Source organism: Rhinoderma darwinii, chromosome 11 (genome assembly GCF_050947455.1).
Source record: "Rhinoderma darwinii isolate aRhiDar2 chromosome 11, aRhiDar2.hap1, whole genome shotgun sequence".
Lineage (NCBI taxonomy): Eukaryota > Metazoa > Chordata > Amphibia > Anura > Rhinodermatidae > Rhinoderma > Rhinoderma darwinii.
In genome coordinates this window covers 76,474,129-76,613,974 of record NC_134697.1, presented here as the reverse complement: position 1 = coordinate 76,613,974, position 139,846 = coordinate 76,474,129, and the positions used below count along the sequence as shown (strand labels likewise).

General features: G+C 42.9%; 1 protein-coding gene across 1 annotated transcript; it reads left to right on the top strand.

Moving 5' to 3' along the window:
- The first annotated feature begins 23,206 nt into the window (after nt 1-23,206).
- On the top strand, nt 23,207-117,860 carry LOC142663961 (L-threonine ammonia-lyase-like). The gene is made up of 13 exons (XM_075842814.1): nt 23,207-23,325; nt 27,303-27,318; nt 34,921-34,928; nt 44,416-44,761; nt 50,459-50,575; nt 53,774-54,015; nt 55,576-55,741; nt 71,933-72,029; nt 76,344-76,419; nt 81,359-81,484; nt 81,576-81,743; nt 84,013-84,070; nt 117,762-117,860. Exons 1-13 carry the CDS (start codon nt 23,207-23,209, stop codon nt 117,858-117,860), a joined length of 1,638 nt encoding a protein of 545 aa, XP_075698929.1.
- The last annotated feature ends 21,986 nt before the right edge of the window (nt 117,861-139,846 follow it).

The following is a 139,846-nucleotide window of genomic DNA, read 5'->3' as shown; positions in this document are numbered from 1 at the left end:
TTCACAGGAATTAAAGCAAAGTAGAGGTGAAATTTACAAATTTCATATTTTTCTGCAGAAATACATTTTTAATACAATTTTTTTTATAACACAGAAGGTTTTACCAGAGAAATGCAACTCAATATTTGTTGCCCAGTTTCTGCAGTTTTAGGAAATATCCCACATGTGGCCGTAGCGTGCTACTGGACTGAAGCACCGGCCTCAGAAGCAAAGGAGCACCTAGTGGAGTTTGGGGCCTTATTTTTGTTAGAATATATTTTAGGCACCATGTCAGGTTTGAAGGGCTCTTGCGGTGCCAAAACAGTCAAAATCCCCCAAAAGTGACCCCATCTGGGAAACTAGACACCTCAAGGAAATTATCTAGTGGTGTAGTGAGCATTTTGACCGCACAGGTTTTTTACAGAAATTATTGGAAGTAGGCCGTGAAAATTAAAATCAACATTTCTTCAAAGAAAATGTAGGTTTAGCGATTTTTTTTCTCATTTCCACAAGGACTAAAGGAGAAAAAGCACCGCAAAATTTGTAAAGCAATTTCTCCCGAGTAAAACAATACCTCACATGTGGTAATAAACGGTTGTTTGGAGACACGGCAGGGCTGAGAAGGGAAAGAGCGCTATTTGGCTTTTGGAGTTCACATTTAGCAGGAATGGTTTGCGGAGGCCGTGTCACATTTACAAAGCCCCTGAGGTGACAAAACAGTGGAAACCCCAAACAAGTGACCCCATTTTGGAAACTATACCCCTTGAGGAAATTATCTAGGGGTATAGTGAGCATTTTGACCCCACAGGTTTTTTGCAGAAATTTTTGCAAGTAGGCTGTGAAAATGAAAATCTACATTTTTTCAAATAAAATGTAGGTTTAGCTAATTTTTTTTCATTTCCACATGGACTAAAGGAGAAAAAGCACCATAAAATTTGTAAAGAAATTTCTCCCGAGTAAAACAATACCCCACATGTGGTAATAAACGGTTGTTTGGAGACACGGCGTGGCTGAGAAGGAAAAGAGCGCCATTTGGCTTTTGGAACTCAAATTTAGCAGGAATGGTTTGCGGAGGCCATGTCACATTTACAAAGCCCCTGAGGTGACAAAACAGTGGAAACCCCAAACAAGTGACCCCATTTTGGAAACTATACCCCTTGAGGAAATTATCTAGGGGTATAGTGAGCATTTTGACCCCACAGGTTTTTTGCAGAAATTTTTGCAAGTAGGCTGTGAAAATGAAAATCTACATTTTTTCAAATAAAATGTAGGTTTAGCTAATTTTTTTTCATTTCCACATGGACTAAAGGAGAAAAAGCACCATAAAATTTGTAAAGAAATTTCTCCCGAGTAAAACAATACCCCACATGTGGTAATAAACGGTTGTTTGGAGACACGGCGTGGCTGAGAAGGAAAAGAGCGCCATTTGGCTTTTGGAACTCAAATTTAGCAGGAATGGTTTGCGGAGGCCATGTCACATTTACAAAGCCCCTGAGGTGACAAAACAGTGGAAACCCCAAACAAGTGACCCCATTTTGGAAACTATACCCCTTGAGGAAATTATCTAGGGGTATAGTGAGCATTTTGACCCCACAGGTTTTTTGCAGAAATTTTTGCAAGTAGGCTGTGAAAATGAAAATCTACATTTTTTCAAATAAAATGTAGGTTTAGCACCACAAAATTTGTAAAGCAATTTCTCCCGAGTAAAACAATACCCCACATGTGGTAATAAACGGCTGTTTGGACACACGGCAGGGCTTAGAAGGGAAAGAGCGCTATTTGGCTTTTTGAGATCACATTAAGCAGGAATGATTTGCGGAGGCCAGGTCACATTTGCAAAGCCCCTGAGGGGACAAAACAATGAAAACGCCCAAAAAGGGACTCCATTTAGGAAACTACACCTCTTGAGGAGTTCATCTAGGGGTGTAGTGAGCATTTTGACCCCACAGATGTTTCATAGAATTTATTAGAATTAGGCAGTGAAAATAAAAACATTCCTTTTTCTTCAATAAGACGTAGCTTTAGCGCAAATTTTTTTCATTTTCTCAACAAATAAAGGAAAAAAAGAACCCAACATTTGTAAAGCTATTTCTCCCAAGTACAGCAATACCCCATATGTGGTCATAAACTGCTGTTTGGGCAAACCGCAGGGCTCAGATGGGAAGGACCGCCATTTGGAGTGCAGATGTTGCTGGATTGGTTCCTGGGCACCTGTGGGCCCAAAACAGTGGAAACCCCCCAGAAGTGACCCCATTTTGGAAACTACACTCCTCAATGCATTTACCAAGGGGTGTAGTAAGCATTTTAACCCTGCAGGTGTTTTGTAGAAATTAGTGTGCGCTCAATGTTGCAGAGTGAAAATGGGATTTTTTTCCATAGATATGCCAATATGTGGTGCCCGGCTTGTGCCACCATAACAAGACAGCTCTCTAATTATTATGCGGTGTTTCCCGGTTTTAGAAACACCCTACATGTGGCCCTAATCTTTTGTCTGGACATATGACAGGGCTCAGAAGTGAAGAGTACCATGCGGAGTGGAGGCCTAATTTGGCGATTTACAAAGTATTGGTTCACAACTGCAGAGGCTCAGATGTGAAATAATAAAAAGAAACCCCTGATAAGTGACCCCACTATGGAACTGCACCCCTCAAGGCATTTATTAAGGGGTGTAGTGAGAATTTTCACCCCACAGGTCTTTTCCATAAATGAATGCGCTGCGGATGGTGCAAATTAAAAATTTATATTTTTCCCTAGATATGCCGTTCAGTGGCAAATATGTCATGCCCAGCTTATGACGCTGGAGACACACACCCCAAAAATTGTTAAAAGGGTTCTCCCGGGTATGACGATGCCATATATGTTGAAGGAAACTGCTGTTTGGGGACGCTGTAGGGTTCAGGGCCGAGGGAGCACCATTTGGCTTTTGGAGAGCGGATTTTGCTTGGTACTATATTTGTTTGAGTATTGCTGGTGTTTTATAATGTGGGGGTACATGTAAGCGGGGCGGAGTATATAAGGGGCATAGTCAGGTGGTATAAAAAAATAAAAATAATCCATAGATGTGTGTTACGCTGTGAAGCAATCCTTTCTGCACAGGCCGGTGTCGCACTGATAAATGGTGTCATTTCTTATCCCCCTTTTGGTCCACACTCCGCGCCTTTGTAGTTTGGGGAATTTTGCTGGGAAGTGTTGTCCTGGTATAATACGGGCACCGTCGCTTCCAGCGGATATGTTTGGGCCCTCCCTTTCCTGGTTCCCTAATTTTAGGTCCTTGATAAATCGCCTCTTGAAACAGAAGAAATGTTCCCCTCGGGCACAACTGCATATTTTTTTATTTCCTGACTTATTGGAGCCATAACTAATTTTATTTTTCATAGACGTAGCGGTATGAGGGCTGGTTTGTTGCGGGACGAGCTGTAGTTATTATTGGTACCATTTTGGGGTACATGCAACTTTTTGATCACCTTTTATCCTATTTTTTGGGATGCCAGGTAAACAAAAAAACGCAATTCTGCCACAGCTTTTTTTGTTTTTTTTATACAGCGTTCACCACGCATTATAAACTACATGTTAACTTTATTCTGCGGGTCAGTACGATTCCGGCGATACCTAATTTATAGCACTTTTTTATGTTTTACAACTTTTTGCACAATAAAATTACTTTTGTAAACAGAATGTATTTTTTCTGTCGCCAAGTTGTGAGAACCATAACGTTTTAATTTTTTTGTCGACGGAGTTGTATGAGGGCTTGTTTTTTGCGGGACGAGCTATAGTTTTTATAGGTACTATTTTTGGATACGTGCGACTTTTTGATCACTTTTTATTGTAATATTTGTAGGGCAAAGTGACCAAAAAACAGAAACTCTGGTAAAGTTTTTTACGGGTTTTTTTTACGCTGTTCACCGCGTGCAATAAATAATATAATATTTTGATACCTCCGGTCGTTACGGTCGTGGCGATACCAAATACATATGGTTTATTATTATTTTTCAATAATAAAGGACTTGATAAGAGTAAAAGGGGGATTGTGTGTTATTTGATTACTTGAAACTTTTATTGTTTTCAAACTTTTATTTTTTGCACTTTTTTTTACACTTTTTTATACTTTTTTTACACTTTTTCTCAAGTCCCACTAGGGGACTTGAAGGTCCAACGGTCAGATTTTTTTTTTTCTAATACATTGCACTACCTATGTAGTGCAATGTATTAGATCTGTCAGTCATTCACTGACAGCAAGCCGTTTAGGCTTCGCCTCCCGGCGGGGCCTAAATCGGCTTCCGTAATGGCAGAGCAGGAGACCATTGTGTCTCCTGTTGCCATAACAGCAGTCGCCAGTCCCGATTGCCTATCAGGGCTGGCGATCTGCTAGTAACCGCTACGATGCAGAAATCGCTTTCGATTGCTGCATCGAAGGGGTTAATGGCAGGGATCGGAGCTAGCTACAGTACAGCTGACATCCACCGCTGATGACGCCGGATCAGCTCCTGACCCGGCGCCATCTTGCCGGCAGCTACGGAAGCCGATCAGGCTCCGCCGCCGGGCGGATCTTGACCGGCTTCGGTGCTAGGCAGACCGGGAGGCCAGTATTAGGCCTCCGGTTGCCATTGCAGCCACCGGAACCCCGGCAATTTCATTGCTGGGGCTCCGATGAGCTGCAAACACCTTAAGTGCAGCGATCGCGTTTGAGCGCTGCACTTAAGGGGTTAATGGCGGGGATCGAAGCTAATTTCGGTCCCCGCCGTTACAGTCGGATGTCAGCTGTAAGATACAGCTGAGATCCGACGATGATGGCACCGACTCAGCTTCTGAGCCGGTGCCAAACGTTTGACGTACATGTACGGCATTTTGCGGGAAGTCAATGCTTTCCATGACGTACATGTACGTCAAATGTCGGGAAGGGGTTAATGAGGAAATAAACACAAATTCCATATAAACAGACGCCTTTGGAAATTCCTGTGCTTGAGACCTGGCATGAACAGGATATTTGTGCAGTTTATAAGGGAATGAACACATATTCCATAGAAACAGATGCCTAGTAATTTTCCTGTGCTTGATAGACCTGGAATGAACAGGATATATATAGTTACATAGTTACCGTACATAGTTTGTACAGTTGAAAAAAGACACATGTCCATCAAGTTCAACCAAGGGATGGGAAAAGGGAAGTAAAAAATTTCTAGACATTAGGCCTAATTCAGACGAGCGTGTTCGGTCCGTGATATACCGTCCGTGTGTCGGCCGCATTTCCCGGACCGAACACTCTGCAGGGAGCCGGGCTCCTCGCATCATAGTTCTCTATGACGCTAGGTGTCACTGCCTCGCTGCGGGACAACTGTCCCGTACTGTAATCATGTTTTCAGTATGGGACAGTAGTTCCACGGAGAGGCAGGGTCTCCTAGCATCGTACATAACTATGATGCCAGGAGCCCGGCTCCCTGCAGTGTGTTCGGTCCTGGAAATGCGGCCGACACGCGGACCGAACACGCTCGTGTGAATTCGGCCTAAGAGCTTATAGTTTTTTGTTCTAGGAAATTATCTAAGCCTTTTTTAAAGCCATCTCCTGTTCCTGCTGTGACGGCTCCTGCGGTGACTATTCCATAGATTCACAGTTCTCACAGTAAAGGAGACTTGTCATATCTGCAGGTTGAACCTTTTTTTTCCCAGACGGAGGGAGTGCCCCCTTGTGTTTTGAGAGGGTTTTACATTGAACACAATTTCACCATATTTTTTGTATGTGCCATTAATATATTTATATAAGTTAATCATGTCCCCCCTTAGTCGTCTCTTTTCAAGGCTAAATAGGTTTAGTTCTTTTAATATTTCCTCATAATTTATATTCTTCATGCCCCTTATTAGCTTCGTTGCTCCTCTTTGTATTTTTTCTAACTCTGGGGCATCCTTTCTATGAACTGGAGCCCAGAACTGAACTGCATATTCTAGATGAGGCCTCACTAATGCTTTGTAAAGTGGAAATATTACATGCCTGTACCACGAGTCCATGCCTCTTTTAATACATGACAATATCTTGCTGGCCTTTGAAGCAGCTGATTGACATTGCATGCTGTTATTTAGTTTATGATTTACAAGTACACCCAGATCCTTCTCAACAAGTGACTCCCCCAGTTTAGCTCCTCCTAAGACATATGATGTATGCAGGTTCATAACTTTACATTTATCTACATTAAACCTCATTTGCCAAGTGGACGCCCAAACACTCAGTTTGTTTAAATCCACTTGCAATTCACGAACCTCTTTCATAGACTGAACATTACTGCATAGCTTGGTGTCATCTGCAAAAATAGAAATAGTGCTATTAATCCCATCCTCTATATCATTAATAAATAAGTTGAATAATAGTGGTCCCAGCACTGAACCCTGTGGTACACCACTTATAACCGGGGCCCATTCAGAGTAGGAATCATTGACCACAACTCTCTGGATACGGTCCTTGAGCCAATTCTCAATCCAATTACAAACGATACTTTCTAAACCTATAGTCCTTATTTACCCATTAGACGTCTATGAGGGACAGTGTCAAATGTCTTTGCAAAGTCCAAAAACACTATATCCACAGCGGCCTCTCTGTCTAGGCTTCTGCTCACCTCTTCATAAAAACAAATCAGGTTGGTTTGACAACTTCTGTCCTTAGTAAAACCGTGCTGGCTGTCACTTATAATACTATTTTTTGTCACATAATCCTGTATATAATCCCTCAATAGCCCCTCAAACATTTTCCCCACAATGAATGTTAAACTTACTGGTCTATAATTACCCGGGGAAGACCTAGAGCCCTTTTTGAAAATAGGCACCACATTTGCCCTGCGCCAGTCCCTTGGCACTATACCAGTCACTAGAGAATCTCTAAATATTATGAAGAGGGGGACAGAAATAACTGAACTAAGCACCTTAAGAACTCTAGGGTGTAACCCATCTGGTCCCGGGGCCTTGTTTACATTTACTTTGTTTAATTTAGCTTGGACCATATCTACATTCATCCAATTCAGTATATCAACTGATAGATTAACAGCACTGGCAACATCAGCTGCTCTTTCTTCTGTTGTATATACAGAGCTGAATAACCCATTTAGTAACTCTGCCTTCTCTTGATCCCCTGTGACCAAGCCCCCATTACCACTATCTAGGGGTCCTACATGTTCAGACCTTGACTTTTTTTTGCATTAACATACTTGATGAAGTTTTGGGGATTTGTTTTGCTATCCTTGGCCACCTGCCTTTCATTTTGTATTTTTGCTGATTTTATTTTATTTTTTTACAGATTTTATTAAGCTCTTTGTAATTTACAAAGGCTACAGCTGTACCCTCAGATTTGTATTTTTCAAATTCCTTTTTTTGTCATATGTTGCCCTTTTTACATAAGTTGTAATCCATGTGGGTTTTTATTTTAGTACTTTATACTTGATACCAATAGGAATAAATTTTTTACTATATTTATACAAAGTAGATTTTAAGATTTGCCATTTATTATTTGTACCATTATTTGAAACTAGTTGTTCACAGTTTATATCCTGAAGTGCAGCCCTCATCCTGGGGAAATTGGTCTTCTTGAAATTTTCTAAGAATTTTTTGGGATTTGTTTGACTATCCTTGGCCACTTGCCTTTCATTATGTATTTTTGCTGATTTTATTATCTTTTTACAAATTTTATTAAGCTCTTTGTAATTTACAAAGGTTACAGCTGTACCCTCAGATTTGTATTTTTCAAATGCCCTTTTTTTGTCATGTATTGCCCATTTTACAGAAGGTGTAAGTCATGTGGGGTTTAATTTTAGTCATTTATACTTGTTACCTATAGGAATAAATTTTGCACTATAATTACCCAAAGTAGATTTGAAAATCTCCCATTTATCATTTGTACCATTATTTGACATTAGTTCTTCCCAGTCTTTATCCTGAATTGCAGCCCTCATCCTGGGGAAATTGGCTTTCTTAAAATTAAATGTTTTTACCGTCCCAGCCTGTGTTTGTTTTTTTCAGTATAGGTAAAATGTAACTATATTGTGATCACTGTTACCAAGGTTTTCACGAACATTGACGTTCCCAACAAGCTCTGCATTATTAGAAATGACCAGATCCAACAGAGCTTCACCTCTAGTCGGGTCTTTCACAAACTGGCCCATAAAATTTTCCTGCAACAGGTTGAGGAAATAACTCACCTTTGCAGTTGAAGCGGAACCCTGACACCAATTAATATCCCGGTAATTAAATCTCCAATTATCACTACTGTACCCGCATGTGCAGCCCACTCCATCTGTTTAAATCCATCTCCTCAGTTATATTGGGGGGTCTATAGATTACACGGAAAGTAATTTTATTTCAGTATTTACCTCCATTTGTAATTCCAACCACAAGGTTTCAACCTCCTCACAATCTTCACCCACTATTGTCTCTTTCACACTCGCCTTCATATCACTTCTCACATACAGACATACACCACCGCCTTTCCTATTTGTCCTGTCTTTCCGAAACAGTGTAAATCCCTGTAGATTTACAGCCCAGTCATGTGAAGAGTTTTGCCATGCTTCAGCAACACCTACTATATCTATATTTTCTTCCAGTACCAAGGCCTCCAGCTCCCCCATTTTGCTTGCTAGACTTCTGCCATTTGTGAACATACACTTTAACTTGCCTTTACATTTTTCACTTTCAGTATCAGAAATGTGATTATTTGACATTATTTGGGCATTTTTATTTTCATTACTGTTTTGTAACGAAAGGATCTCCTTATCCAGTTGTCTAGTCCTCTCCCCACAGTCTCTTTCTCCCCCCACCAATATAGTCTGACCCCTTTCTAACCTAACTACCCCTTTATTTTCTACATTGGCCTCACTCCTCAGCCCTAGTTTAAATACTCCGCCACCCCAGCTAGAATTCTCTCCCCTAGCACAGTGGACCCCCTTCCATATAGGTGTAAATCATCTGCAGAATATAGTTTGTACCCCAATGATAAGTAAAGCCCAGTGCTCTAGGAACCCAAAGCCTTCTCCTCTACACCAAGACTTAAGCCATGCATTTAACTCCCTGAGCTCCCGCTGTCTTTCCTGTGATGCGCATGGCACAGGCAGTATTCCTGAGAATACTACTTTGGAGGTCCTTCCCTTCAGCTTGTAGCCTAGTTCTTTAAAATTATTCTTAAGGCTCCTCCACCTACCATTTATTCTGTCATTGGTACACACATGGATCACGACAGCTGGATCATCACCAGCCCCTCCCAGCAATTTGTCCACCCATTCCACCACATGCCGAACCCTGGCACCAGGAAGACAGCAAACCATTCGATTGGCCATAAATTATTCTATCCGTCTTCCTGTACATAGAATCCCCTACAACTATCAATTGTCTTGTTATCAATTGTCCACTAGCTAGGATGTTCTCCGGGCTGTTAGGGAGATCAGTATCCACTAGGGCTGCCATTTCTGAGACCGACACCCTTGCATCCTCACCCAACTTGGCAATTTTGCTTGGAATATCAGAAACAGGATTGGCCTTCCTTTTCTTGGACCCCTTTCTACTGCCCCTAACTACATTAACCCAGCTACTTGCCTGATCCTGCTGACCCATGTCTTCACCCTCCAATTCTACACCACTAACTGCTTGTTCCCGCAGCAGCATTCTCCATTCAAGATTGTCTATCGCCCTCAGTGTTGCATTCTGCTCCTCCAGATCTCTAATGCGAGCTTCCAGGTGAGCAACATGCTCACATCTGCCACGGAGGTATTCACATACATGTGACAAACTGTGCACTGAAGAAAACCTAGTTTCTATTTGCAAGCAGTCAATTAAGTTATCTTATATATGTGTAGTTTTCTAGTGGAATGAACACACATTCTATAGAAATAAATGCCTATTTATTTCCCTGTGCTTGATAGACCTGGAATGAAGAGGATATATGTGTAGTTTATAGTGGAACGAACACATATTCCATAGAAACAGATGCCTAATAAATTTCCTGTGCTTGATAGACCTGGAATGAACAGGATATATGTGTAGTTTTTAGTAGAATGAACACATATTCCATAGAAATAGATGCCTATTTATTTTCCTGTGCTTGATAGACCTGGAATGAACAGGATATATGTGTAATTTATAAGGGAATGACAACATATTTCATAGAAACAGAAATAATTTTCCTGTGTTTGATATTTCCTGTTCATTGCAGGTCTATGTGTAGTTTATAGTGGAATATATTCCATAGAAATAGATGCCTATTTATTTTCCTGTGCTTGATAGACCTGGAATGAACATCTATTTCTATGGTGGGGGTCATCATTCCTGTATATAACCCCCATCATCCCTGTGTATAACCCCCATCATCCCTGTGTATAACCCCTATCATCCTTGTATATTAGCCCCATCATCCCTGTATATAACCCCTATCATCCCTGTATATAATCTCCATCATCCGTGTATATAACCCCCATCATCCCAGTGTGATTATTATGGGGTGTGTGACAGTGCAGGGAGCTGGGTGACTCTAATTAGAACAGGGAATGATCCTGTGAACATAGACCGGCGTGGCAGTATGCAAATAGCTGAGATGCTGTGAAGGAAGAGGGGGGAATGTACGCTGTCTCCTCAGATGCAGCAAAGGATCATGGGTATGGTGGGTTACAAGACAGGAAACAGACAGGAACAGAAGCAAGGGATGTAAACAAACAGAAAGAGAAGCAGTGACGATCGAGATGAAACAGAAACTGGTTAGTGTCACGGAGGATGTGTGGACCCACTGGACGGGCAATAATGGAGCTCAAACTGGAACCTGGTAAAGAACAGTGACCACCTGGCCTGACGAGTGTTCAGCCGTTGGGCCGTCTGGAGGTAGGTCAGATTCTTGTGGTCTGTAAAAATTAGGAACGGATGAGATGCGCCCTCTAGTAGATGTCTCCACTCTTCCAGAGCTAATTTGATGGCCAGTAACTCCCGATCCCAAATCGAGTAGTTGCATTCTGCGGAAGAGAAGAGCTTAGAAAAATATCCACATACTCTTGACTTGCCCTTGGAACCTCTCTGGAACGACACAGAGAATGCGTCCACCTCCAACGAAAACTGCAGAGAGGCATCCGGATGATGGAGGATAGGGGCTGACGTGAAGGCACTCTTCAGGCTAATGAATGTGGACTCTGCCTCGGGAGTCCACACCTTGGCATTCATACCCTTCTTAGTGAGGTTAGAGATGGGAGAAGTCAGTGGGGAGAAGTTTGTAATAAATTGCCTGTAAAAAAAATGGCGAATCCCAAAAAGCGCTGTATGGACCTCAAGACTTAAGGGCTTGGCCATTCCAGGACTGGCTTTACCTTCTCAGCATCCATCTTGAGACCTCGATTTGAGACAATGTAGCCCGGGAAGGGTAGAGCATCTCTGTCAAACACGCACTTCTCCAACTTGGCGTACAGACGATTCTCCCTTAACCATAGCAGAACTTGACGGACATGTCTCTGATGCGTCATAGGATCTGGCGTCATAGGATCTGGAGAAAAAATCAAGATGTCATCAAGGTAGACTACTACACAAACATAGAGGAGGTCACAGAAAATGTCATTAACAAACTCCTTGAAGACCGCGGGAGCATTACACAGGCCGAAGGGCATTACTAGATACTCATAGTGACCATCACGGGTGTTAAATTCAGTCTTCCATTCATCACCATGGCGAATCCGGACTAGGTTGTAAGCCCCACGCAGGTCTAGTTTAGAATTTTTTTTGGCTCCACGTATACGATCAAACAGTTCAGAGATTAGTGGCAACGGGTATTTATTCTTCACCGTGATCTGGTTGAGACCTCGGTAGTCGATGCAAGGACGAATAGAGACATCTTTCTTTTTGACAAAGAAGAAACCGGCTCCTGCCAGGGAGGAAGACTTTAGTATGAAGCCCCTCTCCAAGTTCTTTTTCACGTAGGCGGACATGGACAGAGTCTCTGGCAAGGAGAGAGGATATACCCTACCACGGGGAAGGGATGCACCAGGAATCAGTTCGATAGGTCAGTCATACGCCTGATGTGGAGCCAATGTCTCTGCCTCCCTCCTGCTGAAAACGTCCGAAAATGCAGCATAATGACTCGGCAATCCTGCCAATGACCGAGGCAGTGAAGGCTGAACTGAACAAATTTGCACCAGGCAACGGCTTTGACACTCCAGAATTCCAGTCCAGGACTGGGGCATGCAGTCGGAGCCAAGGAAGTCCCAGCAACACAGGGTTAACGACTTTGGGTAGGACATAGAATGACAGAAGTTCGGAGTGAAGGGCCCCTACTTGGAGCCTCAGCGGCTTGGTTACAGCTATAACTGGGTCTGGCAGAGGTAGTCCATTTACTGAGGCAACTGTCAACGGGCTCTCCAGAGGGGTGGTGGGTAATTGCAGAAGGTCCACCAGGCCTCTACGAATGAAATTAGCAGCGGATCCAGAGTCCAGATATGCAGAGACCTGATGCGTTCTCTCGCTGGACACTATTGTCACAGGTATGGACAATTTAGACGGAAGTCCATTCTTACCCAAGGCAGAGGCGTAGCTAGGTTCTCCTGCACCCGGGGCAAAGATTCAGTTTGGCGCCCCCCCCCAACTTATTTCCCGACATCTCCTTCCCCCTCGCCATGTTTTCTTTCCCTACCAATCAATGAGGTGTAATTTTTTTTCACAATTTTTTTAATGTAACGCGAGTATAAAAGCATTTCTACATTTTACAAGCGATATAGTTCTATAATGTAATTAACATAAAAATAAATTAAAGAGGCCACACACAGCCCCCCTTGTATTTAGTGCCACACACAGCCCGCTCCCCCCCTAGTAGATAGCGCCACACTGTGAACAGACCGGTGAGCGGTAGCCTACCGCTACCACTCTCCGCTCTGCCTGGTGTGACTTACCGGAGGAGCCGAGGAGGTCATTTGGTGCAGGCAGCGGCAGAGTTTCTTCTGACGAGGGTTGGTGACAGCCAGGGCCGGCCTTAGGTTGGATGGCGCCCTGTGTGGGACTCTCTATTGCCGCCCCCTACACAAACCAAAAATTAACCACATATATGGACACGCTGGAACATATATACTGTACATACATAAAGACAGATATTTAGACATACAGGCAAATATACATACACACATCAGGAATATATACAAACAGGTAAATATATAGACGTACAAACACATATATACACACACACACACAGATAAATACACAGACAGGTGCATATACAAATACATAAAAGGCACAAATATACAAGCACAAAGACACATTCACAAACAGACCCATATATACGCACACAGGCACATATGTACACAGCACAGATAATGTAGTAGATGTTACCTGCAGTCCTATGTAACACCACAGATAACACAGTGATAACTCTCTGAGTACTGATAATGTAGTTGTGTCCCCTGCAGTCCTATGTAACACTACAGATAACACATTGTGCTAAATTACAATATCAGCTCTGCTACACAGTACAGATAATGTAGTAGATGTTACCTGCGGTCCTATGTAACACTACAGATAGCACCAGGGGCGTAACTAGGAAAGACTGGGCCCCATAGCAAACTTCTGACTGGGGCCCCCCCTCCCCTGGGTGTCACACAACCCCCCCTTGTAGATAGTGCCTTTTTTACAGCCCCCCTGTAGATATCTACAGAGGGGGCTGTATGGCGTTATCTACAGGGGGGGCTGTATGGCGTTATCTACAGGGGGGACTGTATGGCGTTATCTACAGGGGGGACTGTATGGCGTTATCTACAGGGGGGACTGTATGGCGTTATCTACAGGGGGGCTGTATGGCGTTATCTACAGGGGGGACTGTATGGCGTTATCTACAGGGGGGGCTGTATGGCGTTCCCTACAGGGGGGGGGCTGTATGGCGTTCCCTGCAGGGGGAGGCTGTATGGCGTTCTCTACAGGGGGGCTGTATGGCGTTCTCTACAGGGGGGGGCAGTATGGCGTTCCCTGCAGGGGGGCTGTATGGCGTTCCCTACAGGGGGGGCTGTATGGCGTTCTCTACAGGGGGGCTGTATGGCGTTCTCTACAGGGGGGTCTGTATGGCGTTCTCTACAGGGGGGTCTGTATGGCGTTCTCTACAGGGGGGCTGTATGGCGTTCTCTACAGTGGGGGCTGTATGGCGTTCTCTACAGGGGGGCTGTATGGCGTTCTCTACAGGGGGGGCTGTATGGTGTTATCTACAGGGGGGCTGTATGGCGTTATCTACAGAGGCGTTATCTACCCCCTTGTAGAGAACGCCATACAGCCCCCCCCCCCTGTAGGGAACGCCATACAGCGTCCCCCCTCCCCAAAAAATCCGACCTACAGTGTGTCCTACAAAAGACATGTATCCCCTCTCCACAGGATAGGGGATACATGTGTGATCGCTGGCATTGATAGGGAGAACGGGGGACTGAAAGTCCCCTGAAGTTCTCCATGACTAACCTCTGACTTCTGGGGTCTGCGCAGCTCAATAAAAATGAAAGGAGCGCTGGTCACGCATGCGCACAAGCGCGACCGGCGCTCCATTCATTTCTACGGAGCTGCCGACACAGACCCCGGAAGTCCGATGTTTCTCATGGAGAACTTCAGGGGACTTTCAGTCCCCCGTTCTCCCTATCAATGCCAGCGATCACACATGTATCCCCTATCCTGTGGATAGGGGATACATGTCTTTTGTTTAATGGCAGAGTGGGGAGATACCTCCCTGCTCTGCCGTAGTGTTCAGTGGCGTCGCGCTGTAGCAGCCATAGCGGCTACTAGCGGAGCCTCCGGCCATGGTGGGGGTCCGTGCCAGCGGGCGACACGGGCCCCCTCATGCCGCGGGCACCGTAGCAGCCGCCTCGGCTGCTACGGCGGTAGTTACGCCACTGGATAGCACACTGATAACTCTCTGAGTACTGATATTGTAGTTGTGTCCCCTGCAGTCCTATGTAAAACCACAGATAACACATTGTGCTAAATTACAATCTCAGCTCTGCTACACAGTACAGATAATGTAGTAGATATAAGAGACAAACACACACACGCGCACACACACACACACAGACAGAGACACAGACAGACAGACACACACAGACACTCACCATGTCTCCTTGCTGACAGGTGAGGACGGGCTGTGGGCGGAGCTTCCTCTCTGATTCTCGGCAGAGCACGGAGCACAGAGTAGAGGCAGATGCAGGGAGGCTGCAGCACGGGAGTGGACCTGTCCCCTGACCTGAGTTCATCTGACCTCATGTCACTAACGTGAGGTCAGGTGACAGGTCAGGTGACTGGACTGGTCCACTCCATGGCTGTCACAGACCCCAGTCAGAACGCCCTATATTTCCTGGCTCTTCCTAAGCTGCTGCAGGTGTCCGACATAGGGGCGCCTGTCAGCAGCGATCAGCTGCTCTTTGGCGCCCCCCCTTCCCTTGCGCCCGGGGCACATGCCCCGCCTGCCCCCCCTAGCTACGCCCCTGCCCAAGGTTGTCACTCTTAACAACCCTAGGCCTTGGGATCTTTGGGGACACAGGCGCACAAGATGGCCACCGAGGCCGCAATAAAGACAGAGTCCAGAAGTGCTTTTGCGTTGTCTCTCCTGGGTGGGTAACTTAAACTGGTCTATTATCACAGACTCCTTAGGAGGATCGACATCTGAGGACTGCAGGGGTTGCTGCAAAGTAGGAGCCAGACTGGGAAGGACTCCATCCTGGCGAACCCCTCGGAGGCGTTCTCAGATCCGTATATCAATCCGGGCGAACAGAAGGATGAGGTCATCCAGGGTAGACGGCAGATCCCGAGCGTCAAGTTCGTTCTTAATTTTAGGAGCCAGTTCATGTCAGAATGCAGCCACCAGGGCCTCGTTGTTCCATAACAGCTCTCCTGCCAGGGTGCGGAAGTGGATGGCGTACTCACTCACGGAGGTGACTCCTTGGAGTAGGTTAATCAAAGAAGCCGCTGCAGAAGAGACCCGACCAGGCTCGTCAAACACCATACGAAAAGTCCGGAGGAAGGCTTGGAAGGCACGGGTCTCTTTTCCTTATCTCTCCCAGATAGGGTTCGCCCATGCAAGAGCCTTGCAAGTAAGAAGAGCGATGATGAAAGTGACCCTTGCGCCATCAGACGAAAATGCCCTTGAATATAGGCTGAAGTGGATCTGGCACTGGTTCAGAAATCCACGACAGGTACTTGCTTCTCCAACATAGCGGTCAGGAAGTGGCAAAGAAACACGTGGCTCAACACTGCCGAGTGGTGTAGTCTGAGGATCAATACTGCCAGGATGTGTAGTAGTAGGAAGGAGGAGTTGGTCCTGTCGAGACCGGAGGTCTAGCATATCCGCTCGCATCTCTTGAGACGTCGTCATGGTCTTGAATCGACCAGCGGGGTCCATGGCCTGAGCGTACTGTCACAAAGGGTCTGTGGACCCACTGGGCCGTACTGCCTTGGCGGTGTGGCAGCTGGCCAACAGGGCGCAGGACAATGTCTATAGTTCATATAGGTACCTGTGGCAGCTCGGACAGCAGTAAGGCAAGCTTGGCTGGGACTAGGCAGCAGGTAGACGTCAGGCGAGGTTTAGCAGGTCAGACGTGGAATACAGCACGACACGACTTTGGCACAGCACAGTGCTCGATCAGGCTGGTATGGAAAGCAAGGAACAGGAAACAGGAACACACTAGGAGGCCATCACATAGACAAACTTAGGAAATATCAACAACGCTCAGGCATAGAAGCAGGGGGCTGGACCCCTCATATAGTCCAGGGTACTCACGGGTTCAAAGTTCATCAAAGGTCCGGTGCGTGCGCTGCCCCTTTAAGAGCGGGCACGAGCGTGCGTGTGCACCCTACGGGATCCAGCTGAAGTGAGTGGATGCGAACGCTGGCGTCTCCTGAGGAGTAGGCTGGGGCCAGCGCTTGCCGACTCGTGGCTGCGGCTGTCAGGAGGAGGTTGGAGCTGACGGCCCGCAGCCACGGACATTACAGCGGGTACCCATAAGACCAAATCCCTTATTGCCTGTCATTTCTGGTGGCTAACGCTGCCCAAAGACATCATGGACTTTTTTTCATCCTGCTTGGTGTGTGCAGCTAACAAGGTTGCTCACTTTAAAACTGCTGGCCTGCTCCAGCCACTGCCTGTGCCCGATGCTCCCTGGCATCATATAGCACTGGACTTTGTTACGGACGTGCCTTCCTCTGCGGGATGCAGTACAGTCTGGGTGCTGGTGATTTTCGAAGATGGCTCACTTCGCTCCGCTGACTGGTCTTCTTTCTGATTCTCGACTTGCCGACCTCTTCATCCAACACATCTTCCGCCTACATGTCTTGCCTCGGCATATCGTGTCTGATTGGGGGTTTCAGTTCACCTCAAGGTTCTGGAGAGCCCTCTGTAAACTCCTCAATGTAAAGTTGGAATTTTTCTCAGCCTACCATCCTCAGTCCAATGATCAAGTCGAGAGGATCAATCAAATTATGAAGAACTACCTACGACATTTCATCTCCAAGCAGCATGATGACTGGGTGCAGCTTCTTCCTTGGGCCGAGTTCTCGTACAATAATCATACAAGTGAGTCCACAAGAAATACACCGTTCTTCAACGTCTATGGCCAACACCCACGAATTCTTCTCCCGGTGACCGTTATGTCTGAAGTGCCCGCAGCTGATTCTGCTTTTAGGGACTTACAGATCTGGCAGCAGACCCGATCCTCCATTCTGCTGGCGCTGGACCACATGTATTGTAAGGCAGACACAAGGAGAAGAGAACCTCCCCAGTTTTCCCCAGGTAGCAAGGTCTGGCTGTCCCTTCGAGATCTTGCAGCAGATCAACCCTGTATCCTACAAGCTTCTGCTGCCACCTACCCTCAAGATCCCCAACTCCTTTCATGTTTCCCTTCTGAAGCCTGTCGCCCTGAACAGCTACTCCAAGAGTCCTAGTCCTGCAGTTGCTCCCCGCAGTTCTTCGGATACATTTGAGGTTAAGGAGATCTTGGACACCAAGAGAGTAGGAGGAAGAACTTTTTATTTGGTGGATTGGAGGGGCTTTGGTCCTGAAAAGAGATCCTGGGAGCCAGAGGAGAACCTCAATGCCCCTACTCTCCTGAAGAAGTTTCTCTTTCGCTCTGGTCCCAAGAGGAGGGGGCATAAGAGGGGGGATACTGTAACACCCATGGCCGCGGGCCATCAGGTTTAATCACCTCCTGATGGCTGCAGCCATGGATCAGTGAGCGCTGGCCCACATCTCCTCCTCAGGAGACGCCTGCGCTCACTTCCGCTTTACTCTGCTGTGTCCCGAAGGACACTTTCGCTCTTAAAGGGCCAAAGCGCGCACCTGAATCAGATACCCAAATTAGCCCATGAGCACCCAGGACTATAAAAAGGGCACTGCCCCTTCCTGCATTGCCTGAGCGTTGTTGTCGTTTACCTATGTTCGTCTCTGCAAATGGTCCCTTTAGTGTCTCCCAGTTCCCAGTGTTCCCATTCCTGCTACCTGTACCCTGTGTCCCGTGCTATCCTTGATCAATTGTCGTTTACAGTTGGAGTCGTGTCGTACTGTGTGCTACGACTTCCTTGTTACACCACGCCTGGTGTCCGCCTGCTGCCAAGGTCCCATCCGAGCCAGTCTTCGCTACTGTCAGAGGTTACCACAGGTACACCTATCCGAACTATTGACTTTGACTTGTACCCTGTTGGCCAGCTGCTATAACGTCAAGGCGGTACGGCCCAGTGGGTCCACTCACCCAACGTGACAAAAACACTTAATAGAAAATAATTTGTTTTTGCATCATTGTGTTCAAAGAGCCATAACTTTTTCTGTCGATGTAACCGTATGCAGTCTTGATATTTGCGAGGTTGGGATGTAGTTTTGAGTGGTATCATTTTGGGGTACATGGGACTTATTAATTAACTTTTTTCACATTTTTTGGGGAAGGGGGATAGAAAAAAAAAAGGAATTTAGCCTTTTTTTTTTGCATCTTTTTCTCATGCATTTCACCATGTGGTTTAAATAACGTGTTAACTTTATTGTTTGGGTCATTAGAATTAGAGTGATACTATATATGTGTATTTTTTTTTAACTCCTTGACAAAATAAAACCATTTTTTTTTTTTAAATGTTTTTTTTTATTGTGCAGTTTTATTTAATAAATATTTGACATTAAAGTTTTTTTTTTCACAAAACACATGTGACTAGGGGATACGTGTGTGATCACTGGGGGTCCAACCACTGGGACACCCAGCAAAGAGGAGAACGGGGACCAAAATTCCCCTGAAGTGCTCGATGAGAAAGGAGCACTGGTGCGCATGAAAGACCAGTACTCCATTCATTTCTATAGAGCTGCCGGAGACTGTGGTCTCAGAAGTCCTATAGAAATTAATGGAGTGCTGGTCGTTCGTGTGCACCAGTGCTCTATTCTCATCGACCACTTCAGGGGAATTTTTGTCCCCGTGCTCCTCTTTTCTGGGTGTCCCAATGGTCAGACCCCCAGTGATCACACATGTATGGGATACTGGGCTGACATGATCTCTGTACTAGTGGCTGATATTTAGCCCCTAGGCTCCATAAGTTATATCAGTTCCATGTCAGCCCATACAGAAGTAATCAGTCTCTAGTCTAGGGGCTGATTACTTCTGTGTGAGCGGATTTGATTCCTGTACTAGGGAGACTTGTCACTTATGTTGTCTTGGGGGCAGGGCTGATTATCAGCCCCTAGTACAGAGATCATGTCAGCCTATAAGTCATAGTGGAAATATATAACCCCAGCACACACAGAGGTACGCAAAAGATCCAGATGCAAACAAATTTACGTTTTATTGCAACAAAAGATGGTAAAGTTGAGGTGGAAAGCGACTTGGTAAAGACGTTTCGACCGAACCTCGGCCTTTGTCACGGTCGCTGTAAGACGATATCACTGGTATGGGATGTCCGCCGGTCCACAGGGAATATCCGGCTGACATCCCATACCAGTGATATCGTCTTACAGCGACCGTGACAAAGGCCGATGTTCGGCCGAAACGTCTTTACCAAGTCGCTTTCCACCTCAACTTCACCATCTTTTGTTGCAATAAAACGTAAATTTGTTTGCATCTGGATCTTTTGCGTACCTCTGTGTGTGCTGGTGTTATATATTTCCAATATTGTGGGATTCTCGTCCCTACCTTACTAGCACCACGCCAATAGATTAAGGAGTGCATCCAAATATCTATTTTTGAGCCTATAAGTCATAGATATCAGACTGGAAAAAAAAAAAATGCATATGGCTACTAGACTGCACACAAATTGAACTCACATTTCAAACTCCACTCAGCTCAGAGAAATAAATGTGAGCACAGAAGATATGGTCGGGCCAGGAAGCCCATTATGTCTCATAAACGAGCGGCCCACCAGGAATCTTCTTGGGAGTTACAATGGCCAATCCGCCCCTGTAAATAGTGCCTTACATACAGCCCCTTCCTTCTGAGAAAAGACTTAAGTATATAAGAAGCGAGTCCTGCGTCACATTGGTAGTTCAATGTCCACAATGATTCATGTATTATATAGTTACTCAGACCACATGCACATAATAAATTCAGAATTCCTTTATGGATGTAAAGAATTTGTAGAATTTATTCAAAGCAATATCTTGCACAAATGTTGTGGATCTAACAGAAAAGCTGAGTCCCCCACATACTACACCTAGGACATGCAATATTTCAGAGGCCCCACATCCCATTCTCACTCCTAATACAGGGGACATCCATATTTAGTTTCTAAATATATTATGTGTCATGTCTGGGGGTTCCTTGAATGGGTGACAGGGCCACATTGATGATAGTATGTCAAAGACAGATTTCCTTAGGTTCAGAACTGTTTTTAACACCTGCAGATGTTCACTAAGAAGACTTATCAGTTGTGACCAGCTTCCGTATTCACTAAATTTATATTCATTTCAGAGGTGTCTTACAAATGTTGATGAGGTTTAGACTGTCCTTCATCTTTCTTTACTAAGTTGTCTAAAAATAAATTGCTATAAAGATCTCTATAAGTTAACATACTCTCTTCCATCAGACATCTCAGTGACCTTTTACCTTTGTGGAAGAATCCATTCCCAGCTTAGATTAGGCAGACATTTCAGGTCTCCGGATGAGATAATATGGAATTTCTAAGCCTCATAAGCACTCTCGCTACAGCACAGCAACGGTTTGAAGACAGAAATCACTGCAATGGTTGAAGTCCTCTGACCAGCAGTGCAGTGTATCACACTGTACAATGTTCTGGGTTTGCAATTATCTTTCTGTTTTAGGGAATTCGGATTATAAATTCCATTTGTTTAGGGAGTGATGGCCTCTTCACTACTTGTATTTGTCGTCAGTACTTCACCTTAAATATTATTTTCCTTTATTGATGTTGTAATAAAAAGTTCTGCAGCACTGCACAGAGAAGAACCATTTGAAACAACCATAAAAAGCCATTGCATGAATGAATGAATGAATAAATAAATGATGGTAATGCCTCTTTCCTAGCAAACTCATTCTACATTAACATAATTTGCAAGGCTAAACAAGTCCATGCAGCTCAGGCTATTATCGTACAATGTGGATCCAGAGGAAGGCAGAAGCCATCCTATGAACGAAAAGCTAATTTTCCGCACCTTAGGAAAAAAAATACTCCCCCAAATCTCAGAACACATCCCTGGATTTACTCCCCATTTCCAGTGATCTAGTAATCATAACCCTATTATTACATTCAAAGACATCCATGCCCGTTTTAAACTCTTTCAGTGAATTCACCATAACTGCCTCCAACAGAGAGATCCGAATTCTAATAAATTCAGCAAAAACCTGTGGGGTGAAAATGCTCACTACACCCCTAGATTAATTCCCAAAGATGGGTGTAGTTTACCAGATAGTCACCTTTCAGGGTTTTTTACTGTACTGGTAACTCAGGGGCTCTATAAATGCAACATGGTGCCCAGGAATCAATCCAGCAAAATCTGCGCTCCAAATGCCAAACGGTGCTCCTTCCTTTCTGAGCCCTGACATGTATCCAAACAGCAGTTTATGACAACATATTGGGTATTTCCCTTCTCTGAAAAAGTTGCTTTACACATGTTGTGGTGCTTTTTCTCCTTTATTTGTTGTGAAAATGAAACATTTTGAACTACAGCTACGTCTATTGGAAAAAAAAATATTTTTAATTTTCACTGCTCATTTCTAATAAAATCTACAAGAAACCTGTCGGTAAAAATGCTCACTACACCCCTAGATTAATTCCTCAATGGGTGTAGTTTTCCAAATGGACTAAATTTTGAGGAAATTCCACTGTACTTGTACCTTAGGGGCTTTGCAAAAGCGACATGGTGCTAAGAAACCAATCCAGCAAAATCTGCGCTCCAAAAGCCAAATGGCACGCCTTCCCTTCTGAACCCTGTCGTGTGCCCAAACAGCAGTTTATGACCACATATGGGGTATTTCCCTACTCTGGTGAAGTTGCTTTACAAATTTAGGGGTGCTTTTTCTCCTTTATTTGATGAGAAAATTAGACATTTTGAGCTAAAGTTACGTCTTAGTGGAAATTTTTCTTTGATTTTCACTTCCAAATTCTAATAATATCTATGGAACACTTGTGAGGTCAAAATGCACACTACACTCTTTCCCCAATGACGATTAAGAAGAGGCGCACCTTCAAACCTCTTCGGGACATTCTGAAGGAACAAAACTCTATCGACGGCTTCATCCATTTGGTCTCCTGATCCATTTCCCGGGGAGACAGTTATAGGCATTGGAATAACTATGTTTAGAGATCTTTTCGCCTTTGTCTTTCCATCCAGTAAAAGGATTAAGCCCAGCAATATAACGAACTGGGGCAGTGATGTAGCAAATAGTCGTTAAGCCTCTAAGGGACTTAGCCAATTCTCCATCTTCAAAGTACAGTATAATCCGAAGTGTGAGGAAAATTGGCAGGGACAGGTTGGCATGTGTAGTAAGCTCTATAAATAGCAGGAGCAAACACTTGGCCACAGTCTGTGTTTGCCAGTGTCCTCTGATCCAAACTTAAAAGAGAGAAAAGACAGACGAGTCAAGAAAAAAGCCCCACAGGAGGTGGGTAACACTACTACTTGGTGTAGCACCTGGAGAAAGAGGAAAACAAGAAAGAAGATTATGAATTTTGCTGCACAGTTCATTTACTCCAAGATTTTGCGCAGCAGAGATCTGAACCTGCACTCTGAGCGAGAGGAAGATTCTGATCCTTTCTGGAACAGGTTGGGAAATCTGTAGTCCGCTGTTTACCCTTAGGAGACATGGGCAATGATCGAGCCCTGAGCACCCCTCTATATCCAGACCCTCTCCTTCCTCCCTTGGGGGCAGTAGTGGCGTGCTTGCTTCACATCGCTGTGTTTGTCATAGCTGTGCTATATAGGTAAATCCCTCAATGCTGCCTATAATACAACGTGCTTGTTAATAGCCATACTTGTCTGCAACGATTCTGACCAGTATTACGGTTATTTCAGTGTGTAGACTAGAAACTAAGTTTGAGAGAACCTGCAGCAATTTCAGATGTTGACACAGGTCCAATGTAGATAATACAGTTGGGTCATTATTATCTGATTCAGCTTAAACATATCAAAGCTCTAATGAATGGAATATAACATTTAATAATTTGGATGTAGTAGACTACGCTATTGCTTCCGGCAAAACGACGGGTCCGGTGCACAACAGAGACAAACAGAAACCATGGGTGATGGAAACGGGTGATGGAAACGGAAACCTCTAGTTTCCGTCGGTGTCAGTTTGTGTCTGCTCATGGTCCCGTTCTGACGGAACGGGACTCCAACGCAGATGGGAACAGAGCCTAAGGTGTTCTCCTGTCTCTGAATGAGTCGAAGGCCAGAATCACACACACCGTTTTGATGCAGTTTTTGTCTCAATTTTTGAGCCAAACTCAGAAGTAGACACAAAAATATGCATCAGTCTTTTCTTTATACCTTCCCTTCCTTTTGGGACCACTTCTGGGTTTGGCTCAAGAAACAGAAGTGAATGTGAAGTCACATAAGTCAATGAGCTGGCAGAATGTAGAGGAGGCTGCTAGAGTGGTTATTTTAAAATGGAGAAACCTCAAATGAACATTTGCAAGAAGCCATTTGATCAAATTACACAGATGAAATTCAGGGGCATTACAGTATGTTACAATAACCTTCTCAAAACATAGAATAGGAGAATTTTAGAGATTCTGTTTACATGACAACTTCATTGGCATGTCTGAACTTCACAAGAGCCTTGAGCTATGTCTTGGCTTGTTCATGCGTATTGAGCTTTATTATAACTCAGGCACCATAAGAGGTGTAACTTAAAGCTCCTGGGCCCTAATGCAAAATTTATCAGAGGAGTCTTTGGTCACCCTTTCAACACCAGGGTCCCGATGTGACTGTTACCTTTGCACCCCCAATAGCTAGGCACTATTAAGTTTGTCACTTGAGTGGCACTTCGGGCACATTTAGACTGTCCGATAATCGCTATAATTCTCTCATATCTGAGTGATGGTAACAATAATTGGCTAGTGTAAGTGCACGAAAAGATCAATTAAAAAATGATTGTTTATATTTTATCTTGATTGATTGTGCCACCATAAAAGATATCATCTTTGCTGCACAACTGGTAAATGCCGTTTTTCTTGTGAGAGCCCTCATTTGGCATCGATGACACTCCTTGTCTGGAAATCCTTGATCATACCGGTTTTATGTATCTTTAGCATGGTGGAAATAAGGATGTTGTATAGATTTAATCACATTTGAATTTGGCTTTTCTCATAAACCGTTATTTACTAGTACATGCAAAAGGAAGAACAGTAATAAGGGACAAATGTTTGGATGACAGCTGAAGGGAGAAAGATGAACTCACCGAGCCAGAAGCCCGCCTTCCAAAGGCTTTTTAATTATGGAGCAATAGCATGACTGGCTGTGCTAAAATTCCACAGTAAAGAACATTACATAGCGGTACATTGGATCAGGGTTTTATCATACTGCCAGGTCATATATTTAGAAAGAGACATGGATGACAGTGGTAGGGGGAATGAAGCGTTGTGTACACTGTGTACTGGTGCAGCCTATTTATGAGAATCATTTGCGCGCTATCTTGTTTGTTCACATTACATTATAAACTGACATTTTTATTTCTGTTATACGTTTTGGCAACGTTCATTCTCGTCTTACATAGATTACAATTCACAGTCAGGGAGGCTTTGAACTATTTCACTTTTTCTGGGCCAATCTTCAACTCAAGTAATAATAATGTTCTTCTTGTTTGCTCTGAATATTTCCTCTCTTTTTCCATAACATGAGTTAGAGATACATGCCCACTTTTTTTGCAAAAATTCAGAGCAGGACAACAATAGGATTATTATTGGACATGCTGGTAATGGTATTGGCAGCCACTTGTGGGCTATGAGGTCACAGAACCTCAAAATAGTTGAGCCTCCAAACCTAGTCCAGTGGGCTGATTGGTTTAATATAATTTATATATATATATATATATATATATATATATATATATATATATGTATATATATGTATATATACATATATGTGTGTGTGTGTACGGGGTCAGATGGGAGCCTTGGGCCCACCAGAAAAAATGGTTCTGAGGAGTAGAGCATGTGCAGTGGTAGTGATCCGTTCAAAAGTCAGATTTAGATGGGGATGTCTAATGCTGAAACGCATAAGCCCAATTATGAAGAGGATCCCCTAGTGCGCCAATTCAACCCTGTGTGTGTGTGTATATACGTTGATATGTATATATGTCAGTGAATATACTTATTATGTTACATGGTCCTCAGATTGATTAACAGCATTTCAGCACAAATGACCAGCAATACTTTTTGGAGTTATATTTCATGTAAATCATGTATATTTAAGGGGTTGTTTGGGATTAGAAAAAAAAGGCTCCCCATTGAAGTCAATAAGGCAAAACTACAATACCAGACACAGCCCATGGACAAGTGTGGAGCTGTTTCTGGAAAAAAAGCAGACATTTTTTTCTAATCTCAGACAATCCCTGTAACTACAGTTTTCGGCTCTGCCACAGTATTAGTGTAAGCTAAACATGGCCAAATATATTTTCATTTGTATCGCCTTATAATAGACCCACACATTTTGAACAGTTTCTCAACCACAATGTTATACCAAAGCTACACAAAGACCAAGGCATTAGTAAGACGCTTAAATAAATTCTTGCTTGCTTAATCCCTAGAAAGTTATTTTTATTCCTTTTTCTATGGAAAACACAAACCAAGGGCCACTTAAGGCCCTTTTACACAGGCCAATTATCGTGTAAATGCTCGTCGTTCGTGTGTAAGCAGGGCAGCGATCAGCAGACGAACACTCGTTCATCTGCTGGTCGTATAATTTTAAAAATTAAAACTATTATCGTTGTGCTGCCGACATGATAGAAATGTATGGGGATGACTGATCGGAGTAATGACCACTCGTCCCCACACTAGCCCCTTGTGAAAGGAGCAAACGAGCGCCGATCAATGAGCTGTCTCGTTGATCAGCGCTCGTTTACACAGCCCAGGACGGACCGTGTAAGAGAACCTTTAGTCTTTAACTCAAAGGTTTCTGTTAGGCTATGGACCACGGACATGTGTGCTTTGCTATTACAAGCATCACGTCCCACTTTACAGTATAGTAAAAACAGGAGTAAGAGTTCTGTTTTTACTTTTTATGCTGCTGCAGTGTCGGGTTCTGCATAGAAGATGAAGTTCTGAGTTAAAAATATGAAACAGCAAAAAAAGTCTATGAAATAAAACCCAAAAAAATAATAGAGTTATGTTTAAAATAGTGTTTTAGTACTTGTGTATGTTCACACGGGTTGGATACGCTGCGGATGGCTACACTGTGTCCAGACGGCCTCCTGGGATGACGTTTTCTCCCATCTGACCGTTGCAGCCTGTGATTGGCTATAGCGGTCACATGAGATTAAACGTCATACCAGGAGGCTGGAGGCACTGAGACCAGACTGGAGAGGAATGAGGCATTGCTACAGGAATGCCAGGAGCGGTGAGTATGAACTTTTTTTATTCTAAAATTTAACATCTTAATTGCGATCTTTACTGCAAATTCGCATCTTTTCCATAGCAAAAATGTAAAAACTTGCCGCGGAAAATTTGTTGCGGAATTTCATTTCCCCATTGAACTAAATGGAGAAAGTCCACTACAAATATGCAACCATTCTCCAGTATAACTTGACATGCTGCAAATTGAAAAATCTGGACTGTAGGTCAAGTTTTAAGTAAGAATTTATGTTCAGGGCTGCATTTTTGTCCTCTGAGTCACTGTATTATCAGTTCTGCCTCATTGTGTGACATGCTTTCTTTTCTCTTTTCCTTTTTTCCTACTCCAGCTGTGTCCAGAGGTTGGTCCTTAGCAGCCTGATTGGTCTTAACTTCTGCCTGATTGTTGTTTTTTAGCACTTGCTGTGGGTCTGTCAAATCACTTCAATGATTAACTCCTTGTGTCTGTTCTTGATGAAGGAAGTTTTCTAGCCAAACATCATAAACAGGCGAAAAGCCAAACGCTCATTATTTAAACAAATGACATTTATTGTTGAATGTGATGTACTTCAACATTAAAATAGTTTGTGTGTAATTGTTCCCCCCTGTAGTAGAACTACAGGGAGATCAATTACACAACTAGCAAACTATTTTAACTATTTTAATCTAAGCCACAGATTTATAATAATAATATGAACCTAAAACATACAGACCCATATAGTGAAGGGAGCAGGAGAACACAAAGCCCTACTTGCAGCCATTTAAAATGTATTGTATCCTTATCATTTTGTAAATGAAGGCACTGAACCCACTTGAGTTTACAGATGGGTTATCAATCATAAATCTGTCAAAGGGGTCAAAATTTAGAAAGATTGTTGGTGGTCCCATACATGTAACCCTCACCATTCTCCTCATGCAGTATTTAAAACACCAAGACCTCTTCATTGCTGCTCTAAATATCTGACAAATTGCCTTTATGAGAGCTACATATTGGCAAAGTAGTATTTGATGATTCAATATCATCCCAGGACCTTAGAATTGACTTTGTAACCCGTTTAGACTGATATTTTGCATATATATATATATATATATATATATATATATATATATATATATATATATATATATTTATATATATATTTCATCAGGGGCATAACTATAAAAGACTGGGCCCCATAGCAAGCTTTTGACTGGGCCCCCCTCCCCCATAATAAATGCCCCCCCCCCTACCAACCTCCCGACAATAAGAAAAATTCAGTTCTGTAAGCAATGTAAAAATACGGTTAGGCCGGTAAGTGTACTCCCATTAACCTTTTAGTTATAGGGTTATGAAAATTATGCATCTATCAACACGACATGACATTAATATAGATCTATGCTATGCCCCCTGTAGATAGTGTCACACACAACCCCTTGTAGATGGTGCCACATACCCCCTCTAGATAGTGCTACACCCCGCTTGTATATTGTGCCAACCCCCTCATACATAGTGCCCCCAAACAAATAAAAAAAAGTATACTCAACTAGCCCTGTTCCCATGACGAATGGAGCTGCATAGCCTCCTCAGTCTTGCAGCCTATGAGACGCAGAGACAGAACCCTTGCGTAGGCCGACACGATCCAGTAACGTAATCGAGCCGGCCAGTGCAGGGATCCTGTCCCATCATCTTATAGGCTGCGGGCCTGATGTGGCCGCCATAGTATTCAATTTTTTTTGTGTCCAGAGAGCACAGATACAATTAAATGTTGCAGTCACTAGGGCACTGGGACAAAAATCTGGGGTTAGGGCTCTGGATGCTCGATGCTATTGACACCAAAGAACATTTATGTCCCTCGAGGGTCCTGTAGCAACAGGGGGGTGCTCGCAGAAGATAATCCCAATCCAGGGGAAATAGCAGATCCAAATAAAGAGAAGGAAACCGCACATCATCTGCAATGTTTCAACCCTCACAGGGTCTTTTTCAAGCATTCCATTGGAAGTACACTGTATTTCATCTCTTCTGAGCCTGAAACATGCAGTTCACACACAAAAACTTAACGATAAAAAAGGAAGAGTCCAGCAATGGTTAATTCATTTCTATTAAAAAAAATCAATTATTACCACGTGGGGTATTGTCATACTCGGGAGAGATTGCGTTACAAATTTAGGGCGACTTTTTCTCCTTTATCCCTTGTGAAAATGAAAAAATTCACCATTTTAGTGGACAAAAATGTTGATATTAATTTTCACGGCCTAATTCTACTAAATTCTGCAAAAAACCTGTGTGGTCTAAATGCTCACTACACCCCTAGAAAAATTCCTTGAGGGGTGTAGTTTCCCAAGTGGGGTCACTTTTGGGGTGTTTCCACTGTTTTGGTCCCTCCAAAATCCAAATGGCGCTCCTTCCCTTCTGAGCCCTGCTGTGGGTCCAAACAGCAGTTTATTACCACATATGGGGTATTTCCATAATCGGGAGAAGATTCTTTACAAATGTTGGGGTACATTTTCTTCTTTATTTCTTGTAAATATTACAAATTTCTATATTATTTCATTTTCACAGACTAACTCCAATAAATAGAGCAAAATACCTGTGGGGTAAAAATGCTCACTATACCTCTAGATAAATTCCTTGAGGGGTGTAGTTTCCAAAATGGGGTCACTTTTGGGGAGTTTCCACTGTTTTGGCATCACAAGACCTCTTCAAACCTGACATGGTGCCTAAAATATAATCTGAAAAAAAGCAGACCCCAAAATCCTGTAGGTGCTCCTTTGCTTCTGAGGCCTGTGTTTCAGTCCATTAGCACACTAGGGCCGCATGTGGGATATTTCTAAAAACTGCCAAACCTGGGCAATAAATATTGATTGCATTCTCTGGTAAACCCTTCTGTGTTTCAGATTTTTTTTTATTACAAATGAATTTCGGCAAAAAAAAAATGAAATTTGTAAATTTCCCCTCTACTTTGATTTATTTCCTGTGAAACGCCTAAAGGGTTAAGAAACTTTCTAAATGTTGTTTTGAATACTTTGAGGGGTTTAGTTTTTAAAATGTATTTTATTTATTGTGGGATTCTAATATATAAGGCCCTCAAAACCACTTCAGATCTAAACTGGTACCTGTAAAAATAGCTTGAAAATGTGAGAAATTGCTGCTAAAGTTCTAAGCCATGTAACGTCCTAGAAAAATAAAAGGACATTCAAAAAACGATGCGAACATAAAGTAGACATATGGGAAATGGTAACTAGCGACTATTTTGTGTGGTATTACTATCTGTTTTACAAGCAGATACATTTAAATTTAGAAAATGCAAATATTTGCAAATTTTCTCTACATTTTGGTGTTTTTCACTAATAAATATTGAATTTATCGACCAAATTTTTCCACTATCATAAAGTACAATATGTCACGAGAAAACAATCTCAGAATCGCTTGGATAGGTAAAAGCATTCCCAAGTTATTACCACATAAATGGACACATGTCAGATTTGAAAAAATCGGCTGTGCCATGAGGCCAAAACAGGCTGCGTCCTGAAGGGGTTAAGGTAAAAGTAGATTTAACATCTACTTTTACCTTAAGAGAAGGAAAATATATACAGCCCCAGAACCAAGCTCAATACAAATATACAGCCCCAGAAACAAGCTCAGTACATAAATACAGCACCAGAACAAAGCTCCGTACATAAATACAGCTCCAGTACCAAGCTCAGTACATAAATACAGCACCAAAACCAAGCTTAATACATAAATACAAACCCAGAACCAAGCTCATAACATAAATACAAAACCAGAACCCAGCTCAGTACATATATACAGTGCCAGCAATAAGCTCAGTACATAAATACAACACCGGAACCAAGCATAGTAGATATATACAATGCCAGAACCAAGAACCAAACTCAGTACATATATACAGCATCAGAACTAAGCTCAATACATAAATACAGCACCACCACAAATACAGCTCTGTACAGAGATTATTTGACAATTCAGTTTAACCCCTGCCATATAAGTTTGTACGACATAAAACGACAGCTCCCATTATAGCCAGAACAAAGGTTAGGATATGCTTGGAGCTGTTGTTTCCCAAAAAAGGATAATACGCCCATCATCTCGCTGCAGATCATACATTGAATACAGTACTGATCAGTCACAGGGAGAATAAACATATACATTGAGTGGCTCACAGGAGTCGCCTCTGATTCTTTTTCTTTCTCTTTCTCTTCTATTCTTTATCTGGTCCAGACCTCTATTATGACTTCTCCCAGCAACAGCCCATTTCTGCAGAGTTTGCTGGTCAGATGTCTTCGGCTCCTCACTTTTCCAACATTTCCGCACCTATAAACGAAGATAAAATTCTCATGGTGCCACAGTCTATGGCCCTGAATAGAAAAATCACACACTGCGCCACTGAATACAATAGTACTATACACCGTGCCCCTGAATATAATAGCACCATACTCTGTCCCCATTAATTAAATTGTGTTCAACACTGTAAAGTAAAACACCACACACACTAACAATGCCCGCTGTAGATAGCACCAGTCACAATGACCTCTGTAGCTAATGCCAGTCAGAATGCCTTCTGTAAATAGCGCCTGTCAGAATGCCCTCTGTAGATAGCGCCAGTCACAATGCCCCCTGTAGATAGCGCCAGTCCCAATGCCCCCTGTATATATTGCACAGTGTAGATATTGCCCAGTGGAGATAGCGCCCTATATAGATATTGCTCCTAATGCTGCCCACAGAAAAAAAAAACACATTCTGACTTGTCCCCGTTCCCACATCATCCTCCAGCGACATATCACTGGTCAGTAACCAGGCAGCGTCATCCGGGCGTAACGGAGTAGTTGGTGTGATGACGTCATAGCGCTGACCGCGTCATTGTTAAAGTGCCAAATGGCGAGGCAGGAACTGATATTTCCCGTCTCGCCAGTGCAATAGTAATCAATTGGGTGGTACGTCCGGCTTCACCCCGGTTCTCTGAATCGGCTGTAATTTTAACAACCGGTTAAAGCCAAGTGTGTCTGGAAGCATCAGGAAGTGGAAGTGGAGTGTGAAGGTCTGTGATGTAGACTGTTAGTCATGAAATGAATGGTGATCAGATGACAAGTGGAAGACATCTAGGGGGGGGGTTTATTTTTGGAGTTATTTAGATTAGAGTAATATTTCCAGAAATATCTGAGAATCCTGCACTTATAAGTACAGCGGGTGCCAACTTGCTGCTGTTAGGTATAGCAGGTTATACTGCTATACTAATAGGTGATACTTTTTATGATATGAATTTTTGCTGTCAATAGGAATATCTTTCTCTGTGATCATTACTTTATATAAAAAAACAAGACATTCGAAAACTTATAAAATTCATGGCTCATTAACTGAGGTGATTACATTTACTAGTCTTCATCTTTCCCATGCTCTAGATCAGTGTTTCTCAACTCCAGTACCCACAACAAGTTATCTTTTCAGGCTTTCCTTATAATTATGGTGAGTGCATGAGGTATTCTTTGTGTGGGATATCCTCAATTCATTACCTGTTGATGAAAGTAGTCAATTTCTGCCGGCAAAATTACTCCAATCTGAATAGTCTTAGTTGTGATGTCTTGAATATTAAAGTTGCCAACTTCCCTTTTTGTGTTTTTTTTCCCCCGGATAAACAGCTAAAAAACTATTTCATGAACAGCTACAATTTTTATGGACAAACTGGAAAACCAAAAATGAATGATAAAGAAAATAAGTAATATATTTCTATAGCTCAGGATATTAATATGAACACTTTAGCAGAACTTACCGTGAACTGTAAAATGATGATATTTACAGACACAATAAGATTGTCCAACTTTAAAGGGGTTTTCCAGTGACATATTTTTTTCCAGGCCGGGCAGCGCACGAGCACTGAGGAGTTTTATTAATAAGAGGCAAATGGGGCGGGCATTGAGGCGTAATCAAAGAATTCAAAGGGGCGGGCACTGAGGAGACTGTAGACCAATAGGATGCCTCTAACCCGGGTATTTGTCAGAAGTCCCAGGTCTGAGGCATCCAAATGGTCCACATCCTCCTCTATGTTCGCTCCTTTCATTCTTTGCTTCTACTTCAATAGCAGCACGATTTTCTTTGCGTGCATGATATTCCTCAGTGAAAATTGTGGAATAGCATGCACACAAAGAAAATAGTGCTGCTATTGAAGTACAAGCAAAGAATGAACAGAGCGGACATTGAGGAGGCTGTGGACCAATAGGATGCCTCAAACCTGGGTGTACGTCAGAAGTCCCGGGTTTGTGGCATCCAATTGGTCCACAGCCTCCTCAATGTCCGCTCCGTTGATTCTTTGCTTGTACTTCAATAGCAGCACCATTTTATATCTAGTTATGATGGGGTACACATATTTAGGGATGATGGGGATTACATTAGATATCTGAGGTGCGGTCACAGGATTCTGTAACCGCACCTCAGATAAAGCAGGTAGGCGAAATAAACTAAAGGGGAAAGGGAAGGGAGAACTAGTGGGTAGGGCCAGTAGACAAAGGGCGGAATAATTAGTAAAGAACAGCCCTGTATCGTTACGCAGGTCAGTGTGAGGTATTTTCTCTAAATTTTGGTGTTTTTCACAAGTAAATACAGAATTTATCAACCAAATTTTTTTCCACTAACATAAAGTAAAATATGTCATGAGAAAACAATCTCAGAATCGCTTCAATAGGTAAAATCATTCCCAAGTTATTACCACATAAATTAACACGTCAGATTTGGAAAAATCGGCTGCATCCACAAGGCCAAAACAGGCTGTGGTGTCAGTTTTTGCTGATGATACAAAACTTTGTAGGATACTTAAAACTCAGCTTGACTATAAAATATTACAGAAAGACCTAGATAAGCTGGCAGCATAGGCAACAACATGGCAGATAAAATGTAACCCCTTCACGACTATCATATGGCTATATACATTCCAACTGCCAATGCCCCTCGCAGTTTTCACGTATATAGAAGTTGACAGCCTGGAATGGGTTTAATGAGTGCAGTGCTGCTTCAGTGTGAGCAGCGCTGCACCCCCATGTCGGCTGGGGCTTTGAGAGCCCCGGAATTCACCCCCCATGGTAGATAGCACCACACAACCCCCTGTAGGTAGCGCAAAACCCTCTGTAGATAGCGCCACCTAAGCTCCCTCCAGCATCGGAATCCCCAGCCAGCACTCTGGCAGAGGATTCCCCTCCTAGAGGGAGCACCCACTGTCTCTCCCTCAACGCTGCAGCTATTGCCACCCCCCTGCAGATAGCAACCCCCCGCTGTAGATAGCATCGCACCCCCCACTGTAAATAGCGCCACCTGAACTCCCTCTAGGAGCAAAATCCCTGATGTCAGATCGCACTGGCCAGGGATTCCGCTTCTAGAGAGCCCCTGACTTCATTGTCCATTTGGACAGTGACTTTAGTGGCTCCCTAGGAGCGGAATCCTCAGCTGATACTCTGGCAGGGGATTACGCTACTGGAGAAGCTCCCGATGTCACTGTCCATATATGGACAGTGACGGCAGGGGCTACCCCTGGAGTAGAATCCCCACTCTGGCATGGGATTCCGCTTTTAGAGTTAACCCCTGACGTCACTGTCCATATATGGACAGCGACGTCAGGGGTTCCCTGTAGGAGCGGAATCCCTGGCCAGAGGGATTCCGCTCCTACAGGGAGCTACAGTGGTGCTATTTACAGGAAGGGGGAGCTATTTACATGGGGGAGTAGCGCTCTCTGGATGGGGATGTTGCTATCTACAGGGGGTGGCGCTATGTACAAGGGAGTGGCGATATTTGTAGGGTTGGCACCATATACAGTGAAGGAAATAAGTATTTGATCCCTTGCTGATTTTGTAAGTTTGCCCACTGTCAAAGACATGAACACTCTAGAATTTTTAAGCTAGGTTAATTTTACCAGTGAGAGATAGATTATATAAAAAAAAAAAAATCACATTGTCAAAATTATATATATTTATTTGCATTGTGCACAGAGAAATAAGTATTTGATCCCTTTGGCAAACAAGACTTAATACTTGGTGGCAAAACCCTTGTTGGCAAGCACAGCAGTCAAACGTTTTTTTCTAGTTGATGATGAGGTTTGCACACATGGTAGATGGAATTTTGGCCCACTCCTCTTTGCAGATCATCTGTAAATCATTAAGATTTTGAGGCTGTCGCTTGGCAACTCGGATCTTCAGCTCCCTCCATAAGTTTTCGATGGGATTAAGGTCTGGAGACTGGCTAGGCCACTCCATGACCTTAATGTGCTTCTTTTTGAGCCACTCCTTTGTTGACTTGTCTGTATGCTTCGGGTCATTGTCGTGCTGGAAGACCCAGCCACGAGCCATTTTTTATGTCCTGGTGGAGGGAAGGAGGTTGTCACTCAGGATTTGACGGTACATGGCTCCATCCATTCCCCCATTGATGCGGTAAAGTAGTCCTGTGCCCTTAGCAGAGAAACACCCCCAAAACATAATGTTTCCACCTCCATGCTTGACAGTGGGGACGGTGTTCTTTGGGTCATAGGCAGCATTTCTCTTCCTCCAAACACGGCGAGTTGAGTTAATGCCAAAGAGCTCAATTTTAGTCTCATCTGACCACAGCACCTTCTCCCAATCACTCTCAGAATCATCCAGATGTTCATTTGCAAACTTCAGACGGGCCTGTACATGTGCCTTCTTGAGCAGGGGGACCTTGCGGGCACTGCAGGATTTTAATCCATTACGGCGTAATGTGTTACCAATGGTTTTCTTGGTGACTGTGGTCCCAGCTGCCTTGAGATCATTAACAAGTTCCCCCCGTGTAGTTTTCGGCTGAGCTCTCACCTTCCTCAGGATCAAGGATACCCCACGAGGTGAGATTTTGCATTGAGCCCCAGATCGATGTCGATTGACAGTCATTTTGTATGTCTTCCATTTTCTTACTATTGCACCAACAGTTGTCTCCTTCTCACCCAGCGTCTTACTTATGGTTTTGTAGCCCATTCCAGCCTTGTGCAGGTCTATGATCTTGTCCCTGACATCCTTAGAAAGCTCTTTGGTCTTGCCCATGTTGTAGAGGTTAGAGTCAGACTGATTAATTGAGTCTGTGGACAGGAGTCTTTTATACAGGTGACCATGTAAGACAGCTGTCTTTAATGCAGGCACCAAGTTGATTTGGAGCGTGTAACTGGTCTGGAGGAGGCTGAACTCTTAATGGTTGGTAGGGGATCAAATACTTATTTCTCTGTGCACAATGTAAATAAATATATATAATTTTGACTATGTGATTTTCTTTTTTTTATTTTTATATAATCTATCTCTCACTGGTAAAATTAACCTAGCCTAAAAATTCTAGACTGTTCATGTCTTTGACAGTGGGCAAACGTACAAAATCAGCAAGGGATTAAATACTTATTTCCTTCACTGTACAGGCAGTGTGGTGCTATCTACAGGGGGTTCTATATACAGGGGGTGTGGCACTATCTACATGGGCACTGTGGCATTACATTGGCACTACCTACAGGGGACACTGTGGCACTATCTACATGGGCACTGTGTGTGGCACTATGTGGGCACTATCTACAGTGAGAACTGGCACTATGTGGGCACCGTGGCACTATTTACAGTGGGCACTGGCACTATCTATGTGGGCATTGTGGCAGTATCTACAGTGGTATTGCGTCACTATCTACATGGGCACTGTGCTGTTTTCAAGGGGTTGGGACAAAAAAAACCCTAACGATTAAAATGTATCAATTTTTAACGTCCTTGAAAAATAGATGGCAAATGGTGGTTAAAAACGATCAGTCGGCCGGAAAATGGATTCAAATGGAGACACATTGATGCAAAACAGCCATGAAAAACTGACAGTTGATCCGTTGTTGACTGACATTTTTTTCACTGTCGTGTGTATACAGCCCTTTAAACTCTCTCCTCACAGTGATCCAGGGTGATGGAGAGAGAAGACTAATTGTTACAGAGCTCTACAGTGTATGTATATATATATATTTTAAAAAAATGACAGTTTTTTTCACATTTTTTGTCATTTGTCTGCTCATAATACAAATTAAAAACACGGAATGCATTAAACGAATCTAGAAAATTAAAACCTCATAAGTCTTGTAATAAACAAAGTCAAAAGAGTTGTGATATTCAAAGCGGCTGCAAAGATATTATCGTTTAAAGAGGTGCATATCAAAAATAGAAAATTTGACCTGGACACAGGGGCATCAATGACCCTTGGTCATGAAAGGGTTAATGTTCATAAATGTAAACTAATGCACCTAGGAAGAAATAATAGTATTAATTCATATACATTAAATAGAATAAAACTGGGGATAACAGAACAAGAGAAGGACCTGGGTATTCTGGTAACAAATAAGCTAAGTAGCAGCAGCAGCACTCAATATCAAGCAGCAGCTGCAAAAGCAAACAGGATCTTAGGGTGTATAAAAAGAGAGCTAAAAACATGTTATTCAAATGTCATATTACCTCTGTATCAATCCATTGTAAGGCTACATCTTGAATATGGAATTCAGTTTTGGGCTCCACATTGTAAAAAGGATATAGGAGAACTGGAGAGGGTTCAAAGGCGGGCGACTAGATGTCAGATCGCACTGGCCGGGGATTCTGCTTCTAGAGAGAGTCCCTGATGTGAGGTGTCGCTTACAATGAAAGGCTAGAAAAATTGGGCTTGTTCAGCTTGGAAAAAAGAAGTCTTAGAGATGATCTTATTAACATGTATACGTGTGGTCAGTAGAGAACTAGCACATGATCTGTTCCTTCTAAGGACTCTACAAAGGACCAGGGGACATCCATTGCGTGTGGAATAAAGACGTTTCAGACATCAATATAGGAAAGAGTTCTTTACAGTTAGAGTAGTCAAGCTATGGAATGCCCTACCCCAAGAGGTAGTGATGGCAGATACTATGTCAGCATTAAAGAAAAGGCTACATGATTAGTTACTGACATATAGCATTGAGGGTTATAATTAATCAAGCAATAAATGATGTGTAATTTATTGAGAAAGGTTGGACTTGATGATGGGCCTGTGTCTTTTTTCAACCTATGTAACTATGTATAGGAATTTATTAAGCACTGTATGCCGGAAATCATAGAAAAGTCTGGCACAAAACTTTTGCGACTTGCATTTTTACACCTGTTCTTTTCCGAAAGTGGGTGGGGCTGATCAAATGAGGGTGTGTTCTGTTGCGGCTCCACATATTTACTATCATTTACGCCAGAAACTCATAATGGAAATCGTCACCAGCTCATAGCTTTTATCAATCTCCCTTTCAAGCATATGGATGGCAAGAGATGCGCCTAATTTAATACATCATAAATGAGGTGCATCTTACTCCAGTGTTGTTTATATTAAGGCTGGCGTATGAAACACCAGTCTTAATAAATCTCCCCCATACCCCTTATATATATATATACCTATTCAAATCTCATCATAGGATAAGACTTATCCATTTGCTTCAGTGCATTGTACTGTACATCTGAAGAAGCCTATAATGAATTGCTAGAAAGTAATCTAAGAAATAAGAAGAGACAAATCATGGAACTCACCCAAAAGCAAGTGCACAGTTTATTGTTGCTATGAAAAGTGGGGCACTGGTACCTTAAAAATTATTCATATGGTTTATAAATAATCTTGTATAATGTAATGTCACCTATTCATTCCCTGCAGTGTTATTAGAGATGTCAGCAATACAGTCATTTGCTATAATATCACAGTTGAGATGTCACCCGATGTGATGCCATTGGATCTGTAATAAAACCTCAAATGTAATGACCTATTATGATGTAATCTACAATTGCCACTATCATGTATTATGTGTCATATATTGGCATATCATTCTCTATGATGGCTTTTGTGTTGTCAATTGTAAAAGGGCTCATATATAATATATAAATATAATAATATATATGCTCACTTACTACACACTCACCCACGTGTGTACAAGGGCTGGTATAATAGCTGGGTTTCACCTACTTGGTCGCCCACTATTACTACCCCCTTTATAATCAGGGTCACTAGGGTTATGCCTAGTTCCCCTACCTTTTCCTTATACTAACGTCTACTTGCTTTGCTTCTACTCAACGGAATAGGACCGTACAATAAATACAATTGTATAGTAAATAAAGGGTAATATTTATTACTAACAATAATCACACTTACATATAAAATACACCAAACTAAACACAGAACACAGTAACCGATCACCGTATAGTATCGGTATACCCCAATACATATAACACGTTAATATATACTGAGTATACTCACACTATACGTAGTACAGTATAAACACGGTATCCTGTTATGCCTCCACCCGCATACCTAAACATACATATGAATACAGTTACGTTACAATCCAATACACGCTCACTATTTCTGTATCACTCCCTCCTAATATAACTTTCCCTATACTCTAAGGGTTAATAGCAAGGGTTACCAGGGACAGCAGGAGGTAAAGGGTTAACTTAGGAAAGGGTTAAAGTAAGGAGGGGGAGAACATAACGTGTAGCTGCTGCTACACGTGGATACTTAGCAGTCCATGTGGTACAAGTTGGTGTGGTCTCTCAGCAAGGGCCATGAGCAGGCCAGGAGGGAAGAGGAGACCCTTAGTGGTGCCAGGTAGCAGGAACAAAAGAGAGTGAGCTTTGGGAACGTTTGTCCTTTTAAACATCCCCGTGCACACCTGTGTGACCTCACAGGCTCATGCACGTGAAAGGGAGGGGCCTGGGCCTCATGGAATACCATTATCTAGTAGGTGAATGGGTATACACCTTTCTGGAGGGACAAATCTATATATATCTACACTCACATGTATATAGATATAAATATATAAAACACTTCCCTTTACATCAATCATTTTGATATTACTGAAGAAATAATTGCCGGCCTTAGGATAGATGGCGCCCTGTGCGAAATTATCTTTCGGCACCCCATCATGAAAAAAATTCCCCATAAAAAGTATAATGCCCCCCCAAAGTATAATGCCCCTTTAGTGCCCCCCATACAGTATAATAATAATATTTAATAATATAATATATTATAACCCCTTCAAGGATACAGTATTTTGTCCTCTAATTGTGCCCAAACAGCATTATGCCCCCTGTAGTGCCCCTACACAGTATAATGTCTGCTTAGTGGCCTCCACACAGTATAATGTCCACATCCACTGACTGCCACACACAGTCCTTCCCTTGTAGATAGTGCCCCCCTGTAGATTGCGACATACAGCCTCCCTGTAGACAGTGCTATAATCCCCTACCTCCTCCATGTAGACAGTGCCATAATCCCACACCTCCCCCATGTAGACTGTGCCATACAGCCCCCCACCTCCCCCTTGTAGACAGTGCCCCCGAAACAAAAAAAATTGTACTCACCTAGGCCCCGTTCTCACGACAAACTAAGCTGCCGGCGTGATCCTTGCGTAGGCCGGCGTGATCCTGTAGCCTAATACAGAGTTTCCCAACCTTTTCAGACTCGAGGCATCCCTGGAAAGAAAAATCTGCCTCCCACTCAGAGTAAAATGACAAACAGCCCCCCCCCCAATAAATTGACCATCAGCCCCCCCCCCAGTAAAATGACCATCGGTCCCCACTCACAATAACATGACCATCAACCTGCCATTCACAGATTCCCCATTTAGGCCGTGCCACACAGCCCCCTTGTAGGTAGTGCCACACAGTCCCCTTGTAAGTAGTGCCACAAAGCCCCCTTGTAGGTAGCACCCCCTCTTCCTGTAGATAGCGCCACTGTATCTCCCTGAAGGAGCGGTGATCCCCCTGTGGCTGGGGATTCCACTCCTAGACGGAGCGCTTTATGTCCCTGTCCATGTATGGACAGTGACATTAGAGGCAGCTCCTGAAGCGGAATCCCCATCCACAGCGTTGCCGACGCTGTGACCGGGGATTCCACTCCAGGAGAAGCCCCTGACATCTCTGTCCATTTATGGACAGTGACGTCAGGGGCTTCTGATGGAGTGGAATCCCCGGGCACAGCGTCGGGGATTCAACTCCAGGAAAAGCCCCTGATGTTTCTGTTCAGTTATGAACAGTGACGTCAGGGGCTTCTCCTGAAGTGGAATCCCCGTCCACAGCGTTGCCGACGCTGTGGACGAGGATTCCACTTCAGGAGTTGCCCCTGAGGTCACTGTCCATATATGGACAGAGAGATCAAGCACTCCATCCAGGAGCAGAATCCTTCAGAGAGCTACTGTAGTAGTATATAGCAGAGCAGGGATATACCCCTCTGCTCTGCTATAGTGTTCAATAGTATTTGCGTCCTAAGGATGTAGATAATATTGAATGTTGCATTGCTACCACTGTAGGGGGGGGGGGGGGGCCTGTCCCCTGTCCCAACGGATGTCACGGGCACCCTCATGCCCAGGGTCACTGGCTAGCAGCCGTTATGGCTGGTGCAGCGGTAGCGACACCACTGAGAGAAGAGGTGCCCGGATGGAAAGGCAGCTGCTGAGTCGCCGGGCCCGGGCGCTACTGAAACACTAGCAGGGGAAGGGAGCCAGCGCAGCGCCCCCTTCTACCTGCTGGAGTGATGCGCCCTGTGCAATGGCACAGGTCGCACACCCCTAAGGCTGGGCTGGAATAACCGTAAATTATTATAATATTGTGACTTCATGTGCAATATACCACGTTGCTTAAGGGATATCATTAATTGTAATGACTTATTATTTATGAATTCAATTGATTATTTTGTTGTCTTCAAACATCTTTCATTATATTTTAACAGCATACAATCTTAGGGCCTGTTCACATCACCGTTCGCTTTCCGTCAGAGGTGAACCCTGCAACGGAAAGTGAAACTGAAACCACTGCTTCCGTTTCCGTCACCATTTATATCAATGGTGACGGAAACATTACTAATGGATTCCGTTCGTCACCATTCCGGCAGGTTTCCGGTTTTCCGACGGAATCAATAGCGCAGTCGACTCCGCTATTGATTCCTGTCGTTAAAACGGAAACCTGCCGGAATGGTGACGACCGGAAACCATTAGCAATGTTTCCGTCACCATTAATATCAATGGTGACGGAAACGGAAGCTGTGGTTTCAGTTTTACTTTCCGTTGCGGGGTTCACCCGACAGAAACCTCTGACAGAAGCCCGGAACGGAAAGCGAACGCTGATGTGAACAGGGTTTTAGTAAAAAAAATTGAATATACAGACTAAAAGCAGGTACTCAGCCCAGTTATCTGGTGTAGACATTTATGGCTTAGGGTTCTGTTTGTCCGTTATATATTTTCTTCTCACATTTCAGTTATTAGGGAGGGTAATAGCGACCAGTGCGATGTGACCCACTGTAATGGCAAATGGGGCACCTACCTACCCAGTAATATGACCCATCGTGGCAAAACTGATGTCATTCCCAAATGTGGTGACATCTGTGTAATTAACCATAGTAATAGACCCCACTCTAAGGGTAAGTTCACATGTTGGGTAAAGATTGTGGATTTCATTGCGGAAAATTTGCAGCGTATTATAGTAGTAGTAGAGTGGATGAGATTTGAACAAATTTAATCCACACGTTGCGTAAATAATCTGCCAAAAAACTGTTCATTAATTGACCTGTGGTGCGGTTTTTGAATCTGCAGCATGTTAATCTATGCTGCGGAACCACTAGTTTTCTGTTGTGGGTTTTCCCCATTGAATTCATTGTGGAGGTAAAACCCGCAACAAATAGGTGATTTCACGATTTTGTGGTGGAAAAGCTGCGATTCTGCCCCAAAAATCGCAACTCAGAAAGTAAAAAAACTTTATACTTACCCGTAGTCATGGCGTCACGTCCCTCTGATGTCCTGCAGCCCGGCCTCCTGGGATGATGTTTCATCCCATGTAACTGCTGCAGCCAATCACAGGCTGCAGCTGTTACATGGGATTATATGTCATCCCAGGGGGCCGGGCTTCAGGTTGGCAGAGGGATGCGTCGCCATGACTACAGGTAAGTATAGGCTTTTTTTTTTCTCTCGCTGGTTTCCACAGTGCACCTTCTGGCTGAAAAACGGCAGCACAATTTGGTGCAGTTTTTCGGCCAGAATTCCATGAGAGGTCCAGGGCGGGTATGCTGGATACTTTTACGCAGCATATCTGCCCTGTGTGAACATAGCCTAAGTATAAAGAAAAAACAATAGTCTCTAAAATCCGATGAACTCTCAAAGTGCTAGATTATCAGTTTTATTATGTTTGTAGAAATGGTGAATATTGACAGACCTTCAAGCATGCTTCCATATAAAATCATTATGCTCTTTACTAACTAAAGAATGCTTTGATGTGAAACTTGCACGCAAAGACTAAATATGAAATGAATCAAGACATTTCCGTCTTCTTGAAATGAAGCACTTGATACTGTATAAACGCTTCCATCCATTTGCATGCCTTTTATTTACTAAATTGCTTTTATTTTTCTACCTCACAACAATTATAGTAATTTGGAGAATGCTTGGCGAGTGGCTTAACATCTGTTTATATATATATATATATATATATATATATATATGTCTCCTGCCATTCTTAAAGAGGCTCTGTCACCAGATTTTGCAACCCCTGCTATTGCAGCAGATCGGCGCTGCAATGTAGATTACAGTAACGTTTTTATTTTAAAAAAAACGAGCATTTTTGGCCAAGTTATGACCATTTTTGTAGTTATGCAAATGAGGCTTGCAAAAGTCCAAGTGGGTGTGTTTAAAAGTAAAAGTCCAAGTGGGCGTGTATTATGTGCGTACATCGGGGCGTTTTTAATACTTTTTCTAGCTGGGCGCTCTGATGAGAAGTATCATCCACTTCTCTTCAGAACGCCCAGCTTCTGGCAGTGCAGACACAGCGTGTTCTCGAGAGATCACGCTGTGACGTCACTCACAGGTCCTGCATCGTGTCAGACGAGCGAGGACACCGGCACCAGAGGCTCCAGTTGATTCTGCAGCAGCATCGGCGTTAGCAGGTAAGTCGATGTAGCTACTTACCTGCAAACGCTGATGCTGCTGCAGAATCAACTGTAGCCTCTGGTGCCGGTGTCCTCGCTCGTCTGACACGATGCAGGACCTGTGAGTGACGTCACAGATCTGCACTGCCAGAAGCTGGGCGTTCTGAAGAGAAGTGGATGATACTTCTCATCAGAGCGCCCAGCTAGTAAAAGTATTAAAAACGCCCCGATGTATGCACTTAATACACGCCCACTTGGACTTTTACTTTTAAACACACCCACTTGGACTTTTGCAAGCCTCATTTGCATAACTACAAAAATGGTCATAACTTGGCTAAAAATGCTCGTTTTTTAAAAATAAAAACGTTACTGTAATCTACATTGCAGCGCCTATCTGCTGCAATAGCAGATAGGGGTTGCAAAATCTGGTGACAGAGCCTCTTTAAATAACAGATGTGCATTCATATTATTTGTAAACTAAGATACTGTATTACTAAAAAAATAAATACTTAAAAAAAAAATTGAAAATTGCATTGTACTATGTATATTCTTGTTTGTAGATATGATGGAAGTCCAGACAAGAGACAAAATGCAGCAGAGAAAAACAAGACACAGTCTCAAAAAAATGGCCCAGTGCAAAGTAACCAAAATGGTCCTCGTGTCTCTCCAATCCACCCTGAGAGGCTGAAGGACTTTGTGGAAGAAGAATACCTCAATGGAAACTTGACCACCTGGGAAATGAAGATTTCAGGAAACCCAGAGGAACCGTTCAAAGATGCTGTTGAACCTATTGCTGTAAAAGTCAGAAAGCCAAGCATACGGCCGAAGAATGAGTTCTTGAGATTTGAAGATATCAGTGCAGCAGCCTTTAAAATTCAAAGTGGAGTTCAAAAGACTCCCTGCATGGTAGGAGGCACATGAACTTGAGTAGGATACTTAGTATCAATAGTATTGCACTGCAAAAAGATGGTGTAGTCTATATAAATTATCTAGACGGGGGTATTGGTAGACTTTAAAGGATACCTGGGGCACCATGTGAGTCACTAGCGGAGGGGGGGGGGGGATACAGTTAAACATGGTTTTATCGGTTTCATTAACTTGAATAATCATTGCAACTACTATTACAGATACTACTAACCTATAGACTACTAAAGGTGCACATATACCGACAAAACACAGCTGAACCGGTCAGTGAAATCAGCCGACGATCTAATGTTGTGTGAGCGGCTCCTGACTCTCCCCTGATGACAGATGTCGGAGAAAATAAGAATTAGTCTTACCGGTAATTCGGCTTCCATGAGTCCACCATGACGGCACACTAGGAGGATGATCCCTTGACCTCTGTAGGGACATCAACTGATAGAGGTTAAAAAGCCCCACCCTCAGCCTCCTACCAGTGTGTACCATATCACTACACAGGAAGGAACTAATTAATTTTATTTGTATATTAAAGTCACATACAACCGAGATGGTAGGGTTGGTAAATGTATGCCGTCATGGTGGACTCATGGAAACCGAATTACCGGTAAGACTAATTCTTATTTTCCACTTCGCCCCCCATGACGGCACACTAGGAGGATACCAAATGAGATGGCTTAGGGTAAGACTACCACTTTGGAGTACTTAAAGGCTAAGTCTCTACTGCTGGAAAAGTCTAGCCTATAATGTTTTGCAAAGGTAAGAGAGCTAGCCCAGGTAGCTGCAGTACAAATCTGGTCTAAGGAGGCTCTGCCCATGATGAAGCTGTGGATCTTGTGGAGTGGGCTTTGATGTTTATTGGTACTGATTCTTCCTCAAGAGTATAACAGTTTTAATTGTTTTAATCCATCTAGCAATGGTAACTTTTGAGGTCATCTGGCCTGTATTTCGTCACCAAATTGGACCAGGACGTTGGAATCCTTACGCCAATCTGCAGTAATCTGTAAATGTTGTAGGACTGTTCTTCTAACATCAACACAATGCAATTATTTTCCTTTTTTGTGTCTTTGGTTTCTGACGAAATGATGGAAGAACAATCTCCTGATTTCTATGAAAGTGAGAGACAACTTTCGTGACAAAATTAGAATTGTATTAAAACTAGATCCTATAATCTGTTTTCCTCAGATATGGTTCATTTTTGGATAGCGCTTGTATTTCACAGAACCTCCTTGCTGTGGTTTTAGTTATTAAAAAAGCTACCTTAAAGGATAAGTGTTTGATGTCTATGATATCTATTGGTTCGAAGGAAGGTCTGGTTAGGACCCTGAGGACAATGCCAAGCTCCCACTGAGGAGCTGTTTGTCTAATAGTTGGTCTCAGTCTTGAAGCTGCAGTCATGAATCTTTTCACCCACCTGTGTTTTGCGAGTTGGGTGTCAAAGAATGTACTTAAGGCTGAGACTTGTACTCTGAGGGAGCTAGATCTAAGACCTAAATACAGTCCCCATTTTAAAAAGTCTCGAATCTGTTGTATGACCGGATGATTTTGGTCCGGGGGTTTTACTCCACACCAAGCGGAAAATCTCGTACAAATATTTAGATAAATTGCTGACGTGACTGGTTTACGGCTGACTTTTAGGGTTGTTATTACTTTATAAGATAGGCTTTTGACCCTGAGTAGTGTCCCTTCAGGATCTATGCAGATAATTTAAGGTTTTGTTGATTCTGGTGTTGTAGTGGCCCCTGTAATAGATGATCCTGTCTTAAAGGAAGTTTTATAGGTTCTTTCAGTACTAATTCTTTCTGAATCGGGAACCAGGCCTTTTTGGCCAGAACGGGATGATCAGAATTAGTTTTAGATTCTCCCTGTAGACTTCCTGAAGGAATCTTGATATCAATGGAAAAGGTGGAAAGCGTAAGCTAGATCCATGTCCCATGGTTGAGATAAAGCATCTATGCCTAGGGGACCATAATGAGGGTTTAGGGAGAAGAACAAATCTGTTTTGGAATTTAGTCTTTTTGCAAAAAGGTCTACCTGAAGATATCCCCATCGGCGTGTGATTTGGAAAAAGACTTCTAGGTTTAGAGACCATTTGCCCGGATCTAGATTTTTCTTGCTGAGAAAATCTTCTTCCATATTTTATGAACCTTTCAGGTGGATGGCTGATAGAGAACGTTCACTCTCCTGCCCCCAAAATTTTTTTTGGAGATAGTGCCAGCAGGTTGGGAGACCTAGTACCCCGCCTGGTGTCGAAGAAAAGCCACTGTTATGTTGTCTGATAGTATTTTGAAGTGGTTGTTTGGAAGAGAAAGAGATGCTGTTTTTACTGTCTCCCAGACTGCTCTGTGATCTTGGTAATTTAAAGATTGAGCACTGATGGAAGATGGCCAAGTCCCCTGAAAAAATTTGTCTGGGAGTTTTGCTCCCCATCCCTGTTTGCTTGCATCTGTTAGGATGGTAATTACCGGGAACTAATGCCAAGTCACTCCCCTTCTGTGATTTGAGTGTTCTGTCCTCCAGCACAGAGATGATTTTCCTTTTTGGGGTATTTTTATCTGCTGAGCCAGGAACAATTGTTTTTTGTCCCATGATGAGAGTATCCGCTTTTGATGATGGGAATGGTTCTGGCTCCAGGAAACCATTGAATGCAAGCCATCATTTGGCCCAGGATACTATGGTATCAGATCACATTTTTGTAAATTTATAATCCAGCCCAGATCTGATAGCTGCTGTGTTACCAATTCCACCTGTGTTTTTGTGTTTGCTGTGGTCAGGAAGGTGTCTACATAAGGGACTATAATTATTCCCTGTCTGCGAAATTATTCTATTACCTCTATCATTATTCATCTGTTGAGAGATTTCAGGTTTATTATTAGTCTGTTCCTGGTAAAAAAAAAAAAAACTAAACACTTACAGGGAGGAGTAGTGACCCTCTCCCCACTGAGCCTGCGGTACTTCAGATATTACCCCCAATAGGTGTAGGACTCTGCCATCCCTCTGCCAACTGGTGTAAGACTTTCATGTTGTATAACATGTTCTTTTTTTAGAAAAGTTGAAGGCTGTGTATTCAAAATAAATTTCTTTGGAGGAAGAGTTGAAAATTCTATTCTGTAACCGTTCTATATTATGTTTAGGGGACTCCTCTGTTTTGGGTGATGTTGCTCCAATAATGGTAGAATTAATTTTACCAACTTTCCTCCAACCCAGGCATCATGAGCTATTCTCTGGTTTGTTGTAATTGTTTGAGCTGAGTAAGAAACCTCTACATCTCCCTCCTTTGGGATAACTCCAATGACCTGGTTTACCTTTCCCGTATAGCTTTCTCTCTGAGGTCTTTGAGAACAAAAGGGATATTTTCTTTTAGCCGGTTTGCCTTCTGGAAATCCTTTATTTCCTATCTGACGCTTTTTCTAGAATTTTATCTAGGGCTGGGCCAAATACATATTCTCCCTAAAACGGAATGTTACAGAGTCTATTCTTTGAACAAGTGTCCCATTTCTGACAGTACCTTAACTAGAGGGACCTTCTTGCGGCGTTGGTAAGAGCTCCTTCCTTGGCCGCAAATCAGATACATTCTGCCGAGGCGTCTGCTAGAAACCCTGTTGCTGCTTTTAGGAGAGGAATGGATTCAACTAACTGGTCCCTGGGTGTTTTTGCTTTAAGGTGGTTCTCTAGCACGAGAGAGAGAGACTTGTGACATCACTTCCTTCCGCGCGGATCGCCTAACTTACTCCAAGCCGTGTATAGACGTGGCTGATGTTTTAAGGCTACATGTGGGCCATAACACCGAGTGGAGTGCTACACGCCATCTGGCTTTAGTCTCCCGATACTGCAGGCGGATGGGTGGAAATTCACTAGGGGGAGTGAAGCCACCAGGCACGCTCCTCCGAATGGACATCGGCCGGCAGGCGGAAATCCGGATCCTGACCACCATTGTTAAATTAAGTAATGTTTGAAAAAAAAACAAAAAACGATCCTCTCTCCATCCTGCCCCTGTAGGGACAGGAAATAAATTGGTCGGAAGCTGAGTGTGGGGCCTTTTAACCCCTCTCAGAGCCTGTCCCTACAGAGGTCAAGGGATCATCCTCCTAGTGTGCTAGTGTGCTGTCATGGGTTACGAAGTGGAAAAGAAGGATTAGGCTTGTTGAATTTCAAGGGGAGAAGACACCGCTGTCAATAACGTGTTCCCCTTTTCTCAATGAAATAATGCAGATTATTAATGCGTGTATAAGAGGGGAAATGGGAGAAAAAAAACTGCTGGCTAAACAGACATTCAGCCAACAATTATCTAAAGTGTATAGCCACCTTACATAGTTACATAGTTACTACGGTTGAAAAAAGACACATCCATCAAGTTCAACCAAGGGATGAGAAAAGGGAAGGGAAAAACTTCTACACATTGACATAGGAGCTGATATTTTTTCGTTCTAGGAAATTATCTAAGCCTTTTTTAAAGCCATCTACTGTCCCTACTGTGACGGCTCCTGCGGTGACTATTCCATAGATTCACAGTTCTCACAGTAAAGAAGGCTTGTCGCCTCTGCAGGTTGAACCTTTTTTTCTCCCGACAGAGGGAGTGCTCCCTTGTTTTTTGCGAGGGTTTTACATGGAACAGGATTTCGCCATATTTTTTGTATGTGGCATTCATATCTTTATATAAGTTAATCATGTCCCCCTTTAGTCGTCTCTTTTCAAGTCTAAATAGGTTTAATTATTTTAATCTTTCCTCATAACTTAGATTCTCCATGCCCCTTATTAGCTTCGTTGCTCTTCTTTGTATTTTTTCCAACTCCAGGGCATCCTTTCTATGAACTGGAGCCCAGAACTGAACTGCATATTCTAGATGAGGCCTCACTAATGCTTTGTAAAGTGGTCATATTATATCCCTGTCCCGCAAGTCCATGCCTCTTTTAATACACAACAATATCTTGCTGGCCTTTGAAGCAGCTGATTGACATTGCATGCTGTTATTTAGTTTATGATTTACAAGTACACCCAGATCCTTCTCAACAAGTGACTCCCCCCAGTGTAGCTCCCCCTAGGATATATGATGCATGCAGGTTGTTGGTACCCAGATGCATAACTTTATATTTAGCTACATTAAACCTCATTGCCAATTAGATGCCCAAACACTTAGGGTGTTCAAATCGGCTTGCAATTTACAAACATCGTCCATAGACTGAACTATATTACATAGCTTGGTGTCATCTGCAAAAATAGAAATAGTGCTATTAATCCCATCCTCTATATCATTAATAAATAAGTTGAATAGTAGTGGTCCCAGCACTGAACCCTGGGGTTCCTTAAGATACTGCAAATATATGTGCAGTACTGGATTTACATCTCAGGAGCCTACAGGCATCAGATGCTCACTGGTAATATTCTGAGAAGTAGAAATGTAAAAGACAGGGCCAGCACTACATGGATACACAAACATTTACCAGAGAGGGTCAACTGTACTACAACTAAGGCCCTGTTCACATCTGCGTTGAGGCCTCCAGTAAAAGCCTTTGTTGGAGATTCTGTCATTTTTTACTGGACAAAATAGCCTGACATGTGTAATGAAAAAAGCCAGGAACATATTAATCTTCTTCTATACCTTCATGTACAGGATCCGTGCCTGCCTTTCTTGTAATGACTTGAAACTTACAACACATCTTCTTTTCTTATAATATCTTATTTCAGTATTCAAGGATTTCAAAACAATATGGAGTGGACCTTTACCTAAAGAAGGAATATCTACAGTATACAGGATCTGTCAAAGAGAGGGGTGTTCTGTACCTGCTTACATCACTCCATGAGGTATGCTCTTGAATTTATTATCATGTTAGATGACTATCAAGGCTATAAAAGTAACCTATATCTCTTATGAAATGGACACAAAGGTGGATTGGGATTAGGTTGGGGATACAAAATGAAATTTGGAAGCCTCAATAAGCAGACAGCCTTGTATTTGTTTTGGTTGTTCTTTCCACAATATATATGCAGAATGTTGTAGAAACGAATGCTCTGTGGGAAAAATATATCAAATTGTTTTGTTCCTGCTAGTATATAAGTAAAATCAGTGCTCCTAGTAGACCACTTCTGTAGGTCATGGTATGGTTTGATACCCATGCAGCAAGCCAAATTTAAGGTGGCCACAGACATGGAAAATTTGTCTGTGTTCTATGATCAGGTTAATCCTAATGGTACAAAATGAATATAATTATATATACAAGGTTCTAAAGCCAACAATTTTGAATGAAAACGATTGAGGTTGTTTCCTACTGTTAGTTTTTTACCGCTCAGACGGTTGTAGATGTACGCTCTGAAGTGTCCATCAAGGGTTTGACCTTCCCCCAGCTAGCATGCAGAAAAAACGATCCAAATTTCCACTGGTGTGTATATCTCGCTGGTACTTGTGGTTCCACACAGAAGTGAAACTGCAGAAATGCAACTGATTGCTGTGTAGATCCTCGTACTTGATGTTCTAAATCTCCAACAAGGGAGAAAAAGGAGATAGTGCACTACCTTTTGGAAACTACAAATTCCACAACTTTATTCCATACTTACAAAAATGGATATAGATAAAAGCATAAGATAAGCTCTTGTAACACGCCGAATAATGCAACCCGACCCTGGGTTTCGCCCTTCTGGCTTACTCTGGGGCATAGCAGAAGCCAGAAGGGCGAAACCCAGGGTCGGGTTGCATTATTCGGCGTGTTACAAGAGCTTATCTTATGCTTTTATTTATATCCATTTTTGTAAGTGTGGAATAAAGTTGTGGAATTTGTAGTTTCCAAAAGGTAGTGCACTATCTCATTTTTCTCCCTTGTTGGAGATTTAGAACATCAAGTACGAGGATATACACAGCAATCAGTTGCAATTCTGCAGTTTCATTTCTGTGTGGAACCACAAGTACCAGCGAGATATACACACCAGTGGAAATTTGGATCGTTTTTTCTGCATGCTAGCTGGGGGAAGGTCAAACCCTTGATGGACACTTCAGACTTTACATCTACAACCGTCTGAGCGGTAAAAAACTATCATTTTGTCTCTGTTTTTTGTGGTGTTGAGGATTTCACCTCTTTTTTACCTGCTCCGGTTGTTTATCTCCTTGTTGAGATATTTCAGTGAGTAGAGAGCTGAGTTGCATATTTGGTTGTTTCCTACTGTTAAAGGATTTTTCCATTATACACTTTCATACATATCATATGGGTAAGTTAGCCCAGATCCATGACCAAAATCGACACTGATTTTAATGGAGAAAGTACTAGGTGAAGCCACTTCTTTGAAATCACAATAAGTTATGAAAACCTTTCTAGGCTTTCAGTAGGTCTCAGCAGATGCCATAAGTGGAAAACTTATTTTAACATAACAACCACAAAATTGACTGCAAAATTTCAACTTCTAATCAGTAGTTTGGACCAGGCAGTTGTAACCATAAGGATACGTAATGTGTTTGGAGAAAAAACTGTGGCTTAACCCCTTAATGACGAGAAACGGATATATATACTAAGTACACCAAAGCATTTTGTCTGATCAAAAGATCGCAAAGTGAAGTCCCCTAGTGGGACTAATCGCAAAAATGGAAAACCGTTAAATAAACTTTATTAAACTAAAAAGATTACAGTAAAGATAAAATAAAACCAAGTGTCGAAAAAAAATAAAACATACACATATATGATATCTCCGCGATCGTAATGACTCTAACATTAATTAAACTCACCCGGCATCAAAAAAAAGCAAAAGACTACAGCAAAATTCCTTTTTTTTTTTTTTAGACATTCACCCCCCAAAAAAATAAATAAAAGTTAAACAACAAGTCCCATGTAACCCAATATAGTACTAATGAAAACGATACCTAGTCCCACTAAAAATAAGCCCTCATATGGCCACATTGACGGAAAAATAAAACAGTTACGACTCTATGGAATGCGGCGATGCAAAAACCAAGTCATTTTTAAAAAAAAACTGTTTTTATTGTGCAATTGTAGGAAAACATGTAAAACCTTTACATATTGGGCATCTCCATAATTGAGCCGACACATAGAATAAAGGTAACATGTTATTTATGCCGCATAGTAAACGTCGTAAATTTAAAACGTGAAAAACAGTGCTGGAATAGCTGTTTATTTTTAATTCCTTCCTAAAATAAAGTTAGTACAGTTTAAAAAAGACAGATGTCCATCAAGTTCAACCAAGTTAATAAAAGCTAATCAATATATTATATGCACCCAAAAATTACGGAGTTGAAAAATACAACTCGTGCCGCAAAACACAAGCCTTTATTGGACTGTAGATGGAAAAATAAAAACGTTAACACTCTTGGAATGCTTGGTCATTAAGGCCAAAAAAGACCTGGTCGTTAAGGGGTTAAAGGGGTTCTCTGCTTTTCAATCTTTGTTTTGAGAAGGCACTAAGATGGCTCTTAACACTACAGGATCACAAGCAGGGATGTATGTAGGTTAGATTGTTCTCCATAGCAAAAATCTAAATGGGACCCACTGCTGTTAGTTCAAGTTATCACCTCCTTTCATCCCTGAAGAGCGTGTTTCCCCTTTATCTTTTCCCAACCCTTGTAAGAGAGAAAGGTGACATGAACCCCTGCCATTTCCCCCCTCACTTTTTGCTAACGTTGCTGTGATTGTGGAGATGGGAGGCCCTGTGCAAACTTTCACAGCCAAGGAAGATGGTCTTAACCTGACCATGACTTCCTATGCTCATAAGCCCCATCATAGCTGCTCCATGGGCTCCCTTTATGGTATAGTACCCTTTGTAAACAACATGTTGTGTCTTTTTCTCCGATATCACTGAAGAATACCCATACATCTTAATAGGACATATGATTACTTGAAAAAGTGAATGCTGTTAAATGCTTTCTTCGAAGCAAATAGAATTCAATTAATGTTAATATTCTTTTGGAAAATTGTATATAGATTAACCATCATGTATTTAACTGGTATGACTCTAGAAAGTATCACTGTCTACACAGTAAGTTATAACTTTTTTATTCCACAGGATCAGCAGAGGAAAGGAGTGATTGTGGCTACAGACAATAATTTTGCCATGGCTGTAGCTTTCCATGCATCAGAGTTACAAATCCCTGTGTTTGTCATTATGTCAGCTGGAACATCTCCAAACAGGGTTAGAATGTGCCGTGACTATGGGGCTATGGTTATTTTATTTGGACCCACTTCAAGAGATGCTCAGAGCCATGCCCGGAGACTGGCGCAAGAGAATGGTTACCTCTATATTGAGGAGTATGTATCATACTGCAGTTCAACCGAAATTTTGTGCTGATGGTCATCTGACTAAATGGGCTCATAGCTACCCAGGTGGTGTGAAAGATTTTTTTTTTTGCCCTTTCTGTTATGTATTGTAGCGATGATAATAATTCTAGCACCAGGGATTTCTTACGTAGCTGATACTTTGATATAGTAAAAAATTAATGTTAATTTTATCACAGATATTAACTACTCAGAAACTTATACAATAATTTATGGCCGTCTAAGCCAAATATAGAGAATCCCCAAAGGACTACTCTGTCTGACAGTAAAATTAAGCTGGTCTTTTATTAGCAGCAATGTTGTGTGAACAGACCCTTTATGGTCGGCACACAGAGTTCTTAAAGGTCCATGTCCATGTTCTTAAAGGTCCATGTCCATGCTTCTGGTAGAGAATATCATCATAATACAGCTTTAGAAGGAACATGGCAGAACATGATATCAGTCATTTGTAGATACAGTAACGAACCATAACATTCTTGTTCTTATGGATCTGTACCACATGCAAGCTGCTTCTTCAATGCATCTATTGCAGAAAAACTGTAACGCTGGATTCACACGAGCACATTACGTCCGTAATGGACGGAACGTATTTCGGCAGCAAGTCCCGGACCGAACACACTGCAGGGAGCCGGGCTCCTAGCATCATAGTTATGTACGACACTAGGAGTCCCTGCATCTCCTTGGAACTACTGTCCCGTACTGAAAACATGATTACAGTATGGGACAGTTGTCCGGCAGCGAGGCAGGGACTCCTAGCATCGTACATAACTATGATGCTAGGAGCCCGGCTCCCTGCAGTGTGTTCGGTCCGGGATTTGCGGCCGCAATACGTTCCGTCCATTACGGACGTAATGTGCTCGTTTGAATCCAGCCTAAGGCTGGGTTCACACGACCTATTTTCAGGTGTAAACGAGGCGTATTATGCCTCGATTTACACCTGAAAATACGGCTACAATACGTCGGCAAACATCTGCCCATTCATTTGAATGGGTTTGCCGACGTACTGTGCCGACGACCTGTAATTTACGCGTCGTCGTTTGACAGCTGTCAAACGACGACGTGTAAAATGACTGCCTCGTCAAAGAAGTGCAGGACACTTCTTTGGACGTAATTTGAGCCGTTTTTCATTGAATTCAATGAAGAACAGCTCAAATTTACGTCCGTCAAAGACGCCTCGCAGAATGCGAGGAGGAGCAATTACGTCTGAAACTACGGAGCTGTTTTCTCCTGAAAACAGTCTGTAATTTCAGACGTAAAAGGCAGCTATCGTGTGAACATACCCTAAGTATGAACATGAAGTATTGGTTGCAGTCTTTTTAGTTGTTGAAACATTACTGTTACATTTAAACCAGGCCACAAGTATAAAATATAATTTTTTTTTAAACTTTGAAATACCAGTAGCTATTTTATTGATTTTTAAATATTGACTGCCATGTTATGTTTTTGTTTATTTCACTTCTAAATATATTGTCTCCCCTATCTCTAATTTACCTTTCTGCTGTATAATATGTCTTTATTTATTTTTTTGTACAGGGAAGACAGTGCTGGTTACCTTGCTGGGCTGGGAACAGTAGGGCTGGAGATATATGAACAAGTACCCAACTTAGATGCCGTAATATTTCCCGCAGGTGGACATTGTGGTTTGTTAGCTGGATCAGCAGCTGCCCTAAAACACCTGAATCCTAAAATCAAAGTAATTGTAAGTATATACCTTGTTCAACCAGATATACTGTGTATGGATGTATGAATATATATATATATATATATATATATATATATATATATATATATATACACACATATACACTACCGTTCAAAAGTTTAGGGTCACTTAGAAATTTCCTTATTTTTGAAAGAAAAGCACAGTTTTTTTCAATGAAGATAACATTAAATTAATCAGAAATACACTCTATACATTGTTAATGTGCTAAATGACTATTCTAGCTGCAAACGTCTGGTTTTTAATGCAATATCTACATAGGTGTATAGAGGCTCATTTCCAGCAACCATCACTCCAGTGTTCTAATGGTACATTGTGTTTGCTAACTGTGTTAGAAGGCTAATAGATGATTAGAAAACACTTGAAAACCCTTGTGCAATTATGTTAGCACCGCTGTAAACAGTTTTGCTGTTTAGAGGAGCTATAAAACTGACCTTCCTTTGAGCTAGTTGAGAATCTGGAGCATTACATTTGTGGGTTTGATTAAACGCTCAAAATGGCTAGAAAAAGAGAGCTTTCATGTGAAACTCGACAGTCTATTCTTGTTCTTAGAAATAAAGTCTATTCCATGCGAGAAATTGCCAAGAAACTGAAGATTTCCTACAACGATGTGTACTACTCCCTTCAGAGGACAGCACAAACAGGCTCTAACCAGAGTAGAAAGAGAAGAGGTAGGCCCCGCTGCACAACTGAGCAATAAGACAAGTACATTAGAGTCTCTAGTTTGAGAAATAGACGCCTCACAGGTCCTCAACTGGCAGCTTCATTAAATAGTACCCGCAAAACACCAGTGTCAACGTCTACAGTGAAGAGGCGACTCCGGGATGCTGGCCTTCAGGGCAGAGTGGCAAAAAAAAGCCATATCTGAGACTGGCTAATAAAAGGAAAAGATTAATATGGGCAAAAGCACACAGACATTGGACAGAGGAAGATTGGAAAAAAGTGTTATGGACAGACGAATCGAAGTTTGAGGTGTTTGGATCACTCAGAAGAACATTTGTGAGACGCAGAACAACTGAAAAAATGCTGGAAGAGTGTGACGCCATCTGTCAAGCATGGTGGAGGTAATGTGATGGTCTGGGTTTGCTTTGGTGCTGGCAAAGTGGGAGATTTGTACAAGGTAAAAGGGATTTTGAATAAGGAAGGCTATCACTCCATTTTGCAACGCCATGCCATACCCGGTGGACAGCGCTTGATTGGAGCCAATTTCATCCTACAACAGGACAATGACCCAAAGCACACCTCCAAATTATGCAAGAACTATTTAGGGAAGAAGCAGGCAGCTGGTATTCTATCTGTAATGGAGTGGCCAGCGCACTTACCAGATCTCAACCCCATAGAGCTGTTGTGGGAGCAGCTTGACCGTATAGTACGCAAGAAGTGCCCATCAAGCCAATCCAACTTATGGGAGGGCCTTCTGGAAGCATGGGGTGAAATTTCTCCCGATTACCTCAGAAAATTAACAGCTAGAATGCCAAAGGTCTGCAATAATGTAATTGCTGCAAATGGAGCATTCTTTGACGAAAGCAAAGTTTGAAGGAGAAAATTATTATTTCAAATAAAAATCATTATTTCTAACCTTGTCAATGTCTTGACTATATTTTCTAGTCATTTTGCAACTCATTGGATAAATATAAGTGTGAGTTTTCATGGAAAACACAAAATTGTCTGGGTGACCCCAAATTTTTGAACGGTAGTGTATATGTAATTAGCATTCCTTACACTGGAGTAAAAAATCTTTCTGGAAGATATCAAGCAGTGGTGCTCATGTGGATGTATAGTGTAATGTAATCTTCATAAGCAAGGAGCAAAAAAGGAAGACAGGGCACTCACTAAATCCTGATTGTCTTCACTTTATTTTCGTAATCCTATATGATAAAACCACATAGACTGCAAGGACACAAACACAATGCTTCCAAAAGACCGTCACGACAAGCCATTTCACGTCACATCACTTGGTGCCTCGCATTATGTGTATCACATGTGTTTTTATAGCGATCACATGACCGCAACTATGTTTCACATGTGATTATTAACCCCTTTAGGACCCAGCCTGTTTTGGCCTTGTGGGCACAGATGACTTTTTCAAATCTGACATGTCGCTTTATGTGGTAATAACTTTGGAATGCTTTAACCTATCCAAGCGATTCTGAGATTATTTTCTTGTGACATATTGCACTTTATGTTAGTGAAAAAATTTGGTCAATAAATTCAATATTTATTTGTGAAAAACTTAAAATTTTAGGGAAAAAATAAAACATTTTTCTAAATGTAAATGTATCTACTTGTTAAACAGATAGTAAAACCACACACAATAGTTACTAGTTAACATTTCCCATGTGTCTACTCTATCTTTGTTTAATTTTTTTCACATCCTTTTATTTTTCTAGGACATTACAAGGCTTAGAACTTTAGCAGCAATTTCTCACATTTTCAAGAACATTTCAAAAGGCTATTTTTTCAGGGACCAGTTCAGTCCTGAAGTGGCTTTGAGGGCCTTGTATATTAGAAAGTCCCCATAAATGACCCCATTTTGAAAACCGCACCCCTCAAAGTATTCAAAACATCATTCAGAAAGTATTTAAACCCTTTAGGCATTTCACAGGAATTAAATCAAAGTAGAGGTGAATTTCAATTGTAATAAAAAAAATTCTGTAAAACAGAAGGTTTTACCAGAGAAACGCAACTCATTATTTATTGCCCAGATTCTGCAGTTTTTAGAAATATCCCACATGTAGGCCTAGTGCGGTAATGGACTGAAGCATAGGCCTCAGAAGCAAAGGAGCACTTAGTGGATTTTGGGGCCTCCCTTTTTTTTAAGAATATATTTTAGGCACCATGTCAGTTTTGAAGAGGTCTTGTGGTGCCTAAACAGTAGAAACCCCCCAAAAGTGGCCCCATTTTGGAAACTACACCCCTCAAGGCATTTTTCTAGAGGTATAGTTAGCATTTTGACCCCACAGTTTTTTTTGCAGAATTTAGTGGAATTAGTCTGTGAAGATGAAAATCTACTTTTTTTTTTCTACTAAAAGCATAGAATTTTTTCATTTTTACAAGGAATAAAGGAGAAAAAGCACCCCAACATTTGTAAGGAAATTTCTCCTGATTACTTCAATACCCCATATGTGGTCTTAAACTGATGTTTGGACCCACAGCAGTGCTCAGAAGGGAAGGAGCGCCTTTTGGATTTTGGAGCGCAGATTTTGCTGGAATAGTTTTCCAGTGCCATGTCGCGTTTGCAATGCACTGGACGGACCAAAACAGTCAAAACCCCTCAAAAGTGACCCCATTTTGGAAACTACACCCCTCAAGGACTTTTTCTAGGGGTATAGTTAGAATTTTAACCTAACAGGTTTTTTTTCTATAGAATTTAGTGGAATTAGGCCTTGAAAATATATATCAAAATTTTTGTCCACTAAAATGTTGAATTTTTTTAATTTTCACAAGGGGTAAGAGAGAAAAAGCGCCCCAACATTTGAAAAGCAATTTCTCAAGAAAATACAGCAATACCCCAAAAGTGCAAAAGTGGTCAAAAATGTTTTTTTATTAGAAATCAATTAACCCTTATTAGACTGATCCTTTTTTCCTTTTAGTTTTTCACTCCCCGCCTTCCGACAGCAATAACTTTTTTATTTTTCCATCAATAGAGTGGTGTGAGGGCTTATTTTTTGCGGTAGGAGTTGTAGTTTCTATTGACACCATTTATAATGTACTGGGAAACTGAATAAATTCTTTGTGGGCTGAAATTGGAAATAACTGTGATTCCTCTATTGTCTTTTTGGTTTTGTTTTTACATCTTTCATCGTGCAGTAAAAACTACAACTTAACTTTTTTCTGCGTCTCAATAAAATTATGGTGATACCAAATTTTTTATAGGTTTTTTATATTTTACTACTTTTACAAAGAAAAGACTATTTGTAAAAAAAAAAGAAAATGTTTTGTATCATCACATTCTGAGAGCCATAACTTTTTTTTTTTGCTCGATTGAGTGGTGTGAGGGCTTATTTTTGGCGGGACAAGCTGTAGCTTTTTTTGGTACCATTTTATGGTACGTACAACTTCTTGATCACTTTTTCTTAATTTTTTTTTTTTTAGAGCTAAGGTGACCAAAAAACTGCCATTTTGGCGGTTTAAATTCTTTATTTCTTACGGCACTCAATGTGCGCAATAAATTGCGTTTTACTTTATTCTGCAAGTCGGTACGTTTACGGCAATACCATATGTATGTCGTTTTTTTAATGTCGTTGTTTTAATGTTTTACAGCATTTGCACAATAAAATCACTTGTTTATAAAATTATTTATTTTGTCATGTGTCACCATATTCTGAGAGCCATAACTTTTTTATTTTTCAGTCAAAAATCTGTAAGGGCTTGTTTTGCGGGACAGGTGTTAGTTTTCATTGGTACTATTTTGGGGTACATGCGACTTTTTGATCACTTTTTATTCTATATCTTGGGAGGGGTGATGACCAAAAAATAGCGGTGCTGGCATAGTTTTTTGTCTATTTTTTTGCGGTGTTCACCCTGCGGGAAAAATAACATTATAGTTTTATAGTTTGGGTCGTTACAGATGTGGTGATACCAAATATGTGTACTTTTTGTTAAAGTTTTCATTTTTTTCCTATAATAAAATACTTTTTATAATGAAAAAAAACTTCTTTTTACACTTTTATAAAACATTTTTCTTAACTTTTTTTTTTACTTTTCACACTTTCTTTTTTTACCTGCAGCTCCGATCGCTGCTAGAATACATTACACTACCTAATAGTGTAATGTATTCCAACTGTCAGTGTGATGTCACAGTCACTCTGGCTAGTCCTCATAGGGGCTGACAATGTGCTACAAACCCCCCTAAATGCGGTGATTGGCAACACTGGAGTCGACACTCACAGTCCCCGATGCACACTGTCGCCGACAGTGTGCATCAGGAGCGACAGTGACTTCCTGTCACTCTGACAGGAAACCTATCAGGAACAGGATAGGCTTCCATCCATGGCATACACGGAGGCCATTGTTTGGTCTCTGGTTGCCATGCCAACCATTGGCAAACCCAGCGATTTCAGAGCGGGGTCTGCCGATGTGCTAGAAACCCCTAAAATGCGGTGATCGCAACCGATCGCTGAATTTCAGGGGTTAATTGCCAAAATCAGCGGCAAAGGACCACTGGCAGACAGCTGACCTCCCGGTTCCCGGTCGCCGACAGTGTGCATCGGGAACGACTCAGTAACTATACGTCCTCAGCGGGAAGTAACCTCCTGCGACGACGTATAGTTATAGAGTGGTGTGAATAGGGGTTAAAACATATTACACATACACAGAAGTAACAATATGGTTTCAAAAAGCAGAAAGATTTACATTGAAACAAGGCAGTAGACGATATTCAGAATACAAGTAACTTATGTTAACATAGTATTCCAATCGCTACGGTTATTTAACCCCATAGGGCCCAGTGCATTAAACCGTGCAACGCATATAGTTTCCAATCTCAACAACTACTCATGTATATTATGACCTGGTTTGACTCGCATTAATCCGGCAAACGTCATACAAGTAGCATCACCTCCGTGACATTGATCTCATATGCTGAATCAAATGTGGGGAACCATGTCCAGTATTTAATGATCTACAGTGTTCCCTAAATCGAATAAACATGGGTCTAATGGTCTTACCTATATAAAAATAGTGACAAGGACATTTAATACAGTATACTACATAACCTGTACGACACGTAATGAAAGCTCTAACTTCAACGATAGCCAAACCCACTCTAATTCTTAACACCTATATCTTATAATGAACCTACAGAAGGAACAGCTGCCACATATATAGTTACCAAGTGATGGAGATCGGTCCAACCATGTACCCCGACTAGAGACTAATCTACTCCTGACTAATTCATCCTTCTGGTTATTTGACCTTTTAAATGAAAAGATGGGTTGATTTTTTTTTGCTATGTCATATAAATCAGTATCACTCTCAATAATATGCCAATAGCGGTGTATAGTGTGTCTAATCATATCTGGCATCGGGCTGTGTCTAAATGACAGAGCAAGTTTCCTAGGCTATCTCTCTAGCTCTACATAATGCTTTATTAATAACACCTGAGGCTGGGTTCACACACACTATTTACGGACGTAATTCGGGTGTTTTAGCCCCGAATTACGTCCGAAGATGCGGCTCAATAGCGTCGGCAAACATCTGCCCATTCATTTGAATGGGTCTTACGATGTTCTGTGCCGACGGTCATTTTTTTTACGCCCCGCTGTCAAAAGGCGGGCGTAAAAAAAGACGCCCGCGTCAAAGAAGTACCTGTCACTTCTCCAGACGTAAATGGAGCAGTTTTCCATTGACTCCATGGAAAAACAGCTCCATTTACGTCCGTAATGGACGCAGCGAAAAGCACCTCAACATCCCATTACGGCTGAAATTACGGAGCTGTTTTCTCCTGAAAACAGCCCCGTAATTTCAGCCGTAACGGACGCTGCCGTGTGAACATACCCTAAAGGGTAACCCCTATGTAATAGTCTATTCTTAAGGTCTGCTGCCTGTTTAAAGAATTCTACCTCATTAGAGTATATTCTTCGTAGTCGCAAAAACTGCCCATACGAAACTGCTGTTTTGACATGGGACTGATGGTAACACTTAAATGGAAGGTGTCGCAAATTTTTTTTTTTTATATATATATATAATATTGCTTTTAGTTGTCATTAAAATACATTTTTTATTTATTTGTGTTTTTGTGTTGTACTTTTTATTTTTTTATTTATTTTACTTCTCTATGGGGGCTGCCATTTTTTTTTTTCATCTCTGTATGTGTCGATTAACGACACATACAGAGATGGAATACTGCAGCTACAATGCATAGGAGTCAATGAACGGCTCCCGCCCATTGCTTCTGCTCTCTGGCTCTGTACTGCACAGATGCAGGTCAGAGTCACACAGCAGAGCAGCTGTTTGCAGGGAGATAGCAGGCGCCATTATGAAGACCAGCTGCACTGCAGGTAAGGTGTGAGTCTCTGTCTGTCCCTCTGTCTCTCTCACAGACCGCCGCTCTCATGACCCCCGACGGGGTTCATGTGACTATAAATCTGTCCATAACAAGAGACAGTGCACTCAGGACAAGCCCTGCCCTCATGCTGTAGTTGTGTGGTTCTGTCCTCAGTGATGGCGGTGGATGGCTCTGACACCCGCCTCCCCCGTCGGGTCATCTCAGGACAGAAGGGGTGTCCGAATTGGAGACACAGTGCCGCACCTGTCCTCAGTTTGTGTCTGGTATTGCAGTTCACCTCCATTGAAGTGAATAGGACAGAGCTGTAATACCACACAGGTGTGGCGCCATGTTTTCCTGGACGACTGCTTTAAGACTTTTCCCGTGTGTGTGTGTGTGTCAGAGCGGAGTGTGCACGGGCGCCGCTGATACTTCATAGCTGCTTATCAGCTGTTTTGAAGAATCAGCGGCGAGCACACACACACACACACATCCCTCCAAACATGCAAAATCAAGTGTAATCAAGCATTTTTTTATGTGGTTTTTGGCACGTAAAATGTGCAAAAAAAACGTGTCACATACACGCCGTGTGAATCGGTCAACTGAAAAGTCATTCACTTCACTTTCATCATTCTAAGGGTATGTCCACACACAATGTTTTCAGCTGAAAAATTGGTTTCAATGAGAAATACGGCGTTCTGTTCCGACAGGGCGTTTTTTACATGGTCGTTTTCCAAAAACGGCACGTAAAAAGACGCCCACCAAAATGAAGTGCACATCACTTCTTGGGACATTTTTGGAGCCTTTATTCATTGACTTTATAGAAAAACAGCTCCAAAAACGGCCGTAAAAAACGCGAGTTTGATTAAAAAATAACTTCGGCAAGCAGCAGAATCACACCCAAAATGGCTGCCGGACACTGCTTAGCAATTTGAAGACACCTTTTCCTGGCTTGTAGGAGGGGGGGTGAGATTCCCCCCCAAATTTACGGCAGCTGTGAGTCAGGTTGCTTTGCCTTATTCACCTTGCTGTAATTCTGGGAAGTGCCCCCCCCCCCTTCCTGGTGGCCAACATAGGAAAATATGTCAAATTATGATTTAATTTTTAATACTTTCCACCGTATGGAAGAAAAAAAAAAATACAGCAAAAAACGTAAAAAATATAATAGAAATAAGTAACGACACTTAAAAAAAAGGTTTCATTCATGACACATTCCCTTTAAAGTGGATTAGTTTATTAGTAAAAGTTGAGTAGTTTATTAGTAGAAGTGGGTTTACGATATATGCCTTCGTACATAATTCACCTTCATGCACATATAAATGTACGTCCAGGAAGTCAATACTTTAACTCCCAAATTGGGATGTGAATCGCATATTGACGTTATTATTTAAATAAGATTAGAATTCAAAGAATTCCTTCTCAGTCCATAGACGTATGTGTTACATAATTACATCGTTTGTACGGTTGAAAAAAGATACATGTCCATCAAGTTCAACCAAGGGATGGGAAAAGGGAAGGGAAAAATGTCTACACATAGGAGCTAATATTTTTATGTTCTAGGAAAAGATCTAAGCCTTTTTTAAAGCCATCTACTGTCCCTGATGTGACCAGCTCCAGCGGTAGACTATTCCATAGATTCACAGTTCTTACAGTAAAGAAGCCTTGTAGCCTCTGCAGGTTGAACCTCTTTTTCTCCAGACGGAGGGAGTGCCCCCTTGTTTTTTGAGGGGGTTTTACATGGAACAGGATTTAGTTAATTATGTCCCCCCTTAGTCGTCTTTTTTCAAGTCTAAATAGGTTTAGTTCTTTTAATGTTTCCTCATAACTTAGATTCTCCATGCCCCTTATTAGCTTCGTTGCTATTCTTTGTATTTTTTCCAACTCCAGGGCATCCTTTCTATGAACTGTAGCCCAGAACTGAACTGCATATTCTAGAGGAGGCCTAACTAATGCTTTGTAAATTGGTAATATTACATCCCTGTCCCGCGAGTCCATGCCTCTGTTAATACACGACAATATCTTGCTGGCCCTTGAAGCAGCTGATTGACATTGCATGCTGTTATTTAGTTTATGATTTACAAGTACACCCAGATCCTTCTCAACAAGTGAATCCCTCAGTGAAGCTCCCCCTAGGACATATGATGCATGCAGGTTGTTGGTACCCAGATGAATAACTTTACATTTATCTACATTAAACTTAATTTGCCAAGTGGACGCCCAAACACCTAGTGTGTTCAAATCCGCTTGAAATTCACGAACATATTCCATAGTCTGAACATAGACGGAACATTATTACATAGCTTGGTGTCATTTGCAAAAATAGAAATAGTGCTATTAATCCCATCCTCTATATCATTAATAAATAAGTTGAATAATAGTGATCCCAGCACTGAACCCTGGGGTACACCACTTATAACCAGGGACCATTCACAGTAGGAATCATTGACCACAACTCTCTGAATACTGTTCTTGAGCCAATTCTCAATCCAATTACAAACGATACTTTCTAAACCTATAGTACTTAATTTACCCATTAGACGTCTATCAGGGACAGTGTCAAATGCCTTTGCAAAGTCCAAAAACACTACATCCACAGCGGCCCCTCTGTCTAGGCTTCTGCTCACCTCTTCATAAAAACAAAATCAGGTTAGTTTGACAACTTCTGTCCTTAGTAAAACCGTGCTGGCTGTCACTTACAATACTATTTTTTGTCACATAATCCTGTATATAGTCCCTCAATAGCCCCTCAAACATTTTCCCGACAATGGATGTTAAGCTTACTGGTCTATAATTACCCAGAGAAGACCTAGAGCCCTTTTTGAAAATAGGCACCACATTTGCCCTGCGCCAGTCCCTTGGCACTATACCAGTCACTAGAGAATCTCTAAATATTATGAAGAGGGGGACAGAAATAACTGAACTAAGCTCCTTAAGAACTCTAGGGTGAATCCCATCTGGTCCCGGGGCCTTGTGTACGTTTATTTTACTTAATTTAGCTTGCACCATATCTACATTCATCCAATTCAGTATATCAACTGATATATTAACAGCACTGGCACCGGCTACATCAGCTGCTCTTTCTTCTGTTGTATATACAGAGCTGAAGAACCCATTTAGTAACTCTGCCTTCCCTTGACACCCTGTGACCAACTCCCCATTACCACTATCTAGGTGTCCCACATGTTCAGACCTTGGCTTTTTTGCATTTATATACTTGAATATTTTTTTTATTTTTGCTGATTTTATTACCTTTTTACAGACTTTATTAAGCTATTTATATTTTATAAAGGCTACAGCTGTACCCTCAGATTTGTATTTTTCAAATGCCCTTTTTTTGTCATATATTGCCCTTTTTACAGAAGGTGTAAGCCATGTAGGGTTTAATTTTAGTCGTTTATACTTGTTACCTATAGGAATCAATTTTGCACTATAATTTCCCAAATTAGATTTGAAAATCTCCCATTTATCATTTGTACCATTATTTGACATCAGTTCTCCCCAGTCTATATCTTGAATTGCAGCCCTCATCCTGGGGAAATTGGCCTTCTTAAAATTAAGTGTTTTTGCCCTCCCAGCCTGTGTTTGTATTTTACAGTATATGTAAAATATAACTATATTATGATCACGGTTACCGAGGTTTTCACGAACATTGACGTTCCCAACAAGCTCTGCATTATTAGAAATGACCAGATCCAACAGAGCTTCACCTCTAGTCGGGTTTTCCACAAACTGACCCATAAAATTTTCCTGCAACAGGTTGAGGAAATGTCTCCCCTTTGCAGTTGAAGCCGAACCATGACACCAATTAATATCCCGGTAATTAAAATCTCCCATTATCACTACAGTACCAGCCTGTGCAGCCCGCTCCATCTGTTTATATAGATGACCTTCCATCTCCTCAGTTATATTGGGGGGGGGTCTGTAGATTACACCAAAAGTAATTTTTTCAGTGTTTACCTCCCTTTGTAATTCCACCCACAAGGTTTCAACCTCCTCACAATCTTCACCCTCTAATGTCTCATTCACACTCAACTTCATATCGCTTCTCACATACAGACATACACCACCACCTTTCCTATTCGCCCTGTCTTTCCGAAACAGTTTAAAACCCTGTAGATTTACAGCCCAATCATGTGAAGAGTCCAGCCATGTTTCAGCAACACGAACTATATCTATATTTTCTTCCAGTACCAAGGCCTCCAGCTCCTCCATTTTGCTTGCTAGACTTCTGGCATTTGTGAACATTCACTGTAACTTGCCTCTGAATGTTTCACTTTCAGTATAAGAAATGTGATTATTTGACATTATTTGGGCATTTTTATTTTCACTGCTGTTTTGTAACGAAAGGATCTCCTTATCTTTTTGCCTAGTGCTCTCCCCACAGTCTGTTTCTCCCCCCACCAATATAGTCTGACCTCTCTCTAACCTAACTACCCCTTTATTTTCTACATTGGCCTCCCTCAGCCCTAGTTTAAATACTCTGCCACCCCAGCTAGAATTCTCTCCCCCAGCACAGCGGACCCCCTTCCATTTAGGTGCAAATCATCAGCAGAATACAGTTTGTACCCCAATGAAAAGTCAGCCCATTGCTCTAGGAACCCAAAGCCTTCTCCTCTACACCAAGACTTAAGCCATGCATTTAACTCCCTGAGCTCCCGCTGTCTTTCCTGTGATGCGCATGGCACAGGCACTATTCCTGAGAATACAACCTTGGAGGTCCTTACCTTCAGCTTGTAGCCTAGTTCTTTAAAATTATTCTTAAGGCTCCCCGACCTACCATTTATTCTGTCGTTGGTACCCACATGGAGCACGACAGCTGGATCATCACCAGCCCCTCCCAGCAATTTGTCCACCTGTTCCACCACATGCCGAACCCTGGCACCAGGGAGACAGCAAACCATTTGGTTGAGGCGGTCTTGGCGACAAATTATTCTATCCGTCGTCCTGATTATAGAATCCCCTACAACTATCAATTGTCTTGCCTTACCTGCATTACCATCCCGCCAACTACTAGCTGGGCTGTTCTCCCGGCTGTTAGGGAGATCAGTATCCACTAGGGTTGCCATTTCTGAGACCGACACCCTCGCATCATCACCCAACTTGGCAATTTTGCTTGGAATGTCAGAAACAGGATTGGCCTCCCTTTTCTTGGACCCCTTTCTACTGCCCCTAAATACATTAACCCAGTTACTTGCCTGATCCTGCTCACCCATGTCTTCACCCTGCAGTTCTACCCCACTAACTGCATGCTCCGTGAGCAGCAAGCTCAGCTCAAGATTGTCTATCTTCCTCAGTATTGCATTCTGCTCCTCCAGATCTCTAATGCGAGCTTCCAGGCGAACAACATGCTCACATCTGCCACATAGGTATTCACCCTGGAACTCCGGCTCCAGTCTTGCATACATATGACAAATTGTGCACTGAAGAAAACCTCCAATCTTGCTATCCATTATCCGAGTTACAACAAAACAGTGAACAATTGTCAAAGTAAAAGGAAAGAAGAGTACTTACTGGGGCTTTAACTCCTCTTTTTAACTCCGGTTTTAGAACTCCACTTTTATCACAAGCCACTTAAACCACCAAGCTCAGATAGAGCCAAACTCGCGAGATTACGCTGTAAACTCTCATTTACAGCGAGACTAAGCCTGCTGTGCTATAAATCAACCACAAACATAGCGATTCTGAATACACTTCCCGTCCTGGCTGGAGGTAATGTCTATTCATTGTCAGGACACTTGAGAAACGTTAGTGTGTGTGTGTATGAGGCTGCACATAGTGAACAACGCAGGATCACTAAGTGCAGAAGAAATGAATGGAGAGAAGTGTATGACGCTGATTGGTCACTGATTGATCAGAGTCATACACTTCTCTCGACAACGCCCACATGTTCAAAAAGTAAAACACGCCCAGTTGGGCATTAAGAAACTCATTAGCATAAAGCTAATATAGGTCATAACTCCATAAAAAATGACAGTTTTTTCTAAATAAAAAACTGCTGTAATCTACATTACAGCGCCGATCACATTTTTTAGAAGATAGGCCACTTATAATGTGGTGACAGAGCCTCTTTAAACTGGTGACAGAGCCTCTTTAAATAAACAATGGATAGATCCCTTATCTTGACTTTTTCAATGACTTTTCAATTACTTTTGTTGTGTGATATCACACTGCAGCAAGTTATCAGAATCAAGTTAAAGATGGCTACATGCGTATATAGTGCCACGCAACCTTCCTTGTATATAGTGCTACACAACCCCATCTTGTGTATAGCGCCACACAGCCCCACTTGTATATAGTGCCACAAAGCCCCCCTTATATATAGTGCAACACAGTCCCCCCACCCTTGTATATAGTACCACACAGCGCCCCTCCATTGTATGTATTGCCACACAGCACCCCTCCCTTGTATATAGTGCCACACAGCGCCCCTTATGTGTAGCACCACACAGCACCCCTTGTATATAGTGCCACACAGCCCCCCTTCTATATAGTGCCACACAACCCCCTCCCTTGTATATAGTGCCACACAGTCCCCCTTGTATATAGTGCCACAAAGCCCTTCCTTGTATATAGTGCCACACAGCCCGCTCCCTTGTATATAGAGCTGCACAGTGCCCCTCCCTTGTATATAGTGGCACACAGTGCCCCTCCCTTGTATATAGTACCAAACCTCCCCCCTTGTATATAGTGTTACACAGCCTCCCTTGTATATAGTGCCACACAGCCCCTATTGTATATAGTGCCACCAGCCTCCCTTATATATAGTGCCACAAGCGCCCTCCGTTGTATATAGTGCCACACAGTTCTTCCTTGTATATAGTGCCACACAGCCTCCCCTTACAGTGTAATCCCCCCATAGAGCCCTTAGCAGTCAGTCAAAGATCCCTTACAGTATTATCCCTCCATAGAGCAGTCAGCAGTCAGACCCCCCTTGCAGTACAATCCCCCCATAGAGTATTTAGCAGTCAGTCAGACCCCCCTTGCATTACAATTCCCCCATAGAGCCCTCAGCAGTCAGACCCCCGTTGCAGTGTAATTCCGCCATAGAGTATTTAGCAGTCAGTCAGACCCCCCTTGCATTACAATTCCCCCATAGAGCCCTCAGCAGTCAGACCCCCGTTGCAGTGTAATTCCGCCATAGAGATTTTAGCAGTCAGTCAAAGACCCCTTACAGTATTATCCCTCCATGGAGCAATCAGCAGTCAGACCCCCCTTGCAGTACAATCCCCCCATAGAGTATTTAGCAGTCAGTCAGACCCCCTTTGCTTTACAATTCCCCCTATAAAGACCTCAGTAGTCAGTCAGATCCCCCTTGTATTATAATTCCACCCCATGAGCCCTCAGTAGTCAGTCAGAGAACCCCTTATAGTATTAACCCCCCCACAGAGCACTCAGCAGTCAGAGACCTCTTACAGTATAATTTCCCCGTAGAGCCCTTAGCAGTGAAAGAGACCCCCTTATAGTATAATCCCTCCCATAGAGGCCTCATCAGTCAGTCAGACCCCCCCCCTTGCAGTTTCATACCCTCTCACCAAGCAGCCAATAGCAGTCAGTCAGTCCCCCTCCCCCCTTCAAAAGTGTTGCCGTCAGCAAATAAATATCCTTTGCAAGGTCCTGGATAGTGTGGACAGCAGGCTCAGCAGCGCTCAGTATTTCACATTGCTCACCGGCCACGCCCCTCGATCTCCTGCTCCACTTTGCTCTGTTCCGCTCTGCTCCAGACCTGGGAACTGAGAACAAAGCAGCCAGTAAGCCACTCGCACGCAGCGGCGGGTTCTGCTGCTCCTCTCTGGCTCGCAGAGTCGGAGGCGAGTTCTAGAAGACATGCCTAGCATGCAGCATGTCTGCTACATACAGGACTCACTTCTTAAGGGCTTGTCCACATGTAGTGGAATTGCTGCGTGTTTCCCGTCTGGATTTGCGGATGTAAAAAACGGAACAGAATACAGTAGCAGCAAAGTGGGTGAGATTGTACAAATACTAAGTGGGAAAAAGAAAGCCCAAATGGACCTGCGGTGCAGAATTTTATTCCGTAGCATGTCAATTGTATTTGCGTAATTGCTGCATATTTGCTGCGGGTTTTCCCCATTGAATTCAATGGGGAAGTTAAACCCGCAACAAATAGCAGTTGTTGCATTTTTTTTTGCGGCTGGTTCGCAGCGATTCCGGCACAAAAGACGCAACTCTGAAAAAATAAATATCTATACTTACCTAGGAGTCTGTGTTTCTTCCTCCGGGCCGGCCTCCTCCTCCAATCACAGGCAGTAGCGGCGGTCACATGAATGAAACGTCATCCCTGGAGGCCGGCCTGGATGATGTCAGAGGACCGGGCTCCTGGGATGACGCTTCATCCCATGTGACCGCCACTGCAGCCAATCACAGGCTGCAGCGGTCTCCTGGGCTGAAACGTCATCCTGGGAGGCCGGCTGGTTAATGTAGCAGTTTTCCACAGCGGACATTCTGGGCGAAAAACTGCACCACAGATTGGTGCATTTTTTTGCCTGGAACTCCCATCGGTGCAGAGGACGGATATGCTGCGTGCTTTTACACAGCGTATCCGCCTTGTGTGAACACGGCCTAAAGGGGAAGCGCGGCCATGGTTATAGCTATGCTGAATACTGGAGCCGCCAAAACGTGGCCCTGGCCCTAACTATCTACTGGGGGACCGGCCCAGGGGCACATGCTGCCCTACCCCACGGCACAGCCTGTCCCTGATCACAGCTGAGCTCAGTGATTGGCTGCACAAGCATGAGCAATACTTCATCGCTGCAGGAAAGTCAGCATTGACAAAGATAAACATATAATTGATGATGTGATATAAGAGCCGTGTTGTCTCCCCTCTGTTGCTCTCCCTCCACTTTCACAACATGCCATCTCAAATACAGGCTGAGGAAGAGATGCACATTTCCTCCGTGTCTACTATTTACTGTTTCACAATAGACAGATTATTTGATTCACATCTACTGATTTTCACACGTACTACTATTTTATGCAAATAAATGTTATAACAATAGGTACTCTAGGTAAGTATTGTGATACAGTAGCCTTCCCTTTACAAAACTGGATAGTAGAGGGGTACAGCTAATGGTATTGCTGCTTGCATCATTGGTGAGATAATGCTCGCTAAACTTATAATTGTATTCTGATATCTGTTTTTTTCAATGTTTTGCTGTATTGTTTAGGGTGTGGAGAGTGAGAAGTTTCCCATTGTACAACAAGCATTGAAAACAGGACACTGCTTGACAGAACACGACTACCTCACTCATCCCTTGTATGGGGGTAAGATTATATTTACACCATGGTTTACTCATTATATTTGATCAGATTATTTACATTTCCGATTAGCTTCTAAGTACATATATTTGCATATACTCATGTTATTAATTATGTATTCATGTGTTATTAGTAGATTAATATGTTTTTTTTCCCTAAGAAACGTGTGGTAATATAATACTTAATTGTGTTAAAAAATACATAATTATACATATCAGTGTTTTGTATTTAAAATGTTCCAGACTGCACAAAGTAGCAGGAGGTTGTCTTACTTTCCCTGCTTTTTTCTGAAACGGCAAAATAAGCCATTGACAATTATGGGACGACCATGAAGCCTTTAAAGAAAGCCCAGTGGAGCAAACAGGAACAGTGTTTCTGCCACGTGTAACCAGCAGGGGGCACAAAGGTCTAACCACCACGAATATTGATGGCATATACTAACAATATGACATCAATATTTGTAGAAAGACAACATCTTGAACAACTTAAAATTAAATCACAAGCTGACAAATGTATTTCATTTTTAATATTTTTGTTGATTGTTGTTTGTTGATATTATATTTTTTCGTGATGTCCAACAATGTGCACTAAGGCTTCATTCACATCTGCGTCAGGGCTCCGTTCATGGGTTCCGTCTGAGCTTTCTGTTAGGGGACCCCAAACTGATTCAAACGGAAACCATAGGCTTCCGTTTGCATCACCATTGATTTCAATGGTGACGGATCCGATGCAAATGGTTTCCGTTTGTCACTGATGTGTAAGGTTTCCGTTGTTTTGACAGAATCAATACCGTAGTCGACTGCGCTATTGATTCCATCAAAACAACGGAACCCTTACACATCGGTGACAAACGGAAACCATTGGTACCAGATCCGTCACCATTGAAATCAATTGTGATGGAAACCTATGGATTCCGTTGGTTTCAGTTTGGATTCCGTTCATGGGTTCCCCTGACGGAAAGCTCCAATGGAACCCATGAACGGAGCCCTGACGCAGATGTGAATGAAGCCTAACAATGCACCAGATGGCATTCAACATACGACATTGAAGCTTAAATCATAAAACCAACAAAAATCATATCAATGAGATGTTCAGATGTCAAATTTACAATGTAAAAGCATGGTTAGATACCTACGCCATGTAAATGTCCCTCAAGATTTCTGAATTCAAAAACGGTAGGCCACTTTAGAAACTGCAGATTTTTCAGGCCGTGCAATATAATCGTAACCTTATATGATGACAAATAAAGGAAACATTTTAAGAATATACAGCAAATAACAATTCATATTCAAAATGGAGTATTTTGTTCCCTGTGAAAATAAGAAATTTTGATAAATAATGACATCTTATTGGAAAAAATGAAATTTTTTTCATTTCACAGCCCAAATCAAATAGGTGCTGTGAAAAAAACTGTGCGGTCAAAATGGTAACAACAACCATATATGAATTCCTTGAGGGGTGTCGTTTCCAAAATGGGGTCACTTCTGTTGGGTTTCCATTGCTTTGATACCTTTGGGGCTCTGCAAATGCGACATGGCACCCAAAAACCAATCCAGCAAAATCTGGACTCCAACAAACACATAGCGCTCCTTTCCTTCTGAGCCCTCCCATGGGCCCAAATGGCAGTTTATCACCACAAATGGGGTATTGCCGCACTCAGGACAAATTGGGCAACAAAATGGGGTATTTTGTTCCCTGTGAAAATAGGAAATTTTGATCACAAATTACATCTTATTGGAAAAAATGAAATTTTTTTAATTTCACAGCCCAATTAAAATAGGTGCTGTGAAAAAACTGTGTGGTCAAAATGATAACAACTACCATAAATGAATTCCTTGAGGGGTGTAGTTTCCAAAATATGGTCACTATTAGGGGATTCCTACTGTTTTGGCACCTCAACACCTCTTCAAACCTGGCATGCTGCCTAAAATGAAATATGTCAGATTTGAAAAATGTGCTCTGAGCCTTAAGGCCAAAACAAGGCTGCGTCCTTAACCCCTATCCGCACGAAGAAGTAACTGTACATCGTTGCGGGAGGTTTCTTCCCGCACAAGGACGTACAGTTACTGAGTTTTTCCCGGTGCACACTGTCGGTGACAGTGTGCACCGGGAACCGGGAGGCCAGCTGTCGCTGACAGCTGACACTCCACTCTTGCCGACCAGCAGTCTTTTGCTGCTGATTTAGGCGAATTAACCCTTTAAATTCGGCGATCGGTTGCAATCGCCGAATTTTGGGGGTTTCTAACATATAGGCAGACCCCGGTCCGAAATCGCGCGGTTTGTCGATAGTTAGTATGGCAAACGGAAGCCAAACAATGGCTTCCGTGTCTGCCATGGACGGAAGCCCATCAGGACCAACCTTCGGCTGGTCCTGATAGGCTTCCTGTCAGAGTGACAGGAAGTCACTGCGTCGTTCCCGATGCACACTGTCGGCGACAAGGTGTGCATCGGGAACTTGGAGATCAGCTGTCCCCGACATCTGACACTCCAGTGTTGCCGATCAGCGGCTCATCACCGCTGATTTCGGCAATTGACCCATTACATGCGGGGCTCGATTGCGTTCTCCGCATGTAGGGGGTTTGTAGCACATCAGCAGCCCCCATACAATCGTGGGGGCTGCTGATGCTTGTGATGGCATCCGGAGGCCAGGCAACGGCCATGTATGGAAGCCTATGAGGATCAGCCTCTGCTAGGTAGTGTAATGTATTCTAGCAGCGATCAGAGCTGCAGGTCAAAAAAATAAAGTGTAAAAAGTAAAAGAAAAGTTAATAAACAAAAAAATAAAGTGTAAAAAGTAAAAAAAAGTTAATAAAAATGTCACTAGGGCCACATGTTGGATATTTCTAAAATCTGCAGAATCTGGACAATAAATATTGAGTTGCGTTTCTCTGGTAAAACCTTCTGTGTTACAGATTTTTTTTTATTACAAATGAATTTCGGCAAAAAAAAGGAAATTTGTAAATTTCACCTCTACTTTGCCTTAATTCCTGTGAAACGCCTAAAGGGTTAAAATACTTTCTGAATGTGGTTTTGAATACCTTGAGGGGTGCCGTTTTCAAAATGGGGTGATTTATGGGGACTTTCTAATATATAAGGCCCTCAAAGCCACTTCAGAACTGAACTGGTCCCTGAAAAAATTGAAATTTTCTTGAAAATATGAGAAATTGCTGCTAAAGTGCTAAGCCTTGTAACGTCCTAGAAAAATAAAAGTACGTGAAAAAAAATGATGCAAACATAAAGTAGACATATGGGGGATGTTAACTCGTAACTATTTTGTGTGATATTACTATCTGTTTTTCAAGCAACCACATTTAAATTTAGAAAACTTTTAATTTTTGCAAATTTTTGCTAATATTTGAAGTTTTTCACAAATAAATATTGAATTTATCGACCAAATTTTTTCACTAACATAAAGTACAATATGTCACGAGAAAACGATCTCAGAATCGCTTGGATAGGTAAAAGCGTTCCGGAGTTATTACCACATAAAGTGACACATGTCAGATTTGAAAAAATCATCTGTGTCCACAAGGCCAAAACAGGCTGTGTCCTAAAGGGGTTAAGGGGTTAAAGAGCACTGGAGTAAAGCACGCCTCTTAATAAGTTAGGTGCTTCTCCGGCTGTTCTTGCAGGGAAATCTATGCCAGGTACGAGCTGACGAGTCGCAAATTATTATGCAAATATGGCTTTTAACGCCATAATATGGGCGTACGTCTGTTCTTAAATTCCCGATTTGTTTCTCTGGCACTTTTGCATATATTGAACTGTATGGGGCAGATTTACTTTTAGACTGCGTAAATTTAGACCAGGCAGTCAGAAGATGATCCACATTTATCTTAGTGGTGCATTCTGTATGATAAATTTGGCGTATCTTGCTAAGCATGTTACACAATTTTCTCTTCCCTATACCCCCTCTTGTTTGCCTTAGTTTACGCCAAATTTTGGCACAACTTTGCCACATGTTTAGGCATTTTAAGCCATGACCCCTGTTTCAAGACACTTTGAAAAAAATGTCTATTATGTGCACAAACATCTGTTCTTTTCGGCACATTTACTTCATAAAGAGGTCTAAAACTTGATGCAATATTATGCGCTAGAAATGCGCCACATTTTGAAGCATTTTATGGCAAGGTCTAGGCGCAATCACATTAGTAAATCTGCCCCTGTGTATGAAGCATACCCAATAAGTCCAATTAATTGTTGTGTGTGTAAATTGCACCCTCTTTAAAGATGCTATCAAAGAATGATCCAATCCAATTTTGTATTCATTTTTTGTTTGAGTGGAGAAATTGATTGATCTTTACTACTTGTACTTTATAGAGCTGGGGGGGCCTTCGTTTGGTGCAAACACATTAAAGCTGACCAAGAAGTTTATAGATCAGTTTATATCAGTGAGGTGAGTACTATTGTTTCTCCAGTAAAGGGGTTGTCCACTACCCGACAACTGATGACCTATCTGGTGGATAGGTCATCAGTATATGATCTGTGGGGGTCTGACTCCCAGACCCCGCATCAATCCGCTGCTCCGGTGGCATGCGGGAACCGGATGTCGATGCAGTGTCCATGCCAGAAGCAGTTGGCTCCGTACATTGCATGGCGGACCGTGCTGCAGAACTGCAGCTCTGCTCCTATTCACTTGAATAGGAACAGAGCTGCATTAATGCAACTTGGCCACTATTCTGTGACCAGAGCCATCTGCTTCCAACATGGACACTGCATACTGTGCAAAGAAATCCGGTTCCCACAGGCCACCAGAGCAGCTCATCCATGCAGGGTCCTGGTGTCAGACCCCCACAGATCATATACTGATAATCTATCCGGTGGATAGATCATCAGTTATCCGGTAGTGGACAACCCCTTTAAGACTCTATAGACAATGATTGAGCTTAGATACATTGCTGTTTTTTTTGTTATGTTTTTAATCAGATAATTTTTATTGAACTTTTCAAAAATCAAAACATACCATATATAAAATACATTCAAACCCCTCATCCAACCCCCTCCCCCTTCCTTGTTCCAGACATGTTAGTACATTTCACACATAGCAATTACAAGACATTACATGTGGCAGGGTAGGCTAAAAAGGACCGTGACAACAGAGTTACGGATCACTACATATCAATGACAGACATATATTTCAACACATTATTCGTTCAAAGATTACTTCACTCCTATCAAATATCAACCTTTCTCATCAATTCACTGAGTTTGGGGGGCTCAACACTATTGGTGTAATACACGTCCTCTCCCTCAACAGAGAGGTATTCGCTAAACCAAGTGTGTCCAACCACGGCTGCCACAGCTTCTCGAACTTGAGAGGTACATTGCGTTTACAAAATACAGCCCTTTCATTCATTAACATAACATTGACTTTTGGAAGGCAATACAGGTTGTATCCAATGGAACGCTATTAATTTCCTCGGAGACATCCCACTGCCTTTTTACCAAGTGTGTCCAATGAAAGTTCAACATAACCCAAATTACAAGTAATATAGAAACAGGGAGGAAACCTCCAGCTCACCGGTCTGCGTCTCCAACAGTCTCGCGGTGTAAATGGCAAAATTTGAGGAAAGAATGATCCAGTGCTGAAGTGATTAAAAGGGAAAAGCAGGTCCCATGTTTATTGAGGAAGACATTAAAATCGAATAGGAGATGCAGTCCCAAGGCAAGAGTAGTCAGGGTATATACCCGAGCCTACGCGTTTCGAACGCAGTCTGCGTTCTTAATCATGGCAAGAAAGGCCCTTTTTGCCAAATTACAAGTCTTAGGGTCACAAGGTACAGTAATGGAGTACACTTCAGCTATGATTCCCAGAACATCAGACCAGTATGCATGTAACTGCACGCAACTCCATAAGATATACATTACATCAGCGGTTTCCTGTCCGCACCTTGGACACCTCACATCCGCCCGTACACCAATACGATACAGCAACTGTGGTGTCTTGTCCCCTCACCCAAAGAAGTATCCGGGACGGCCTCTAGAATGTCATTCCATTGATACCTGGAATATCCTCATCCCACTTATGCATGCTAACTAAAGGGAATGTTTCCAAGTATTTATCTAATAGTACTCTGTAAAGACCTGAAATGAGTCCCTTCGTATATCCCATTGGAGCAATATATTGTAACATAGCATCATTTTGTATCATTATACGCTTCCTTCTGACCTGAACCTCATAGGCGTGACGCAATTGCAAATACCTATGAAAACTTTGTATACAGACATGAAACTCATCCTGTATCTGTTGAAAAGATTTGAATGAATCATCATCTAGTAACTGTCCCACCCTCTCTAACCCTTTAGACTGCCGATATTTGACTCCATCCAGTTTTTACAAATTCCATCAATGAGTGGTTATACCACAGGGCTGTAAACTCGGTATAATCAGCTACATTCTTATTTAAAGAGGCTCTGTCACCAGATTTTGCAACCCCTACCTGCTATTGCAGCAGATTGGCGCTGCAATGTAGATTACAGTTACGTTTTTATTTTTTAAAAACGAGCATTTTTGGCCAAGTTATGACCATTTTTGTAGTTATGCAAATGAGGCTTGCAAAAGTCCAAGTGGGTGTGTTTAAAAGTAAAAGTCCAAGTGGGCGTGTATTATGTGCGTACATCGGGGCGTTTTTAATACTTTTACTAGCTGGGCGTTCTGATGAGAAGTATCATCCACTTCTCTTCACAACGCCCAGATTCTGCCAGATCACGCTGTGACGTCACTCACAGGTCCTGCATCGTGTCAGACGAGCGAGGACACATCGGCACCAGAGGCTTCAGTTGATTCTGCAGCAGCATCGGCGTTAGCAGGTAAGTCGATGTAGCTACTTACCTGCAAACGCTGATGCTGCTGCAGAATCAACTGTAGCCTCTGGTGCCGATGTGTCCTCGCTCGTCTGACACGATGCAGGACCTGTGAGTGACGTCACAGCGTGATCTGGCAGAAGCTGGGCGTTCTGAAGAGAAGTGGATGATACTTCTCATCAGAACGCCCAGCTAGTAAAAGTATTAAAAACGCCCCGATGTACGCACATAATACACGCCCACTTGGACTTTTACTTTTAAACACACCCACTTGGACTTTTGCAAGCCTCATTTGCATAACTACAAAAATGGTCACAACTTGGCCAAAAATGCTCGTTTTTTTAAAAATAAAAACGTTACTGTAATCTACATTGCAGCGCTGATCACAGGAAATAGGAGATAGGGGTTGCAAAATCTGGTGACAGAGCCTCTTTAAGTTTGTCCCATATCTTTTGAACCAGCTGTACTGTCAGAAAAGTCGACCGTCTTGAGGCAAACCCCCCCCCCTTTTTTCCTAGGCTGATAGCAACTTTCCCCACCAGACAATGACATCAGAATAGCCGCTGACACCCCTTCAACCTTCTCATCCCCCATCCCTTCAGGTTTTGGCCCTGCGCTGCTAAGTAATAAAACCAAGGATTTGGTAGAGCAAGTCCTCAGTCTACCTTATTCCTTTGTAGAACCTCTAAACGTATTCTCGGGTGTCCCCTCTTCCAAATGAGATCCCTAAAATATGAGTTAATCCTATGGAATCTATTAAGAGGACGCCATACTGGGGAATTATGGAACAGATATAGTAGTTGAGGCATCAGTACCATCTTGATCAAATTGACTCTCCCAATCACGGAAAGATACAGTTTACACCAGGTCGCCACTTTCACTTTACATTTCTGAATCAAGGGTTGGAGATTCAGATCCTCAAAATCCCCCAGCAGCTGTTACTTCAATACCTAGATATCTAAATTGTCGGACACAATGAATCAGTACCTCTATATATTCTATTGAGTGTTCTATGGGATCAACCGGTAGAAGGGCAGATTTGTGCCAGTTGATAGTCAGCCCGACATGGAGCCTAATACATCAATTAATGACATAGCAGCCGACAAGGAGGAATCAGTGTCTCCCATAAATAGCAAGGCATCATCAGCATATAAGGCAATCTTATTGTCCAATTCCCCATATTTAAATCCCGGAATCTCCATAGACATCCTAATGGATCGGTTGAATGGCTATGGCGAACAACAATGGGGATAATGGACAGCCCTGTCCCGTACCACGGAATAACGAAAAGCTTTCTGACATCCCACCATTAGCTTTAACTCAGGCTTGTGGTTCTGTATACAACACTCTAATCCAATAAACAAATCCTGGTCCAAAACCCATATGTCTCAACACCAGCCACAGGTAATTCCAATATATGCTATCAAACGCTTTATGCGCATCAAGGGAGAATATAGCCCTATGTTCCACATTATCAGATGGAACCTGTAAACTGAGGAACAAATGACGTATATTATTAGAGGTGAACTTTTCAGGCATAAATCCTGAATGATCGCAGTGGACAATCTTCGTTATGACTTTGTTCAATCTATTAGTCATTGCCTTAGCCAGGACTTTAACATCCGTTGATAACAGAGATATTGGGCGGTACGACTCAGGAAGCTGGGGATCCTTCCCCTCTTTAGGGAATACCACTATGATCGCTTCTCTCATAGAAGGCGGCAATGTTGCTCTTGCCAAAGATTGTTCAAAGACCTCTAGTAGCTTAGCTAACAAAAAGTCACCCAAATGTCTTATATAGTTCTGTGGGTAGGCCATTTACGCCTGGGGCTTTTCGTTAGCCATGTCTTTTACTACAACTTCCAGTTCTGTCAGGGACAAAGGGGCATCTAATCGGGTCTTATTCTCATCTGATATCTTAGGGAGGTTGGCCCTCACTAGAAATGTTTCCATCTCTTCACTAGATACAGATGCCTTGGATGTGTACAAAGAGGAGTAAAATTGTTCTAATACCTTCACAGTATCATATACCACAGTGCCATCAGAACGTTTAAGTGAACTAATACAGGATTGTACCAATCCTAGAAGGGCAGATTTGTGCCAGTTGATAGTCAGCCCGACATGGTAGAAGAAAAAGTTGCAGTATTTACGGTATCGGCGCAAGGCAGGTAGGAAATAATGCGCTATTGTTCCCGGTATACTCTACCAGATCTGTGACAGAGGTCCCCAACGGAGCCACCAGCGCAGATGTGAGCGAGGCCTTAATGGGGTTTTATGACATTTCGGAGAGCCCCAGTTTAATATGTGTATGGCTTAAAATGACAAATAGCCACACCTTCCAATTCCCCAACCGCTTTAGTGCTGAGAATGCCGGATAGTATTTGTTTACTTGCTTTCAGCGAATATGTGTTATACACTTAACATGAGCACAAGAGCCAATCACTGGCCACAGTGGTGATGTCAGCGTACATTCTCTTCTATTGCTATTTGAAAATAGTGCAAAGTGACTGAATAATTCTGTCTCAATCCAGGGAGGAGGATGTGTTGTTGTCAATGCTGAGGTTGCTAGAGTGTGAGAGAGTTACAGCAGATGCAGAAGGAGCAATGGGACTCTCCGCTATAATATCTGGAACGCTCCCAGACCTGAAAGGGAAAAGGTAATACAGTCCATGACGTTGATTGTTGTTACAGGCAGACCAGAAGTCTTTCTCTGTAATAATATTCTAAGATAAGCTTTTTGTTCTTCAGGGTGGCTGTTGTTGTATGTAGTGGGAACCTACCATTACCTTTACTGCGCCACTGTCTGGACAGAGCTCTGGTTCTGGATCATCGCGTGTGCAAATTTTCTGTTGTGTTGCCAGATCTTCCTGGAGAGATCACTAAACTTTTGGAAGCCATTGGTCGAGAAGATGTCAGGTGATTATACAAGTTCACCAGTAAGGTTAGAAAAAGTCAAGTCCCCGTTGTGGGGGTTAAAACTTTTTGTTACAAAAGGAACATTCTCAAATGATCATAACAAGGATAAACACAGGGTTGTTAAAGGAGCATTTCCAAGTGCGGTGGTGCCCACATTGGAGATGGCAAAATGCCTCCTTTTTATTATAGACTGTCCAGGACCTTATGCATGATTGGTAGCCCTGGATAACACCTAATAATCTTCATGGCTTTTGATGAGGAAACGGTTAGTGGAGGTGATCTAGGGCAGGCATACCTATAATTTAATTGTATTAAATCTAAATAGGTTAAAAATTAATTTGTCACTGCTTTATTTTCGAGATACAGAGGTCCAAATTACCTGCTTCCCTACACACTGCTATAAAGTTACATGATAAAAGTCTGCTTGCCTGTAGCCACCACTAGGGGGAGCTTACTAAAGAGTTTTATAGACCTCCTATTGAAGTCAATAAAAAAGCCATGCCATAAGCTCCTCCTAGTGGCGGCAACAAGAATTGTATCATTTAGCTTGGCTTCTCATGAAAGACTCATGAATGCACCCCTGCATAAAGACTTAGTTAACTCATTCTTCAATAGTCACATTTACACACATCCATCTCCGTGAACTGCTGTATAGGTCTGACTCAGCTCAATGTCAGTTTGGCTTTATACCTGTTTAAACTGAGATAGACTGGTTGAAAAAAAAACGTATAGATAAAATGCAGATATTAGGCAAAATATCTAGTCTAACTCAGTTGTGGAGGGGAAAGAAGCTTGGAAGCAATCAAACTATGCCATTCTCTATGTCCACTTGAATTATTAATCATATTTTAGATAAAGAAGCGTTCTGCTATTATAGCTATTTCACAGTTGGTGTATTTCACTCCTAGGTGTTTTATACTACTTTTGTTGTTCCCAACCATATTACCATGGAGAACCCTGAGCAATGGATAGGTATAACAAAGCCATACAGGGTGAGGGGAGTAGATGACATGGCCATGCATTATGAATGGACTCTCAAAACAAGGCCCGCAGCAACGAAAACCAAGTTGAGAGTCACTCTACTACATTAGAATAGATTAGAAACGTCACAGGTTTCTTCACATGTTTCTTCTTACAGAGTCCTACAAATTAATGTATGAGATAAATGAAAAAGTTGTATGTAATATCTGCATTTCTCCCACTTATTGGGAACGTAATGCAGTTTTTGCTACTGTATGAACATAGAATGCGACCTTTCTTCTGGAGGATAGATTACAAATGTTTATACAATATACATATACTAGTATAACAACTGAGCAAGATTAAACAATTCACTGAAAAACTGAAAACAGAATAAGGCAAGGCTAAGTCCACATCTGCATTGGAGACTCCATTAGGAGCCGACATCGCAGACCGGTCAAGAATACCGGAATAAACATGCAAATCATGCCACAAATCAGGTCGTTTTTTTTGTTTTTTTAGTTCTCCTGTTCATATGACAGAATAGAAAAAGGGAAAAAACGACTGCGCTATTGATTCCGTCGACAAAACGAAAACCTGCCGGAATGGTGAGAAACTGAAACCATTAGCAATGTTTCCGTCGCCATTGATATCAATGGTGATGCAAACAGAAGCTAAGGTTTCCGTTTGGCTTTCCATTGAGGGGTTCACATGACCGAAACCTCAGACGGAACCCCGGAACGGAAAGCCAACGCTGATGTGAACAGGCCCTTAGTGACGGCTGGAACTTTCAGCTAAAGAAATAAAACAATGGCATGCCAACAAAAACATATTTGGGTTTATATGTGACCATATTTTAGTATTTTTCTGTTATACCATGTGGGCTGCACTATTTATTTATTTAATTATTCTCTACATATTTAAAAGTACGACTACATGTTTTAGAAATTAGAAATTTATGTAGTACTATAGGAACTTTGATTCACCACTATTTCTTTACAATTTGTAAAATTCATTAGGAATTTAAATTTAAGAAGAAGAAATTGTTCTAAGCTTAGGCTGGGCTGAATGTTTTGCAGTGGGTATGGCTGCCAGCACAGAACCATTGCCAGATTTCTCACGTGGACTCGGAAAATGGTTTTGTTGGCTATTTTCTTTTGCAGTAAAAGGTCCTTATAATGTTAACTTGCTAGAATGTGTGTTATAACCCTCGCTTCTTATATTTTACTGTATATATTATATGGTGTTTAATTGCATATCCAAAGCAAGTGAATTAAAGATTATTATTAATGAGGTCTATTGGTTTTAGGGTTCTGGATATGCAGAAAGAAAACATCTTTTTGAGCAATGACCTGTTCACCTTAGAGGTAGGCTCTACTGCCATGTTTTACTCTGTGGGTATATGATATGTTTAGCAGAGTGGTATTAACCAGACATACAATGGATAAGCTACGAATCACACTTTACATTGTTATGTCATATATGTTATTATGTGGATATTGGTATGTATCAGTTTAAGCCAAGAACATGGGCATGCAAATACCTCCAAACATTCACTGTATTGAGGTTTGTTAATAACCCTTCCTATGCTTAAAGGGAACCTGTCACATTAAAAGTGAAGTCTGATCTGCAGGCAGCATGTTATAGAGCAGGAGAAGCTGAGCAGATGGATATATATTTTGGAAAAAGATGTAGTATAACTTGTCATTTATAGATCTAAATCACCGCTGGTCTTTATGCTTAGGAGTCCAGTGGGCGGTCCTATTCAGTGATTGACAGCTATCTTTGTATGCATGCTTATACTGGAAAGGTTGTCAATCATTTAATGAGACCTCCCACTGGACTCCTGACCAGAGTGAGCAGGAATTTAGATCTATGAATTAAAAGTTATACTAGTTTTTTCTTACAAAACGATATATTAATCTGCTCAGCTCCTCCTGCTCTATAAACATACCACCTGCATATCAGACATCATATTAAATGTGACAAGTTTCCTTTAAAAAGATTCTCCATCTGAATGTATAGTTATTAGGGGTGTGTTGCCCGATGATCCGATTGAAAAATGTTAGATTTTAAAGTATTGTATGCCTAGCAACCAGACTGTCAAATAAGCTAAATGAAAGATATGTAGATGAAGGGAAGAGCACAAAACTAAGTCTAGTTTATCTTTCCTTTTAGTGTACCACACACCTATTGTATTTTAGAAGGAACTATATTAGTGAGCATCCTAGAAAAAGATTTTCACTCAAAGAGCGATAGATCTAAAATATGTAGATATAAACTATATAGGTTTACATGCATATACATACTAAATCACATGTGCTATGCGAAGTACCTATTACATTATAAGGGTATGTGCACACACAGAATCAAGAGAAAACAGCTCCTGATTTTCAGACTTTTTAAGCCACTCCCAATTTTCGCAGCGCTTTTCACGGCTGTTTTTGGAGCTGTTTTTCTACAGAGTCTATGGAAAAACAGCTCCAAAAACGACTGAAGAAGTGACATGCACTTCTTTTTAGTGGCCGTTCTTTACGTGGCCGTTTTTCCAACAGGCCGCGTAAAAATATGGCCAGTCAGAACAGAACGCTGTTTTCCCATTGAAATCAATGTGGGCGTTCTGCTTCCAATTTTTCGTCCATTTTTAGGCCGTTAATAAGCCGTGCGAACATACCCTAACAGTGGTCCCAAGAAGAGGCTCTTGCTCTGACAGACTCAAAACGTTCCATGTATTACGTGTCAGCCATTCATCTAAATGGCCGACATTTAATACTACATTTTTCCTGCAGCAGAAATCATGAGCTGACCGGACATTCCCCTGGATAAATCAGTTTGCTGGGGGTCTTAGTAGCCAGACCCACAGCAGATCTCAGACTAAAGGGGTTACCTGTAATGAGACAACCGTGGATAATATACTTACATTTTGGGTAAGTACTGCTGCGTGGCCCAAAATATTGTGGCTTTTTTTTTTATTATTTCACTGTTTCACTGTTTCATGGTTTCTGGTAGAAGTCCGTTACCTCTGATACTCCACATTGATATTCCTCTGACTTGATAGCGCTTTTGCACACCGCCTTGCATTAAAACAAGTAAAACAATGAAGGAGCAGTGAAGTCCATAGATCCTACGAATATTAAGTGGTGACACTTTTATATCAATTGTACTGGACATTCGCTTTAACAATTTTCGTTATATTTATGAGCACCTTAAGATTTCTGTATAATCTAGTGCAAAAATAAGCACTAGGGGGAGATTTATCAAAACAAGTGAAAAGGAAAAGTAGTGCAGCTGCTCATGGCAACCTATCAGGTCTCTGCTTCAATTTTTCAAAGGGCCTCTGAAAAATGAAAGCTGGAAGCTGATTGGTTGCTGTGATAAACTGCTTTAATTTTCCTTTGCATCAGTTTTAAGAAATCTCCCCAATATCCTAAGTGAGAGAATTGTTCCTATTTGCTTTTTGTTAATTGGAAATGGCCAGATGTGCTTCTAACGCATTATCCAGCACTGCCAAATAATGAATCATAAAGGCTCCGTACGTTTCTGGCTTAGACCTCTGTCTTGTTTTCCTTACAGATATGGAATTTACTGTTGTAATTCACAAATGGTTCACATTAACGTAACCAAAATAAACACACGTACTTAACTCCTCCAGTTCTAGCCCCATCATCGAGACCACCACACGCACAAGGAAACAAAGGTTGTACAAAAAAGTATCAACATTGCCTGTGTACAATAATAATGATTTGGTGTTGAAGGTAACTTTATTTATTTTCTGCTGATAATTTCCCCATCACGGGGGTTCTTGCATTGTACAGGGAGATTAGAAAGAACCTTTAGGATATGTGCACACGCAAACTCAAAAAGAACTGAAAATACAGAACTGTTTTCAAGGGAAAACAGCTCCTGATTTTCAGACGTTTTTTAAGCCACTTGCGATTTTCGCTGCGTTTTTTACGGCTGTTTTTGGAGCTGTTTTTCTATGGAGTCAATGAAAAACGGCTCCAAAAATGGCTCAAGCAGTGACCTGCACTTCTTTTTCGCAGGCGTTTTTCAAAATGGCCACGTAAAAAAACTGCCCGTCGGAACAGAACGCCGTGTTTCCCATTAAAATCAATGGGCAGATGTTTGGAGGCGTTCTGCATCCGATATTTCGGCCGTTTTTCGGTATTGACTGAGGCATCTTCGATCCCTGATGTTGGAGCAAGGTATCAGTTGTAATACATCGCTGACACCTGCTGCTAATGGACTGCTCCATACTACTCCACACCCATGTTACTGTAAACGGGTTGAGGAAGTCTCTGCCCTCTTTGTGTCATCTAGAAGCTATAAATTACACCTCTAGCTGTAATAATGGTATAATAATAATACAGGTTATAATCCATGGCGGATTAAGTAAACCATAGGCCCTTGGCTGTTACCCAAAATTGGACCCCCCTTCTCCATTGCCGACCTGTCGCGCTGTAACTATTATTAACACTACCTTTTTGTCCAGGCATTAACAAATGGGAGTTATGATTCCCCTTGTCAAAAGGCTGTGTCCCTACATACTGACAGTTTCTAACCATCGCTGACAGGATCACATTGTGTAGGGACACATTCTCCAGTCCTGGACTGCACAAAGACTTTTTGTGAAATACAAGTATTTCCTATAATAAACATGTCAGTCACTAGATTTTTAGAGAATCTGTTATCTCTCCTGACAGGTGACGACGTAGTTTTTTTCCTCTTTTCTTCTCCATCCGGTCCAGACTTCATGACGACTTCTCCCGGCCATGACCCATTTCTGCAGAATTTGCCACTCAGATGTCTTCGGCTCCTCACTTTTTTAACATTTCCAAACCTATAAACGAAAATGAAATTATCATGGTGCCACACACTGTGCCCCTAAATATAATAGCACCAAACACTGCGCCCCTGAATAAAATAGTACCAAACGCTGTGCCCCTAAATATAATAGCACCATAGAATGCGCCCCTGAATATAATTGCGTCAAAGACTGTAAAGTAAAGCACCACATATACACAGCCCCTTGTAGATAGCGCCACACACATCCCCCTGTAGACAGCATCACACACAGCCCTACCTATAGATAGCGCCACACAGCCCCCCTGTAGAGAGCGCCACACCCCCCACCCTCTGTATAGCGCCACACCCCCCTGTAGAGAGCGCCACACACATCCCCTGTAGACAGCATTACACACAGCCCTACCTATAGATCGCGCCTCACACAACCCCCTATAGATAGTGCCACACCCCCTGCAGATAGCACCTCACACAGTCTCCTGTAGATAGCATCACACACAGCCCCTGTAGATAGTGCCACACACAGCCCCTATAAATAGTGCCACACATATCCCCCTGTAGATAGCACCACACACATCCCACTGTAGATAGCACCACACACACACACACACACACACACACCACTGTAGATAGCAACACACATCCCACTGTAGATAGCGCCCCATACAGCCCTCTGTAGATAGCGCCAGACACAGCCCCTGTAGATAGCGCCACACACTGCTCGCTGTAGATAGCACCACACACTGCTCCCTGTTGATAGTGCCACACACAGCCCCTGTAGATATTGCCACATACAGCCCCCTATAGATAGCGCCACACACAGCCCCTGTAGATATTACCACACACAGCCCCCTGTAGATATTACACACACAGCCCCCTGTAGATATTACCACATACAGCCCCCTGTAGATATTACCACATACAGCCCCCTGTAGATATTACCACATACAGCCCCCTGTAGATATTACCACATACAGCCCCCTGTAGATATTACCACATACAGCCCCCTGTAGATAGTGCCACTCTCAGCCCCCTGTAGATTGCACCACAAACATCCCCCTGTAGACAGCATCACACACAGCTCTACCTATAGATAGCGCCTCAGAGCCCCCCCTGTAGAGAGCGCCACCCCCCCTGTGGATAGCACCACACCCCCCCCCCCTGGTAGATAGCGCCAAGCACATCCCCCTGTAGACCGCATTACACACAGCCCTACCTATAGATAGCGCCACACCCCCCTGCAGATAGTGCCAACCCCTCCTGTAGACAGACACACACACAGCCCACTGTAGATATCACAACATAGACCCCCTGTAGATAGCGCCACACACAGCCCCTATATAGTGCCACACATATCCCCCTGTAGATAGCGTCACACACCCAACTGTAGATAGCACCACACACACCCCACTGTGTATATACAAAAGGGGATTGCTATATAGCACTATATAGAAGGAGGGATTGCTGTGTAGCACTATATTCAAGGGGGGTCTGTGTGGCACTATATACAAGGGGGGCTGTGTGGCACTATTTACAAGAGGGGAGGGCTGTGTGGCCCTATCTACAGGGGTCTGTGTGTGAGGAGAGGTAACAGACTGAGCTACGTAATGGTAAGAGCAGAGTTCACAGCAGCACAGAGTATTTCAGGAGAGGAGCGTGCAGATTCTGTGCTGCTGTGAACTCTACTCTTACCATTACGTAGCTCTCAGTCTGTTACCTCTCCTCCACTCCTGTCCTCAATAACACCTTCACATGATTGGCAAGTCACCACCCCGCACAAGATCCGCACGCTCATCTCCTGAAATACTCTGTGCTGCTGTGAACTCTGCTCTTACCATTACGTGGTGACTTGCCAATCATGTGAAGGTGTTTGTAATGGCAGGGTGTAGGGAGACGGACAAGTGAGCCCTAATCTACCCGCCACTCTGTCCCTGCCTACTTGCAACGACCCGCCCTAGGCGACGGGGTACAACTGGGCGGCGGTCCCTGCGCTCAGTAAGTGCGCGACAAACACGACAAACATACAAAGGAACACAAGAAAGGAAAAGGGGCCGTTGCCCACGGCAACACCGTGAGCAACCAGAGTGGTGAACGAGCCGAGTCAAGCCAGGAGTGTGCGAGGTACAAAACCGACTACAGAAGAGTAGTCGGTAAGCCAGGGTCTGTATGGAGCAGGATCAAAAATAGCAGGAGCTGTAGCTTGGCCAGGAAACCACAAGGAAAGAAACACAAGCAATAACAAGCACCGAGGGACAGGAAGTGTAGGCTTAAATAGACCGAGGGCGGGAGCTAGCTGAGTCTGGCCAGGTTACGATAGGCTCTCCCACTCCTAAGCCTGCCAGCCTGAATGGTGGAAGCAGGAGTCAGTCTCAGGGATGTATTCTCAGGTGCTGACTGATTAGTTCTGGGAGTTAATCCCGAAGCTGTGCCTGGCAGATCCTTTACAGTACCCCCCCCCCTTTTATGAGGGGCCACCGGACCCTTTCTAAGTGGACCTGGCTTACTGGGGAAACGCAGGTGGAACCTCCTGACCAATACCCCAGCGTGAACATCCCGGGCGGGTACCCAAGTCCTCTCCTCGGGCCCGTATCCTCTCCAATGGACCAGGTACTGGAGGGAGCCTTGGACCATCTTGCTGTCCACAATCCTGGCCACCTCGAATTCCACCCCCTCCGGGGTGAGGATGAGAACAGGAGGTCTCCTCGAGGGAGCCAAGGACGGGGAGCAGCGTTTGAGGAGGGAGGCATGAAACACGTCGTGTATCCGAAAAGATGGGGGTAACTCCAGCCGGAAGGAGACAGGATTGAGGACCTCAATGACCTTATACGGCCCAATAAACCTTGGAGCAAACTTCTTGGACGGAACCTTGAGACGCAAGTTCCTAGACGACAACCACACCAGATCCCCGACCATAAACAGGGGGTTAGCAGAACGTTTTTTATCAGCCTGAGTTTTTTGTATGCTCTGGGACACCTCTAGGTTTTTCTGAACCTGGGCCTAGACTGTGCACAGTTCCCGATGAACGACCTCTACCTCGGGATTGTTGGAACTACCAGGTGAAACGGAGGAGAACCGTGGATTAAACCCAAAATTACAAAAAAAAGGAGAGACCCCTGACGAGTTACTGACCCGGGTATTAAGGGAAAATTCGGCGAGGGGAATGAATGAGACCCAATCAAATTGACAGTCAGAGACAAAACACCTTAAGTATTGTTCTAGAGATTGATTAGTCCTCTCCGTTTGGCCATTGGTTTCAGGATGGAAGGCAGAGGAGAAGGACAGATCAATCCCCAACTTCATACAGAACGCTTTCCAAAACAATGAAACAAATTGTACCCCTCTGTCCGAAACAATATTGACAGGGACCCCATGGAGACGCAGGATGTGTTTGACAAACAAGGTAGCCAACGTTTTGGCGTTGGGTAGTTTCTTGAGGGGCACAAAGTGGCACATCTTACTGAAGCGGTCCACCACCACCCACACCACCGACTTGCCTTGGGATGGAGGCAAATCGGTGATAAAATCCATGGAGATATGTGTCCAAGGTCTCTGGGGAATGGGCAACGAACGCAGTAAGCCCGCTGGTCGGGACCTGGGAGTCTTGGACCTAGCACAAACCTCACAAGCGGCGACGTAGGCCTTAACGTCTTTAGGCAACCCAGGCCACCAATAATTTCTGGTAATGAGGTGTTTGGTACCCAGGGTGCCTGGATGGCCAGATAGTGCGGAGTCATGATTTTCCCTAAGTACCCTTAGCCGGAATTGCAGGGGAACAAACAGCTTGTTCTCAGGAAGGTTCCCGGGAGCTGCACCTTGATCAGCAGCAATATCAGAGACTAAATCAGAATCGATCGAGGAAATGATTATACCTGGAGGCAAAATACAAGCAGGATCTTCCTCCGAAGGAGGGCTGGCCATGAAGCTACGCGACAGTGCATCAGCCTTAATATTTTTAGAGCCAGCCCTATAGGTAACCAAAAAATTGAATCTGGTAAAAAATAACGCCCATCGAGCTTGTCTCGGGTTTAGCCTCCGGGCAGATTCTAGGAAAACCAGATTCTTGTGGTCGGTAAGGACCGTTACCTGGTGCCTAGCCCCCTCCAGGAAGTGGCGCCACTCTTCAAATGCCCATTTAATGGCTAAGAGTTTGCGGTTGCCAATATCATAGTTACTTTCAGTTGGCGAAAACTTCCTGGAGAAGTAGGCACAGGGGCGGAGATGGGTGAGGGACCTGGTACCCTGGGACAAGACAGCCCCCACTCCCACCTCAGATGCGTCAACTTCCACGATAAATGGCTCCATTTGGTTGGGCTGAACCAGCACCGGGGCCGAGACAAAGCACTTCTTAAGGACCTCAAAAGCCTGGACAGCCTCAGGAGGCCAGTGGAGGAGATCAGCACCTTTGCAAGTGAGGTCCGTAAGGGGCTTAGCGATGACCGAGAAGTTAGCAATAAATCTCCTGTAATAATTAGCGAACCCCAAAAAACTCTGTAACGCCTTCAGGGAGGCAGGTTGGACCCATTCCGCCACAGCCTGAACCTTGGCGGGGTCCATGCGAAATTCATGAGGAGTGAGGATTTGACCCAAAAATGGAATCTCCTGTACCCCAAACACACATTTTTCGGTTTTGGCAAACAGTTTATTTTCCCGAAGGACCTGGAGCACCTTCCTGACATGCTCAATGTGGGAGGACCAGTCCTTGGAAAACACCAGTATGTCATCAAGGTACACTACCAGAAAAATCCCCAGGTAATTTCTCAAAATCTCATTTATGAAATTCTGGAAGACCGCAGGGGCATTACACAACCCAAAGGGCATGACGAGGTATTCGAAATGGCCTTCGGGCGTGTTAAACGCAGTCTTCCACTCATCCCCCTCTTTGATGCGAATAAGGTTATACGCCCCCGTAGATCCAATTTAGAAAACCATTGGGCCCCCTGAACCTGATTAAAGAGATCAGGAATCAAAGGAAGGGGATACTGGTTCCTTACCGTGACCTTATTCAGGCTACGGTAGTCAATGCATGGCCTAAGACCACCATCCTTCTTCCCCACGAAGAAGAAGCCAGCACCTACCGGAGAAGAAGAGGGACGAATGTAACCCTTGGCCAGGGATTCCTGGATATACACTCTCATAGCTTCACGTTCGGGACAAGAAAGATTAAATATCCTACCCTTAGGAAGCTTAGCTCCTGGTACCAATTCGATAGCGCAATCGTATTCTCTATGAGGAGGTAACACTTCGGAGGCCTCCCTAGAGAAAACATCAGCGAAGTCCTGAACAAACTCGGGTAGCGTATTCGCCTCCTTAGGGGGAGAAATAGAATTAACAGAAAAACATGACGTACAACATTCATTACCCCATTTGGTTAGCTCCCCAGTATTCCAGTCAAACGTAGGATTATGCAACTGCAACCAGGGAAGACCTAGAACCAAATCGTACGATAATCCCTGCATCAACGGTACAGAGCATTGCTCCAAATGCATGGAGCCAACAAGGAGTTCAAAAACAGGGGTATGCTGTGTAAAATAACCATTAGCAAGAGGAGTGAAGTCGATACCCACTACCGGGACAGGTTTAGGCAAATCAATCAGAGGCATAGCAAGGGACATAGCAAATTCCACAGACATGATATTAGTAGAGGACCCTGAATCCACGAAGGCACTGCCGGTAGCAGACCTACCACCAAAAGAGACCTGAAAGGGAAGCAAGATCTTAGTACGTTTCATATTTACGGGAAATACCTGTGCGCCCAAGTGACCTCCCCGATGATCACTTAGACGTGGAAGTTCTCTGGCTGCAATCTTACGCTTAGGACAGTTGTTCACTTGATGCTTGTCGTCCCCACAGTATAAGCAGAGACCATTCTTCCTGCGGAATTCTCTACGTTGTTGGGGGGACACGGAGGCCCCGAGTTGCATAGGTATCTCTGAATCTTTCGGGGAGGAACGAAGCAACGGAGCTTCGGGAGGCATCATGGGGGAGTCGGAGGAGAAAACACATAAACGTTCACGTTGTCGTTCCCTGAGACGTCGGTCAAGTCGTATCGCTAAAGCCATAACCTGGTCTAGGGAGTCAGAAGAGGGATAGCTAACTAGCAGGTCTTTCAGGGCATTCGACAGACCCAACCTAAACTGGCACCTTAAGGCAGGGTCATTCCACCGAGAAGCTACGCACCACTTCCGAAAGTCAGAGCAATACTCCTCAACAGGTCTCTTACCCTGACTTAAGGTCACCAGCTGACTCTCGGCAAAGGCAGTCCTGTCAGTCTCGTCATAAATAAGTCCGAGAGCAGAAAAGAAACAATCAATGGAGGAAAGTTCAGGGGCGTCAGGAGCCAAGGAGAAGGCCCACTCTTGGGGCCCTTCCTGGAGCCGGGACATAATTATACCCACCCGCTGGCTCTCAGAACCTGAGGAATGAGGCTTTAAACGAAAGTAAAGCCTACAACTCTCCCGAAAGGAGAGAAAAGCCCTCCGGTCCCCTGAGAACCAGACGGGCAACTTGAGATGGGGTTCAAGAGGTGCGGTGAGGGGAACTACCAGGGTAGCATCAGGCTGGTTGACCCTCTGAGCCAGGGCCTGGACCTGTAGGGAGAGACCCTGCATTTGCTGAGCCAGGGTCTCACAGGGATCCATAGTGGTGTCAGGGACCAGGGGTAGACTAGGTATGGGCTTGTTATTATGTAATGGCAGGGGGTAGGGAGACGGACAAGTGAGCCCTAATCTACCCGCCACTCTGTCCCTGCCTACTTGCAACGACCCGCCCTAGGCGTCGGGGTACAACTGGGCGGCGGTCCCTGCGCTCAGTAAGTGCACGACAAACACGACAAACATACAAAGGAACACAAGAAAGGAAAAGGGGCCGTTGCCCACGGCAACACCGTGAGCAAACAGAGTGGTGAACGAGCCGAGTCAAGCCAGGAGTGTGCGAGGTACAAAACGAAAAGCAGAAGAGTAGTCGGTAAGCCAGGGTCTGTATGGAGCAGGATCAAAAATAGCAGGAGCTGTAGCTTGGCCAGGAAACCACAAGGAAAGAAACACAAGCAATAACAAGCACCGAGGGACAGGAAGTGCAGGCTTAAATAGACCGAGGGCGGGAGCTAGCTGAGTCTGGCCAGGTTACGATAGGCTCTCCCACTCCTAAGCCTGCCAGCCTGAATGGTGGAAGCAGGAGTCAGTCTCAGGGATGTATTCTCAGGTGCTGACTGATTAGTTCTGGGAGTTAATCCCGAAGCTGTGCCTGGCAGATCCTTTACAGTACCCCCCCCCCCTTTTATGAGGGGCCACCGGACCCTTTCTAAGTGGACCTGGCTTACTGGGGAAACGCAGGTGGAACCTCCTGACCAATACCCCAGCGTGAACATCCCGGGCGGGTACCCAAGTCCTCTCCTCGGGCCCGTATCCTCTCCAATGGACCAGGTACTGGAGGGAGCCTTGGACCATCTTGCTGTCCACAATCCTGGCCACCTCGAATTCCACCCCCTCCGGGGTGAGGATGAGAACAGGAGGTCTCCTCGAGGGAGCCAAGGACGGGGAGCAGCGTTTGAGGAGGGAGGCATGAAACACGTCGTGTATCCGAAAAGATGGGGGTAACTCCAGCCGGAAGGAGACAGGATTGAGGACCTCAATGACCTTATACGGCCCAATAAACCTTGGAGCAAACTTCTTGGACGGAACCTTGAGACGCAAGTTCCTAGACGACAACCACACCAGATCCCCGACCATAAACAGGGGGTTAGCAGAACGTTTTTTATCAGCCTGAGTTTTTTGTATGCTCTGGGACACCTCTAGGTTTTTCTGAACCTGGGCCTAGACTGTGCACAGTTCCCGATGAACGACCTCTACCTCGGGATTGTTGGAACTACCAGGTGAAACGGAGGAGAACCGTGGATTAAACCCAAAATTACAAAAAAAAGGAGAGACCCCTGACGAGTTACTGACCCGGGTATTAAGGGAAAATTCGGCGAGGGGAATGAATGAGACCCAATCAAATTGACAGTCAGAGACAAAACACCTTAAGTATTGTTCTAGAGATTGATTAGTCCTCTCCGTTTGGCCATTGGTTTCAGGATGGAAGGCAGAGGAGAAGGACAGATCAATCCCCAACTTCATACAGAACGCTTTCCAAAACAATGAAACAAATTGTACCCCTCTGTCCGAAACAATATTGACAGGGACCCCATGGAGACGCAGGATGTGTTTGACAAACAAGGTAGCCAACGTTTTGGCGTTGGGTAGTTTCTTGAGGGGCACAAAGTGGCACATCTTACTGAAGCGGTCCACCACCACCCACACCACCGACTTGCCTTGGGATGGAGGCAAATCGGTGATAAAATCCATGGAGATATGTGTCCAAGGTCTCTGGGGAATGGGCAACGAACGCAGTAAGCCCGCTGGTCGGGACCTGGGAGTCTTGGACCTAGCACAAACCTCACAAGCGGCGACGTAGGCCTTAACGTCTTTAGGCAACCCAGGCCACCAATAATTTCTGGTAATGAGGTGTTTGGTACCCAGGGTGCCTGGATGGCCAGATAGTGCGGAGTCATGATTTTCCCTAAGTACCCTTAGCCGGAATTGCAGGGGAACAAACAGCTTGTTCTCAGGAAGGTTCCCGGGAGCTGCACCTTGATCAGCAGCAATTTCAGAGACTAAATCAGAATCGATCGAGGAAATGATTATACCTGGAGGCAAAATACAAGCAGGATCTTCCTCCGAAGGAGGGCTGGCCATGAAGCTACGCGACAGTGCATCAGCCTTAATATTTTTAGAGCCAGCCCTATAGGTAACCAAAAAATTGAATCTGGTAAAAAATAACGCCCATCGAGCTTGTCTCGGGTTTAGCCTCCGGGCAGATTCTAGGAAAACCAGATTCTTGTGGTCGGTAAGGACCGTTACCTGGTGCCTAGCCCCCTCCAGGAAGTGGCGCCACTCTTCAAATGCCCATTTAATGGCTAAGAGTTTGCGGTTGCCAATATCATAGTTACTTTCAGTTGGCGAAAACTTCCTGGAGAAGTAGGCACAGGGGCGGAGATGGGTGAGGGACCTGGTACCCTGGGACAAGACAGCCCCCACTCCCACCTCAGATGCGTCAACTTCCACGATAAATGGCTCCATTTGGTTGGGCTGAACCAGCACCGGGGCCGAGACAAAGCACTTCTTAAGGACCTCAAAAGCCTGGACAGCCTCAGGAGGCCAGTGGAGGAGATCAGCACCTTTGCAAGTGAGGTCCGTAAGGGGCTTAGCGATGACCGAGAAGTTAGCAATAAATCTCCTGTAATAATTAGCGAACCCCAAAAAACTCTGTAACGCCTTCAGGGAGGCAGGTTGGACCCATTCCGCCACAGCCTGAACCTTGGCGGGGTCCATGCGAAATTCATGAGGAGTGAGGATTTGACCCAAAAATGGAATCTCCTGTACCCCAAACACACATTTTTCGGTTTTGGCAAACAGTTTATTTTCCCGAAGGACCTGGAGCACCTTCCTGACATGCTCAATGTGGGAGGACCAGTCCTTGGAAAACACCAGTATGTCATCAAGGTACACTACCAGAAAAATCCCCAGGTAATTTCTCAAAATCTCATTTATGAAATTCTGGAAGACCGCAGGGGCATTACACAACCCAAAGGGCATGACGAGGTATTCGAAATGGCCTTCGGGCGTGTTAAACGCAGTCTTCCACTCATCCCCCTCTTTGATGCGAATAAGGTTATACGCCCCCGTAGATCCAATTTAGAAAACCATTGGGCCCCCTGAACCTGATTAAAGAGATCAGGAATCAAAGGAAGGGGATACTGGTTCCTTACCGTGACCTTTTTCAGGCTACGGTAGTCAATGCATGGCCTAAGACCACCATCCTTCTTCCCCACGAAGAAGAAGCCAGCACCTACCGGAGAAGAAGAGGGACGAATGTAACCCTTGGCCAGGGATTCCTGGATATACACTCTCATAGCTTCACGTTCGGGACAAGAAAGATTAAATATCCTACCCTTAGGAAGCTTAGCTCCTGGTACCAATTCGATAGCGCAATCGTATTCTCTATGAGGAGGTAACACTTCGGAGGCCTCCCTAGAGAAAACATCAGCGAAGTCCTGAACAAACTCGGGTAGCGTATTCGCCTCCTTAGGGGGAGAAATAGAATTAACAGAAAAACATGACGTACAACATTCATTACCCCATTTGGTTAGCTCCCCAGTATTCCAGTCAAACGTAGGATTATGCAACTGCAACCAGGGAAGACCTAGAACCAAATCGTACGATAATCCCTGCATCAACGGTACAGAGCATTGCTCCAAATGCATGGAGCCAACAAGGAGTTCAAAAACAGGGGTATGCTGTGTAAAATAACCATTAGCAAGAGGAGTGAAGTCGATACCCACTACCGGGACAGGTTTAGGCAAATCAATCAGAGGCATAGCAAGGGACATAGCAAATTCCACAGACATGATATTAGTAGAGGACCCTGAATCCACGAAGGCACTGCCGGTAGCAGACCTACCACCAAAAGAGACCTGAAAGGGAAGCAAGATCTTAGTACGTTTCATATTTACGGGAAATACCTGTGCGCCCAAGTGACCTCCCCGATGATCACTTAGACGTGGAAGTTCTCTGGCTGCAATCTTACGCTTAGGACAGTTGTTCACTTGATGCTTGTCGTCCCCACAGTATAAGCAGAGACCATTCTTCCTGCGGAATTCTCTACGTTGTTGGGGGGACACGGAGGCCCCGAGTTGCATAGGTATCTCTGAATCTTTCGGGGAGGAACGAAGCAACGGAGCTTCGGGAGGCATCATGGGGGAGTCGGAGGAGAAAACACATAAACGTTCACGTTGTCGTTCCCTGAGACGTCGGTCAAGTCGTATCGCTAAAGCCATAACCTGGTCTAGGGAGTCAGAAGAGGGATAGCTAACTAGCAGGTCTTTCAGGGCATTCGACAGACCCAACCTAAACTGGCACCTTAAGGCAGGGTCATTCCACCGAGAAGCTACGCACCACTTCCGAAAGTCAGAGCAATACTCCTCAACAGGTCTCTTACCCTGACTTAAGGTCACCAGCTGACTCTCGGCAAAGGCAGTCCTGTCAGTCTCGTCATAAATAAGTCCGAGAGCAGAAAAGAAACAATCAATGGAGGAAAGTTCAGGGACGTCAGGAGCCAAGGAGAAGGCCCACTCTTGGGGCCCTTCCTGGAGCCGGGACATAATTATACCCACCCGCTGGCTCTCAGAACCTGAGGAATGAGGCTTTAAACGAAAGTAAAGCCTACAACTCTCCCGAAAGGAGAGAAAAGCCCTCCGGTCCCCTGAGAACCGGACGGGCAACTTGAGATGGGGTTCAAGAGGTGCGGTGAGGGGAACTACCAGGGTAGCATCAGGCTGGTTGACCCTCTGAGCCAGGGCCTGGACCTGTAGGGAGAGACCCTGCATTTGCTGAGCCAGGGTCTCACAGGGATCCATAGTGGTGTCAGGGACCAGGGGTAGACTAGGTATGGGCTTGTTATTATGTAATGGCAGGGGGTAGGGAGACGGACAAGTGAGCCCTAATCTACCCGCCACTCTGTCCCTGCCTACTTGCAACGACCCGCCCTAGGCGACGGGGTACAACTGGGCGGCGGTCCCTGCGCTCAGTAAGTGCACGACAAACACGACAAACATACAAAGGAACACAAGAAAGGAAAAGGGGCCGTTGCCCACGGCAACACCGTGAGCAAACAGAGTGGTGAACGAGCCGAGTCAAGCCAGGAGTGTGCGAGGTACAAAACGAAAAGCAGAAGAGTAGTCGGTAAGCCAGGGTCTGTATGGAGCAGGATCAAAAATAGCAGGAGCTGTAGCTTGGCCAGGAAACCACAAGGAAAGAAACACAAGCAATAACAAGCACCGAGGGACAGGAAGTGCAGGCTTAAATAGACCGAGGGCGGGAGCTAGCTGAGTCTGGCCAGGTTACGATAGGCTCTCCCACTCCTAAGCCTGCCAGCCTGAATGGTGGAAGCAGGAGTCAGTCTCAGGGATGTATTCTCAGGTGCTGACTGATTAGTTCTGGGAGTTAATCCCGAAGCTGTGCCTGGCAGATCCTTTACAGTGTTATTGAGGACAGGAGTGGAGGAGAGGTAACAGACTGAGAGCCACATAATGGTAAGAGCAGAGTTCACAGCAGCACTGAATCTGCACGCTCCTCTCCTGAAATACTCTGTGCTGCCTTAAACTCTGTGGACAGGTCAGGATCCTGTTTCTTTTAAATGCTGCACTGTAGCGCAGCCTTATATAGTGGATCGAGCGGGTTCCCCAAGAGCATTTAAAAGAAACAGGATCCTGACCTGTCCACAGAGTTTAAGGCAGCGCAGCAGAGTATTTCAGGAGAGAAGCGTGTGATTGGCGGCAGAGGCCGGTGCAGCCTGTGATTGGCGGCAGAGGCCGGTGCAGCCTGTGATTGGCGGCAGAGGCCGGTGCAGCCTGTGATTGGCGGCAGAGGCCGCTGCAGCCTGTGATTGGCTGCAGAGGCGTCACGTGGGATGAAGCGTCATCTCTGGAGGCCGGCCTTCTGACGTCATCCTGACGTGCGTGACCGCCACTACAGCCTGTGATTGGCTGCAGCGGCGAAATGGATGAAACGTCATCGCTGGAGGCCGGACAGGAGGAATGTAAGTATAAATTTTTTTTTATTACATTAAAATTGTCTTTTCCGTGCGCCGAGCATGTACTGTCAACGTTGCTGAAAGAGTTAGTGCAGCCCATTAAGTCTTTCAGCACCCTGGACAGTACCTTGCTCGGCGCACGGAAATTACAGGTTCGGTCCGAATTGAACTTTTTCGTGAAATTCAGCGAACCAGCCGAACCGAACTTTTCAGAAGTTCGCTCATCTCTATTCACACGCTTAGTAAAAAAACGTCTGAAAATACGGAGCTGTTTTCAAGCGAAAACAGCTCCTGATTTTCAGACGTTTTTTAAGCCACTCGCGTTTTTCACAGCATTTCTTCCGCCCATTTTTGGAGCAGTTTTCTATAAAGTCAATGAAAAACGGCTCCAAAAACGTCCCAAGAAGTGACCTGCACTTCTTTTTCGCGGGCGTTTTTTTACGCGGCCGTTTTGAAAGATCACCGCGTAAAAAAACGGCCCTGTTGGAATAGAACTCCGTTTTTCCCATTGAAATCAATGAGCAGATGTTTGGAGGCGTTCTGCTTCCGATTTTTCGGAACATACCCTAACAATCACCAGTTCAAGACCCCTAGGTGGACTAATAAAAAAAAGTAAAAAAAAAAAAAACACTGTTTTTTTTAATTTAAATATTAACCCCTTCCCGCACCTTGGCGTAACTGTACGTCCAGATAAGCAGTAACTTCGCGCACCTGGGCGTACAGTTACGTCCGCGCTTTAAAAGTTAACCGCCACGCGGCGCTGCACCGCAGCGGCGGTTAACTGTGCAGGGTGTCAGTCCTGCTCTCCCCGTTGCCGATCAGCGGCCTGTCGCCAGCTGAAATCGGCAATTAACCCCTTCGATGCGGTGGTCGATTGCGATCACCACATCGAAGAGGTTTACAGCGGATCGGCAGCCCCCCACATGTATTTGCGGGGGCTGGCGATCCTTATCATGGCAACCAGAGGCCAGACAATGACCTCCGGGTTGCCATGTACGGAAGCCTCGGAGGATCAGCCTCCGGCCGTTCCTCCTCTGCTTCCTGTCAGTGTGACAGTTACGTCACAATGACAGTTAGAACACATTACACTACGTGTGTAGTGTAATGTGTTCCAGCAGCGATCAGAGCTGCAAGTCTAAGTGTCCCCTAGTGGGACAAGTAAAAAAAGTTAAAAAAAGATAATAAAAATGTTTTGAAAAAGTGTAAAAATCAAAAGTTAGAAGTGACATAAACAAAGAATGCTTTTTTCCCTATAATAAGACTTTTATTATAGGAAAAAAATTAACACGTTAAAAAAAGTACACATATTTGGTATCGCCGCGTTCGTAACGACCCCAACTATAAAACTGTAATATTATTTTTCCCGCACGGTGAACACCGCAAAAAAAATAAACGAAAAACAGTGCCCGAATCACAATTTTTTGGTTACCAACCCTCCCAAAATATACAATAAAAAGTGATCAAAAAGTCGCATGTACGCCAAAATGGTATCAATACAAACTACATCCCGTCCCGCAAAAAACAAGCCCTTACACCGCTTTTTTGACTGAAAAATAAAAACGTTATGGCTCTAAGAATATGGGGACACAAAAATTAATTTATTTTATAAATAAGTGATTTTATTGCACAAACGCTGCAAAACATAACAAAATTATATACATCTGGTATCGCCGTAATCGTATCGACCCGCAGAATAAAGTATAATGGTCATTTATAGCCCAGGGTGAAGGCCATAAAAAAAAACAAATAAAAAACATTGTCAGAATTGATGGTTTTTGGTCACCTTGCTTGCCAAAAAATGGAATAAAACGTGATAAAAAAAAATTCTGGTACCCCAAAATGGTACCAATGAAAACTACAGATTGTCCCGCAAAGAATAAACCCTCACACGGCTCCGGTGGAGAAAAAATAAAACAGTTCTGGCTCTCAGAATATGGCGATGCAAAATGTGCAGAGTGTCCAAAAGCGGATAAGATCCGACACCATTTATCAGTGCGACACCGGCCACATATCTGCGGATTATTATTTATTTACTGCATTATTATACCCTCTTATTATGCCCTGATGTACCCCGCACAGATAACATGTACCCTGATGTACTCCGCACAGATAACATGTACCCTGATGTACCCCGCACAGATAACATGTACCCTGATGTACCCCGCACAGCTTACATATGCCCCCACATTATAAACTGAAACAACAGTAAAACCCCAAACAGAACAACTACCAAGCAAACTCTGTGCCCCAAAAGCCAAATGGCGTCCCTCCCTTCTGAGCCCTGCAGCGTGCCTAAACACCAATTTACGTCCACAGATATGGCATCGCCATACCCAGGAGAACCCGGTTAATATTTTGAGTTATTTGTCTTCAGTGGCACAAACTGGGCATAACATATAGTGCACTAAAATGGCATATGAGTGGAAAATTGTAATTTTCACTCCGCACCATGCGCTGCGCATTAACCCCTGCGCGCACCATGACATAGCATGTCGTAGTGTGGGGGGTGATGTATGGAGCGTCTCACGTAAAAAATAAAGAATTTAGAACGGCAAAATCGCTGTTTTTTTGGTCACCTTGGCTCTACCTAAAAATGTAATAAAAAGTGCTCAAAAAGTTGTATGTACCAAAAAGTTGCACCAATAAAAACGACCGCTCGTCCCTCAATAAATAAGCCCTTATACCGCTCTATTGACTGAAAAATAAAAAAGTTGTGGCTCTTGGAACGCGGGGAGGAAAAAACTAAGAAGGAAAAGAAAAAAATGGATCACTCCAGAAAGGGTTAATTACTTTCTAATGAAAAACCATTTATGCCCACACGTGGGGTATTGCCGTACTCGGGAGAAATTGCTTTACAAAGGTTGGGCAGCTTTTTCCCCCTTTATCCTTTGTGAAATTGAAAAAAATGCAACATTTTAGTGGAAGAAATGTCGATATTCATTTTCACGGCCTAATTCTAATAAATCTTGCAAAAGACTTGTGGGGTCTAAATGCCCACTATATCCCTAGATAGATTCTTTAAGTGGTGTAATTTCCACTTTTGGGGGGTTTCCCCTGTTTTGGCCTCTCAGGGGCTTTGCAAATGCGACATGGCACCCAAAAACCGTTTCAGCTAAATTTGAGCTCCAAAAGCCAAATAGCGCTCCTTCCCTTCTAAGCCTTGCTGTGGGTCCAAACAGCAGTTTATTACTACATATGGCATATTTCCGTAATCGGGAGAAATTGTTTTACAAATGTTGGGGTGCTTTTTCTCCTTTATTCCTTGTAAAAATTAAAAATGGCTACCTTTTTTCAGAAAAAAAGTCGATTTTTACCTTTACAGAATAATTACAATGAATTCAGCAAAACAACCGTGGAGTCAAAATGCTAACTTTACCCCTAGAAAAATTCCTTGAGGGGTGTAGTTTCCAAAATGGGGTCACTTTCCGGGGGTTTCCACTATTTTGTTCCCTCCAGTGCATTTCAAACGCGACATGGCACTGAAAACCATTCCAGCAAAATCAGAATTTCAAAATACAAATGGCGCTCCTTCCCTTCTGAGTCCTGCTGTGGGTCCAAACAGCAGTTTATTACCACATATGGGGTATTGCCGTAATCAGGAGAAATTGCTTCACATATGTTGGTGTGTTTTTTCTCTTTTATACCTTGAAAAAATTAAAAATTTCTACGCTTTTTCAGAAAAAAGTAGATTTTCATCTTCACAAACTAATTCAAATAAATTTAGCAAAAAAACTGTGGGTTCAAAATGCTAACTATACCCCTAGATAAATTCCCTGAGGGGTGTAGTTTCCAAAATGAGGTCACTTTTGGGGGTCTTTATTGTTTTGGCCCCACAAGACCTCTTCAAACCTGACATGGTACCTAAAATATATGCTAAAAAAAGAAGGCCCCAAAATCCACTAGGTGCTCCTTTGCTTCTGAGGCCTGTGTTTCAGTCCATGACCGAACTAGGGCCACATGTGGGGTATTTCTAAAAACTGCAGAATCTGGGCAATAAATAATAAGTTACATTTTTTGGGAAAAACCTTCTCTGGTATAGAAAAAAATGTATTACAAATGAATTTTGTATAAAAAAAATTAAATTTGTAACTTTCACCTCTACTTTGCTTTAATTCCTGTGAAACGCCTAAAGGGTTAATACACTTTCTGAATGCTGTTTTGAATACTTTAAGGGGTGCAGTTTTCAAAATGGGGTGATTTATGGGGACTTTCTAATATATAAGACTCTCAAAGCCACTTCAGAACTGAACTGGCCCCTGTAAAAATCGCCTTTTGAAATTTTCTTGAAAATATGAGAAATCGCTGCTAAAGTTCTAAGCCTTGTAACGTCCTAGAAAAATAAAATAATTTTCAAAAAACGATGCCAAACTAAAGTAGACATGTGGGGGATGGTAACTAGTAACTATTTTGTGTGGTATTACTATCGGTTTTACAAGCAGATACATTTAAATTTAGAAAAATGCTAATTTTTGCAATTTTTCGCTAAATTTTGGTGTTTTTCACAATTAAATACTGAATCTATCGGGCAAATTTTGCCAGTAACATAAAGTCCAATGTGTCACGAGAAAACAATCTCAGAATCGCTTGGATAGGTAAAAGCATTCCGGAGTTATTACCACATAAAGTGACACATGTCAGATTTTAAAAATCGGCTTCGTCCTGAAGGCCAAAACAGGCTCAGTCCTGAAGGGGTTAAAAGTTAAAAAAAATACCCTTTTCCCATTTTTCCCCAAAAGTAATGTAAAAAAAAAACATAATTGGTATTGAGTCTGTAAAAGTCTGAACTATTACAATATAAAATTATTTAACCCGCCCGGTGAACACCGTAAAAAAAAAAAATTTAACCGCTGAATTGCCTCATCGCCTCATCGCCCATAAAAAAAAAATAGTTGTTACTGACTTTTATAGAAAATAACAGAATGGAACGAAATTCCTGTTATGCAATACTCTGTGGCATTTCTGTTGCTTCCAGTGTGAGCTGAGTAAAGGACATAGAGAGCAACATCTGCTTTTTATGTTTATTTCTATAGCAGGAAAAAATATTTTCTCTCTGAGAAATACGATGTGTGTAATAAAGTATTGGAACACAGAACATAAACATAAAAGTATAATTGTGTTTAACCCCTTAGGACACTGTCTGTATTTGCCTAATGGACCAGGCCATTTTTTGCAAATCTGACGTGTCTCTTTATGTAGTAATAATTTTGTTATGCTTTTATTTTTTCAAGCGATTCTGAGATTGTTTTCTTGTGACACATTGTACTTTAAGTTAGTGGTAAAATTTGGTTGATTCATTCAGTGTTTATTTGTGGAAAAACACCAACATTTTGAGACAATATGTAACAATTAGAATTTTTCTAAATGTAAATATTTCTGCTTGTTAGGGCTGATTCAGACGTGCGTGGCGTTTTTGCACAAAAGCCACTTACCTGCTCCGTGAGGCAGCATCATATGATACGCGGCACGCACGGACGCAATACACGTTCGTGTGAATCCAGCCTAAGACAGATAGTAATACCACACAAAATACTTACTAGTTGACATTTACCATATGTCTTTTATGTTTGTATAGTTTTTTTTAACATTATATTATTTTTCTAGGACGTTATAAGGCTTAGAACTTTAGCAGCAATTTTTCCATTTTTTTTATATTTTAGAATCCCCCCAAAAATCACCCCATATTGAAAACTGCACCCCTCAAACTATTCAAAACCGCATTGAGAGTTTTTTTTAAACCTTTTACAAATGTAAACACAACTCAATATTTATTGCCCAGAGTTTACAGTTTTTAAAAATATCCCACATGTGGCCCTAGTGTGGTAATGGACTGAAGCAGAGGCCTCTGAAGCAAAGCACCTAATAGATTTTGGGGCCTCCTTTTCATTAGAATATATTTTAGCCACCTTGTCAGGTTTGAAAAAGTATTGTGGTGCCAAAACAGTGGAAACACACCCAAAAAGACAACACTTGGCAAACTGCATCCCTCAAGGAATTTATAGAGGGGTATAGTGAGTATTTTTTAACCAAACAGTTTTTTTGCTGAATTTATTGGAATTAGGTTGTAAAAATGAAAATCTAATTTTTTTTTTCCAATAAAACGTAGAAATTTTCATTTTTTACAAGGTCTAAAGAAAAGAAGGCACCCCAACAATTGTAAAGCAATTTCTCCCAAGTAAGGCAATACCCTATATGTGGAGCTCCATTTGACTTTTGTAGCTGAAATTTATCTGGAATAGTTTGCAGAGGCCATGTCGCATTTGCATTTGGAAACACCCCACAAGTGACCCCATTTTGGAAATTATACCCCTCAAGGAAATTACTTAGAGGCATAGTGAGCATATGCCACAGGTTTTTTGCTGAAATTATTGGAAGTAGGCCGTGAAATTAATATCGACATTTTATTCAATAAAATGTAGGTATAGCTAATGTTTTTTCATTTCCACAAGAACTAAAGAAAAAAAAGCACTAAAACATTTGTAGAGCAGTTTCTCCCGAGTACAACAATATCCCATATGTGGTCATAAATGGCTGTTTAGACACACGGCAAGGCTCAGAGGGGAAGGAGCGCCATTTGACTTTTGGAGCTTAAATTTAGCTGTAATAGTTTGCGGAGGCCATGTCGCATTTGCAAAGCCCCTGAGGGGACAAAACAGTAAAAAAAAAACACAAGTGACCCCACTTTGGAAACTAAACCACTCAAGGAAATTATTTAGAGGCATAGTGAGCATTTTGACCCTACAGTTTTTTTTACCGAAATTATTGGAAGTAGGCCGTGAAAACGAAAATCCAATGAAATTTTTTTTAAATAAAATATAGTTTTAGCTCAGATTTTTTCATTTTCACAATTAATAAAGGAGAAAAAGCAGGCCAACATTTTTAAAGCAATTTCTCCTGAACACGGCAATACCCCATAAATGGTAATAAACTGCTGTTTGGACACACGGCAGAGCCTAGAATGTAAGGAGTGCTATTTGACATTCAGATTTTGCTGGATTGGCTTGCGGCACCATGTTGCATTTGCAAAGCCCCTGAGAGACCAAAACAGTGGAAACACCACAAAAGTGACCCTATTTTGGAACCTATAAGCCTCAAGAAACTTATCTAGGGGTAAAGTGAGCATTTTGACACCTACTTTATCTGGGGGCATATGTAAACTGTGAAAAGCAAATCAGAGTACAGGGTGGGCCATTTATATGGATACACCTAAATAAAATGGGAACGGTTGGTGATATTAACTTCCTGTTTGTGGCACATTAGTATTAGTATATGGGAGGGGGGAAACTTTTCAAGCTGGGTGTTGACCATGGCGGCCATTTTGAAGTCGGCCATTTTGTATCCAACTTTAGTTTTTTCAATGGGAAGAGGGTCATGTGACACATCAAACTTATCGAGAATTTCACAAGAAAAACAATGGTGTGCTTGGTTTTAACGCTACTTGATTCTTTCATGAGTTATTTACAAGTTTCTGACCACTTATAAAATGTGTTCAAAGTGCTGCCCATTGTGTTGGATTGTCAATGCAGCCCTCTTCTCCCACTCTTCACACACTGATAGCAACACCGCAGAAGAAATGCTAGCACAGGCTTCCAGTATCCGTAGTTTCAGTTGCTGCACATCTCGTATCTTCACAGCATAGACAATTGCCTTCAGATGACCCCAAAGATAAGAGTCTAAGGGGGTCAGATCGGGAGGCATTTCTTCTGCGGTGTTGCTATCAGTGTGTGACGAGTGGGAGAAGAGGGTTGCATTGACAATCCCACACAATGGGCAGCACTTTGAACACATTTTATAAGTGGTCAGAAACTTGTAAATAACTCATGAAAGAATAAAGTAATGTTAAAACCAAGCACACCATTGTTTTTCTTGTGAAATTCTCGATAAGTTTGATGTGTCACATGACCCTCTTACCATTGAAAAAACTAAAATTGGATACAAAATGGCCGACTTCAAAATGGCCGCCATGATCAACACCCAGCTTGAAAAGTTTCCCCCCTCCCATATGCTAATGTGCCACAAACAGGAAGTGAATATCACCAACCATTCCCATTTTATTTAGGTGTATCCATATAAATGGCCCACCCTGTATAATAAAAGGATACATAAATAATAAAATTAATAATCCATAGATGTGTGGTAAGCCTTGAAGCAATCCTTTATGCACAGGCAAGGTTTTTCAGGGCAGGTGTCGCACTCATAATTGGTGTCTGGAATTATCTTGGAACTGACCTTCCCTTCTTGGAAACTTTGGGAACAATGCTGGAAACGTGTTTCCCTGGTACAATACGGGCCCCCTCGCTTTCAGCAGATGTGCTTGTGCACTCCCCTTCCTGGTTTTCAAATACAAGTGCCTTGAAACAAGTGCCTTGATACAAGTGCCACCTCTTGAAAATTAAGGAATGACCCTGTCCGGCCTGCACATTGGAATACCACGTAAGCGTTATACAATACCATCTGTACCATGTGCACAGCCACCTTTTTGTACTACACCCTTGTTTTTCAGATGACACTATATGACTTCAGCACTTGATCTGAGAGATCAACCCCTCCCATGTACTTATTACAGCACACAATGCAATCTGGCTTAGGGGTAATTGTATTGCTACCTTGTACAGAGACAGGGGTGCTGCCGTCACCGTGTATTGTGGTCAAGAGAAGGACATCCCTCTTGTCCTTATACTTGACGAACAACAAGTTCTTGCTGCATACTGCCCTGCTCTCCCCCCTTCTGACACGTTAGCCAATCAGTGTGTAACTGACCACGAACTACTTCCATCCAGTTGATGCACTTCTCTCCAGAGATGTCTGCACATATGGCCGTCCTGTTCCACAGTGACCACCAGGGTGCGCTCGAAAGCTCAGTCCAGACTTAAGAAGTCAAAGCGCAAGCAGGTGGGAGATTGAGCTCATTGCTCACAGAGCACCCTGGGCTATAAAGAAGGGCCCAGCCCCTTGCTCCCATGCCTGAGCGTTGTTTGTCGTATCCTAGTTTGTCTATGCAAATGGTCTCCTAGTGTTTTCCAGTTCCCAGTGTTCCCCGTACCTGTATCCTGTATCCCGTGCTATCCTGGTCAAGTGCCGTGCTGTGCTGTAGTCGTGCTGTGCTGTAGTCGTGCTGTGCTGTAGTCATGCTGTGCTGTATTCCACGCCTGTCCAGCTACTCCACGCCTGACGTCTATCTGCTGCCTAGTCCCAGCCGAGCCTGTCTTGCTACTGTCCGAGCTGCCACAGGTACCCTATATGAACTATAGACTGTAACCTGCGCCCTGTTGGCCAGCTGCCATACCGTCAAGGCAGTACGGTCCAGTGGGTCCACGAACCCAACGTGACACAGTGTTTTAGGAAGGCCTCTCTGGTTTTTGCACACGGTGCCGCATGCTGCAGTATATCGTGGAGAGGCAGTTAAATAGTGGGATGCTGATGTAAAAGTTATACACGTAAAGGTGGTAACCCTGGCCTAGCAGTGGGTGTATTAAATCCCACACTGTCTTCCCACTAACTCCCAGGATGGGGGGACATTCTGGGGGTTCAATCCTGGAATCCTTCCCTTAATAAACACGAAACCTGTAGGTGTATCCTGAGCTGCATAGTTATATAGTTAGTACGGTTGAAAAAATACATATGTCCATAAAGTTCAACCAAGGGATGGGAAAAAAGGAAGGGGGAGCTACTCTCGCACAGTTTTTACATTTTTATCCCATACCTTACCCTCTTACTGGGCAGGTATTGGCAGAATTTTAGCCTCCCCTTAAAATGTACAAGTGACTCGTCTATTGCAATGTTTTTTTGGCGGTGTAAGCTTCTTGAAATTTGGTGTAGAAATTATTAATGACTGGCCTGATTTTGAATAGGCGGTCATATGTGGGGTCATCAAGGGGTCATCTCGGGGATCAGGGACAGCAGCCATCTTTAATCGGTCACCGTGTCTTAGACACGGTGACCGCTTAACGCTCCAATGTACCTATACATTGGATTGCGTTAAGTCCTTAATGACAGCGACATAATAGTACATCGGATGTAGTTAGGGGGTTAATTTTATATGATCCCACAAGAGATTGATATAGCTTAGGAGATGAATGGCAACCCCTAGGGTGTTGATAAAAAAAAAGATCTATAGACCTTTTATTTAGTTACTAACTGCAAGATCAAACTACATCGGGTTTATTGGTACACAAGTCTGCATAGAGCCTGTATTGGGTATGTCAACCGATACCCCCAGTGATTTATCCAGTTTCAAATAATAGATTATCGATATATCGGAGAGAACAAACAGACACATTACTTGTATTCTCAAAATCCTTCTCTGACATTTATTCATAAAACAATTACAATAATATCTTTCAAAGTAGGAGCAGCATGATTCCAGCCAATCGTTTACAATGTTTGCAATGTGACGTTAATTTGGATTTGATTTAGCCAATAGCATACAATGACAATAAGTTTTATCCTGAACCAATCATAGGCTTAGAAGACGTTTTTAAATGTAAACCCATGAGTTCCCACAATATACCACGTCATAGGTGCTAAAAGTCAGACTGACCCCTTCCCTTCTAGTAAACATTGTCCTTCTCTCGACTCTCAAGGATGAGAGACTCCCTATCACACAAAAATGCGTAAATATTTATCTATATTCTCCATAGAAAGAGGGACTAAATATAAACATCTAGCTCAAGAACAAAAAAACATAGAATTATTCAGACTATGCTGACAGAGATATATTAGCTTTAAAGCAACATGACTTATTAATCTCAAAATGAATTCTTCAGGCCAGAAGATGTATGGTGGCATCCATTTTGGATATCTGGAATCCAAGATGGAGTCCACGCAAAATGTAATCATGTAAACATATTCTAATTACTTTCACATTTCCCTCATTTTGTTTATTTGAGGACATTTCGTATGCAAGCCAGGTACTTAAGAGGTTCCCCCTTTAGGACTTACCTAACCTTTTCACCTCATCCCCTGGGGTCATTTCTCCCCATACTTGCTTCACTCATGGGGTACACTTGATTCAAGGATCTAGGATGGTGGGTAATTATTTTAGCCTTTGCTACCCATTATCCATTCCCCAACACCCTCAAACCAGTTAGAAGGGTCTAGCCATGACAAACAATCTGGCCACTCCTGGCTCCAATTATCTTTGAAGTTAACTGGTTCCCGACCGCTGGCTGTGTTTTTACGGCCAGCGGTCAGGGTCCTTAAAACCCGCGCCATATACTTTTTACGGCTCGGGTTTTAACTTGCTGCCCGAGCAATAGGGCAGCTGAATTTCGGGTCTCTGTCTGTCAGTGACTGCCGGGGAACCTGAGGAGAGGATAGAAGCAGCTTTCGCTGCTTCTGTCTTCTCTGATCACTTGTACACAGCGCTCAATGAACGCTGTGTATAGGAATAGAGGCATCTGCCGCGCCGCTGTCTCTATTGCTCCCGGTGTTCATGTGACTGGTCACATGATCGCCGGGTGCCGTTGGTGACAGACTTACTAGACCCAGCACAGCCCTATTAGTGACAATCGTCACTATGAGAGGGCTGTTTTCCCCTGTAACTGGGGCTGCTGTGCAGCCCCAGTTACAGTGGAAAAGCATGGTGTAAAAGAAAGAAAAAAAATATATAAAGTTCCCCAAGGGTCTTTTTTGACCTTTGAGGGACAGACCATAGTAATAAAAAAATAAAAGTAAAAAGTAAGGTGCAAATTTTTTTTATAATAAATACACATATAATACCCACCCCAAAATGTTTTTTCCCCCCTCCAATCATTGTTGTAACGCTAGCGCTGATCCAATTACTCTAATATAGACATGCAATATATTAAAATTTACGGTAGACAATGACGATCACAAATAAAAGGTCCATTTTGGGGAAAAACTATGTTATTACAAAAAAATAGTAAAAAAATAATCTTTTTTTACTTTTCAGCTATTACTTTCAGACTTTAAGAATAAAAATTCTAAAATAGCAAAAAGGATGTGTATAAAAACTATAAAAAAAGAAACCTGCATTGTCTATGGAAAAAAACATCGCAAAAATCACGTCGTTAGCCCAACAAATAAAAAAGTTATAGCCATTTAACTAACACGTGCTAAAAAGGGCTAAACGGTGTCTGGTCCTGAAGGCTCAAAATAGCCCGGTCCTGAACTGGTTAACTTTCCTTTTATTTTCTCAACTTGCTCTGTCATTCTTGACCTGCATAATGCCAAAAAGGTCTATAAAATGGCAACATGCTGGGCCAACTACTTGGCACATACACATGTCCCCTTGGGCAGTATTCAAAACATCAATCCCATAATGTGTAACATTGTCAAATCTGTCAGCTAATTTCTCAATATTCTAAGCATTCTTTAGTGCTAAACCTACTACACTGCACTTGTATTGGTCACAATTGTGTTGCACTGTCACTTACTGTCCTAATGGGACTTTTACCACTGCAGATATAACAGGTCATGGGCAGCATCTTTCTCAAACCTAAGATACCCAGGTAACATAACCTCAGGACTCGCATTGCTGCCATATACTTCATACTTATGAGTGATAACTAGTGACCTCTACCTCACAACTCTACATACATTATAATTCTGTACACAGCACATCATGAGGTGAGCCTGGGGTGAGTTCCCTCATAGACGGATTAGTGTACTTTTATTATGACTGCCACAAACCCTCCGCACCGAAATCCTCTTCCTAAGGCAATTTGCTTGTCTGCACGGTTGCTTAGAATTGTGACACTGCCTTCAGTTCATGACAAGTACGTTGTATTCAGGCTCAGGCTGTGCATCTCAGAGATGGAATTAATCCTATTAAAGTCTTTGATTTAAATTTATTGGCACTTGCTGGGGATTCAAGCTTTATCAATTGTTAAAATAAATGTTTATCTGGTGATAACAACATTTACATACTCTATAAAAGCTATTCTAAGTACATACCATAACAGGCACTTAAATTAAATGAAACAAACACCTTTATATAAGAAAAACTATCTGTCCCGCTGGACAGGGCACCTAGAAAATGTGTAGCTACTGAGTTCATTTTATTTTGCACTTGGTGTTACACTTTACAGTGGGATTTGTACCTTGTTCTGAGCTGATTACCTGTAAGGGTATGTTCACACGCACTAATTACGGATGTAATTCGGGCGTTTTTGGCCCGAATTACGTCCGAAAATAGCGCCTCAATAGCGCTGACAAACATCTGCCCATTGAAAGCAATGGGCAGACGTTTGTCTGTTCACACGAGGCGTATATTTACGCGCCGCTGTCAAATGACGGCGCGTAAATAGACGCCCGCATCAAAGAAGTGACCTGTCACTTCTTTGGCCGTAATTGGAGCCGTTACTCATTGACTCCAATGAATAGCGCGCCAATTACGTCCGTAATTGACGCGGCGTTCAAGCGCCTGCACATGCCGTTATGGCTGAAATTACGGGGATGTTTTCAGGCTGAAACATCCCCGTAATTTCAGCCGTTACGGACGCCCTCGTGTGAACATACCCTAACAGCTCCTACCAACAGAAATATACACAGACACAATACGTTTTATCTGACAAGTGTCTCAAACCGATTTTTCTCTTACCTACTCTGAGATTCAAATTAACACTCCTAACATATTCCTAATATCTTAGGAAGCTGAAAACAACTTGTATTACGTGGAAAGGCCTCTCACGGTCTCTTCGTGGGAGGCAGGTATAATGATAAGGTTGGCACCGTTCTGCCTGGACTGTTCTGTAGGCAAATCAAACAGCTCTAACAGAATTTACCAGCAACAGCTGTAAAACCTGGGACATACCAATTAGATCTTACCAAATTGATCCTTGCAGTCTTGGAGGCATACGTGAGGCCGCATACCATCAATGCAAGTGCCATCAAGAATGCCTTGGGTGCTACCGGTTTAGCTTCCTTTATCCGTTCACATTCTATTAAAATCTTGTTTTCTTGCCTTCTGCACCCAGTTGGACACTTCCTGTGGAGAACAATCTTTTTACCACATAATCATTAATTGATCTTAATCAGGTAATTCAATTGAAGAAAAACATTAACAATGATATCCTTATGTTATACATTCACATTGAGCAGTATACTGAAAGTAATACATACAAACTGATTTTTCTTCTTTTCATATATACTTTACAGAATTTTCTGCTCTAAAATTTTCCTAAAAGTTTCCTCTCAACAGTCCACTATGTCACTGCATTCCAGAGGGGGGTTATTCACTCACCCCTCACAACTTCTGTTCTAACAAGCATCTTAAAGAGGCTCTGTCACCGGATTATCAAATCCCTATCTCCTATTGCATGTGATCGGCGCTGCAATGTAGATAATCGTAACGTGTTTTTTTAAAAAAAACAATAATTTGTGAATAGAAGTGTTTGATGCTGACATATGATGCTTACAAACACTTCTATTCACAACGCCCATCTAGTAAAACAAGTAAACACGCCCAGATGTTACAAACACAATACACGCCCAGTTGGAAATAAGAGAAAACACACTCCCAGTTGTCCATTAGAAAGGCTCATTTGCATAAATATAAAATTGCTCATAACTTGGCCAAAAATTATCGTTTAAAAAAAAAAAAATGTTACTGTTATCTACATTACAGCGCCGATCACATGCAATAGGAGATAGGGATTTGATAATCTGGTGACAGAATCTCTTTAACGGTTTCAATGCCGGCAAAATACATTCTCTCATTCCATGAACCTCAAGATTTACACGTGTTCAACAACAGCTCAAGATAACGTATGCATCTGCAGTCATTAATCACATAAAAAGTTTTCCACATAACTTATACTTCTGGATAACTTACTGCGTCCATGAGATTGTGACGTAATGACAGCTAAATTCCAGTCCCAGCAAGGCATGAGTGAAAAAGGTATGTGTAAGAATAATCTTCTTACGTACCGGAAGGTTTTTTATTGACTGATGCAATGCCTGACCTCCAGTGACAGCTATGAGACGATCAATCTTCCCGGGTTTCGACACCAAAACCTGTTGACGCAATCATGGCCCAAAATATATATATATTAGACTGAAATTTGTATTGGGTATGTCAACCGATACCCCCAGTAAATTATCCAGAGGATAATTAGTTTTTTTATGAGTCCAGGATGCTGCTGCCTTCTCTAGCTCTTATGTGCAAGCCCAGCTCCATTCCTGTACTGATTTCAACTTCTACAGCCTATGAGGGATCTCTTCTCCCTTAAGGTGACAAACACTGAAAAGTATATGATACAGTACTTGCTGAGAAGTATGTGATTTTCCCCCTTCTGTATTGTCTGCCGTAGGTGCTATCCTCTCTCTTTACACAGATACGGTCTGTGTGGTTCACCCCCTCCCCATTTGCTTTTCTCCCTATCTACACTCTAATTTAGTATGATCTGCCCTCTCTGAATACTTGGATGCTCTTCCCTCTCTCCAAACTCCTCCTCCTCTCCCTCCATACTGCCATCTCTAAAACTTAATGAAGGGAGGGGGAGAGCAGAGAAAGCCAATACAGACAGGAGCAGTGTTCTGTTGTATCTATGTCAGAATTTGCAGGACATCAGCTAGGTGCAGACTATACAGCAGCAAAATGATAGGACATATTTAATGAAGACTATTTAGAAAGTTGCTTAAACAGTAACCATTGTTTATTTATTTTTCCGATAAATCAACAGTATAAGTGAAGATAAGAAACTTTGTAATATGCCTCTTTCTTCACTTAAAGGACGGGTGTCGTAAAAAAAATATTTTTTCTATCAATTTGCTTTTAGTGTTTTATTAAAAAAATGTTATTTATTTGTGTGTTTGTGTTTTACTTTTTTTTATTTTTGAACTTTTTCTTGTCTATGGGGGCTGCCATTTTTTTCCCATCTCTGTATGTGTCGATTAACGAGACATACAGACATGGAATACGGCACATACAGCCCCATAGTGAATGCGAACGGGACCCGTTCCATTCACTATGCTGTACGCCGTCTGTGTGGGAACGGCGCATGCGCCGCTCCCACACAGTCCAAATTGAAGGTCTTCGGACAAGCGACGTCCGGCGCCATTTTCTTGTGGACCGGAAGCCGCGGCCGGACAGTAAGATTACTACTTTCGGTCGCGGCTTCCGGACTTGTGGCACTAGCCAGGATAAAGGAGGGGGGATTCTGTGAGCTCACTAGAGCGAGTGTGTATTCTCAAATTTTGCAGTATAAAGCAATGTGGTTGCTTTACCACATGCCAATGCTGCAATTTTGGGAATTTCTCCATCTAGTGACCAGCACTGGGAAATGTTATAAATTAGAATCTAATTTATAATATTTCCTGACACGTGAAAAAATTAAAAAAATGTGAACATTGTTTAATCATTTATACACTAACTGTTTAACTAGAAAAAAAAAAAAATAATTTCTAGCGACACATTCCCTTTAACAGACTCTTCTCCTCTCCCTACCTCCTATACTAATCACTCATTTGCTCCATTCACTGATAAAATCTGTACACAGTAATTGAACACTGAGAGAACAGGTTACAGTTGCTGCCCATGGAATTCGATGTAAAGGGGAAGGAGCAACTGCAGAGTGAGAGAGAGACACACACAGACATTGTGGTGGCTTCTGCTGTCTCACTCCGATTCTGGATTCACAGTTAGCGTATGTTCACACGCTGAGTCAAAAACGTCTGAAACTCAAAGCTGTTTTCTCTTGAAAACAGCTCTATATTTTTACGGCCGTATTTTGAGCTTTTTTCAATAGAGTCTATGAAAAACGGCTCCAAAAACGTTTTTTAAAATGGGCGCTTAAAAAAACGGCCCGTCGGAACAGAATGCCGTTTTTCCCATTTCAATGAATGGGCAGATGTTTGGAGGCACTCTGCTTCCGATTTTTCGGGTGTTTACGGCCCAAAAAACGGACGAAAATAGGCCGTGTGAACATACCCTTACACTGCTCAGTACTTCTGTATAATATCTTCCATGTTACTGTTGCTTCTGTGGGTGTGCTACAGAGATAGGGGAGCAGGATCTCCTCTTCTCTCTGTGTGCTGTGTGTGGTAGACATCAAAGCAGATAGTTTATGCCCTTTCTGGAGCTGAACGCAGTAAAAATTTACTTAGAGATGGAGACTGCATAGAGGAAATATGGTGGTAAATGCAGAATAGACGTCATATAATGGCTAGAGATAGTTATTATTCTATGTACACACACACATGATGGCTCATTCTACCTAAAGTTGACCTGAATACTCTTTAATTTTGCATTTAGGAAGCAAATGAACAGTAATAATAATTTTTTAGTGCAAAGTTATCTATAGCATTTAAGCAGTTCCATAGTTTAAATTGGCATGCCGTTCATTGTAAAAGGAATATATTTTCAGAAATTATTTAATTATCAAATTTTCAGCAGTCATCTGATTATCATCAGAGGGTTGGAGGCATATATCACAGGATCACACCATTGACAGTATGTGATGGGAACAGCTCAGTTCCCTGTCCTTACACAGTTGCCTCTGCATATGTCACAGAGCATGCCCACAACACCTTCCCATAGACGCCAATAGGTTGTTTTCTGAAGTTTATGTCCTGGTGGCTGCTGTAAAGAACATTTCTGCAACTGTTTTTCCGCAGGTAAAAATGTAGCTTCTGTAACACATATGTGCTTTGTTTTTTATTGTACAGGTAACGTGTTTGGTGGAGACTAGAGATAAGACGCACTCTCTACAGTTAATGTCAGCGCTTGCAGAGAAGTATTCCACCCTGAAGTGGATAGAGCAATGAGGAAAATCATCTTGAACAAAATTCCAATAAACAGAGACACTTTTGTTCAAAGTGTCAAAAGCCGGATAAAAGTGGTAAAAACTTAGACTGTGACCCAAGCTTATGGGTTATAGTCTAAGGCCTCATGCACACGACTGTGCATTTGCTTCCGCATACCATACGCAATTGCAGAGCCACAATTGCGAATCATAAAGGGCACATTATATCCTATGGGTCAATGCACACGACCATGGTCTCCACGGTCCATGCATTGCCCGGAGCCCGGACCGCAAAAAAAAAAAGGGCATGTCATTTTACGGAAAGCAATTGTGGTCCGGGCTCCTTGAATTCAATGCACATTTTGTGTGTGCACGGTCCGTTATTGCGGAAGGTCCACGGATGACACTCCATGGCCCATCTGTGCCGTAATCACAGCTACGTTCATGTGCATGAGGCCTAAGTCTTACTATAAGGTAAGAATTATGTATGTAATACTTAACATATATGTTCCATTGAGGTAGTTTTGGAAAATGTTTTATAGCATCAACTCCTTCCAGTAATATAGACAATATACTAGACCACTGTGTAGACAGTCTCATTAACTTGGAGGCAATTTGAAAATGTATCATTCAGTTGTGAGACACTACTACCAATGTTGTAGGTGTAATCACAATATACGTGTCCATATCTATTTATCTGGCAGTTCAGCAATTTTTTCGGTGTTGTAAGAAGTTTTCTAGAATCATAACTTGAGTTTCTGAAATAGAATAAATAACAGGATACCTTCACAACTACTAATGTATGTTAGGCAGTAATTTGGTCCCTGAGTACCATGACAACAGGGATTGCTCTGTTTGTTTAGATGGACAGACTACGTATGCATTACTTATCCATATACAGGCTGGATGTAAACAAATATAGCAGCTCCTGTAGCTGTGGTTCCTGAGATCTGCTAGCATGGACCAAATTGCTTGAGAAGCTATATACTCAGGGGTGTAGATAAAGGCTCATGGGCCCTGGTGCAAAAGTACTTCTTGGGCCCGCCCCCTAACTCCTTCTAATTGCCATTGGCCCGCAGCTTTCAGCTGCATCGTTGGGCCTCCTAAGTGACCCAACGATGCAGCCAGGGGCGTCACTAAGGTCTTACAACGTAAGGGGCAATAGCCCCCATACATATGTCACTCCCCAAAAAATGTGTGTGTGTATATCTATATATATATATATAATATAGGAGACCACATATCTATAGCACTACGACCCTATAGCTATGGATAGGATTAGATACAGTGGCTCAGCAGACTTTATCACACATGATTGTATTAGATACAGTGGCTCAGCAGACAGTATCACACATGATAGGCTTAGATATAGGGCGCTGACATTGCGGCTCCAGCGCTGGACCTAGGAAAAGTAAGATAATAATTGTTTTGCATTTTTATGTGATACAAATTTTTTTTGTGTTTGTTTTTTTTTACTGGTTCGGTTGTTGGACTAGTTCGTATTCAAGGACTACTTCGAAGACAGCTTTTGTTTTATTCTCAATAATGAGGGTTGTGTGGGGGTTTTCTATGCCCTTGTATTTTTTTAAACTTTATCTCTATCGCCTTATTGACAGTGTCCATTACTAAAGTGGGGAATTAATGTTAGCCGGTGAAAAGGCTAACACTAACCCCCATAACCGCCACTGGGGTTACTGTAAAGAGCCGGGTACTATCTAGTACCTGACCATCTGTAGTGAGGTTAGGTACTGGGGCAGCGGCAGGCTGGTATTATGTGTAGGAAAGGCCAGAAACAGTGTGCCTTCCCACCCTGGTAATGCTAGGCTGCTGCTGTTATGTTGTATCTGGCTGGTTATGAAAAATGGGGGAACCCCACATCGTTTTTTAATTTTATTTTTTTAAATGACGTAGGGTTCCCTCCATTTTTATAACCAGCCAGATATAACACAGCAGCAGTATAGCATTACCAGGGTGGGAAGGCCCACTGTTTTTGCTACAGATGGTCAGGACTGGATCGTACCCGGCTCTTCCCGGAACCTCTAGTGGCAGTGGGTACCGGGGTAATAATGGGGGTTAGTGTTAGCCTCTGCATCGGCTAACACTAAGCCCTGCCTTAGTAATGGATGCTGTCAATTAGCCAGCAACCATTACTAAGGCGGTAGTAATAAAGTTTAAAAAAACATCAAAATACACATTAAAAATATTTTTTTGAAATAAAAAAACACACAACACCTCATTTTATTGAGAATAAAAAAAGCCGTCATCGAAGTAGTCCTAGATCCGACGTAGTCCAACGACCGAACCTGTAAGGTTACGGTCTGCTAGGGCCCTGTATCTAAGAATCTTACCATTACCACATGGTAAGCTTAGATACATGACCCATGTGTGATTCTGTCTGATGCTCTCTGTATCTAAGCCTACCTACCACACGGTAGGCTTAAAGTGGTTGTCCAGTCCCTAAAAATTGATAGCCACGATTCACAATGTGAGCAAGTGACCGGAATGAAGGAGAAGCAGCACTCGAACGAGCGCTGCACCCCCTTCAAAACAGCTGATTGGCGGGGGTTCCAGCAGTCGGACCCCGTCCCATCAGCTCTTGATGGCCTATCCTGAGGACTATACTATAGTAACTTTTTATATATAGACGTGGTGCGGGGGGCAGCGGGCCCCCTGTCCTCGGGGCCTGGTCTCATTTGCGACCGCTGTGTCCCCTATAGTTATGCCACTGTATATACACATGAACACATACAGTCCTCTTCTATCCATTTTATAGTGGCTGAGAGAAGACGATGAATGGTTATCATTGTAATATGAGTCTTATCAAGACAGACATTTGAAAGATTTGATGCCTTTTTTTTTTTTTTTTTTTTAGAAAGAATGTGAATTAGGCTAGATATATGTATGTCTAATTGATTTTGTGAGATTCTCGAATTTTATGTAGATAATGCTTAAAATATGTGAACCTATTAAAATAATAGTAATATGATGGACATATGGGTTGATCTTAATATTTGGAATGTGAAATAATGCAAATGTAAAAGGGACAATTTTTTCACACTGCATAGTTTTAATATGGATTAATTTAGCACCTGGGGCTGAACAAGAACAGGATCGCTACCACATGTGATAAGCAATACATATCTGAATGATCACCCCCTGCAGACCAATGCCAAAATAATCTGCTATAGTGCTTTCTTCTAGGTTAAACAAAACAGTTTGGTCATGCATAAAAACTAGAGCAAAGAAAGAGCTGTTGCCAATGATCAGATGCTTGCTATTGACCTCTAAGGGCGCAGTCACACTTTTGTGAAAGTGATTCAAACATGTTTAATTGATTCCATTTTAATAAGTAAGGCAATGTGACTCCATCTTGGATTAAGTCTCCATTTAGTATTTTAAAGAATCCATTTTAGTGAATAAGAAGTCATGTTGCTTTAATACAAGCATAAGACAAGTATATTAATGCTGATTTTGTTCCTCAACTAACTGTATGTCTCTCTGAGTTTTTATCTGGAGTTTGACACGGACAAATGTGTGTTTGACCTTGGAGATTGCAATGGTATGATCAGGCTGCTCATAGTGAAGAAGGGGAGTGAGACAAGATGTTCGTTCTAGCCTGGGGGAGAAATAGACTTTTGGTGGGCAAAATATAGTATTATATTCTGGCCTGGGAATGTGGATAACAGGTGAGAAAGGTGCAGAAAGATGGTGCAACATTAGCCTGACATAAGTATCTAATGAGAAATTATAATATTATATTTGAAATGTATTGTATGTCTGTAATTGTCTTAATATTAAATATTCTCATTGTATGTTATTGGCTGAATCAGAGTTATTGTCATATTGTAAGTGATTGGTTAACCTCAAGCCTACACGCTTTTTGAAAGATATTATTGTTTTTGTTTGATCAATAAACTTCAGAGGAGTATTTTGAGCATACAAGCAATGTCTATGTGTCTTACTTCTCTCCGATATATCGATAATCTATGATTAGAACCTGGATAAAATCACTGGGCGGGTATCGGTTGATATTCCGATTACAAGTTTCAGTCTAATATTGTTTTGGGCCACAATTGCATCAACAGTTTTTGGTGGCGAAACACGGGAGATTAATCGTCTGATAGCTGTCATTGGAGGCTGGGGATTGCCGGCCAGTACATAAAAAGCTTATACGTACACATACCTTTTTTCACTCATGTTTTGCCGGGACTGGTATTTAGCTGTCATGACATCACATCTCCTGGACACAGTGTGATTTATCTGGAAGTATGAGGTATGGTAAAACTTTTTGTGTGTTGAATGATTGAAGATGCATATGTTATTTTGAGTTGGTGTTGAAGATGTGTAAGATTTGTGTCTTGAGTTCATAGTATGGAACAAACGAGAGAATTTTTTTGTCGGCAATGAAACTGTTAAAATGATTGTTAGAACAGAAGTGTAAGGTTGTGAGTGAATGACCCAACCTCCTTTGGAATGCCGTGACGTAGCGGATGGTTGAGAAACGTTGTAATCTACATGTGAAGTTTTGAAATTAAAGGATTGCAGCTTGGACAGGGAGGAAAACTTGTGCTGATCAGAGTTAGTGTGTCCATTGCGTCGAACTATCTGTGTGTAAGGTGAGAAAGCTGAAGGCTGTGTAAAAAGAACCTGCAATGAACTGTGCTGTTGGATTTGACTTGTAATGTTGTAGGTCTGTTGGAACTGTCCTTTATTATTGGCTGTTGTGTAATCTGTTAAGGTTCAAGGAAAAGGTTACCCTGTTGCCCATTTGTTCTGAGAGAGCTGAGTGTCGGGGACATCTGACTCGGCGAGAGTCACAGCCTACTGACTGAGTGGTACTAAAAGTGTCCGTGGGTGACACATCTGTCCAGATAGACAGACTGCGTGTATAGTAGAGAGTTGCGAACCTCGGCAAACCGCATTTATAGCAGAGAGTCGCGGATAGACAGACTGCGCATTTATGGCAGAGAGTCTGGGACAGAGGAGCTGGATAATCAGAGGTAATATCCAGTAGTACTGTCAGGTATTCTGTGGTTGGCCTGATAATACTCAGAGGGCAGAGCGACAGAGGAAGCAACGTGGTGTACAGCCAAAGAAATTGTGACGAACCGGGTAAGAAAGACGCTATAACAACGACAAAGGGGTCCCGTAATAATCAGGTCTTTTGTCAGGATGGTAATGGTCAAATGAATAAATATGGGAGTGCACGTGATAAGTGTGATAATTACAGTGAAGGAAATAATTATTTGATCCCTTGCTGATTTGGTAAGTTTGCCCACTGTCAAAGACATGACCAGTCTAGAATTTTTAGGCTAGGTTAATTTTACCAATGAGAGATAGATTATATAAAAAAAAAAAAAACAGAAAATCACATTGTCAAAATTATATATATATTTATTTGCATTGTGCACAGAGAAATAAGTATTTGATCCCTTTGGCAAACAAGACTTAAAACTTGGTGGCAAAACCCTTGTTGGCAAGCACAGCAGCCAGACGCTTTTTTTGTAGTTGATGATGAGGTTTGCACACATGTTAGATGGAATTTTGGCCCACTCCTCTTTGCAGATCATCTGTAAATAATTACGATTTCGAGGCTGTCGCTTGGCAACTCGGATCTTCAGCTCCCTCCATAAGTTTTCGATGGGATTAAGGGCTGGAGACTGGCTAGGCCACTCCATGACTTTAATGTGCTTCTTTTTGAGCCACTCCTTTGTTGCCTTGGCTGTATGTTTAGGGTCATTGTGGTGCTGGAAGACCCAGCCACGAGCCATTTTTAATGTCCTGGTGGAGGAAAGAAGGTTGTCACTCAGGATTTGACGGTACATGGCTCCATCCCTTCTCCCATTGATGCGGTGAAGTAGTCCTGTGCCCTTAGCAGAGAAACACCCCAAAAACATAATGTTTCCACCTCCATGCTTGACAGTGGGGACGGTGTTCTTTGGGTCATAGGCAGCATTTCTCTTCCTCCAAACACGGCGAGTTGAGTTAATGCCAAAGAGCTAAATTTTAGTCTCATCTGACCACAGCACCTTCTCCCAATCACTCTCAGAATCATCCAGATGTTGATTTGCAAACTTCAGACGGGCCTGTACATGTGCCTTCTTGAGCAGGGGGACCTTGCGGGCACTGCAGGATTTTAATCCATTACGGCATCATGTGTTACCAATGGTTTTTTTGGTGACTGTGGTCCCAGCTGCCTTGAGATCATTAACAAGTTCCCCCGTGTAGTTTTCGGCTGAGCTCTCACCTTCCTCAGGATCAAGGATACCCCACGAGGTGAGATTTTGCATGGAGCCCCAGATCGATGTCGATTGACAGTCATTTTGTATGTCTTCCATTTTCTTACTATTGCACCAACAGTTGTCTCCTTCTCACCCAGCGTCTTACTTATGGTTTTGTAGCCCATTCCAGCCTTGTGCAGGTCTATGATCTTGTCCCTGACATCCTTAGAAAGCTCTTTGGTCTTGCCCATGTTGTAGAGGTTAGAGTCAGACTGATTAATTGAGTCTGTGGACAGGAGTCTTTTATACAGGTGACCATGTAAGAGCTGTCTATAATGCAGGCACCAAGTTGATTTGGAGCGTGTAACTGGTCTGGAGGAGGCTGAACTCTTAATGGTTGGTAGGGGATCAAATACTTATTTCTCTGTGCACAATGTAAATAAATATATATAATTTTGACAATGTGATTTTTTTTTTTTTTTCATATAATCTATCTCTCACTGGTAAAATTAACCTAGCCCAAAAATTCTAGACTGTTCATGACTTTGACAGTGGGCAAACTAACAAAATCAGCAAGGGATCAAATACTTATTTCCTTCACTGTATGTATGTACCATTACCCAGTGCAATAGGGAAAACTTTGAATGTTGTATTGAGTATTTATTTATACTCTACTAGGACACTGCCAGCTTGCAATATTGTGTGTAAGGGTCGTTTAAAACCATCAGTTATATGCATTGTCAGACTAGCATAACGTAGGAATCAGTACAGACTGATTTCTAGGATTCATTTGGTAATCCGGAATATAGACTATGTTGTAGCATAACAACCAAGTAAGTCTGTAGTCCCTAAAGAAATCATCACCAAAATACATAGTAAAACCATAGACTACAACCCACAGAGTGAATGGTTGAGCGGGGAGGATCAGATATACGTGATCAAATATAATTTGCATTTAAAACCGTTGTCAGGTGCAAGAGGAAAGAGACGAGGGGTTTGTAGATGTTTGAAATGAATGTGACCAACTCCTGCTTGAGCCAAAGATCCACTTTCTATTGCCTACCTAATGTTTCACAAAAGGATATAATCCTTTGAAAGGCCGCCTCATAGTCTCGGGTATTGACAGTTTGACTCAGGGAATAAGTAAATATTATGTTACCATCTTACGTCCATGACACTATGGACATGTTGAGGAGGCTAGAGGATCTTTATCTTACCCCTGGGACATTTCTAGCAAGCCTGGACATCGAGGCCCTATATAGTTCCATCCCTCATGATGGGAGATATAGGGCTATTAGACATTTTTTGGAGATGAGAGGAACACATTTGATGTGACATAATGACTTCATCCTGTCACTTGTGGATTTTACATTAAATCACAATTACTTTTTGTTTGATGGCAAGTACTTCCACCAGCTAAGGGGGACGGCTATGGGGAGCCCTTATGCCCCCACATATGCCAATCTCTTCCTGGCCTAATGGGAGGAAAGAGTAGTCTTTATATAGGCTATGGAAAAATGGACATCACATATTGACCTTTGGTTGAGGTATATTGATGATGTCCTTGTATTGTGGAAACTAAAGAGGCTCTGTCACCACATTATAAGTGGCCTATATTGTACATGATGTGATCGACGCTGTAATGTAGATTACAGCAGTATTTTTTATTTAGATAAACGATCATTTTGTACGGAGTTATTACCTATATTAGCTTTATGCTAATGAGTTTCTTAATGGACAACTAGGCATGTCTTACTTTTTGGCCAAGTGGGCATTGTACAGAGGAGTGTATGACGCTGACCAATCAGCGTCATACACTTCTCCCCATTCATTTACACAGCACATAGCGATATAGCTATATCGCTATGTGCAGCCACATAAACACACTATAACGTTACTGCAGTGTCCTGACAATGAATATACATTACCACCAGCCAGGACGTGATGTCTATTTAGAATCCTGACACTTTGCTAACACAATCCCGACACTACAGCACAGCAAGCGTAATCTAGTTTGAAATAACAGTTTACAGCGTAATCTCACGAGATTACGCTTGCTGTGCTGTAGTGTCGGGATTGCATTAGCGAAGTGTCAGGATTCTGAATACACATCACGTCCTGGCTGGTGGTAATGTATATTCATTGTCAGTACACTGCAGTAACGTTATAATATGTTTATGTGGCTGCACATAGCGATATTGCTATATCGCTATGTGCTGTGTAAATGGGGAGAAGTGTATGACGCTGATTGGTCACTGATTGGTCAGCGTCATACACTCCCAAAAACATGCCCAGTTGTTCATTAAGAAACTCATTAGCATAAAGCTAATATAGGTCATAACTCCGTCAAAAATTATCGTTTTTCTAAATAAAAAACACTACTGTAATCTACATTACAGCGCCGATCACATCATGTACAATATAGGCCACTTATAATGTGGTGACAGAGCCTCTTAAACAGTAGAGGAGAAAAAACAACACAAAGCGCACATAGTGCATCAAAGTGCTAGCATTTGTATTTTACCTGATGAATAGGCCGGTTCATCCTTGAAACGCGTAGTAATTAAAACAATATCTGATATTACATTTGCTTGTTTCAAATCCTCATTACTCAAGAAGGGTTTTACCAGTTAGCAGCGCCAGGGAAAATCAATTTTTTCCTCAAACTTCTCAAACTTTATTATGGACAGGCACAAGACAATGTTTCCAGGATTTTGTCTCATACCTCAATATTAACAACATCGGCCTGAGATTTACCTCTGAGATCAATGATCAATCAATTGTTTTTTGGATTTATCTATTAGTATAGACTCACAGGGATGTTTGAGCACTAAGGTCTTTAGGAAGCCCACGGTAACCAATAGCCTGCTTGGATAGGACAGTCACCATCCAGTCCCATTAAAAAGAGGCATACTTAAGGGACGAGTCCTTAGGTTTCGTAGGAAGTGTTTAAAGTAGAATTTAAAGAACTAGACCAGAGATTTAGGAGAAGAGGTTACCCCAATGAGGTTTTAGAATCAGCATACCGTAACGTGATGGCCTCCAATAGAGCCTCTCTCTTGGTTCCTAAACCCAAGAGGGATGTAGAGGGGACATTATGACTGATAGGTACATATGATAATAAGTCTGGGAAGGTGCTAGATGTGCTTGAAACTTATTGGGGTATCTTGAGAATGGATCCAGATGTGGATGATAAAGTCAAGAGGTATCCCTCAGTCACATACCGTAACTTGATAGATAGACTAGTGAAAAGTCATCTTTCTGCATCCTTGACCACAAACTCTTTCCATCCAGTCGACGCTCTTCTCTCAAGAGATGTCTGCACATACAGCCATCCTGCTCCACAATGACTACCAGGGTGCGCTCACGAGCTCAGTCCAGACTTAAGAAGCCAGAGTGCACGCATGTTGGAGATTGAGCTAACTGCTCCCAGAGCACCCTTGGCTATAAGAAGGTCCCAGCCCCATCCTCCCACACCTGAGTGTTGTTGTCCTATTCCAGGTCTGTCTTGCAAATGGTCCCCTAGTGTTTCCTGCTCCCAGTGTTCCCTGTTCCTGTATCCTGTTCTAGTGCCGTGCTGAGCTGCAGCCGTGCTGTATACCACGCCTGTCCTGCTTCTCCACGCCAGACGTCTACCTGCTGCCTAGTTCTTGCCAAGCCTGCCTTGCTACTGTCCGAGCTGCCACAGGTACCCTATATGAACTATAGACTCTGACCTGAGCCCTGTTGGCCAGCTGCCATACCGCCAAGGCGGTACGGCTCAGTGGGTCCACGAACCCTACGTGACACCTGGGTCTCTGTCAAAGATCCCGCGATACTGTGATCACAAGTGCCGATGGTTGCTATGGTAACCAGAAAGACTAGCAAAGGCTTCCTGGTTGGCCAGGTTACATAGTTTGTACGGTTGAGAAAATACACATGTCCATCAAGTTCAACCAAAGGATGTGAATAGGGAAGGGAAACATTTTTTCTCATAGGAGCTAATATTTTTTTGTTCTAGGAAATTATCTAAGCCTTTTTTAAAGCCATCTACTGTCCCTGCTGTGACCGGCTCCTGCAGTGACTATTCCATAGATTCACAGTTCTCACAGTAAAGAAGACTTGTCGCCTCTGCATGTTGAACCTTTTTTTCTCCAGACGGAGGGAGTGCCCCCCTTGTTTTTTGAGGGGGTTTTACATGGAACAGGATTTAACCATATTTTTTGTATGTGCCATTAATATATTTATATAAGTTAATCAAGTCGTCTTTTTTCAAGGCTAAATAGGTTTAATTCTTTTAATCTTTCCTCATAACTTAAATTCTCCATGCCCCTTATTAGCTTCATTGCTCTTCTTTGTATTTTTTTCAACTCCAGGGCATCCTTTATATGAATTGGAGCCCAGAACGGAACTGCATATTCTAGATGAGGCTTCACTAATGCTTTGTAAAGTGGTAATATTACATCCCTGTCCCACGAGTCCATGCCTCTTTTAATACATGACAAAATCTTGCTGGCCTTTGAAGCAACTGATAGACATTGCATGCTGTAATTTATTTACAAGTACACCCAGATCCTTCTCAAAAAATGACTCCCCCAGTGTAGCTCCCCCTAGGACATATGATGCATGCAGGTTGTTGGTACCGAGATGCATAACTTTACATTTATCTACATTAAACTTCATTTGCCAAGTGGATGCCCAAACACTTAGTTTGTTTAAATCCGCTTGCAATTCACGAACATCTTCCTTAGACTGAACAATACTACAGAGCTTGGTGTCAACTGCAAAAATAGAAATAGTGCTATTAGTCCCATCCTCTATATCATTAATAAATAAGTTGAATAATAGTGGTCCCAGAACTGAACCCTGGGGTACACCACTTACAACCGGGGACCATTCAGAGTAGGAATCATTGACCCCAACTCTGGATACGGTCCTTGAGCCAATTCTTAATCCAATTACAAACTATACTTTCTAAACCTATAGTCCTTAATTTACACATTAGACGTCTATGAGGGACAGTGTCAAATGCCTTTGCAAAGTCCAAAAACACTATATCCACAGCGGCCCCTCTGTCTAGGCAGGGCCTAATAGGCTTAACTGTCAGATGAAGAATGAGAGTAAAAATACACTGCACTACATATGTAGTGCAGAGTATTGTACTGAGGATTAGAAGAGCCGATCTTCAAGTCCTCAAGTAAGTGTAAAAAAAAGTAAAAAGAAAAAAAAATGTTTAAGAAAAATAAATAAATAAAAAGTTGTAAGTAATAAAAACAATATTTCCCTGATCAAGTCCTTTAAAACTGAAAAAAATTGGAGAAATTAAAACAACTACACATAATAGGTATCGCCGCGTTCAAAATTGCCTGAACTATAAAAATATCACGTTATTTTTACTGTACGGTGAACAACGTAAAAAAATTAAGTAAAAAACAATGACTGCATTTATTTTTTTGGTTATCTTGTCTAAAAAATCCTTTAATAAAAAGTGATCAAAAAGGTTGCAAGTACCCCAAAATGGTACCCACAAAAACTGCAATTTGTTTCGCAAAAAACAAAACCTCACATCTATATGACACCAAAACCTCACACAGCTCCATCAACAGAAAAATAAAACGTTATGTATCACAAAACGAAATGATGTAAAATGATGCTAAATGACGACCCAGACAAATTTTTTAGGTAGAGTAGTTTTTCACTAAACACCCAACATGATCCTTTGCTAGACCCCACAGGTTGACCCCGAAGATGCAGCGGAGATGTGGAGACTTTAGGGGCTTGTGCTGGTTATAGGGCTAGTGAAGAAGTCAAAGATTAGGCAATACTGGAGCGCAGATATTTTGTATAATACCCTAAACACCCGGCCTGTGCATAAAAGATTGGTTCGAGGCGTACCACACCAATCCATGGATTACAAATTTTATTATTCATTCAACCCATTATTACATCATCCTATTATGCCCTGATGCACTCCGCCCAGCTTACATACACCCTGATGTTGTACTCTGCCCAGCTTACACATATCCTGATGTACTCCGCAGAGTTTACATATATCCTGATGTACTCCGCCCAGCTTACATATACCCTGATGTACTCCGCACAGCTTACATATACCCTGATGTACTCTGCACAGCTTACAGATATCCTGATGTACTCTGCACAGCTTACATATACCCTGATGTACTCCGCCCAGCTTACATATACCTTGATGTACTCCGCACAGCTTACTTATACCCAGATGTACTCCGCACAGCTTACATATACCCTGATGTACTCTGCCCAGCTTACATATACCCTGATGTACTCCGCCCAGTTTACATATACCCTGATGTACTCCGCACAGCTTACATATACCCTGATGTACTCCGCACAGCTTACATATGCCCCCACATAATAAGCTGAAATACCAGTAAAACACCAAACAAAATCTGCGCGCCAAAAGAAAAATGCCAGTCCTTCTGAGCCTGGCAGTGTACGCAAACAGCAGTTTATGACCACATATGTGGTATTACTGTACTCTGGAGAACACGCTTAACAATTTATGGGGTGTTTGTCTCCAGTGGTACAAGCTGGGCACAACACATTGGGCACTGAAATGGCATATCTGTGGAGAAATGGCAATTTTCAATCTGCAACATCTATTGTGCACTTATTTTTGCAAAACACTTTTGTGGGGTCAAAATGCTCACTACACTTTAAAAAACTAGGGTACAAGCTGAAGGGAAGGACCTCCAAGGTAGTATTCTCAGGAATACTGCCTGTGCCATGCGCATCACAGGAAAGACCGCGTGAGCTCAGGGAGTTAAATGCATGGCTTAAGTCTTGGTGTAGAGGAGCAGGCTTTGGGTTCCTAGAGAACTGGGCTGACTTTTCATTGGGGTACAAACTGTATTCTGCAGATGATTTGCACCTAAATGGAAGGGGGTCCGCTGTGCTGGGGGAGCGAATTCTGGCTGGGGTGGTGGAGTATTTAAACTAGGTCTGTGGAGGGAGGTCAATGTAGGAAATAAAGGAGTAGTCAGGTTAGAGAGGGGTCAGACTATATTGGTGGGGGGAGGGAAACAGACTGTGGAGAGAGGACTAGACAACAGGATAAGGAGATCCTTTTGTTACAAAACAGCAGTGAAAATAAAAATGCCCAAATAATGTCAAATAATCACATTTCTGATAATAAAAGTGAAAAACTGAAAAAATTACTTTTGGTGTAATCTATAGACCCCCCAATATAACTGAGGAGATGCTATATAAACAGATGGAGCGGGCTGCACAGGCGGGTACTGTAGTAATAATGGGAGAATTTAATTACCGGGTGTAAAGGATCTGCCAGGCACTGCGGGGTTAACTCCCAGAACTAATCAGTCAGCACCTGAGAATACATCCCTGAGACTGACTCCTGCTTCCACCATTCAGGCTGGCAGGCTTAGGAGTGGGAGAGCCTATCGTAACCTGGCCAGACTCAGCTAGCTCCCGCCCTCGGTCTATTTAAGCCTGCACTTCCTGTCCCTCGGTGCTTGTTATTGCTTTGGTTTCCTTCCTTGTGGTTCCTGGCCCAGCTACAGCTCCTGCTATTTTTGATCCTGCTCCATACCGACCCTGGCTTACCGACTACTCTTCTGCTTTTCGTTTTGTACCTCGCACACTCCTGGCTTGACTCGGCTCGTTCACCACTCTGGTTGCTCACGGTGTTGCCGTGGGCAACGGCCCCTTTTCCTTGCTTGTGTTCCTTGTATGTTTGTCGTGTTTGTCGTGCACTTACTGAGCGCAGGGACCGCCGCCCAGTTGTACCCCGTCGCCTAGGGCGGGTCGTTGCAAGTAGGCAGGGACAGAGTGGCGGGTAGATTAGGGCTCACTTGTCCGTCTCCCTACCCCCTGCCGTTACATAATAACAAGCCCATACCTAGTCTACCCCTGGTCCCTGACACCACTATGGATCCCCGTGAGACCCTGGCTCAGCAAATGCAGGGTCTCTCCCTACAGGTCCAGGCCCTGGCTCAGAGGGTCAACCAGCCTGATGCTACCCTGGTAGTTCCCCGCACCGCACCTCTTGAACCCCACCTCAAGTTGCCCGACCGGTTCTCAGGGGACCGGAGGACTTTTCTCTCCTTTCGGGAGAGTTGTAGGCTTTACTTTCGTTTAAAGCCTCATTCCTCAGGTTCTGAGAGCCAGCGGGTGGGTATAATTATGTCCCGGCTCCAGGAAGGGCCCCAAGAGTGGGCCTTCTCCTTGGCTCCTGATGCCCCTGAACTTTCCTCCGTTGATTGTTTCTTTTCTGCTCTCGGACTTATTTATGACGAGACTGACAGGACTGCCTTTGCCGAGAGTCAGCTGGTGACCTTAAGTCAGGGTAAGAGACCTGTTGAGGAGTATTGCTCTGACTTTCGGAAGTGGTGCATAGCTTCTCGGTGGAATGACCCTGCCTTAAGGTGCCAGTTTAGGTTGGGTCTGTCGAATGCCCTGAAAGACCTGCTAGTTAGCTATCCCTCTTGTGACTCCCTAGACCAGGTTATGGCTTTAGCGATACGACTTGACCGACGTCTCAGGGAACGACAACGTGAACGTTTATGTGTTTTCTCCTCCGACTCCCCCATGATGCCTCCCGAAGCTCCGTTGCTTCGTTCCTCCCTGAAAGATTCAGAGATACCTATGCAACTCGGGGCCTCCGTGTCCCCCCAACAACGTAGAGAATTCCGCAGGAAGAATGGTCTCTGCTTCTACTGTGGGGACGACAAGCATCAAGTGAACAACTGTCCTAAGCGTAAGGTTGCAGCCAGAGAACTTCCGCGTCTAAGTGATCATCGGGGAGGTCACTTGGGCGCACAGGTATTTCCCGTAAATATGAAACGTACTAAGATCTTGCTTCCCTTTCAGGTCTCTTTTGGTGGTAGGTCTGCTACCGGCAGTGCTTTCGTGGATTCAGGGTCCTCTACTAATATCATGTCTGTGGAATTTTCTATGTCCCTTGCTATGCCTCTTATTGATTTGCCTAAACCTGTCCCGGTAGTGGGTATCGACGCCACTCCTCTTGCTAATGGTTATTTTACACAGCATACCCCTGTTTTTGAACTCCTTGTTGGCTCCATGCATTTGGAGCAATGCTCTGTACTGTTGATGCAGGGATTATCGTACGATTTGGTGCTAGGTCTTCCCTGGTTGCAGTTGCATAATCCTACGTTTGACTGGAATACTGGGGAGCTAACCAAATGGGGTAATGAATGTTGTACGTCATGTTTTTCTGTTAATTCTATTTCTCCCCCTAGGGAGGCGAATACGCTACCCGAGTTTGTTCAGGACTTCGCTGATGTTTTCTCTAGGGAGGCCTCCGAAGTGTTACCTCCTCATAGAGAATACGATTGCGCTATCGAATTGGTACCAGGAGCTAAGCTTCCTAAGGGTAGGATATTTAATCTTTCTTGTCCCGAACGTGAAGCTATGAGAGTGTATATCCAGGAATCCCTGGCCAAGGGTTACATTCGTCCCTCTTCTTCTCCGGTAGGTGCTGGCTTCTTCTTCGTGGGGAAGAAGGATGGTGGTCTTAGGCCATGCATTGACTACCGTAGCCTGAATAAGGTCACGGTAAGGAACCAGTATCCCCTTCCTTTGATTCCTGATCTCTTTAATCAGGTTCAGGGGGCCCAATGGTTTTCTAAATTGGATCTACGGGGGGCGTATAACCTTATTCGCATCAAAGAGGGGGATGAGTGGAAGACTGCGTTTAACACGCCCGAAGGCCATTTCGAATACCTCGTCATGCCCTTTGGGTTGTGTAATGCCCCTGCGGTCTTCCAGAATTTCATAAATGAGATTTTGAGAAATTACCTGGGGATTTTTCTGGTAATGTACCTTGATGACATACTGGTGTTTTCCAAGGACTGGTCCTCCCACGTGGAGCATGTCAGGAAGGTGCTCCAGGTCCTTCGGGAAAATAAACTGTTTGCCAAAACCGAAAAATGTGTGTTTGGGGTACAGGAGATTCCATTTTTGGGTCAAATCCTCACTCCTCATGAATTCCGCATGGACCCCGCCTAGGTTCAGGCTGTGGCGGAATGGGTCCAACCTGCCTCCCTGAAGGCGTTACAGTGTTTTTTGGGATTTGCTAATTATTACAGGAGATTTATTGCTAACTTCTCGGTCATCGCTAAGCCCCTTACGGATCTCACTCGCAAAGGTGCTGATCTCCTCCACTGGCCTCCTGAGGCTGTCCAGGCTTTTGAGGTCCTTAAGAAGTGCTTTGTCTCGGCCCCGGTGCTGGTTCAGCCCAACCAAATGGAGCCATTTATCGTGGAAGTTGACGCATCTGAGGTGGGAGTGGGGGCTGTCTTGTCCCAGGGTACCAGGTCCCTCACCCATCTCCGCCCCTGTGCCTACTTCTCCAGGAAGTTTTCGCCAACTGAAAGTAACTATGATATTGGCAACCGCGAACTCTTAGCCATTAAATGGGCATTTGAAGAGTGGCGCCACTTCCTGGAGGGGGCTAGGCACCAGGTAACGGTCCTTACCGACCACAAGAATCTGGTGTTCCTAGAATCTGCCCGGAGGCTAAACCCGAGACAAGCTCGATGGGCGTTATTTTTTACCAGATTCAATTTTTTGGTTACCTATAGGGCTGGGTCTAAAAATATTAAGGCTGATGCACTGTCGCGTAGCTTCATGGCCAGCCCTCCTTCGGAGGAAGATCCTGCTTGTATTTTGCCTCCAGGTATAATCATTTCCTCGATCGATTCTGATTTAGTCTCTGAAATTGCTGCTGATCAAGGTGCAGCTCCCGGGAACCTTCCTGAGAACAAGCTGTTTGTTCCCCTGCAATTCCGGCTAAGGGTACTTAGGGAAAATCATGACTCCGCACTATCTGGCCATCCAGGCATCCTGGGTACCAAACACCTCATTACCAGAAATTATTGGTGGCCTGGGTTGCCTAAAGACGTTAAGGCCTACGTCGCCGCTTGTGAGGTTTGTGCTAGGTCCAAGACTCCCAGGTCCCGACCAGCGGGCTTACTGCGTTCGTTGCCCATTCCCCAGAGACCTTGGACACATATCTCCATGGATTTTATCACCGATTTGCCTCCATCCCAAGGCAAGTCGGTGGTGTGGGTGGTGGTGGACCGCTTCAGTAAGATGTGCCACTTTGTGCCCCTCAAGAAACTACCCAACGCCAAAACGTTGGCTACCTTGTTTGTCAAACACATCCTGCGTCTCCATGGGGTCCCTGTCAATATTGTTTCGGACAGAGGGGTACAATTTGTTTCATTGTTTTGGAGAGCCTTCTGTATGAAGTTGGGGATTGATCTGTCCTTCTCCTCTGCCTTCCATCCTGAAACCAATGGCCAAACGGAGAGGACTAATCAGTCCCTAGAACAATACTTAAGGTGTTTTGTCTCTGACTGTCAATTTGATTGGGTCTCTTTCATTCCCCTCGCCGAATTTTCCCTTAATAACCGGGTCAGTAACTCGTCTGGGGTCTCTCCTTTTTTTTGTAATTTTGGGTTTAATCCACGGTTCTCCTCCGTTTCACCTGGTAGTTCCAACAATCCTGAGGTAGAGGTCGTTCATCGGGAACTGTGCACAGTCTGGGCCCAGGTTCAGAAAAACCTAGAGGTGTCCCAGAGCGTACAAAAAACTCAGGCTGATAAAAAACGTTCTGCTAACCCCTTGTTTATGGTCGGGGATCTGGTGTGGTTGTCGTCTAGGAACTTGCGTCTCAAGGTTCCGTCCAAGAAGTTTGCTCCCCGGTTTATTGGGCCGTATAAGGTCATTGAGGTCCTCAATCCTGTCTCCTTCCGGCTGGAGTTACCCCCGTCTTTTCGGATACACGACGTGTTTCATGCCTCCCTCCTCAAACGCTGCTCCCCGTCCTTGGCTCCCTCGAGGAGACCTCCTGTTCCCATCCTCACCCCGGAGGGGGTGGAATTCGAGGTGGCCAGGATTGTGGACAGCAAGATGGTCCAAGGATCCCTCCAGTACCTGGTCCATTGGAGAGGATACGGGCCCGAGGAGAGGACTTGGGTACCCGCCCGGGATGTTCACGCTGGGGTATTGGTCAGGAGGTTCCACCTGCGTTTCCTCAGTAAGCCAGGTCCACTTAGAAAGGGTCCGGTGGCCCCTCATAAAAGGGGGGGTACTGTAAAGGATCTGCCAGGCACTGCGGGGTTAACTCCCAGAACTAATCAGTCAGCACCTGAGAATACATCCCTGAGACTGACTCCTGCTTCCACCATTCAGGCTGGCAGGCTTAGGAGTGGGAGAGCCTATCGTAACCTGGCCAGACTCAGCTAGCTCCCGCCCTCGGTCTATTTAAGCCTGCACTTCCTGTCCCTCGGTGCTTGTTATTGCTTTGGTTTCCTTCCTTGTGGTTCCTGGCCCAGCTACAGCTCCTGCTATTTTTGATCCTGCTCCATACCGACCCTGGCTTACCGACTACTCTTCTGCTTTTCGTTTTGTACCTCGCACACTCCTGGCTTGACTCGGCTCGTTCACCACTCTGGTTGCTCACGGTGTTGCCGTGGGCAACAGCCCCTTTTCCTTGCTTGTGTTCCTTGTATGTTTGTCGTGTTTGTCGTGCACTTACTGAGCGCAGGGACCGCCGCCCAGTTGTACCCCGTCGCCTAGGGCGGGTCGTTGCAAGTAGGCAGGGACAGAGTGGCGGGTAGATTAGGGCTCACTTGTCCGTCTCCCTACCCCCTGCCGTTACACCGGGATATTAATTGGTGTCATGGTTCGGATACAACTGCAAAGGGGAGACATTTCCTCAACCTGTTGCAGGAAAATTTTATGGGCCAGTTTGTGGAAGACCAGACTAGAGGTGAAGCTCTGTTGGATCTGGTCACTTCTAATAATGCAGATCTTGTTGGGAATGTCAATGTTTGTGAAAGCCTCGGTAACAGTGATCACAATATAGTTACATTATACCTATACTGTAAAAAACAAACACAGGCCGCCTCCCTGTGCAAAAACACTTAATTTTAAGAGGCCCAATTTCCCCAGGATTAGGGCTGCAATTCAAGATATAGACTGGGAATAACTAATGTTAAATAATGTTACCAATGATAAATGGGAGATTTTCAAATCTACTTTGGGTAATTATAGTGTAAAATGTATTCCTATAGGTAACAACTAAATTTAAACCCCACATGGCTTACACCTTCTGTAAAAAGTGCAATACATGACAAAAAAAAAGGGCATTTAAAAAATACAAATCTGAGGGTACATCTGTAGCCTTTTTAAATTTTAAAGAGCGTAATAAAATCTGTAAAATTTTTATAAAATTACCAAAAATACAAAATGAAAGGCAGGTGGCCAAGGATAGTAAAACAAATCCCAAAAAATGCTTCAAGTATATAAATGCAAAAAAGCCAAGGTCTGAACATGTAGGACCCCTAGATAGTGGTAATGCGGAGTTGGTCACAGGGGATCAAGAAAAGGCAGAGTTACTAAATGGCTCTGTATATACAACAGAAGAAAGAGCAGCTGATGTAGCTGCTGCCAGTGCTGTTAATATATCAGTTGATATACTGAATTGGATTAATGTAGATATGGTCCAAGCTAAATCAAATAAAATAAATGTATACAAGGCCCCGGGACCAGATGGGTTACACCCTAGAATTCTTAAAGAGCTTAGTTCAGTTATTTCTGTCCCCCTTTTAATAATATTCAGAGATTCTCTAGTGACTGCTACGGTGCCAACGGACTGGCGCAGGGCAAATGTGGTGTTTATTTTCAAAAAGGGCTCTAGGTCTTCCCCGGGTAATTATAGACCAGTCAGCTTAACATCCATCGTGGGGAAAATGTTTGAGGGGCTATTGAGGGACTATATACAGGATTATGTGAAAAAATAGTATTACAAGTGACAGCCAGCACGATTTTACTAAGGACAGAAGTCGTCAAACCAACCTGATTTGTTTTTATGAAGAGGTGAGCAGAAGCCTAGGCAGAGGGACCGCTGCGGATATAGTGTTTTTGGACTTTGCAAAGGCATTTGACACTGTCCCTCATAGACGTCTAATGGGTAAATTAAGGACTATAGGTTTTGAAAGTATAGTTTGTAATTGGATTGAGAATTGGCTCAAGGACCGTATCCAGAGAGTTGTGGTCAATGATTCCTACTCTGAATGGTCCACGGTAATAAGTGGTGTACCCCAGGGTTCAGTGCTGGGACCACTATTATTCAACTTATTTATTAATGATATAGAGGATGGGATTAATAGCACTATTTCTATTTTTGCAGATGACACCAAGCTCTGTAGTAATGTTCATTCTATGGAAGATGTTTGTGAATTGCAAGCGGATTTAAACAAACGAAGTGTTTGGGCGTCCAGTTGGCAAATTAAGTTTAATGTAGATAAATGTAAAGTTATGCTTCTGGGTACCAACAACCTTCATGCATCATATGTCCTAGGGGGAGCTACACTGGGGGAGTCACTTGTTGAGAAGGATCTGGGTGTACTTGTAAATCATAAACTAAATAAAAGCATGCAATGTCAATCAGTTGCTTCAAAGGCCAAAAAGATATTGTCGTGTATTAAAAGTGGCATGGACTCATGGGACAGGGATGTAATATTACCACTTTAGAAAGCATTAGTGAGGCCTCATCTAGAATATGCAGTTCAGTTCTGGGTTCATAGAAAGAATACCCTGAAGTTGGAAAAAATACAAAGAAGAGCAATGAAGCTTATAAGGGGCATGAAGAATCGAAGTCATGAAGAAAGATTAAAAGAATTAAACCTATTTAGCCTTGAAAAAAGACGACTAAGGGGGGACATGATTAACTTATATAAATATATGAATGACCCATATAAATAATATAGTGAAATCCTGTTCCATGTAAAACCCCATCAAAAAACAAGGGGGCACTCCCTCCGTCTGGGGAAAAAAAGGTTCAACCTGCAGCAGCGACAAGCCTTCTTTACTGTGGGAACTGTGAATCTATGGAATAGTCTCCGCAGGAGCTGGCCACAGCAGGGACAGTAGATGGCTTTAAAAAAGGCTTAGATAATTTCCTAGAACAAATAAATATTAGCTCCTATGTGTAGAAATTTTTACCTTCCCTTTTCCCGTCCCTTGGTTGAACTTGATGGACATGTGTCTTTTTTCAACCGTACTATGTAACTATGTAACTTCTAGATGAATCCCTTGAGGAATGTAGTTTCCAAAATGGAGTAATTTTTTAGTGGTTTCCACTGTACTGGTACCTTATCTCAGTGCAACATGATGTCAGAAAACTAATCTTGGTGCTCCTTCCATTTACAGCCTTGCTGTGTGTCCAAATATCCGTTTACAACCACATATGGGGAGAAATTGCGTGACAAATTTTGGGGTGTCTTTTTTCCTGTATTCCTTGTAAAAATGAAAATTGTTGAGCTAAAACGACATATTATTGGAAAACAATGTAGATTTAAATTTTCATGACTCAATTCTAATAAAATCTATAAAATACCTGTAGGGTCAAAATATTAACTACAACCCTAATTTAATTCCTTGAGGGGTAAAGTCTCAAACGGGGGTCACATCTGGTGAATTTCTACTCCAGGAAGCTTTGCACATGTGACATGGCGCCAAGAAACCAATTCGTAATAATATGCGCTCAAAAAGCCAAATGGCGCACCTTCCCTTCTGAGTCCTGCCATGTTTCCAAACAGAAGTTTGCGATCGCATATGGGGTATTGCTGTACTTGGGAGAAAATGCTTCGCAAACCTTGAGGTGCTTTTCTCTTATAGTCCTTGTGAAAATGCAAAATTTTGAGCTGGAACTACATCTTATTGGAAAACATAGTATTTTTTTTTTTTATTTCCCGTCCCATTTCTAATAAATTCAGCA

Bases quoted from the DNA above. Each gene is read 5' to 3' on its own strand.
- LOC142663961 (XM_075842814.1), top strand. From the start codon at position 23,207: ATGGGCAATGATCGAGCCCTGAGCACCCCTCTATATCCAGACCCTCTC. The intron at 54,016-55,575 runs GTATGTATCATA...TTTTTTGTACAG, and splicing joins GGTTACCTCTATATTGAGGA to GGAAGACAGTGCTGGTTACC. The intron at 76,420-81,358 runs GTGAGTACTATT...GTCTCAATCCAG, and splicing joins GATCAGTTTATATCAGTGAG to GGAGGAGGATGTGTTGTTGT.